This window comes from Odocoileus virginianus, unplaced genomic scaffold (assembly GCF_023699985.2).
Source record: "Odocoileus virginianus isolate 20LAN1187 ecotype Illinois unplaced genomic scaffold, Ovbor_1.2 Unplaced_Scaffold_2, whole genome shotgun sequence".
Taxonomy (NCBI): Eukaryota; Metazoa; Chordata; class Mammalia; order Artiodactyla; family Cervidae; genus Odocoileus; species Odocoileus virginianus.
In genome coordinates this window covers 7,497,584-7,641,762 of record NW_027224264.1, presented here as the reverse complement: position 1 = coordinate 7,641,762, position 144,179 = coordinate 7,497,584, and the positions used below count along the sequence as shown (strand labels likewise).

General features: G+C 38.5%; 1 protein-coding gene, 1 non-coding gene and 1 pseudogene across 14 annotated transcripts; 1 reads left to right on the top strand and 2 right to left on the bottom strand.

The window, feature by feature from the left end:
* Positions 1-1,288: 1,288 nt before the first annotated feature.
* Positions 1,289-2,064, bottom strand: LOC110123888 (dihydropteridine reductase pseudogene; annotated as a pseudogene).
* A 23,183-nt stretch (positions 2,065-25,247) lies between these two features.
* Positions 25,248-142,678, top strand: MBNL3 (muscleblind like splicing regulator 3). Of its 13 annotated transcripts, none has more exons than XM_070462282.1 (10): positions 25,248-25,576; positions 76,923-77,775; positions 110,073-110,240; positions 123,549-123,743; positions 124,259-124,504; positions 127,678-127,840; positions 129,504-129,539; positions 132,358-132,452; positions 133,353-133,429; positions 135,219-135,369. In XM_070462282.1, exons 2-9 carry the CDS (start codon positions 77,599-77,601, stop codon positions 133,410-133,412), a joined length of 1,140 nt encoding a protein of 379 aa, XP_070318383.1. In that variant the 5' UTR covers positions 25,248-25,576; positions 76,923-77,598; the 3' UTR covers positions 133,413-133,429; positions 135,219-135,369. The 13 variants fall into 13 exon arrangements, with proteins under 13 accessions (XP_070318383.1, XP_020727829.2, XP_020727831.2 ...); XM_020872170.2 differs by lacking the exon at positions 25,248-25,576 and adding an exon at positions 26,276-26,481; XM_020872173.2 differs by lacking the exon at positions 25,248-25,576 and adding an exon at positions 26,279-26,481 and having other exon boundaries at positions 127,783-127,840.
* Positions 84,626-84,728, bottom strand: LOC139033343 (U6 spliceosomal RNA). The gene has a single exon (XR_011485928.1). It is a non-coding gene; the product is annotated as a U6 spliceosomal RNA (small nuclear RNA).
* Positions 142,679-144,179: the final 1,501 nt, after the last annotated feature.

Sequence of the window (144,179 nt, the reverse complement as noted above, 5' to 3'; positions counted from 1 at the left end):
GCGGCATGTTCTATAGATGGATGGTAGGTCTAGTTGGTTTACTAGTTGATTGTTCAATTTCTCTATTTCCTTGTTGATCTATCCATTATTGTTCTATTGATCTACCGTAATTGTTATATCCATGATTGCAAGTGGGGCATTGAATTCTCTGTTATTATTGACCAATTTCTCTCTTCATTTCTGTCAGTTTTGTTTTATGTATCTTAGGACTGTTAGGTGTCTTCTGTTGTTAGGTGTCTATGTATTTATAATTGCTATTTCTTCTTGAATGATCAACTCAAGTATCATTATAAAATGTTCCTCTTTTTCTTCATTAACAATTTTTGTCTTAAAGTCCATTTTGCATAGCCATTCTAGCTCTCTGTAATCATTTGTATGGTATATCATTTTACAGAACTCTGGAAATTAACAAAGACTTTCAGCTACCCAGAGTTCAGCAAAAGTTGTTTCTGAAAGTTTTTCCAGTTTTTTCATTGCTTTTAGGAAAGAAATTTCAGAGGTCCCCACTTTGTCGTTTTTGCTGATATCACTTCTTGATTCATTCTATAAGGACATTTAAATATTTTCCTAAGTATCAAGTTTTGGAATAATTTTGGTATTAATGTCTAATATTATTCTGTTGTGATCTGGAAACTTACTCCATATGAATAACTTTATTTTTTGTTAATTGATGGAAGTTTTTGCTTTAACCTGGAATTTAAGAATTAGAAAAATCCATATTTAACTGAAGTTTAAGTGTAAGCCCACTTTAATTGCATTTTTTTTTTTACCATAAATGAAGTGCATTTATTAGGAAGATAAATGCCACACCGTTACAAGTAGTTCCCTTGGGCAGTTGGCAACTTCACAGGAAAAAGACACCTTGACAGAGTCCACAGGATTTTGCTTATAACATAGAAGGAGTTTTAAGGCAGATGAATTCGAGGCCACGAAAACTACATCCGTGATACAGGCACAACATTCAGAAATGACTCAGGCTCCAAATGTCCCTGTTGCCAGCAAATCTCTGAACAACTCGGTCGACAGCTTCTGTCAGGGACTCAAACGCAGTGTCTCAAAAGCAATTCAATACAACACTGATGCCGAGGGGGTCGTCCTGAGACCTCCCCAAATCACACGGTTAACTGACCCACGGTGCTGTGTATAAGCCTCACATGCTTTTATTTAACACAAACTTGGACACTGTCCTAGAGAACAAATGCACATTAAGCAAGAGGAAAACAGGACTTAGAATCACGTCCCACAGACAGGATTACAGAAAACGAGGGCCACATCGGCCACACGGATGGACTGATGACTTTTCTGACAGACGGTGAAACGAGGCTTATAGAGATGCCGCGGTAAGCTCCGTCTTCCCCTCCGCGGTCACCACCTGGATTAGGCTTCCTGAGCTTGGCCGGTTTTTCTCTGTGATCCAGTCATGGAAGGTTTCGACCAGGAACTCCAAGGGCGTCCAGGAGCTGAAGTCGGCCTCGGGCATCGACTTCCGGTTCACTGGAGTGTCCAGGGTGACCGGGAGCAGGGCGACGCCCGCAGCCCCGGGCGGCAGGCCGCTGTTCTTCCTGGCCAGGCTCTGGCAGAGCTGGTGAACTGCAGCCTTGGCCATGCCGTAGCTGATCATCCCGGGCGTCCCGTCCAGGGCGGCCCTGGCCCCCGCCAAAGTCAGGAGGCCTCCTTCCTTGAGGTGCTTGGTGGCCAGGTGGCTGGAGATGATGGATGTCCACACGCTCTGCTTCCACATCAAGTCGCAGTTTTTTAAAGAGCGACTTGGACTTGGCATTGCCCCCAGCCCATCCTCCAGCCACACAAAGGATCGCATCCACCTTCTCTGTACCCAGGAGCTTTCCCACTTCAGCCGTCACCTGGTCAGCCTGCTCCGTGAACGAGTCTGTCATTTTAACCACGACGTTGGCACTGGCCTCTTCGTTCTCCTGCACGTCGATGCTGGCGACCCACCAGTTGCGGGCCCGGAAGGCCTGCACGCATCGCGAGCCCAGCGCGCCCCGGCCGCCGGCCGCCGGCCACCTGCACCCGGCCCGCCTTGCCCGCTGCCGCCGCCGCCATCCCTCCACTGCACTCGGCTTCCGCTAATTTCATTTTTTGCTGCAACTTTTTCTTAAGTATATAAATTTACTTTCATTGACCACTCAGGACAGAGATATTAATGAATATCAACACAATCATTTTATGCTGATTGAAGATTTTACAATGTTCAAGGGTTATCATTCAAACATGTGCTATGGTGTGTAACAGACCTGGATTCAAATACCAGGCCTGTTACTACCAACTATGTGAACTTGGACAAGTGACCTAACTTCATGGCCTTGGACAAGTGACTTAATATCACTAAGCCTCAGTTTTCTCATCTACAGAATTAAAATATGTGACTTTTTAAAAACAGAGTTATTGTCAAGATTAAACAAAATGGCAGATGTTCAGAATGACTGGAAGAGAGGATATGTGAAGAAATAAATGTAAAATTTTAGCCAGGGCCAGATCACAGAGATGGGCACACGGAAAGTGTTTCATAAACGTTTATTGCTTTCCCTATTTCCTTATATAGAAATCATAGGAAAATTGTAGAAAACTGTACTCAATGTAAGACTAGGACATCCTTCCTTCCAGAAGATTTGGGGGTATTTGTTAACGAAATTGGCTGACTTCCATCTGTTTTTTGTTATTTGCTTCTTTCTGTGTAAAAGTTAATAACAGCAAGATCCCAGTAACTTGAGAGTTCTGATTGGTTGAGTTCCAATGAATTGAGTTTTTACCTACCACCAGTAACTGAGAGTTGAGTTTAACTTGAGAAATAGCCCCATGATTCTTTGAGTATATTATTTGCAAAGGAAAAGTATTAAAACTAATCACTCACTCAAAGACCTGTGATAAATCTGTATTCGATTCTTTATTTTAAGGGTCTTGAACAGCATCAAGTAATATACTTCTGATGAAGAAATTCATTCAGTAAAGTTTTCTTCAAATGAACTAAAATTAAGCTTCTCCATTCATTTAGCTTCCTTTGGTTAAATGTGTTTTGTGTTGAAATACGAGTAGAAGAAGAATAAAAGATCTTAAGTCAATTTGGGAGTAATTTAGGCACCGTTATCAGTTATTGAAAATTCTTCTTTAATTATATTTAAATGTAGTCCTCTCTTCAAGGGTTTTAACCTCTTTTTAGTAGCACCGTTTGGCACTAACATAGGAAAAGTGAATCACTATTAAATCTCAAGCCTCCTTATTCTACTTTTAAATCGACATTCACCTTTCTACTCTTTTAATCTATCTAAACTCAAATGTTCATTCCTTTCATTTCCATTCTCTTCAACTCTTCCTTATGTTCCCTTATAGATATGACAGGAATACAATAGCATTGGTTTTATGTAGTGTGTAAATATGTATAAATACTTATGCCTACTTATCTATATACACATACATCTTATTCTTGAATGTCTGCTTTGGGGTCTATAAAATGTATCCATCTATCTCATTTATTTATCACAAAAGCCCTTTGAAATCAGTGCTTTTAACCCCAGTTTTTGTCTTTAGAAATAAGGGAGCCTAGATTTTCTTAATCCATCTTAAGTTTCTCACCCTTTCCTCACTATTTAAATAATATTCTATATTTTTTTAAACATAGAAATAAGTGTTGTCCCTTTGGGGGCCGTGCATTTATTTATTCCAGTGGGATTCTGAGGTTCCTCCAATTTTGACCCACACTTTTGGGAACTGACTTCAGGACTTATTCTTAAGACTCTTGGTGGTATAAAAATTTGATCTTTTGAGAGTGGATTTAATTTTTGGAAAGGATATACTGTCTCCAAAAGCCAAGCCTGATGAGCAACTGGGAGTGGATCAAACTGGGTAATGCTGTTTTTGTTCATTGATAAGGTGTGAATCTGAAGGAATGAGTGTGCTTTTCTTGTATGACTCAGATACAGGTTCTAAAGGCATTTTCCCAAAGGTGATCCAAAATGTGAAGTACTGGCACTGAAGAGGTTAATTTTGAAAGACAAAAGTCACTTGTTTTAAATACTGAAAATTGTATTGAAACAAAGTAGGCTCTTTGCTTTTTAGACAGGCAGTTGTCTTTATAGGATGGGGACCAGCCTGTTCTGTGATGATTCAAGTATAATTTTACATTCACTGACCACACCTTCTATAGAACAAAGGCTCCAACCACTCACTAGGAGTCACTTATTTTGAAAACTCCAGGCTTTGCCTACTTAAATAACACATAACCTCTTCAATCTCCTTAGTAAGCACTGGATCAAAATGAAGAGTGGATTGAATGTCCTGCTGCTGTAGGAAATACCTTAATGAAGAGAAGTGCCTCTGTTAATTGGATTGAGGAATCTCAAAAGTTAGGTAACTTACTCCAAACCTCCCAAATGTAAAGAACTGGTTGCATGTAGATTTATACCGTGCTAGTAGGACTGAGTTATAGTAGGACTAGAGTGCTAGTAGGACTGAGTGCTAGTAGAACTCAGTTCAGGACTGAGCAACAAATGTAATAGGCAACATTCAACATCCTTTTAATCCTGGGTGGCCACAGTGTGAAAAAGGACTTTAAGGGTCCAGTGACAGAAACATGCTGGAAAATAAATAATGGGATTCAGGAGAGATCACACTCAGAAGCAGTTAGGAGCAGTCACAGCTCTGTGGCATCTTTCTTCTTTGCCACTGAAATGTAGCCAACACTTCGTGCAGGGCGTGCAGTCCACTTGCACACAGCACATGGCGCAGTGCCTTTCCTGAGGGTCACTAGATTTTCATATTCCTTTGAAGAAACTCTGATGCTTCTCCTTCTAATGCTTTGTCTTCAAAGTACAAGCATATAGAAATTAGCCTTGCTGGAGTTCTTAGAAGCTACAAACCCAGGGTTGCCAGCTTTGGGTTTTTCTATTATGTTATGCAATGACACAATCAAGGTGCTCAGTTCTTGAACCATTATGCAGTAAGGAGCACACAGGTACTCCTTTAAGAATGTCCACTAGTAATTCAAGTTTGTTCTGTGGCATATGTTTCCTTTAAAGAGAAAGAGCCCTTCAGAGGGATGGTACTGGCCAGAGAGGGCTACCACTAATGTATGCTTTGACAAGTGACTTTTACAGCTAAAGTTGGACTACTCTTTTCCTTCTGGCTTTGATCTAAGCCTTAGTCATTCATTACACATTATTATAAACCGTCGATTTAAATTCCACTGCCTTTCCTCATACTATCCTCCTTGGTCTTTCTAGGCCCATTAAAGGAATTGTTTCTTAGAAACAGTATGAGAAGCCAAGAGCCCTTCGATATCTCCATATTTCCTTCTTTCTCCACCTCTTACTGACCTCTCTCTCTCAAAATCACCTGCATTATGAAGTCTTCCATTTGTACCTGAGTGTGTGAACCTTTTAAATTTCACGTAATACCAAAAGTATATAAGAAAAAAACTTTAATAAATGTACTATTTAAGCACATGCCATTTTAAACGTTAACTTTTCCTCTGACCTTATGTAAAATGTAAAGATCTAAACAGTATCATAATCACCCTCCCACTTAATTGTCACCGAGGCAACCAGAACCTTCAAGCAAATGGCAAAAGTTTCCATTGCAGGTAAAATCTGGGGAAGCACTGCCCAGGAAGCCTGCATTCCAAAGCTGGCTGTCTAGGTCTTCCCACACACGGGAAACACTGAAGTTACTTAGAAATATATTACATGTGCTAATTGCAGCCATCGATGGTTTTGGAAGAGAAGGGATTCTGTGACTTTCATCTGCTGATTGTGACATTATTGGTTTGTGTGCATCTGCGGCAAAGGGTTCAGGGTGGTATAAAAAGGGTTGCATTTACCAAAGAAATATTGCTCCATACATGGATTGTCTTTAAGGTGCTAGAAAGTGGCTTTCTTTTTTTCTTTTTTTTTTTTTTAGAGTAAACAGTGACACAGACCAGTGGAGAAGTGCAAATGTCAATTTCTTTCTCTCTTTGCCTCATGAAATAGAAAAGCAAATCTTAGCCCTTAGGATGAAGTGGACAAAGATGGAGGGTACTGGGGGAGGCAGCAAAAGGAATATGAGAGATTTAACACATTCATCTCTAATTTCCTACATTCTTCTGAATCATTCTGTTCTCTATTCTTGGACCTATACAAAATTTGGTTTTCATCGGTGTAGGGAAGTACTGATTCAGCTTGTCATGGGGAACTCTCAGAAGATATATAGTCCAGCCCTTTTCATTATTCTTTTGTTCTTTCATGTGTTCTTTCCTTCATTTATTTACCAAACATTTTAAAACACTCACTCCATTCAAGGTGAAAGTGATACAAATATAAATAAGGCATAGTCTCTGCTCAGAAAGTGTTCACAGCCTAGTGGGGGAGGCAGAGATGTAATAATAGAAAGAGAAGGGATTGAGTTCTGTCCAAAGTACAGTGTGGGCACAAAAGGGAGAATGATTACTTTTTCCAAATGAAGTTTAAATAATGATAATAATGCAAAGAGCAGGTGACACCATTACTGATGAAGAAAACGAAGCACAGAGAAGGGAGGTGAGTTGCCTAAAGTCTTGTGGGAGGCAGACTGTGACATCACCTTACCATTGTCGTTGATGCCACACCTCAGCACAGTAATAGTAAGTTTTAGCCTTATTCCTGTACACTAGTGAGGACACCTGAACCATTCACTCAAAGAACAACACAAACAAAATTATATTCTCCTATGGAACACAGGATGCCAGAGAGAATGATTAGAGGGAAAGATTCAACACTTCCTCTCCTTTTACCTCTTCTTTTTTTTACCTCTCCCCAGGATTATTCTGCTCAGCCAGAGCTACCCAAGATAGCCTTAACTTGGGGCTTCAAGCTATCACCAAGGTTCATGGTCTATTTGTAAGAGTGAAGCCTTAGAGTTGGTAAAAGATTGTATTTCTAAACATCCATAGCTGAGAGCTTAGACCAATGAGTGCACATGTCACCCTCATCTGGGAGTAACAAGGAGTCCACTCTGCTGGGGCAGCATCAGTAGAGAGAAGTTTTACTGCATGAAAGGAAAACAGTCTTCCCTTCTCTCACATTAATCTAAACACCTCATTCCCCCACGATGCCACCCTCTGGAAACGTTACTCAAGTTACTTACAATACTGAATTCAAGGGGCTCCTTTAGTAAGCCTTCATCTGAGCGTTTTGCTTCACAAGGTTTGAACATTAAGAAAAATAACAGCAACAGCAGACACAATCTGGTAATCTGGTAAGCTGTTTTTTATCATTACTTGTTAATAGTAAAGACAAAGTTAAGGAATAATTAGCTCACTTCTTTCTGTCGCATATTTGTGAAATAGGCCCATATCCCTTTTAGAGATAAGATATGTAGATCAGAGGGCTTCCCAAGTGGCTTAGTGGTAAAGAACCCGCCTGCCAATGCAGGAGACCTGGGTTTGATCCCTGGGTTGGGAAGATCCTCTGGAGTAGGAAATGGCAACTCACTCCAGTATTCTTGCCTGGAAAATCCCATGGGCCGAGGAGCCTGGTGGACTGAAGTACATAAGGTCACAAAAGAGTCGGACACAAAGCAACTAAAACAACAGCAACAATGTATATCAGAGGGAATAAGATGCTGGATGATTTCTCTAAGAATACGGAATATATAATAAATCAGTAGTGCTAGAGTCAACGACACAGACTCTCAAGGCAGGACTTAACTTCTTTTGGGTCACATTCCAATTAGAAAATAAAGCACATGTGTAAAATATGGAAGTGAATATATGTCCTGCCCCTGTATTTTATAGCTCAGCGATTACAGGACTGTTGTACCAAAATAAATGTTGTAAAAAAATCCTTTCTCACATACTGTCATTTAAATGAGAATGCCAGCTGTAAAAAATAAAAGATTATGATGTCTATTAGTTGTTTCTTCTCAGATTTTATTTTTCTACTTATATGGCAAGAATTTATGTAAAACTTTCTGTGTGCTTACAGTGTTCTACAACTTCTAAAAGTTATAAACTCATTTGATCCTCAGAACTACCCTTGAAGTATATAATATTATATCCCTAAATAACAGATACTAAACAAGTTTTTTAATTCAAATTTGTTAATACCAAATAACAGATACTAAACAAGTTTTTAAAATCAAATTTGTTAATAAAGAAACAGCTACATATTAACCTCCCATAATCATTCCACATTCAAATGGAATAGACTGTTTTTCCAATAAAAATTGTTAGACTCAGAAATATGTAGAAATTAAGCAACACACACTGAAAAACTAAAGGGTCAAAGAGGAAACAAAAAAGTTAAAAGAAAACCATGACACAAATGAAAATGAAAGCACATACTGAACCTTATGGGATGCAGTACAAGTAGTTCCATGAGGGAGGTTTATACTGATAAATGCCTACATTAAGAAACAAAAAAGGTCTAAAATTAACAGCTTAACCTCACACCTCAAAAAACTAGAAAAAGAACAAACTAAGCCCAAGGTTAGCAGAAGAGAGGAGATGACAATTATAGAGCAAAAATAAATGAAGCAGAGTTCAGAAGAACATTAGAAAACATTAATGAAGTGAAAAGTTTGGGTTGTTTTTTTTTTTTCAGAAGGTAAGCAAAATTGTCAAAACTTCAACTAATTTAAGAAAAAAAGTCATGAGAAAGAAGGAAATCCTACCATTTGCTACAACATAGATGAACCTTGAGGGAACTATGCTGAGTTGAATAAGTCAGACAGAGAAAGACAAATACTGTATCCTCTCACTTATGTATGGAATCTAAAATACTGAATCTCACTGAAGCAGAGAGTAGAATGGTGGTTCCCAGGGGCTGTTTGGAGAGGGAAATGGGAAAGTGTTAGCTAAAAGGTTTGTGAGAAAAATTCTGGACATCTGCTGTACGACATAGCCCAGTGGCTAACAGTACTATACACTTACATTTTGATAAGAAGGTAGATCTTATAGTAAATGTTCTTACTACCAAACAAATGACAACAATAAAATAAAGAGGAAACTTAAGGAAGTGATGCATACTTCTATGGCCTTGATAGTGGTGGTGGTTTCACGGATATATATTTATCCCCGAGCTCATTTATTTGTATACATTAAATATGTCCAGCTTATTTTGTAACCAATAAACTTTTATTTTAAAAAAAAACCTGTACTGCTTTCACAATAATAAAAGACAAAAAAGATGATTAAGAAAAATTACCAATTTTAATTTTTCTGGGAAGTCAATATTTATGGTATGTTCTTGATCTTGACTTGTCTCCAAGCTCTTCTCTTTGACAATGAAAATGTACTATCACTGGCTTTTTTTAAAGAATATGGTAACTACCATGTAATTACAAACTATATCTCAGGAGCAAAGATGGCTTGGGGTCCCTGTATCACGACATGCCAAAGCTGAATGCTATTTTATGCTCTATGTTCTCTTACCCAAGACTTTGACTGTCTTGTTGGCTAATTTTACTTGTGTGAAAGAGGGAGACCAATGGATCCAGCTGGCAAGACAGACAGTGTGGACATGCCGTGCCAGGTTCATGCCGTAACTGGTGATCACACCTCAGTAGAACCTTGCAACATTTCTTGTAATCCCAGTGGGGCCTCCCCTGAGAGGAGACAGCAATTATGTGTAGTGGCTTTCAGATGTAAACAAATGTTCATGGGGGACTGGCTTTTAATCAGTCAAGTCATTTCATTCATGGCTTGGGTCAAACTGGAATGAAGGTTTCTAATCAGGGAAATTGAGTGCATTCATTTACTGTGTCAGCCAGTGTTTTAAGAACTTAGGTACATTTCTCTTTTCCTTCAGAGATCTGACTGTACAATATATTTAAGGCTCAGAAAGCACTTTAGAAACAGACTGTATCTTAAAAATAACTCTATATCTCCTTTTGTACTTATCTCAAGTACACCAGTATGCATTTGACCATTTTCCATTGCTATTATTTCTTATGACTCAGTGCCATATGCTGGAAAGGGGTGACATAGAATATTATGTTTTTACGGGAACTATGGTGGTGCCATATTGCTTCTGTTTCTCTGTCTCTATCTCTTACTAACTGCTCTTCAGAAAATGCTCTAAGATGATAACAACTGAGAAAATCATTTTAAAAATCCATAGAAAAGACATGTTAAAACTTTATATCAAAACGAGTTAGAAACCATAGTATCATTTCTTCATTCATTGGTTGGAATGAAACCAAAACTGTGCAAATGAATTGGGCAGATGTGAAAAATGTGCACTGTATACACCAAAGGATCCTAAACCATGATAACCTGCAATTCCCTTGTCTCACTGATGGTAAGATCACAACTCCTCTGAAGAGCTATGGGCAAGATGTCAATCCAAAACAGAAATGCTAGGCACATGGTGGCATAAAAAGAGGTAAGTCAAATCCTTAAGAAGAGCTGTATAAGCTAGTATGGGAAATGAGATAACATGCAGAGGAAATAAAACCACCAAATCATTAGGCAAGCAGTCTGTGGCTGAGTATTAAGCTGTGAATCAAAGTAGGGAATGGTTAGGGACAAGTTTTCTGGGAGATTGAAGACTTCAAGGAGTCCTTGCAGAAAAGTAAGATTTGGGTTCCTTGGAGGAGTCAAGAATTGTGCTAGGACTGAAACCCAGACAGTGTATTCAAATGCAGAGACATTACTTTGCCAACAAAGGTCTGTATACTCAAAGCTATGGTTTTTCCAGCAGTCAGGTATAGATGTAAGAGTTGGACCATAAAGAAGGTTGAGTGCTGAAAAACTGATGCTTTTGAACTGTGGTGTTGGAAAAGACTCTTGAGAGTCCCTTGGACTGCAAGGAGATCCAACCAGTCCATCCTAAAGGAAATCAACTTTGAATATTCATTGGAAGGACTGATGCTGAAGCTGAAGCTCCAATACTTTGGCCACCTGATGTGAAGAGCTGACTCATTGGAAAAGACCCTGATGCTGGGAAAGATAGAAGGCAGGAGAAGAAGGGGACGACAGAGGACGAGATGGTTGGATGGCATCCACCAACTCAATGGACATGAGTTGAGCAAGCTCTGGGAGATGGTGAAGGACAGGGAAGCCTGGTGTGCTGCAGTCCATGGGGTCGCAAAGAGTCAGACATGACTAAGCAACTGAACAACAATAACATTTAACATTCCGTATGTGGTAGGCACACTTGTAAGTGCTTTGTAATTCATTTGTCATAATCATTCTATGAAGTAGGCACTATCATTACTCTCATTTTTACTGAAGAGGAAACTGAGGAACAGAGAGATTAAGTTACTTGCCCAAAACCACCCAGCTAATGAGTGGCAGAACCAGGATTCAAATCCAAACAGTTTAGATCCAAGTCAATGCACTTAGCCACTACACTATGCTACAATTTGCTGAACTTTTCTGAGATCAGTTTTCCCACTTAAAAAATACAGAAAATAATTTCTTTTGGTCCAATTGTGAGGAAAGATTAGACAGGCAGTGAAAGTGCCTGGCACAAGAAGGCACTCCATAAAAAGCTGCTGCTTTTCTTAATTTCCTCTCTTGGAAACTCAGTCTTTTCCTGGTTCTTAGAAGGAACCCTGACTTGGTGTTTTCCAGAATACCTTTCCACTTGGATCTTCTACCCCTGCTTGATTCTTGAGCCCATCACTATAGTCCATTTGTTTTTTGAGTGCTCTCTTAGTACATATTATGTCCCCAGCCTCAAGTGCCTACCTCACTATATGGAGTAAGTAAACCTCCAGAATATAAGTCCTCCTGGTCAGTAGTTATAGAACTAAACCTAGTTGTGTTAAGACAGCACATCCCTGAAGCAACTGGAGACTTATGTCCACTATAGGCACTTATGTATTCAGCAGGTACTTCATAAATATCTGTTGATTGTGTGCCTAGATCTGTGCTATGTGATGCATGATATACAAAACAAATAGAAAAAAGAAAAGGAATACAAAACAGGATAAAGGGAGTAGGGAAGACAATAGGGGCCAAGGAGCTCTATCCTTCATCCAGGGGCAATGGAAATTGGATTAGTCCAGCTTTAGTCCTTAGTAGCCCTCAGGCTGCTTCCAGATTCCTTTTCTCTCTTCCTACCTCACCCCCCAGCACCATTTAGCCATCCTTCATCTGCTGGGTTGAGGCGCCAGCTTCCAGGATCTAAATAATCTGATAAAAGTAACCTGTGCTAAAAGTGTTCATCTAGCTAACAAGGTAATGTGTTATTCTTCCTGGGTAATTTGTTCATTTAGAGAAGGGTTTTTTGAAGACATTATGGCATGATGGCAGGAAATTTCACATCTCTTTGCAGCCTGGAGAGGAAGAGAATGCCCCCCTCCAACCTAGGCTTTCAGGATTAGCCTTCGTCTGATCTCTGTGGTCATTTTCAAAATCTCTCTGGTGCCAATGCGACTGTCTGATGTCTTTTAATATGCCCCACCCAAGTGTGATTCAAAGGGAAAAACTCATGGTCCTCTTCTTTTGTATTTGGGATGCATGTGATCAGAGGTAAAGAATCTGCCTGCAGTGTAGGAGACTTGGGTTCAATCCCTGGGTTGGGAAGATTTCCTGGAGAAGGAAATGGCAACTCACTCCAGTATTCTTACCTGGAGAATCCCATGAATAGAGGAGCCTTATGGGCTGCAGTCCGCAGGGTTGCAAAAAAGGCAGACATGACTTAGCAACTGAACAACAATCTCTCTGGACCCAGGAAGAAAATTCTCCTGATTGCAAGAGGAGCTGAGAAATGGGCTATCTGTCCATGGATGAAATTAGCACTCTTGATCTGGTAAGCAGAATTCTAAGTGCTTTACCTATGTTATTATTTAATTCTCACCACAAATACCATGACGCAGGTGCTATCTTTGTCTCCAGTTTAAAAAAAAATCGAGCCACAAAGAGAGTAACTTGTTCAAGGTCACACTCTTAGTAAGTGAGCACAGGGAATGGGGCTGTAGGATCTGTATCTTTAATCATTACATTGTATCAATCAACATCTCAAGTTCAAGTTTCCCTTCTTGACTAACAACAGCACATGGACCAGACATAGTCTCTGGCTCACAACGACTCACCGTTGAGGCACACATTCTCATGCCACCGCCTGCCCCCATTTGCAGGCCAGAGACAGATCACTCATCTGGCACTCTGACCTTGCTAGTAGGAGCTAGTAGGAGTTACTCTGGAGCTGATATCACCTTGTTCTTTTCTGTGTTGCACAAGATTGACAAGGAACTGGCTCTCAAGCTTTCTGTTCTCCAGTCTACACCAAAAAGGGAAGGCATGCTTAAACCCCAATGGTTACTCTGAAGGTTTGGTAAGGAGCCATTCAAGTGTGACTAATCCTATTTTCTAAAAGTAAAAGGAAGATGTGCCAAATTATGCCTCCAGTATGACTTTAGACAAGCCAGTCTTGTCTCTGTCACAGGCAGGCCTTCCAAATCTGCAATGGCCTCCACCTACTCTCACCAGTGGAGTACTTACTATGTTCCAGGCCCTGTAGGTGCTTTCAAACCTTCATCATATATAACACTATAATATATGCTACAAGGAAGGTTCTAGAATTTTCTGGATTTAATTCATGAGGAAATTGAGAGAGATTAAATATTGTCCAAGGTCACAATATTACCAATAGATATTTTTTAGCTTCTTGCTCATTTTCTGCCTTTGTTCATTACCATTCATTATCATCTCAGGTTCCCTGATTAAGGGAACTGGTTCATACTGACATTATATTAATAAAAGCAAAAATGTGATGAGATCATAATTATTTTTTCAGAGATCATAATTATTGTACCAACATGTTGCATGGAGGTTAGAGCATGTTTTAACATGAGTAAAAGTTAGATATTTGGCTGATTCATGTCAATGTATGGCAAAAACCACTGCAATGATGTAAAGTAATTAGCCTCCAACTAATAAAAATAAATGGGAAAAAATTAAAAATAAAAAAAAAAAAATAAAAAACCCTCAGAAATTGAAATAGGAAGGATTTCCTATATATGCAAATGTAAATCTTTCATATTTATGTTTACTGATTTTTTCTTTTTTTTTTTTTTCTTTTTTTTTTTTCCATTTATTTTTATTAGTTGGAGGCTAATTACTTTACAACATTACAGTAGTTTTTGTCATACATTGAAATGAATTAGCCATGGATTTACATGTATTCCCCATCCCAGTCCCCCCTCCCACCTCCCTCTCCACCCGATCCCTCTGGGTCTTCCCAGTGCACCAGGCCCGAGCACTTGTCTCATGTACCCAACCTGGGCTGGTGATCTGCTTCACCCTAGATAATATACATGTTTCAATGCTGTTCTCTTGAAACATCCCACCCTCGCCTTCTCCCAGAGTCCACAAGTCTGTTCTATACATCTGAGTCTCTTTTTCTGTTTTGCATATAGGGTTATCGTTACCATCTTTCTAAAGTCCATATATATGTGTTAGTATACTGTAATGGTCTTTATCTTTCTGGCTTACTTCGCTCTGTATAATGGGCTCCAGTTTCATCCATCTCATTAGAACTGATTCAAATGAATTCTTTTTAATAGCTGAGTGTTTACTGTTTTTTCTGTGGTGACAAATCTAATGAAATTATGATATGGAGTGTTTATCACTTCACATCGTTTAAAGCCTTGCAGAAGTATCTGATTTGGCCTTGGTCAGGTACAGATTGTTAAAAGACAATTCAACTTGGGTGCCTTCTAAAAAAAGAACTCAAATATAATGAATTTGTCTCTCATTTTTAAAAATAGTTGCTTTACAATATTGTGAGTTTTTATTGTGTAGCAAAATGAATCAGCCATATGTATACATACATTGTCTCCCTTTTGGACTTCCTTCCCAGTCAAGTCAACACAGTACATTAAATAGAGTTCCCTGCGCTATACCAATGTTCATGCACTTTCAAAATGAACAAAAACAGGAGGACTTCCCTGGTGGTCCAGTGGTTAAGAATCCACCTGCCAATACAGGACATGGGTTTGATCCCTGATCCAGGAGGATTCCATATGCCGCAGTGCAACTAAACCTGTGTGCCACAACCGCTGAAGCCTGCGTGCCCTAGAGCCTGAGCTCTGCAATGAGAGAAGCCTTAACAACATGAAGCCTGAGCTCTGCAACTAGAGAGGAGCCCCTGCTTGCTGCAGCTAGAGAAAGCCATGCTCGCAGCAAGGAAGACCCAGCACAGCCAAAAATAAACTAATTTCAAAAATGAACAAAAACCAGGTTTACATCAACTCTTAAAAAGACTACATTTCTGTCTCATATTTTAACCATTCCAAGAGCAGAGGTACAAGAAAAAAGCTAAGGAGCATAAAAAGGAAAAAAAAAAAAAAGTGGAGTAAAACAGGTGATGGGCTTCCCAGGTGGCGCTAGTGGTAAAGAATCCACCTGCCAATGCAGGAGACTCAAGAGACAGGGTTTGATCCCTGGGTTGGGAAGATCCTCTGGAGGAGAAAATGGCAACCCACTCCAGTATTCTTACCTGGAAAATCCCATGGACAGAGGAGCCTGTGGGCTACAGTCCATGGGGTCACAAAGAGTTGGACATGACTGAGCAACTCACACACAAAGGGGGTGATAGAAGAGAAAAAGAGTTGAAATACAGAGAAATGAAGAAAGAGGCAGAGGGCCAGAGAAATATTCATAAAAGGTAAAAGAACAGACGTTGAGAAATGCAGGGGAAGGCAGAAAGAAAAGGCAGAAGGTGAGAGAAATAGAAGCAGTTTATTTGCTATAGAGGTCAAATATTTCTCGAATTTAATAGTGTTTTATCGGACAGATTGCCAAAATAATAAAAAAATTTTAAATGTCCCGTATTAGGTTTATTAAAAAACCTAGATATAAATCTGTAGGTTTTCCTGATCATTATCCTTATGAATACTCATGGATGCATTTAAAGTGAAAAATCTAATCTTGCAGTGTAACCTTTAATCAATGTTATTTCTTGTACAATTTTCTGCTTTTCTACAGTGCTTAAATTATTTCATTGTATTAATATATAGTAAAGAGCTCAATCGTTCCCCTATTGTTGGATATTTAGGTTGTTTCAAGGTTTTTTGATATTCAAAAAAAGCTGCTCTTTTTTCCCTTTCTTTTGAATTATTAGTTTAGGATCATTTCCCAGGGTTGGGATTCCTAGTTTGAGGACTATGAACATTTCTATGATTGTTGACCCAGTTAGCAATGCCATCAGCAACTTGAATGAGTCTGTTCTTCCAAAGCCTGTAGAGTACTGAGTTCTATATTGCTATTTTGGGCAATCAAATTAAATATCAAATGGTGCCTCCTAGTTAGAACAATATACAATTCTTCCAGGGTGATGATATTCTTTGACCATTTGTCCCTTGAGGATCTGGGAGTTGTCTTGAACAGCCTTAATACCTCTGTCTACAGTTTAGATGCTAGTTCTACATCTACGCTCTTCCTAGCAGGCTCTGGTGCTCAGTCGTGTCCGACTCTTTGCGACCCCATGGACTGTAGCCCGCCCGGCTCCTCTGTCCATGGGATTCTCCAGGCAAGAATACTGGACTGGGTTGCCATTTCCTTCTTCAGGAGATCTTCCCAATCCTGAGATCAAACCCTAGTCTCTTATGTCTCCTGCATTGGAGGTGTATTCTTTACCAGAGTCACCTAGGAAGCCCCTCTTCCTAGCATTTCCAGCAATTAATCTTAGTTTTGAAAATGCTTTTACATTGTTTTATTATGTTGTACTCTCCAACCAGTTTTTTTTTACTATGTTTTCTATTACTTCAAGGGCTTCCCTGGTGGCTCAGCTGGTAAAGAATCCACCTGCAATGCGGGAGACCTGGGTTCGATCCCTGGGTTGGGAAGATCCCCTGGAGAAGGGAAAGGCTACCCACTCCAGTATTCTGGCCTGGAGAATTCCATGGACTGTATAGTCCATGGGGTCACAAAGAGTCAGACATGACTGAGAAACTTTCACTTTCACTATTACTTCAACACTTTAAAAATTCCTATGAAAGTGAAAGTTGCGCCTGTCTCTTTGTGACCCCAAATTCTCCAGGCCAGAACACTGGAATGGGTAGCCTTTCCCTTCTCCAGGGGATCTTCCCAACCCAGGGATCAAACCCAGGTCTCCCACATTGCAGGCGGATTCTTTACCAGCTGAGCCACAAGGGAAGCCCAAGAATACTGGAGTGGGTAGCCTATCCCTTCTCCAGGGGATCTTCCTGACCCAGGAATTGAACCAGGGTCTCCTGCATTGCAGGCGGATTCTTTACCAACTGAGCTATCAGGGAAGTCATAAAAAAAGTATAAGAAAAATTCCTATAGTTAAGTTAAATACTCTAGTTTATTCCTATTTTTTAAATTTTCTTTTAAAGAAAAATTTTAAAAATTAAAGAAAATTTATTTAATTTTTTTATTTCATGTGGGAAGAATCACTATATCTGGTAAGAGATAAAGCCTTCTGTTGATTCCTCTCCATACTCATGACCAGTTACCCCAGGTGAATTTACTTAATAATAGGTATTTTCCCATTGTTTTGTTACTCTTTATTCATCACACATTCTATTCTTACATTTATTAGAGCCTTTTTCGAGGTCTCACTTTCGTGTTTACTGGCCAATATTTCTGATTTTCATCTGAATTCTGCCATTTCAACTAGTGTTAATTTATAATACATTCTAATATTTGATAATTCTTTTAGACTTTTGGTTCCCTAGGATGGTGATGCACAGTTAATACTACAAATGAATGTGGTATCTTTTTTGGAATAAGAGAGAGCTTCATTTGAATAGTCTGCCTTATAAATCAATTTGTGAAGTATTAGCTTTACACCATTGGTCTTACCATTCAGAGATGTAGCATGACTTTACAGTTATTCATATTTTATTTATTTCTGCCATTAAGATTTCACATTATTTCTTTTTCTAACACTCTTGAATATATTGACTTATTTCTCAATAACTTAGTTTTTTTTTTTTTGCTTTATTGGAAATGTGTTATTTTCCTGACTTAGTGATAGGTATTTTGATGTGCTGAACTCTAGTTTCATCTAATCACTTGAAGTCAATTCTGTGGCTTTTCCAGGTATTTACTAATGTTATCTAAAAATTATCTATCTTTAATTTCTTCCTTTCCAGTACTTCTAATTTATTTTCATACCTTATTACCCAAACAAGAATTTCCAGAAACACCAAACTTATACATGAATAAAAGCTCTCTTGTTTAGGTCCAGTTTCTAGGAAATGATTTTGTTTTTCTAATAGGCAGGAGACTAATTCTTTGTTTTTTAAATACACATCCTTTATTATATTAAAGAGGTAGCTCACTATTCCTATATTTGAAAGATGTTAACTATAGGAAGGAGTTCAGTTCAGTTTAGTTCAGTTGCTCAGTTGTGTCCGACTCTTTGCGACCCCATGAATTGCAGCACGCCAGGCCTCCCTGTCCATCACCAACTCCTGGAGTTTACCCAAACTCATGTCCATCGAGTCGGTGATGCCATCCAGCCATCTCATCCTCTGTCGTCCCCTTCTCCTCCTGCCTCCAATCCCTCCCAGCATCAGGGTCTTTTCCAATGAGTCAACTCTTTTTTTTTTTTAATTTTTTTCCATTTATTTTTATTAGTTGGAGGCTAATTACTTTACAACATTGTAGTGGTTTTTGTCATACATTGACATGAATCAGCCATGGATTTACATGTATTCCCCATCCCGATCCCCCCTCCCACCTCCCTTTCCACCCAATTCCTCTGGGTCTTCCCAGTGCACCAGGCCCGAGCACTTGTCTCATGCATCCAATGAGTCAACTCTTCGCATGAGGTGGCCAAAGTATTGAAGTTTCAGCTTCAGCATCAGTCCTACCAACGAACACCCAGGACTGTAGATTTTACCAAATGCCCTTTTGGCATTTACTGAGATGTCCACACATTTGTCAATAATATTGATATTTTTTACTAAAATCTTTACATTTCTGGGATAAACAATATGTGACCAAGGCTTAAAATTATTTTAGTACGTTTCTATAATTTACTGGCATCATTTTGATAATGCCCACATCAGTGAGAGGCAGTATGGCATAGCAAGTGTCTGAATTCAAGTCTAACTGGACCCCACAACTGCTTAACTCAGTGAAAGTGAAGTCGCTCAGTCATGTCCAACTCTTTGCAACCCCATGGACTGTAGCCTACCAGGCTCTTCCATCCATGGGATTTTCCAGGCAAGAATACTGGAGTGGGCTGCCATTTCCTTAATTCAGCACTGGGTTGTAGTTAAAAGTATGGGCCCTATCAGCTGAGACAACTAACTTTAGATCCTGGTTCTGCCACCTAATAGCTTTGCTAGTTTCTTACTTTGGATAGCCTCACCTTCCTGTTCTTAACTCGGGGACATGATAATATTTACCTTATAGAGATTGTTGTGAGGATCAAATGAGCTAACTTGTGAAAAATGCTTAGCACAGTGCCTGGCATGGAGTGTTTCCATATTAGATGGCTGCTATTATGAAGATCGGGGCTTCCCTGGTAGCTCAGACTGTAAAGAATCTGCAATGCAGGAGGCCTGAGTTTGATCCCTGGGTTGGGAAGATCCCCTGGAGAAGGAATGGCAACCCACTCCAGTATTCTTGCCTGGAGAATTCCATGGACAGAGGAGCCTGGCAGGCTACAGTCCATAGGGTTGCAAAGAGTCAGACATGACTGAGCGACTAACACTTTCACTTTCATTTTAAAGATCATATTCCTAAATGATAATAAGCCATGTTTTTCATATTAGTTTATCTTTTGAATTTATTCTTACATTTGTGCATCATTTTTATCTGTATCATTCTTACTTATATTTCCCTCTGAAGATAATTTTAAGAAATATACTGTACATTTCAAAACTCACAGATAATTTGTATAACATTATCTTTCAAAGGCTTGGGGAAGAAATTACCTTATAAATCCATTTGGCCTGGGTTTGTTTCAAAGAGAGTGATTCATTAGATTTCTGGTTTCTCATGTATATTATCAAGGGTGAAACAGATCACCAGCCCAGGTTGGATGCATGAGAAAAGTGCTCGGGGCTGGTGCACTGGGAAGACCCAGAGGGATCGGGTGGAGAGGGAGGTGGGAGGGGGAATCGGGATGGGGAACACATGTAAATCCACAGCTGATTCATGTCAATGTATGGCAAAAACCACTACAATATTGTAAAGTAATTAGCCTCCAACTAATAAAAATAAATGGAAAAAAATTTCTGTTTTTTTCTCTGTTTATGAGAATATATTCAGGTAATTCTGACAATCTTGTCAAAGTGAAAAAATTTTAATTTCAGAAATTTTCTTTCCAACCTGAGAACTGTTGATCTACTTATCTATCTTTGCAATGATTTCAGAATGCAACTTATCACTCCTTCTTTAAGAAATACAGTCTTCATCACTTTACAAAGGGGTTACCTTGGAAGCTAACATTTATTTGATTGTCTAAACCTTTTTAACAACTAGACTCTGATGGGTTTTATTTTCCTGTTTATCTAATCAGAACTTTGTGTGAATCTCTCAATTCCTAACTACGAATGGAAAATGGAAAAGACTTTTCAGAAATGGGTGAAAAATTAATGTCTGTAGCCCTTCAGTTCAGTTCAGTTGGCTCTTTGCGATCTCATGGACTGCAGCACGCCAGGCTTCCCTGTCCATCAACTCCCAGAGCCTGCTCAAACTCATGTCCATCGAGTTGGTGATGCCATCTGACTATCTCATCCTCTGTCGTCCCCATCTCCTCCTGCCTTCAATCTTTCCTAGCATCAGAGTCTTTTCCAATGAGTCAGTTCTTCACATCAAGTGGCCAAAGTATTGAAGCTTCAGCTTCAGCATCAGTCCTTCAAATGAGTATTCAGGGTTGATTTCCTTTAGGATTGACTGGCCTGATCTCCTTGCAGTCCTAGGGTCTCTCAAGTCTTCCCCAACACCACAGTTCAAAAGCATCAATCCTTCGGAGCTCAGCTTTCTTTATTGCCCAATCCTCACATCCATACATGACTACTGGAAAAACCACAGCTTTGACAAGACAGACCTTTGTCGGCAAAGTAATGTCTCTGCTTTTTAATATGCTGTCTAAGTTGGTCATAACTTTCCTTCCAAGGAACAAGCGTCTTTTAATTTCATGGCTGCAGTCACCATCTGCAATGATTTTGGAGCCCCCCCAAAATAAAGTCTCTGTTTCCATTGTTTCCCCATCTATTTGCCATGAAGTGATGGGACCGGATGCCATGATCTTTGTTTTTTGAATGTTGAGTTTTAAGTCAGCTTTTTCACTCTCCTCTTTCACTTTCATCAAGAGGCTCTTTAGTTCCTCTTTGCTTTCTGCCATAAGGGTGGTGTCATCTGCATATCTGAAGTTATTGATATTTCTCCCAGCAATCTTGATTCCAGCTTGTGCTTCATCCAGCCCAGCATTTCACATGATGTACTCTGCATATAAGTTAAATAAGCAGGGTGACAATATACAGCCTTGACGTACTCCTTTTCCTATTTGGAACCAGTCTGTTGTTTCATGTCCAGTTCTAACTGTTGCTTCTTGACCTGCATATAGATTTCTCAGGAGGCAGGTCAGGTGGTCTGGTATTCCCATCTCTTTTAAGAATTTTCCAGTTTGTTGTGATCCACACAGTCAAAGGCTTTGGCATAGTCAATAAAGCAGAAGTAGATGTTTTTCTGGAACTCTCTTGCTTTTTCTATGATCCAGTGGATGTTGGCAATTTGATCTCTGGTTCCTCTGCCTTTTCTAAATCCAGCTTGAACATCTGGAAGTTCTTGGTTCATGTACTGTTGAAGCCTAGCTTGCAGAATTTTGAGCATTACTTTGCTAGTGTGTGAAATGAGTGCAATTGTGTGGTAGTTTGAACATTCTTTGGCATTGCCTTTCTTTGGGCTTGGAATGAAAATGGACTTTTTCCAGTCCTGTGGCCACTGCCAAGTTTTCCAAATTGGATGGCATATTGAGGACAGCACTTTCAAAGCATCATCTTTTAGGATTTGAAATAGCTCAGCTGGAATTCCATCACCTCCACTAGCTTTGTTCATAGTGATGCTTCCTAAGGCCCACTTGACTTCACATTCCAGGATGTCTGGCTCTAGGTGAGTGATCACACCATCATGGTTATCTGGGTCATGAAGATCTTTTTTGTATAATTCTTCTGTGTATTCTTGCCACCTCTTCTTAATATCTTCTGCTTCTGTTAGGTCCATACTGTTTCTGTCCTTTATTGTGCCCATCTTTGCATGAAATGATATCTTGGTATCTCTAATTTTCTTGAAGAGATTTCTAGTCTTTCCCATTCTATTGTTTTCCTCTATTTTTTTTTTTTTTGCATTGATCACTTAGGAAGGCTTTGTTATCTCTCCTTGCTATTCTTTGGAACTCTGCATTCAGATGGATATATCTTTCCTTTTCTCCTTTGCCTTTCGCTTCTCTTCTTTTCTCAGCTATTTGTAAGGCCTCCTCAGACAACCATTTTGCCTTTTTGCATTTCTCTTTCTTGGGGATGGTTTTGATCACCACCTCCTGTCCATAGTTTTTCAGGCACTCTGTCTATCTAGCAAACAGATTCAAGGGATTAGATCTGATAGAGTGCCTGTAGCCCTTCAACCACCCTTAAATAGCCAGAGACTTCTGTATGGAGTCACCGCAAATAGTGTTGTGGGCTGTAGGCTGTGGAGCTGTCGCTGGGACACAGCAGCAGCAAACAGTACTATTTGCTAATAATAACAGGTGACTATTACACAAGTTCAAAAGAGGAAGGTGATGCTTCACATTTCTGTGCATAGCATGACCCTGCTCGCATGTCTAGCAGTATCAGCTGACCATCTTTTAAAAAGAATAATGAGTTATGTGACTTAGCAAAGGAGTAAAAGCATAATTCTGATAGAGTAAATTGAGAGTTCAAAAATCCCTCGGAATGGTGCACTGATATATGAGAGAGTTTAACTTTTCACCTATTCAGCATCTCTAAAAAAATACAGCAACATTTGTTCAGCGGTGGATTACAATAATCCTTTTGTTACTAAACCATTACATAACTTTTAGAATTCTTTCCTGTATCAGTCAAAGTTAATTAGATTTATTGGAAGAACATGCCACTTGAGAGGCTTCTACATCCTTACCTCCAGTCTTAGCTTTTACATCTGTATGTGTACTGTTAAGGCATTGTGAGAATACGGACAGTATGTTCCCTAAGTGTGTTTAAGTGTTTGGTTACCCACCTCTATTTGACTGATGGGGGGAAAGTGAAGATCCGTTAGGACTAGTGGTTCTGAGGCTAGCCCAAAATGCAAGGGGAAAAGAAGTGTTAAGTATTCAGAGACTATAATGTACATACATTAAGAACTCATCTAGTGGATCAGTGAGTATACAACTTAATTTTTCCTGGGTCATGCCCCCAATCAGGCCTAAGGAAAAGAAAAGGTTGTCTAGCTCTACCCACTCTACTAAATTGGAAAGTAATTCCAAGGTGAGTCTACCCCTGAGAGTAAATGGATCCTTTTAAAATGCTGAGGGGAGGGGACAGCAATTTCCTACGGCTTTTGAAAACACTCCCTAATGAACCGGTAGCATGGAAATTTGCCTACCTTCATTTGTCACACCAGCCTGGATACAAGGAGGACAGTTTACCAGCCTCAAATTTGCTTATAAGGTTTTTCTTCCCTTCAGTGTGGAGAAGAGAGAATAATAAAGTATCATTTGCAACTTTCAACAGGCAGAAATGTCCAGCAAGAGACGGTGTTGAAACTGTGCTACCCAGAGAACCACCAAGCTGTCCTATTTGTGACCTGAAATTTATGATAAAACAATTATTTCAGCCATGCAGTAACAATCAAATCAAGCCAGCTTGTGTGGAACTAGGGAAAGCCAAAGTGTCCCATAGGAGATGTGGTTTGCAATGGTGGGCAGAGGTAAGGGAACTGGTATTGACCCAAGTTACGTTTAGTATAAAGAGTCCTTTGTTGACTTGCTGTGATAACAGTTCCTCATTTGTTAGATCATTGGGTATGGAGTTATATAATTCAGCCTTGCCCTTCTCTCCTGCCTACTGCGGTAGCCAACACCTCCTACTTTTAGTCTCTGGACTGCAAAAGCCACTTCCTATACATCAGCCAAATTTGACTTTTAGAGTAGGGCAGGTCATTTGGTAAGTTGGAAGGGAGGTGGGGAAAGGTGGCTAGGAATTAAAGTCTCTCACCCCCCCTTTCAAATAACTAGAAACTCCTGCCTTTTGTTTGACTCATGCTTAGGATTCTACTGGGTATTACAAACCTATCAGACACCACCCCTGCACGTTGTCCTGATAACTTTCACAATGCTTGTCAAATGCCACAGAGGGTTTTTCTCTATTATTTAAAGCGCAGTTTGTGCCAGTGTTCTCCCAACCATTATGATCCTGCTCCTATTATCTCACATTTAACAGAGATTGATTTCTTGCCTAATATTAGCTGGAGAGTTCTATTTGGATCAGTCCGGTAGAATTTTTAAAAATGTAATTAGCCTGAGAATTCACCCCACTCTTCGATTTAACTGCTGCTTGAATACCTCCTGTGTTTCTGCACTTTCTGCAGGGCATGTGGAACTCTGTTACTGGGGTGAAGCAGTTCATGGCAGGAGAGCAGCCCATGAATTGCTATGAGCTTGTCACGGAGGATCCTGCATATACGTGTGTTTCAGACTACAATTGTCCTCCTAAGATTAAATAAAAGCATGTGTTGATTACCGTTGGGCTCCAGTTAAGGAACAGCTGGTGCTCCTATCACACTTGCATTAAAAAGAAACTTGTAATTTAGCTATCCATATGTACATTTTTTGAAAAAAATCCAAATATATAATTGCATTTGCTTTGTCCACTTGTCATTCAGAAGTATCTGGAACTCTACCTTAGGGGTCCTCCTACCCTTCAAACTCCGTTAAAGAGGGGGACTATTCGTACAGACCAACATTTCCCTTTCTGAGATCAGGGTTTTAAAGGGAAATAAAGGATTTGCAGAAAAGAGAGGACTCAGGAAGGCAGCTGATAAGTGTTGGTGAGTATATAAATAAATATGTATTTTGCCTTCCGTGGGCCGACGTATTTATTGACTGCGGTCATTTTTGGAATTACCTATTTAATCTCATAGCCAGAGTGTCTGGAAGCGTCCAGCTTTGAAACACACTGCATTGCTCATTGGCACTTCACGTCCTGCAGCTCACAAACTTTGCTGCCTCCCTCCCCCGCCCCCCCCCCCCCCACCGCCGTCCCCTCTGGGACAGTGTGCAAGTTCTGTTTGTTCTCGCTTTTGTAAAACCTGCGCGTTATGATTTGCTGCCCCAGCCCCTTCCCTTAATAATGAAATGGCAAAAAGCCCTTGCAGTGGGGGCTGGGCCGGCCGGCTGGGGGAAGGGGCGCCACACCCCCTGAGAATAAAGCCCGCGCTCGGCTCCACGAGACCCGTGAGCTGAAGAAAGACTCCACCAATATACGGAGCGCTACAGAAAGAGCGTGCCAGCCCTCGGAGCGAGCGGGATCTGGAGCGCGACTTTTTGGCGCTCTCCAGGAGCAGCGAGGGAGGCGGAGGACAGAGTCCTGGGCTGGGCGCGAAGTGGGGGGCCGCACGCCGCTGCATTCCCGCCGCGTCTGGAGCTGGGAGCCGCGGGCGCCGGGCCAGGTGAGGTCGGCGTGGCCGGTGCGGGGCCGGTGCGGGGCGCGCCGCGCTACCTGGCCGGGCGGGGCCGCGCGCCGCTTCCCAGCCCGCCGGAGTTGGGCGGGAGTTGCCGCTGGGGCGCCGGGAGTCCCCTTGCCGGCGCCGCGCCCTCGGCGTGCCGCGCGTGTGCCGGGCGCGGGGCCCCGCGAGGGCCGCCGGGTCGCCGGGCGCTGCCGAGGACCGGCCGGACAGCCGGCCAGCCGGCCGGCCGGCGGAGGGCACGCCTTTGGCTGCTGCCGGGCGGGGTTTGGTCCCGGGTTGCCATGGCAGCCGCTCGCCGGGCCCGGAGCCCCGCGCCCGCCCGCCCGCCGCCGGGGAGCCGGGGAGCGCGAGGTGTGCTCCAAGTGGACTGAACCAAGCGCTCGGGAGGCGCGGGGAGGGCCGGCCCCGGCCCCCCAGTGTCCCCCAGTCCGCCGGCGGGCCCCAGCGAAGGGTCCCGGAATAGTGGAGGACAAGAAAATCCTCCGGTCTCTGGACCCGCGAGGAGGCTCGCCCGAGCCCGGGGGGTGGCGGGGGCGGGGAGGGGGTCGGAGGGATGTCGCCTGCGGCCGGGAGTCCTGTGCGCGTCTCTCACTTGACATTTTCTACCCCACCGCGGCCGACTCGAAGCCGGGTTGCTCGTCCCAGCCCCGAAGTTCTGTAGGTGGGGCGGGCTTTAATTTGCTTATATCTAATGATTTCAGGAGCCTCGCTTTAAAATGGCGGCATTGGGTAGTCACCCGTGCTAGAGGCTCGCCCCGCACCGGGGCCACCTCGTGCAGCGCGGCTTCTGCTTCTGCTGCTAACAGATGGCATGTGCCGCTGCCCCCGCCACCGCCGCCGCTGAGAGCGGGACCCCTTAGCCCCTGGGTTCGCGCTAGCAGCAGAAGGTAAGGCCGGCGAGGAGTTGGGGCTGCCGAGCGTGGCTGAGGCGCCAGCGAAATCGAACGCCTTTTAAACTTTATTTTTCAAAATGGCAAGTAGAAGGAAAAGTCATCCTGCAACTTTGTTAGCGTTAGGGGCTTTCGTCTTTCTTCTTCTTTTTCTGCTTCCTTCTTTCTCCTTCCTTTATATGTCTGTATGGCATACATGATGCGTATTTTGTCATTGAAAGGAACTTCGTGTACGGCATACCGTCCGCAAGTGTTTCTAGCCGCTCACGTCCCCGGGGCGGTGCGCTAACGTGGGCAGTGCCCCAGCTTTCCTGCTGCGCGGTCTGGTCTCACTTCCCGCTGCGGAGCAACACATTTAGGCAGCTTGCTTTTACTATCGGCATCCGAAAGGGCCTGAAGGTAGATTTCAGGAGACTCTTGAAAAGAGAACTTTCATTTTTAGCGTTCACACGATAAGCTTTTATGGTTAGAAAATGAAATTAAATCAAGACCAGCAACCCAAGTTAACATTCAGGTGATTCAGTTGTGTAGTGTTATCGTTAGTAGACCTACTGTGTGTTTTTCGGTCTGCTGACCATTAATTGATATAGATTAATGCAACAGTGAGGGTGAATTTATTGATGCTGTAATTAAGATAGCGTGTTTTCCAAAAGTTCTTTTTTTGAGATGTTCCTAAATTGCTGGTGTTTTTTGAATTGGGTATGAATCCTCACAGCATAATGCCACAGGTTAATTGACGGGAAAGCACCAATTAAAACAAAACTTGCAAGATTTAATTTTGAAATGATTGCTAATTTTTCACCATGTTGACCCCTTGGTTTAATAAGTCTTTGGGTAGTTACTGGTACAATGGTTGGAAAGTGGACTGTTGAAGAGCTGTACTAATGACTAGACGTCAGTGTTTAATACAATTCACCTGAGGTTATTTCCCTCTGATGAAAGGCATATTGCCCATGGAGTTTACCAGCCCCCTCGGATTTTTCTAGTTATATTCACATTTTTCCATTTTTCCTACGAGAAGTCTAGTCCTTAATGTTTCAATACTTTTAAACGTTGTTTTAAAAATATTTCTCAATATGTAATACTTCAGGGAGATGCTTTCATATTTATTGAAACTTCCCTGAACATAGCCTAAAAGGGCTTCCACCCATTACCCAGGTGATATTATTCTACCTCTGTCCACTTTTGACTTCTCCCAAAGCAATAGGAGCAACTTGGCTGGCAGGTTCTGTTTTGCACCTGTGCGGAATGGTGCAGTTTTCCTGTCCAGGTGCTGTGGTGTGCCTAGAAAGAACTGAACTGTTTGCAGTGGAATTTACTGTCTAATCCATTTTTCAGATTATTGGTGGCAGAAGTGTTTGGGAAGTTCATTACTTCACATCCGAAAGGAGAGTTCCTCTTGCAGGTAGAGAATAAGCTGCATTTGTGCAAGAGAGCAGGGATGTCACAAAGGACCTTCTCCAGTTTTTAGTGATTACATGCTTAGACTCCAGTTCATGAAGCTTTGCTTCCTCACGTGCTGCCTTGTTGCAAATGCATCCTTAAAACAGTGGGGGTGGCATGGGGTGGGGGGGCTAAACCTTGGGGCCAGAATAGACAAGCTGAACATGTGTCAGAGACATTATGAAGACATTTTGCCAGTTAAACATTCAGTGGCTTCCTAGACTGATGAGATTGGAGACCTTGTATGAAAACATAAGCGAAGGAGTTTGTCAGAAAAAAAAATATTTTGAGAGAGAATTGATATGGTGCTGGACTAGAGGTGGTGACTGCATGTTTCACTCTGTTTCTAAGAGGCACTTCATGTCTAATTTCCTTTGCTGCCTTAATGATTCCCCTCAACTGTCCAGTCCCGGCGTTTCACAACAGGTGCCTTTTATGGGGGGATAAAACCTATGATTCCGAGCTGGTATCCGAATTCTCTTTGGTAATCTCCTGCACCTACCTTTTACCTAAGCAATGCTTTGCACAAATCAGGTGCTTAATACATGTTGAGTTAAAAAGAAAAATGAGTATTTGGTAAACTCACAGAGGAGCAGATTTTGTGCTCAGCTTTTAATTTAAACAGAAGATAGTTTGCTTTTTGTGCACTGGCTAGAACCTCAACATTTGGAGTCGTTTAGACATTCTTTCCCTTCATTGCCTGCATTGTATTTGCGTCAAATGGGTTCCCTCGCTTCTCACTGCACTGCTAGGTTCTTGTGTAATTCATCTTTCTGACCGGTAGGTGTATTATTATCTGCCCAGCTCTGCCCTGTGAAAAAGAAATCACAGCAGCCTGGGGAAAGAAAGGTCTTGTCTTTGGAGGCGGCAGTGGTGCATGTGCTGGAACAGTGGCCGTGTCTGGGCCGCCGTGCAGATGCTGACAGTGTAGTTGGAAGTACAGTTTTGTTCTCCCCCCAGATGTCTTTATATGTGAGAGGGAAGGGAAAGGAAGAAAAGAGTAAAAAACCCCTAATGCGATGAAGATTTTCCTTCTGAAAACTGTACACTTATCCTGCTTATTAATAGCACAGTCCTTCCAGGAAGGCGGCAGAATTGTTCTATTTTGAAATAAATCAAACTGTCTAATAGGATTACAAACAGAGATTGGGGCCTAGCAGACAAGAATAATTTACAGTCCATGTTTGACAAGTAATTTGATCCCGTAATTAAAGTTAGATAATGGTCACTGACATGTTACAACTATCAAATGTCTGAAAGAGCATGCAGGCTATGCACACCTTGACTTTGTCAAGGTGCTCCATACGGTTCAGTTGTTTTATAACTGTGTAGTAGGGTCACCAGATGGATTTTTCTCCTTTTATAAATGTATGTGATATCAGGAGAGCAGAAATCAGAAGTTTTGTTTCTTTGCGGGGGTGGGGGTGGGGGGGTTCTGTCCCTCGCTCCATGTGCCAGAGCTCTCGATTCAAAAATAAAAGGAAACCTGTGCCTCAGATGAAATGATGTGGGCCCTTTCCCTCTAAGAGAATAAACTGTTTGGGAGGAAGTACCTTTAATTGCTGACCAACCCAAAACAAACACAAATTATGACCCAAAAGAAAGCAGATAGAGCCATATTAATGTAAGCTTTTAGATCTTAAGGAATCTGGTTCTGAAGCATCCTGCTCTTCCTAAATGGTTATATATTGCTTCAAGACAGCCAAATGACAGTGTTGGAAAGACAACTTTGAGCATTAGGATAAATAAGGTATTAATTACATTATCAGGTGTTAATGCTATCCGTTTGACCTAAGAGGAGTCAAAAAAGTTTTTTTCCCAGATCATTCTAATAAATACACAATATAAAACCATAATTTACTTCTCCTTGGTATTGAGTGACTGTGTTTTTATTTTTATTTATTTATTTTTTTGAGCAACTGTGTTTTTAAAAGAGTGATGGTAAAATAATGCAACTGGGAAGAAGGACCTTATTTTTATTTGAGAAATAAAGGCACTCCCAAGTTGTCTGGGCGCATGGAAGCACACGCATGTGCACAATGTATAAATTAGTCTTTATCTTAGGACAGTTTATACAACCCTGCATTGATTTATTCCCAGATGATTATAGAAAAATACCTATTTTTACAGCACTCCCCCAATTCTAGGAATGAAAGAAAAAAACTTCACAATAAACTATAGTAAATGTTTGCATTACACTGTGTCTCTCCGAGGCTCTGTATGTTGAACTCCAGTAAGTTAATTAGAATATATTGATTAGAACTCAAGAGGAAGAAATGAAAGAAAGCTTGATTTAAGTATGTGTGTAGAGGTGTATACATGTAAGTGAATATACATGTAAATGTATATAACATGTACAGTATATATAACATGTATGTTATATATTCACATACATGCCACACACATACATATTTTTTTCTCCTTCTATATGTGTATAATCCTTTTCAAGAAACTCAAGCATATTTCAATGCTGTTCTCTTGAAACATCCCACCCTCGCCTTCTCCCAGAGTCCACAAGTCTGTTCTATACATCTGAGTCTCTTTTTCTGTTTTGCATATAGGGTTATCGTTACCATCTTTCTAAATTCCATATATATGTGTTAGTATACTGTAATGGTCTTTATCTTTCTGGCTTACTTCACTCTGTATAATGGGCTCCAGTTTCATCCATCTCATTATGTATATTATCTAGGGTGAAACAGATCACCAGCCCAGGTTGGGTGCATGAGACAAGTGCTCGGGCCTGGTGCACTGGGAAGACCCAGAGGGATGGGGTGGAGAGGGAGGTGGGAGGGGGGACCGGGATGGGGAATACATGTAAATCCATGGCTAATTCATTTCAATGTATGACAAAAACTACTGTAATGATGTAAAGTAGTTAGCCTCCAACTAATAAAAATAAATGGAAAAAAAAAAAGTCTGCCAAAAAAAAAGAAACTCAAGCATAGTAACCCCAGAACTCTTCATGATAGCCGTGAGACCAAAGTGTTAAGGGGAAAAAAAGAGACTGATTAATAGAGATTTAGAAATCAATTAGGCATGCTATTTAAGATATTATGTCTACTCTTAGGGCCTTCTTCTACAGCATTACATTGGCTCATGAGTAGAAGGAGTGATTTCTAACATTAGGCAGAGGTTCGTTTTATGACCACACAGTGGATGAACTTGAAGGGCCCAGAAGGAAAGGGCCTCCAATTGAGAAAGGCAGTCTGGGCAGAATTGCAGGAGATTGGCACTAGACTTCTGACAGGCTGTGTGATCTCCTTAAGGCCATGGGTGCATCCTAGAGACCGACAGTTTGCTTGATCTTATTTTCCAATGTGGATTACTCAAATTAGCTTAAAATTGTCCCCACCAGTTTTTTTTAATCTCGAGCTCCTTGGCATCACCTGCAACTGGTGTGGAAATTTGAGACTAGTTTCTTAAGGCTTATTCAGGTTTCCTTGAATGTACGAGTAACTCCTTATTAGGCAAGTTCCTGGGTCTCCTTTATATCCCCAGTGCCTGGTACATAGTAGTTGGTAGTAGTGTTAGTCATTCAGTCATGTCCAACTCTTTGCGACCCCACAGACTAGCCCGCCAGGCTCCCCCGTCCATGGGATTCTCCAGGCAAGGATACTGGAGTGGGTTGCCATGCCTTCTCTAGGAGATCTTCCCAACCCAGGGATCAAACCCTGGTCTCCTGAGTTGCAGGCAGATTCTTTACCATTTGAGCTACAGGGAGGGGTCTCAGTAAAACTTGGTTAAGTAAATGGGAAGATATTCTTTCTAACTTGTTGTTTTATTTTATGAACGGCCTCCCTGTGATTTCAGGTAGCGTTGTCTATTTTTTTATTGACAAAAAAAATTATCAACAACAACAAACAGAATATCCTGCTTGACATCATGGTAGCAGCTCTGCCCCAAGTCCAGGGAAAAGCAGGCAATGGCAGCCTTTGGGCTGAGACCTCCAGGAGTAGCCTGAAAGCCAGCTGCTCTTTTCCTGTCACCTGTCGTTGCATTTACTGTATCCCCAGCACATCCCAGAGAAATCAGTCCGCAACCAGAAGTTATGTAGAAACAGTCCTTCAAACCTTTTTACCAGGTTTAAAAAAAAAAAAGGAAGAAAATCAGAAATACCATGACTCAGATGCCTTGTGTCATGTAGTTTAGAAAGTGATGAAGTCAGACAAAACCCCAAAAGGACACTGAGAGCTGTCTCATTTTCACTCAAAACCTGATTGCCCGTTTAGAGGGTGAATTTGCATAGGTTTTTATTTACCAAGATACAGGTGTGAATAGCGCCTCTTTTTACTGTATCCAGAAAGCAAAGTCCACCCTGTGGAAGAGATGAGCTGCCATTTCAGATCCACCACAATCATCTTTTGTGCCCAGAGGACCATGAGGCTTTAGGTACAGCTTTTGGAGTCTCTCCTTATATAGCAGCGTGAAGAAACCAAACAAGGGGCTGTGTTTTTATTTGGCGGGGAGCAGTTGGCCTGTTAGCAAAAAACAAGCGAGTGGAAGAAGCAGAGAGCTTGCATTTCAACTTTTGTTTTTAGTCCTCAGCCTTCACACAGGAAAACAAAGCAGAGCAAAAGTACCATGTATAATATTAATTTGGACATATATCTCATAGTATAATTTCTCACCTTTTTTTTTTTTTTGCTTTGCAAACTGAGAAAATGAGATTGTCACATAATGTTAGGGTGGTTGCTTTATTGTGATTGGATCCATGTACTCGGTAGTGGTTTTTCCAAGTTCTATTTAAAATATATAGAAACACACTCAACCAGATGCGTGGCACGCTGGCAGAGATCACATTCCTTCTCAGCACCCTACTGGAGTTTGCTCTTGTCCACTGAAATGCAGGCACTCCATAATGGCCCTTTTTTTTTTTTTTGTTAAAGAACAAACACATTTATGTGTCCCCCCACCCCTGTCCTTGCTATCTGTAATCAGTCAGGCTCCCAGAGAAGAGGAGTAGATTCTTTTCAGAGGTGATTTTGAGCAAAATTTAAACTCTCAGGTTGTTGATGTCAGCATCTTTCCTAAGTGATTGGATAGCATGAAGAAAACCTTCTTAGCTCACCCAGAAGTATGAGGTGAAAAATATACAGATTATAGGGTCACTTGTTATGTCTAAGAACTTCAAAATGTAGAAAACCATGCAGGTCGAGGAGGTGCTGGGCAGTCTGATCTATTTTATAAATGCCTGTAGCAGTGGCCAGAGCCACAGGAAGGGACTGTGTCTATAAGTGTTCTGCCGGCTCTCTGAAGCCAGGGTCTGGGCTGGGATCACACTCACAGTCTCTCCAAGGGAAGGCCTTTTTTTTCGGAGAAAGAGTTTGGCAGAACTTTGGCCAACTAGCTGCCCTGCTACTGTTTAGTAATCCTCTTTCTTTGATAAACTTGGTTTTGCTGGGGGATTCATCTGGACATCCTGAGAGCTTCAGTGTGGCAATAACATGAGGGCAAAACGCTTGTACTTTCCAGCTGAAACTTGCCCTCCAAAGATCTTTGGTGATTAAGAAGTTGAGAGGCTACAGAAATGCGACACGAGGCTTGGCATTTCACAGTTCTGGAAAAAAGACAGGAATCCCTCCATATGGTGTGAAGAGTGTGTTGACAATAGTGAAGGATCTAAAATGTGATCCCCTTAGAGACCTCTCATATTGTGGGCTGGTGAGAGACAGAGGGAGAGAGAAACCAAATTGAAGACGCTAGTTCCTCTTCTCTGGGATATTATAGTCTGCAGTTCTCTCCTTACTCATCAGGTGCATGCAAATTGTTCTGAAAACTGACCTGAAATTAACAGGAAACATCTAGGTTATCTAATGTCTGATCCTGAACACTTTTACTTTTTACTTTTGCTCATGTGGTCTGTTATTCCTGTATTCATTAAAATGCAGAAGTTCAAGTGACTGGTTGTGTGACTAGTCCCAAGGAAAGTTTTTGGTAAAAGTTGCATATTTCACTTTCAAGTCTAGGTCATCTAACAGCTCCCTTCATTGCCTTCCATCTTATCCCCAAAGAAATTTCCATAATATTTTTAGCCATCTATGAAAACAGTTCTGACAGAGGCATTGAGAAATGGTGACAAGCAATGACAGGAAATGCCGTTTGCCCTGGTCTCCTTCATAACTTAGTGAGGCCACAGCTGCCTATTTGCTTTTCACTTCCTGTTTGGGGGCTATTTGGGTCAAAAGTAGCAGTGTTTTCCGTATAGAGATGAATTTTTTTTTTTGGCTTTATTCTGTAGGGCCACGGTAAATCTGTCACTGGACTGCATATTTTGTATATTTTATGAACTGTATCATGTGGTTTGAGTTTAATTTGGAAGGCAGTACTTTTACAATAAAGATCTGCCCACACACCGCCCCCCCCCCACACGTGCAGCTTTAGGGTCTGGGGTTGCAGGGGCATTCAAAAGTTTATAGCTCTATTTACACAATAGTGATTGCTGAGAAGGGCATTTCCTGCCAGTTAATGACTGGTCAGAAAGGCCAACGGTCCAAATCCAGGGAGAGAGGACCATTCATTAAATGCCACGAAGGGACCAGGATGCTTTTATCATGAAGTGGTGGGGAGAAAGTGAAAACACGGTCTGCCTTTTGAAGAGCCCAAAGCAGGGCCAGATATGGAGGTGCTGCTTTGTGGTGTGAAAAATGGACCTTCTTCTCATGACCAGGACCAACTGACTTTCCCAAGAGGGTACCTAATCAAGACGTGGATGAGGAGGGCATTTCCTTCAGGTTAATGACCCATGGAGAGAGGACAGAGAAAGATGATGGTCCTGAGCTGGCCCAGTATTAGCTGCCTAAATGGTCAACTCACAGGTGTTACAGCGCCCTTAAAAACCTTTAAGATCACAGGATTGAATTTCCTAACTGGTTGGATAACCAATTCATTGTGAAGTGGACAAGAATTTAGGGATGGAAAAAATGATCTCTTTTCAAGGTCAGTTAAGCAGGACACCAATATTCTGTTTCAATTTCCTAATGTAAAGAAGGTAAATAATATGTATGAAGAATGCTTCACCTCTTGTGAAAGGAAGTATCTTTGAGGGCTGTAATATTAACCATTTAACCTGAGACATTCTCAGGAAACAGTTTCGTCTGCAGTATAATTCTTGCCTGCTATAAAGCAGCTGAGGTGTGAAGCATTTGGCATTGATTTAGAGCAAAAGCAGAATAGGACCAAGATTAGGTTCACATCCAGGAATCCCTGACTTCCTGGCCTGTCCTTTACTCCCTTAGCTTCTTAAGCCTTCAATTTGCAAAAATGTTAAATGTTTATAAAGGATAAACATCTGCTCTAAGTTGTTTAATAGATACCTCCACATAAGGGGGTTCTAGGACACCCCCACTTCAGAACTTGACTTAGTCTTTTACCTTGAAGTTTTCTTTCATATCTTCCAAATTTGGTAGGGAAATGGCAGGGGTGGACCCGACCTCTGAAAAACAGGCAATCGTAATAGGCCAGGCACCTGGATTTCTTCATGGGATTGAGTCATCTGTCACAGGCAGAGCACACCAAATATTAAGTTTCATTTTTGGGTCTGGAAAATGTCATTATATGCTTTTTAAATATTCAGTAATCCAAAGATTGCTGGTCATCAGCAGCTTCAAAATTTAAAAAGTTTTCTGAAGTTTAAAACACTCTACAAATGAACTGTATACCAGTTACTGTTGTTATTAGTAGATGATACCTCAAACACATTTATAAAAAAAAAAAGTGACTTGGATGAACTAAACAAAACAGTTCCAAAGTGATTTTATTGTTGAGAATTCTTGCATTTGAATGTTAAGATGCACTCAAATTTTTCAAGCTCAGATTCAATATAATATTCTGATTTACAAAATGTTTTGGATTAAGAACAAACAAGGTTCTTCTGAGTAGATGTCCCACTGACCTGAATATTAACATGCATTTATAATTAGCAGCACAGCTGCATTTAAATAATGATCCAGAAACCTTAAAGATATCTTGTTCTAAGAGGTTAAATACCCCTTCCATCTTCTTGACATCATGTTTTGTTTAGCAAACCCTTTCTTTGTAGGTTATCCCCAAATATATTTCATGCTGGTTCGGATTCAGTTACTGTAATCTGTACTAGTGGCCTCATAATTAATGAAGATTTACCCTGCTATTAGCAGAACTAATCCCATTACCTTGTGGCATGTGGTAAGTCTAATTTCTCTATCACTGCAGTCATCAAGTAGTAGGCAAGTCATTAGTGCAAATGAAATCCACCTAGGAAGTTATGACTAGCATTTCTTTTAAACAAAATTGAATAGAATATATAGCAAGAAAACATCAAAATAGATCATGTAATACATTTAAATATTTTTGATGAGATTGTTATTTCAGATCTACACACATATATACTTAGGATGTTAAACTGTGTTTCTTATTATTTGTTCCTGTTGAAAAGTTTAAAAGTCAGTGTTTTAGTAGATGTTATTTCAAATCAAGTCAAAAATGATTTTTCCTCTTTTTTTGAAGGGAAGGTAGTCAAGAGCTACAGGGTACTTGGTTGCTGACATATTGAATGATGTTGTTTAAGTACCCTGACAGTTGTGTGTCTGTTTTTCAAACTAAGAAGTGAGACATAATGCTGTAGGAATGCTGTAAGATTTAACATCTATGATATTGTAGTCCAGAGGGTATGCACTTTATGTAATAAGTGATGTTGATAGACCATGAGACACAGGAAACAGTGTTACCTATGAGCAGAAGCCAAAAGAGGACATCTTAGAAAAACAGCAACAATAAAAATCTTGAGATGGCTGGATGTGAGGTGCTTCTAGCAGCAAAAGAGTGGTCAAAAAAATTATGTATAGAAAAAAAGCTCACATTGTTATAGGATGAATTTAATGTAAGTGCAAAGGATTTAAAAATTGGCTTTTACAAATCTAAAATGGTCATATCAAGAAAGAGGAAAACTGATTTTTAAATAAGTTGTAAATGTACACATTTACCATATGTTGGAAGAAAACCTGTGGGTGGCTATTTTTTTTCTGCAGTGAACAAAGGCACACATTAAAATGAATTGTAAAACTGTGAATGGGAGGCATAAGCTGAAAGTTAAATATACCTAGGATGTTGATGAGAAAGTGAAAGTGAAAGTCGCTCAGTCGCGTCTGACTCTTTACCAACTGAGCTATCAGGAAAGTCCTGTTGATGGGAATGGTTACACAAATAAAGATGACAATTGTCACATAGCCTTTCTAATTACTTTTTTGGGCTTCTCTTGTGGCTCAGCTGGTAAAGAATCCACCTGCAATGCGGAAGACCTGGGTTCAATCCCTGGGTTGGAAGATCCCCTGGAGAAGGGAAAGGCTACCCACTCCAGTATTCTGGCCTGGAGAATTCCATGGACTGTATAGTCCATGGGGTCTCAAAGAGTCGGACACGACTGAGCGACTTTCACTTTCACTTTTCACTGATAAGAATTAAGCCCCCCACCCAAAAAAGAATTAAGCCCAGCACTAGGAAAGAAAGGATTTACTCACATAAGGTACTGAGTATAATCCATTAAGAGGTTGGAAACAGCTTTAAAAATCTGGATAATTTGTGCATATTCCTTTGAATTAAATCATTGTTAGGGAGAATACAATATAGCCTTCTAGGGTACTGTTGTGTCTCCAATAGGATCATAAGGATCTGCACCCCCATCCCCAGTTCTCTCCCCGTGCCATGAAACCTCTTTTATGACTGGACATGTTGACTTCATTACCAAAGGTCTTTTACTGTGGACATCTTTCAGAGCCGTTAAGCCCTGCTGTTTTCTCCACACTGACAATATGAAATGAAACTAGGCTTTTCCTCAGACATTTAAATGTTAAATTGAAGTTACTGCTCTGGAAATAAAATACAATCTCAGTTCTAATGAGTTGATATCTAAACTCTGTCACTGTAAATGAGTTTTATCTCCCTCTTCAGACATACCATATTTAAAACTTAAGAATAGAGAAAGGCTTACACATCTAATGGTTGTGTAATTAGCAATCAATTCATTAAATGGGATGTAAAACAAATTAAGCACCATAATAAAGTGTTATACCATCACTGACAGAAATGTTCCATGAATTACTCTATTCATGATGATAAAAACTAAAAAATGATGAATGAATCTGCATACATTTCCTTATCTTTGGAGTGACAGGTTTTAACTATTTCTTGTTCTGTTCATTAAAGCTGTTTAGAGAGCACTAATATGTATGTTTTTAGGCCACAGGATAACTTTGCCTATAGCATCTGTTTCATCATAAACATTTTAGTAGCTAGAGTAGTTAAAATAAGATGTGGGCCATTTAAATGTGAGTTATTCAGGATTTTCAGCTGCAACAAGGATGTGATGGTTTTGTGCGTTTGGGGCAAACAAAATTTGCCATTGGTTTGGGATATCAGCTACTTTAAAATATTTGTATGCAATTTTAAAGGTTCTACTCCATTTATAGTTACTATAGAATATTGCCTATATTCCCTATGTTGTACAGCACATCCTTTCATCTTTCTTATGCCTGATATTTTCTGCCTCCCATTCCCTCACTCCTCTGTTGCCCCTCCCCGCTCTGGTAACGACTAGTTTGTATCTGTGAGTCTGCCTCTTTTTTGTTATATTCACTAGTTTATTTTCCACACATAAGTGATATTATACAATACTTATTTTTCTCTGTCTGATTTGTTTCGCTTAGCATAATGTCCAGCATAATGCCTTCCAATTCATGCTGTTGCAAATGGCAAAATTTCATTCTTTGTTCATTGCTGAGTAGTATTTCAGTATATGTATTTAATTTTATTTTAAATTTGGTTACAGTATAGTTGATTTATAGTATGTTAGTTTTCGGTGTACAGCAAAGTGATATATACGTATATATATGATCTATATATGAGATCTATATATATACCTACTATATATATGGTCCACTCTCTACATAGCAGTGTGAACATATTAATCCCAAAGTCCTAATCTATCCCTCACTCCCACCTTTCCTCTTTGGAAACCAGTAGCTTGTTTTTGAAGTCTGTGAGTCTGTTTGTGTTTTATAAATAAGTTCATTTGTATCATTTTTTTTAGATTCCACATATAAGTGATATTGTATGATACTTGTCTTTCTCTGTCTGACTTAGTGTGATCATCTCTAGGTCCATCCATGTTGCTGCAAATGGCATTATTTCATTCTTTTTATGGCTGAGTAGTATTCCATTGTGTGTGTATATATGTGTGTGTGTGGGCATACTGTCTTCTAGAATGAAGAAGGAAGATTGAAAGAAAGAAAGAGATGCTATATTTACTAGCCTTTTGCTTTTGTAATTCCCTATAACTTATTCCTCATTTCTGTGGGACCAGAAAAATGGCCAAAAAAATTAAGATGTTGGTATTCCTATTGGCAGAATGTTTCCTAAGTGAGGAAAGCTCCTAAGTGAATTGACACCATTAGTGCTTTCAGGAAGCCTGCAACAGTTGGATGTAGGAAAAACAAAAGCTCGGTCCTCTCAGTTTCAGGAGAGGGGAGCTCTGGTTCTTGTTGTTCTTCATGTCGGGTAATAATTCAAACAAAACAAAGCAAACCTCTCTTGAAATGAGAGGTTGATTGGTTGGTTGGTTCTTAAGTGAAAATAAGCTGGTTTCCTTGAATTCCTGAAGAGGCAGTCTTGCAGAGGACACATCCAGACTTCGGAGTCGTCAAACTTTCAGCATCCTGGAGCAGAACAGAACCGAGGCAGTAAGAAGGCAGAAAGTAAAATCAACAGCCATTGCTTTTGTGTCGTGAAGGGTCCCTTTCTGATTTGCTGGGTATAAAACTTAAGCATGTGAGATGGCAGAGGCCTGCAACTTCCCCTGACACCTTATGTCGGCAGGCGCAGACAGGGCGACCTTGGCTCTTGGAGTTCTTGGGTAGCAGTGCTTACTACCAGCTTCACCTCCAGTAATGTATTATACCTTTAAATCTATCTTAATATCTGTAGGCAGGAGTTTATATATAGGAATAAAATTTGAACCCCCATTTTCACAGCCAATAAAAAGGTCCTATAATAGGTGTTTATTTAGAATCAACTGACATTTATCGAACAGTTACTGGAGCCAGATGCTCTGAGCCCAGCTAGGTGCTTTCATTATTGTTATGACATTTCCTCTAGCTATGAAATGCAGTCGGTTCTAGCTAAGCAAGCACGCTCCTTCACACCAGTAGATACTGGGCTAAAGATTGTACCTTCAGCTCTTTGCTCACTTTTTAATACAACCCCACACCACCCTCACAGACACAAAATAATTTCTTCATTGTCCAGTCATATTCTCTTCATTATTTGAGGACCATCTCATGACCTATGGCCTGCCTCTTCTATCAGTGAAGAAATTTATTTCCTTTTCAGTCAAGCCAACATTAATCTCTCAGTCATCTTGATAGAACAAATGACTGGTGGATGGTGCTACAGATGTTGTCGTTGTTCAGTTGCTAAGTCATGTCTGTCTCTTTGTGACTCCATGGACTGCAGCACACCAGGCTCCCCTGTCCTTCACTATCTCCCAGAGTTTGCTCAAACTCATGTCCATTGAGTCAGTGATGCCATCTAACCATCTCATCCTCTGTCATCCCCTTCTTCTCCTGCCCTCAATCTTTCCCAACATCAGGGTCTTTTCCAGTGAGTCAGCTCTTCACATCAGGTGGCCAAAGTATTGGAGCTTCAGCTTTAGCATCAGTCCTTCCAATGAATATTCAGGGTTGATTTCCTTTAGGATTGACTGGTTTGATCTCCTTGCTGTCCAAGGGACTTTCAAGAGTCTTCTCTAGCACTACAATTCAAAAGCATCAGTTCTTTGGCACTCAGCCTTCTTTATGGTCCAACTCTCACATCCGTACATGACTACTGGAAAAACCATAGCTTTGACTAGATGGACCTTTGTCAGCAAAGTGATGTCTCTGCTTTTTAATACACTGTCTAGGTTTGTCATAGTTTTCCTTCCAAGGAGCAAACGTCTTTTAATTTCATGGCTGCAGTCACTGTCCACAGTGATTTTGAGCCCAAGAAAATAAAATCTGTCACTATTTCCACTTTTTTACCCTTCTGTTTGACATGAAGTGAATGAGACTGGATACCATGATCTTAGTGTTTTTTAATATTGAGTTTCAAATTCTACAGTAGGGTGGGAAATAACAGAGGATGAAGCATAAGGAGTCAGGAGTGTGAAATGATGTTGAGTGAAAGTGCTGCTGAAACAGCTGCATAGAAAAAGCCTAGAACAAAGTTGGATTAGATTTGTTTAAAATGCAGAGAATAGCAGAGTAAGGCCTCGGGAGTCAGTCTCTTATCCCTAGGAGTGGTCCAGCACAGCCCAAGGAGAGCATCAGAGGAGGAATCGCTTTGTGCCATAGAAGCAAAGTAGAAAGTTTTTAGGAGAGTGGGATATCAACCAATATCAAAGGAATTATGTAAGTTGAGGCCACTGGTTTTGGTATTTTAAATGTTATGGGTGACTTTTTAAAGACCAGAAACCAGTTTGCAGAGTGTTGAGGAGTAAATGAAAAATTGGGAAATGAAAGTGGTGATGATTGCTTTTTTGAGACACTTGATGATTAAGAATGAAAAATATTGGAACTTAACAAGGAAATAGGATCAAGGGAAGGAAGAGTTTTTGTTGTTTTTAGGGTAGGAGTGGCTTAAATGTGCTTACTGGCTGACAGGGAGGCAGAGGTGAAGAGCTCTTTCATCCTACTTTTACTCATCAAATGTAGAATATAAGAAATGTCTGTAAGTCACCAAATATATATTGAGTGCCTACCCTACTTGCCCTGAGTCTCGGTTAATATGCACAGTATTATATGTGCAATCTGATTGAGTAATCTATGAAGGGCTCTGGTGTTTATTCTCTTTGTACAGGATTAAGCCTGTCATAAAAGAACTGGGATAGGTTTGGACAAAAAAAGACAGTGGAATTCAGCCAAAATAATAGATAGGGTTGTTTTTAAGTAGCTTTAGAGACAAGTCAGTGCTACTGAATTAGTGAAAATGTGACTGACATCTTTGTATAGGCCAGGCCTCAATGAAAATGAAAGAGAAGGTGGTAAAAGCTATAAAAAGTAATGATTCCAATATAACTGCCAAGGATGGACTTTTACTCTGTGATTTGCCTTTAGACTCAGATTCAGTGTCATTCCTTCATCAAGTTAGAAATTTTAACATGGGAAACAGCTTCCCTAAGTTGTATCTGGCAACTTTAGTTTTTTGTGGATTTTATATTAATATTTTAACATGTAATTTAAAGAACAAACTTTGGGTCCAGATTCAATTCCCCTCATTTTAATCACTCTCCCAATTTTCTCTTCTAGGATGTATTTTGTTCTTCCTTTCTTAGAAGCTGATGATAATTGGTACAAATATCTCTAATGTAAGCCTTGTATTTAATGTCTAGGGTGATGTTTGATTCTAGACAAAAAGAAATGGTTGCTGCTTTGAGATTCTGAAAATGCTTTTTACTCTGGAGAGAAGGCAAAATGATGCAAATTTTGTGACATGTTGAAAAACTTAAATCTTTGAAGTTACTGTAAAGGTACTGATTAACTAAATCAGCATTTGTCAAACTGTGTTTATTTTGCCATATTTTCTTAAGTGGAAAGCCTGGGAATTGATGGTTAAGATGAATACCATATTCTGAGGATTAAATTATACTAAAGCTACCGTCCCTCTCCCCCCGCCCAAACTATGTATGTATGTGTGCATGCTAAGTCGCTTCAGTCATGTCTGACTCTTTGCAACCCCATGGACTGTAGCCCACCAGACTCCTCTGTCCATGGGATTCTCCAGGCAAGAATACTGGAGTGGGTTGCCATGCCCTCCTCCAGGGGATCTTCCTAACCCAGGGATTGAATCCAGGTCTCCCACATTGCAGGCAGATTCTTTACCATCTGAGCCACCAGGGAAGCCCCATATATGTATATGCACATACATATGTATGTACACACATATATGTATAGATACATATATACATACATATGAGTGGGTATGTATAAATAATTTTTTCAGCTTTTTTTAATGCTATATTATAAATTGTTGTGCAAACATGACTTGTTGAGAAGAATTTAAGAATACTCCATCAGCAGAAATCAGAATGGTTTAATGATATATTCCTGCCAAGAAGACACACTCTACAATGTCAGCAGTAACTTAGATTAAAAGATGCCCCCCCACTGCAAGGGAAATGTTTGTTAAGTATAATTCTAAAATGACTATAAAGAATTTACCTTTAATTTCTTATTTATGATTTCTAGTTTCAGCTTCTTCCTTACCATTTTATACTGGAGAAAATAGTATTTCTATACTATCCTAAATGAAGCAAACTAAATGGTGTCACATTTAAGTTACTGAGAGTATCTTTTTACTTTGCTCCGGTAAAAACAGGCAGCAGATCCAAACTTGAAATAATAGCCTGAATGGGCTGATTAAATCTGTGATCAACAATTTTCAACTCTTTGCTTGATAATTGGAAGAACTGCAAATGAAGACAAGTTTATATGGTTGGTTTAAATTAAGGATATTGTTTTGAGGGAATCAGACAGCTTGATAATCAAGTTGTGAACTCTGTGCATCTCTTAACAAGTTAATTTAATCTGATATCTCTTCAAAGGCCGTGTTCCGTGTTACCAGTTAACAACACCTCACAGGCGTCTGAGCCCCTCCTCCAGAGTCTGCTCTCTGGTTTATTACTATTACAGTTATTTATTGGATTCAGTAAAGACATTGAATTTGCAAATGAAGCCTTTGAGGGTTATAGTATATATAATAACAACCTCGGTGAAACTGTATTTTTTAACAATGATGTTTACACATTCAAATTAAATAATCAAAATTATTGATACTCATTTGAATTTTTCACAATTAGTGATTAAAATAATTAGAAATGTGTATAGAAAATGTATTTTTCCCAAAGTCTTTCATGCATTATTTTTGTATGTGTGTTCGCATGTATGATTAATACTGTAATAAATACCTAAGAAATGACAACTTGTTTGTCGAGCTTTGAGTGGAGAAATTCCAGCAAGGAAGACAAAAGTGAGTGATGAGAGAGTATTTCCAAACAAACCTATCTTAAAATGGCTTTTTAGTAAAAGCCTTTGTGTCCACTTTTGCCCAGCTGCATTCAGTTGCAAGAAACATTTAATTTACTTTAGAATGCCAAGTAAGTTGTCTTTTTCAAAGCTAAGGAAGTCTGGTTTTGTCAAAATTGCTGTCTTTTTTTTTTTGAAAGGACTTACCATCTGTCTTTGAGAGGTAGTTACTCATTTCTTCAGATTCCACTTCTATTCGATTTCTCTGTGTCTGTTCATCATTGGAGCTCCCTCTTATCTCCAAAGGTGACCTTGCATTTGGCCCTTTAGCCTCAGTTCCTGGAACAACACTAATGTTCCTCAATATCCATGTTGACATCCAATGGTTTGTAGTTTCTTTTCTTGGCAGGAATTTGATTCTTCCAATATTCAAATTGAAAACCATAGTCTTATATGTGCAGAGCAATTGACAAAAGAGAAGGGGGAAGGGGCAATTTATCTGACTGCAGTCAACAAGCTAGACAAGTTCATATGGAAAAAAAGCAAAAAAAATACCAGCTATGTGTGATTTGTGCAGTTGATTTTCTATAGCATATCAACCCAGGCACCATTCCCGCACCCCACTCCACAACACATATTCACACAAACATACGCAGGAACAGTTTTAACAGTTTTAACTTATGTTATAGATATGTAGTATCTGTGGATCTTTTTCAAGTGTATCTTCCTATGCAATATCTGACCTAAAATAAAACAATCATCCTTTTTTCTTTAAACATAACATTAACTGATAACCAGGTTTTTAGTATCAGAGAAGGCCTAACCCTAGAACAATTTACTAGAAAGAAAAGAGGAAAATGAAACTAATATTAAGACTATATGAAGAAGTGATAGGAAGAGGTGATGCAATTTTATACTCTTTTCTAATGGAACAGCTGCTGACTTTGTGCCAGGCCCTGTGATAAGCACCGTACACGTATTATCTCATCTAACCCTCACTGCAACCTTGTGAGGTCGCTGTTATTATCTCCTTTTTACAGATGGTGAACCTGAGGCTCAAAGAGATTAGGTAGCATGCCCAAAGACATGCTGCTAGTAAACGGCAGCGTCCAAACTTGAAGTTAACTGTGACTCCATAGTCTGTGTTTATATTGTCTAAATATAAAAAAGGTTTCATTGAGAACCTGAGTTTGCAGCCTGTTGCTTTCACTATGTGATCTGGGATTGAGCACTGGATAAAGCAGCGCTGCTTGAAGGAAGTAAAGATCTGGAATGACTAGATGCTGTAGACTTTGCAATACACTTCTAAGTTATAGACCTATAAACTGCTAGAAGTGGGAGGGAGAAAGCCTCACTCAGTTAACAATACCTTTGTGCAGAATAAGTCTGCTTGGCACAATATTGTCAGTAACAGCAGTCAGACTTTTCAAAAGTCATATTATGGTGGGATATAATATTATTTATTTATTTTTATTTTCTACTAGAGTTTAGTTGATTTACAATGTTGTGTCAGCTTCAGGTGTACAACGAAGTGATTTGTTTATACATATGTACACATTTATTCTTTTTTGGATTAATTCCTGATTAGGTTATTACAGTGTTAAGTTTAGTTCCCTGTCCTATACAGTAGGACTTTGTTCGTGATTTTATATAGAGTATATATGTTAATCCCAACCTTCTAATTTATCTATCTCCCCACCTTTTCCCTCTGGTAACCATAAGTTTGTTTCCTAAGTCTGTGAGTCTGTTTTGTAAATAACATATACTATTATTTAATAGTGGTAGTGCCTGGTATTTTTATAGGTATTGGTTGTTTAGGAGATTTTCATGTCAGTTGTGTTGAATGCATGTAGTTATCACACACATTTTAAATCTCAGGTTGGTTTTTCCCTGATACTTGACTTCCAGGACTTTTTCTGTTTCACTCTGCTTTCTATCCCACTTTCAGCTCTCTTTCTTCCTTTTTTTCCCCCTGCATTGTTTATTCATTCAGCATATCTTTATTGAGCACATCCCATGAATCAGCCATATTTCTTGGTGTTTTTTTTTAACTCTGAGAAAGTATTCAAATAAGTTGTAGTATTAAGATAAAGATAGTTTTTTTTTTAAATAACTTGAGCATCACAAAGCATCATTATCCATAATGCCTTGGATCTCCTTCTTAGCCTAATCATGTTGTTTTAAAATTGTACTGACTTATTCATAATAGCCCAAAATAGGAAATAATCCAAATGTACATCAGCTGATGAATAGGTAAACATATGTGGTATACTCACACAATGGAATACTATTCAGGAATAAAAGGAATAGAGTACCAATATGTGTATTCAACAACGTGGACGAACATTTAAAATTTTATTCTTAGGGAAATAAGCCAGACACAAAAGGCTACATACTGTATGATTCCTTTTATATAAGATGTCCAGAATAGGCAAATCCATAGAGACACAATGTAGATTAGTGGTTGCTTGGAAATGGAAGGGTAGGGGCATAGCTAAGGGGTACAGAAATTCTTTGGCTAGGGGACCAAAATATTCTAAAATTGTGATGATTTTGCTCATATCTGTGGATATACTAAAACCACTGAATCGTACATTTTAAAGGCTGAGTGTCATGGTATGTGAATTATATCTCAATAAAGCTGTTATTAAAAATTGTATTGACTAATGTATGGTGACAGTTATATTATTCCCATTTTAAGAATTATAAAAGTTAAGCAACAGCTAAATGGAGGGGGTCGTTGATCTTCTTTTAAAGAGAAGCAGTGGATTGGGACATGTTGGGAATCCCACTCATTCTATAACCTTTATGGGGAAAGTTGATTTCTTACAGAAAGATTCATGCTGACCTTTTCTGTTATTTGGGGTGCTGCCGTTATTGGTCCCACGTTGCCATGCTACCCTGCATATGGAACAGATCTTTTTTTCCCCCACCAGCAGAGTGTTTTCCATATAGCAGATGCTCACTGCTTACGTTGGTTTAGGAAGTATTAGGAACTTAGTAACCAACTTGTTAGTGAACTCAGTACATATGAGGTATTGAGCCAAACACTGAAGATGAATAACACATGCCCTTGAGGAGCTCACAGTTGAGCAGACAGATAAGCAAGGATTCCACTACAGTATGACAACTGTTGAGATAGAGATGGGCAGACACGTTTGATGGGAATGCTGAAATCCTGAATATAGTTCTGTTTCTGGATCTCATTCATCCACTCATCTGATATGCATATCAAAGCTGAGGCATTCTCCTCTACATTTCAACACATCCAATGAGAAGGCTTCCCTGGTAGCTCAGCTGGTAAAGAATCTGCCTGCAATGCAGGAGACCCCAGGTTTCAATTCCTGGGTCGGGAAGATCCCCTGGAGGAGGGCATGGCAACCCACTCCAGTGTTCTTGCCTGGAGAATCCCCATGGACAGAGGAGCCTGGCAGGCTGCAGTCCACGGGGTCACAAAGAGTCGGACATGACTAAGCGACTAAGCATGCATGCACATCATCAGGAGGCTTTCACCTTTTACCAACACAATGAAGTTTAACTGCATTTTTCTCATCTACCAAATACCATGTATTTTGACATTAAATCTATGAATACAATGCAATTACAGACTTCATTTGTAAATAAAACTTAAGTAGCACTGTTGTTGGTGTTGCTTGGCACCTCCAGAAATCATATCCTAATAGAACTTAAAAGTACTGGAATTCATTCTGTGCCCAAATATCTAGGAATAAGCCTATAAATTCTAGGTTATGTTTGTGTACTTTTGTGCCCGTGGGAGTCAGTACAGACTAGTGATTGCAGCAAGCATTCTAGAGCATGCCCAAAATTGAGCGGGGCTTTTCCACTAATCCACTGTGTGACCTTAGAGCAAGTTACTTAGTCTTTCAGTATCTCAGTTCCCCCATTTGTAAAATTGGGAAAATGCTGGTATCTACCTCATAGGATTGTTATGAGCAGTAAATGAATTAATGTACATGAAAATGCTAAGATTAGTGCCAGGCCAAGATTAGTAAACACAGTGTGCATATTTCCTGTTGTTATATTTTCAATTCATCTGAAATTTCATGCTTTATTATTCTGTTTTTCATAAATCATACATACTCACCTTTAAATGAAGTTTAAATCATTGGAGGTTGATGTGAAGTTTTCTGTATAGTCCTTTGACTCTTTTCACCCTAAAAGCCAAGTAGATTCTCCATTGTCTGTACTTGGAAACGAGAGGTCAACTTTGACATTCCTTTTTGCTCCTTTCACAAGGCTGCAGAATTTTACAGTAAACTACATGGCTGTCTATCAGCTATCTTGATAAAATTTCCATAGCTCACACACTATCTCGTGCTAAGAGATCAGTGCTTTTAGAATGTTTGATGTGTAGTTTATAATCCACAAGAAATAGATCATACCACAGAGTTGGATTTACATTTCTTGACTGCATTGATGCCATTCTGTTGGCCAGGTTTACATGGGCATTTTTTTAGTCAGCCACTAGCATCATTGGCCAGTAAGCTATCTAGGAGCCACGATTTACTGGTGACTTTCAGTCTCCTACTGCTGATAAAGGTTTTCAGTTGGCTAAAACTATTGACAGATACAGTCATTTAGAATAATAATAAATTAACATTGAGATTACTGTTTTTGCCTTAATTTACAGTATCATTAGCCTTTCTTCTTTCTATATTGTGTCACATTATTTCTAGTACAATGATGATATAGTCATTTTCAGGTTTAGGCACATGAGAAAATGCTTAAAACAGCAGGAAGGAGTGAGGGAGCCAGTCTGGTACAGAAGACAGAAAACTGGAGGAACTAGACACTAGAGTAAGTGCAGCTCAGTCCAGGGTCCCGGGGAAATCCCCTTTGTCCTTTAAACGTTTATGGACCAAGTTGTTGCAATGTCCTCATCATTATACTTAGATTACAATTTTATCTTTGTCATTAAATGCAAACATATTTATATTATGCCCACTAAGAAAGCTTTCTCAGTAGCAGTAAGCAATTGGGTTCATTATAGCTTTCACATATATGGTCATTATCAATTTTTATTCTGAAGTTCCCTTAGATAAAATATGTAAACAGTTAAGTTGGGCTTAAATATTTACTAACAAATAGAATCCGCCTGCCAATGCAGGAGATGTGGGTTCGATCCCTGGGTCGGGAAGATCCCCTGGAGAAGGAAATGGCAACCCACTTCCAGTATTCTTGCCTGGAGAATCCCCATGGACAGAGGAGCCTGGTGGGCTATAGTCCATGGGGTCAAAAAGAGTTGGACACAACTGAGTGACCGAGCACACACCCACAATCTTTATAACATACTGTAATTATCTCTAGAAATCATCACTTGTTCAGTGACTAATAATCTAGAGCTTGTACTAAGGTAAATAAACAGAAGCAGCAATAACCAGTTCCCTTGTATTTCCTAATCATTGGCATGCCTTTTGGTCATATTTTAGATTCAAGGCAGGCTCTGTCTCTCCCTAGGAATCCAAACTATGCTTTCTCTTAGTTGGCTTCCTGGAAAATCTAAGCCTCCCTCTTGCTCAACAACTTAAGTTCAAGCAAGCTCTTTTACATCCCTTTATATTGTGCACATAATGTCAAAGGACCTGAGTATATGGTCTGCATTAGCAAGCACCTAGCACAAACTATCTGTGATAGTCCAGCAGTATATATCTGTATAGCCATATTTTTCTGAAATATTTATTGGAATAATTCCTTATTGGTTGGTAAGTAGACACTGACCAGAACACCCTTTCCACTGGTCACCGCCATGATCAGTCCTGCTTGGCTTGGATGCATGCTTAATATTTCGGATATCATTCCTGGCTCATAGCCAACTGTGAGATCTGTCCCCTTCCCACCACCCATGCGACTGGAGCTCTGAGACCTCCAGTCTTTTCATGGACTGTTTCTCCCCAGTTGCATCTTAAATGCTAACTAGCATTCTGCAAGAAGAGTCATGTCCCATAAAAAGATGGGGTGCTACTCCCAGACCTCAGCTTCTAAACAGACACTTGAGATCTTATGAGAGCCAGATCCTAAAGCATTTGAACTGTCCTCATGGAGAAGCCCCCAAGCCCTCCCCGAGAGCATTCCAGAAGCCACATCATTTGTGTCTAAGTTGACACCTTACACGGAGCAGTTGTTGCGATGTTTTCTTTGTTTGAATCTGGTTTTGTAAAGCGGAAGATTTAATCAGTGTGTTTGTAGGGGAGGTGACAGAGGCAGTTGTACTCTTGAAGTCATGGCTAAGAAGCATTTGCCAGTGAGGACAAAGACACACAGACCACAAAAGTAAGCACAAGGATGCCAAGCGTGTAGGCGTTTGGGACATTTAAAAAGTGTAGCACATTTCCTTCAAGGCATGACCAGTGTTTCTTTGTAATAATAATCTAGAATTATCAGAAAAAGCCTAACTTTTTTTTTTTTACTATCCTATGTCTAAGGAAGCAACAAAATGTAAAAAAAGCATTTCAGAAAGATTTGTTTCCAGATCAATGGTAGAAGACAAATATTCATGTTTTAGAAATTTGTTTTTTTGAAATATCAATTTTTGTTGAACACCTCCTTGCCTGATAGCATTCCAATAAATGAGGTGTAACTGTAAATAAGACCTTAATGTGAACTTATGCACTTTTGTATTCTCCGATGGGCCAGCAATATTAATAAAACTGATTTGTCATAGAAATTATATGGGACCAGAATCATTAGTATAAAGAGGTTACTGCTTTCATTAAAAGCACTTCCAAATTCATAGAGTTTATTTGTTGGGGGGAAAGAATACAGAATATTAATCTTCTGTGTCCTCTTTTTCAATGAGATATAATTGAAGAATTATTTTCTCACTAATAATAGTTTAAGGGAGCCTGATGAAAAAGGCTAAAACTGGTGTCACTATTGAATTTTTGCATGTGCACCTTTTTTTCTTGTAAATATGCATTTGTACCTGAAGGAAAAAAAATTTTCTTTCATTAATATCATAACATACTCAAAATATTTCTTCATTAATTAAGAAATAGAAGTGTGGGCTAAAATAGAATAAATACTTTAAAATGATTTTTTGAGTTTCAGTTTGCCAGTAGAAGTTTTTTCAAATGACAGTAACACTTTGCTTACCCTGCAAATGCTATGTGGATGGAATTTTCATGCTGTCCTGTGTTGGAGGTAGTAATGTCCTGAAGACAGTACCATACAGATGGAAATGTCGCTTATGTGTGCTTAAAGAAAAACCACATGCATTTTCTTCAGAAGCAGAACTTTGAAAGTTAAGTTCAGCTTTGTTTCATTCACACTGTAATGAACAGCAACTATTCTAATTTTTTTTTTACTAAGTTCCTGGTATCATAACAAAATAAATACATACTAGTTTACAAGATGTACCATAGAGTTTTCTAAGTGTGAATATATATACTCAATTTATTTGAGGGAGGTTTTTTGATTGGCTCTATGTTAGAATTGATATTTATGCTAACATGTGTTTGTGAAAACCTACTGTGCACTCCTGGGCTTCCCAGGTGGTGCAGTGGTAAAGAATCGCCTGCCAATGCAGGAGACACAAGAGACGCAGGTTCGATCCCTGGGTCGGGAAGATCCCCTGGAGAAGGAAATGGCAACCCATTTCAGTATTCTTGCCTGGGAAATTCCATGAACAGAGGAGCCTGGTGGGCTACAATCTGTGGGGTCCCATCCAAAGAATGGGACACGACAGAGCATACACACACACACACTATGCACTCAGCACTAAAATGTCTGTTTTAGCTCCCTTTCTTCATTACTCCCTTTCCTTTTCCTTTTAAGTTCTGTTTTATCATTTCAGCTTACATCTGGTTTTACAAAATGGCATTTCTGTTGCATCAGATAGTTTTAAAAGCAGACTCTTCTTACCTCTGCTGAGTATAACTGGTGTACTTGGATAGCAAACACAGAAACATCTTTGGCAGGTACAGCACTATTCTACTTAATTACTAATTGTTTCTGTTGGTATGAATAACGTGGTAAAGGAATGGAATATGGAATGAGTGTTTTTCTCAGCTTTTAAGTCTCATTTCTGATTCCTACTAGATGTGAAAATTGAATGTTCTTCCATTCTTTACATTATTATATCAACCTTTGCAATTGTGAAGAGCGAAGTTTCTTGATTTTTAGCTAGCATTATTTGTCTTACCAATTCTCAGGTGGCCCTAGTGGTAAAGAACCCCGCCTGCCAGTACAGGAGACATAAAAGATGGAGGTTTGATCCCTGGGTCAGGAAGATCCCTTGGAGAAGGGCATGGAAACACACTCCAGTATTCTTGCCTGGAGAATCCCATGGACAGAAGAGCCCCAAATCAGCATGCTACAGTCCATAGGGTTGCAAAGAGTCGGATGCAACTGAAAAGTCTTGATACACACACACACACACACACACACACACACACACATAAGATATATTTAATTTTGAATTTACATTGTAAGATCATATTTTTCCTTTTACTGAGGGTTGTTTATACATTTTTTTCAAATACAGTGAGCTGCTAAATGGAACCCAATGATCCAAAACCCACAATCAATAAGAATTTTATCTGCATTTGGTTATTAGGAGAGATAAAACATGAATTTACCAGAGATTATAAGGAAAATTACCCATGTTGTAGTCTAAGGTCAATTCATATTCAAGCCAAACCCCAACAGCTTCTATTATCCTTAATAAAAATTGATGCATAGGAATGCTGCCCTTAAGCCATTATAGTATCTCTAGTAATAAGAGAAAGATTTAATTAGGTTTACTTTCCTGGGTGTTCATTGAAAGGACTGATATTGAAGCTGAAACTCCAATACTTTGACCACCTGATGCGAAGAGCTGACTCATTTGAAAAGACCCTGATGCTGGGAAAGATTGAAGGCAGGAGGAGAAGGGGACAACAGAGGATGAGATGGTTGGATGGCATCACCGACTTGATGGACATGAGTTTGAGTAAACTCTGGGAGTTGGTGATGGACAGGGAGGCCTGGCGTGCTGCAGTTCATGGGGTCACAAAGAGTCGGACACGACTGAGCGACTGAACTGAACTGTATGTTGTTTATTAAGACCAAAATAAAGAAAAAGGACATATATTGAAAAGATTTTTACCAAAATGATTACTAGTAACCATGACATCTAAAAAGCATCACCCCGTGTTTTTATTAATTGAATGTATTTTATATGAACTATAGATTTTGTACAATAACATGCTTTATCTCTTCATAACACTGATGAAGAAAAGCTATTTCTTCTCATTCATTCATTTCATATGTTCATAATCTACTGCCACATTATTCTCCTTTTATCCATTAAAAAATTTTTTACCCAACTTCTTTTTAGGTACAGTAATAGCTAGGCCTTTGTTTAATTTACTATCTATACTGAGCATATTTGTTTATGAATGAAAAATCTACTCATTTTCTAAATCTTATCCATTGATAGAAACTGAGGTACAGTTAATTCAGCTGCAATAATATGAATATATTTTAAATACTACAAAAGTGAGAAAAGCAGTCATTGTAAAGGCGTGGCCTAAGTTTGGTGGCATTTATGCTTGTACGCAAGCCATTATGCTTGCAATTCTGTTTGCTGCCACTAGGTGGTGCCTGTTTGTAAATTTAACCTTCTAGGCTTCCAGTGCATGAATAAAAATGACCATGAGTTTATAGTATACATCTGGATCAGATTTTTTCAATGAAAATTAATTAGTTATTAAATTGTTCACTATAAATATTCAATCAGTCACTAATTATAGACAGGTCGATACACCACTTTAAGTAATATTTAAATAAATGAAAGTACATAATTATGAGTACCTTTATCCCATCAGACTTTATTATTAATAACCCCATATGCTTTCTTTTTTTTTCCTTCAGGGAGAATTTTTCTCTTCTTTTTAACTTTGTGTTTTAAGAAGCTTTAGTCTATACGCCTTTATACAGCTTCTTGTAGGCTTTCTGCTATAGCTGTCTCTTCTGCTGACCTAGTTAATTGCTTTTGCTGCTAGTTCTAATTACTCTAAATGACTAAGTCTGGTTTCTTTAGGTCAGGTGAAGTATTATTTCTTGGCATTTTTTATATAGAAAAGAAGCATGTCATGTATTCAGTACAATTACTCACTAGGTTTAGCTCCTTTATAGCCAGCAGTTATAGCATTCTATGCCTAACGCCAATAACACACACACATACACACAGCCCAAGTGCATGCACCTTTCCCTCTCTTCATGCACTGGTTTCCAGCAGTATAATATACACATGTAGATAAGTGGCTGTATCTTCTTTGGGTCTCTGAAAATCTTGTGGTGGTCTCTTTTCCACCAGCCAACTGCCAGCCACTGTCATGAATTCTAACTCATGCTTTCCTTTGGACTTTGATGCTTGGATTGTTTTGAAAGCTAATTTGCATCGAATAGTAAAGATTATCTATTAACTTCCGTAGCAAGTTCCTGGCAGTTTTATAGTCTGCTTTGTAGAAAGAGGCCAGTACTCTGTTTTCTTTTGAACTTTTGAAAGAATTTATTTCAACTTCCCTTTCAATAAAAAGAATGCTATTAAGCAGAGACATAGTGGCTTCAGTTCTTATGATCATATGTATCATATGTATGAAAATCAAGAGTTTAAATATGAAGAGAAAGGACAGAGAATGACACTGATAGAGGAAGAGAAGGAAGGGAGACTCAGATACACACGCACACAGACACAGAGACCGAGAAAGAAAGAAACAAAGAAAGATATTAAAACTTCTCCAAGATGTAGGACAAAGTATTCAGTTCTGATTGTTAGAACTGAGCTCTTGTGCTGGCTGTGTCACTAACTTTCTTGTAACTGTCACCAAGTGATTTATCATTTATAGTCCTGTTATCAGGAAAATGAGGGAATTGGCCTGTAGATCATCATGCCCACACTGTGAGTCTGTGACTTGTGCTCATATTAAAGCAAAAATGTGGGGAATGTATCTTAGCTTCAGATCTGCCTGAGTTCATGACTAAACAACTCAACTACCAATATCAGGCACAGATTTTTATGTGTCTTATTTTATGTGTCTTCATTTTTATAATGAAGATGTATAGGTTCACTCTTTCTCCTTTCCTTTCCTTTATTTCCTGGACCTGCTGCTATCAAGGCAGTGCTTCACATTTGGGAGACATTGGTAGATATAACACTTTCATATTCACACTAAAGAAAAACAGGAACCCTGGAGTGCTTATTTCTTTCATTCACATAGACACAGTCATTCTGATTTAGAAGAAATGTTACCTTTGGATAAGAGAGAGTATTCTAAGAGGACACAGCTTGTCTCCCTTGTCTCTGTATTTCTAGGAGTTTGTGGTTATAAAGCAAAGGACGTTCAGAACTTAATCGTATGCCACCTCTAATAATTTGGAGAGGTGAGGTTATCTCCCCAAATAGATTATAAACTACTTGAGGGAAGGGAATCTATCTTAAATGTATTTTTTGTTACTCAAAGACCAAATGTAGTGCTATGCGTATAGCCTACAAGTTAGCAATGTACTTCCTATCTGATAAAAAGTGACTGGCTTAATGGCATCTTAGCTTAGGACGGTGATTTTGATTTTTCTGATGCAACATCCAATGCAATGTGATAGAAACCCAGCGCAGAGGAGCAAGCGCATCACCTAGTGAAGCAGGTCAATGCACTGTTGCACAGCCCAGTCTCTGAGCTGGCTCTTCACTGTGTTGAGCTAACATGTGCATCTCCACACTCTCTATTTTCACCTCTAGATCCATCTGGAAAAAAAGAAAACAAGTCAGCTTCTTGCCTTTATATTTGCTTGTTTATCTGCAGAGTTCCTCATTTCCTAAGTGTTTGTATAAGGAAGTTGATGGCTTCAGAGTAAATTCACAGCAAAACACTAAAAAAATTTTTTTAGTCATTGTAGTCATGGGTTGGGGTTTGTCAGATTCCTATTTCCATATTGAACAAGACAAGTCTGATGATTTGTTTCAGAAGCACTTTTTAGTGCCAAGCACTGTCCAGAGTGCTTTGTAAATATTAATATGAGCACATTTTAATCTGCAAACCAACCCTGTGAGATTGATAGTCATTAGCACCATTTTATGGTTGGGGAACCTGAAGTACAGATGACTTAGATAAGTTGCCCAAGGTCTTTCAACTGGGAGGCAAGAGGTGAGATTGTGAACAAGGACTTCTTGTTTCAAAATTCTATGTCAACCACTATGCTGTGGTAGGTTTTATTTTTTAATTTTTTAAGCTGAGTCATTTCATTTTTTTCTCTTTTTTGTTCTCATAAGTAAGTACCTAGTTGTTTAAAGTTTTCCAATTTTTCATGAGACTTTATTCAACTTTTCTTTATAAGGTCTGAAAAAGGTACTGCTTAAAGATCTGGAAAAATTCTGCTTCCATTTATTCTGTTCGTTTTTGCCACCTTGAAGCACTATACCTTTATTTTGACCATATAAAACTTTTTCCTTTTTAATTAACTGATGTGCTAATATCTAGTTAAGTTCTACTTCAGTCTCTAAGGATACTGTTACATCAGCTCTGTTTTCTGCCCCTAGGGAAGCTCTTTACTTTTTTTTCCATCTAGGTCCTTTGTCCTCTCCCACATTAAATTTATTTAAATGTTTGCTTTGACTCAAGTCAAACCTAAACATCAAATTAATACCATAATTTGCTCATTTATACATTTTTCACTTTCTTTAAATTCCTAACAACCAGCCTACCACGTCTGAGACCAGTTCTATGTCACCAACCTGGATCTTGGATTTACGGAGTGTCTACCTCACACCAGCGATTTTCACATCTGTCATATGATTGAATTCTACTAGAAAACTGAGGTGATGAGGTTAAATATCTTGAGCAAGGATCAAATCCAGGTCTTTGTGATTCTAAAGCTCATTCTATATGCTACAGAACTGACCTTTTCATTTTTCTGGGCCTTAGTTTTCTCATTTGTGCAATGAAAACAAATGGATTGAGAGCCTATTAAGTTTCAGGTACCAGGCTAGGTCCTGTGCAAAAGTGGTTCACAGAAATAGTTGCACAGCTATGATATAATAGGCTCATGACGAGGAGTTCTGTTTGAGAACTGTTTGATGCCTTCTGCTTGGTGTAGGTGAGAAGCTGACCCCTGAGAAACAAGTGAAATTTGTCCATTTCTTCGGAAGCACATTCTACAATTCGATTCTGCCTTAAAATATATCCATTAATAAAATCACATTGTACCCTTCTTTCTATAAACAGACTTATTAAGTGTGTGGCATCACAATTGTAGTTTGTTAGACTATTAAAGTCCATGAGAGGGAACTCAGCTTCCTCTGTGATAACCTAGATGGGTGGGATTGGGGGGAGGGAGGTTTAAGAGAGAGGGGGTATTTCTTTCATATAGCCAATTCATTTTGTTATACAGTAGAAACTAACACAATATTGCAAAGTGATTACCCGCCAGTAAAAAATTTAAAATGAGACATAAAAAAGCCCAAAAGAAGAGGAACCCTATCCAGTGCCTTGTAGATAGTACCTAAAACATATTTCGAGGATAAATGAAGGGAAAAATAATTTTTGTAAATGTATGCATTCTTGCACACAATGGACCATTCAAAGATTTTTTTAAATGAGCACTATGTTTTGCATATTGCCACCTTTATTATTTATGTAGTTTTCAACTTAGCATTTATTGAGAACCTAGTTGCTCCAAGTACTGTGCTAGGGGAGATAACATTAAACATACTTACATTTCTGGCAGTGTTAGCATTATTCTTTTATTCTTGAGTGCAGTTATAGAATCTAGAACAGTTTTAATAAGAATGGTGGAAATGGAAGTCATCTTGTAGTGAGGGCAAGAATGACTGGGAGTGAGGAAGAGGAAGTGTCAGTTGGAAGATATTCTAGCAATGAAGGCTTAGGAAGTCTTCTTGAGACAGACATAGAGCTGAACTGTAGAAAAGTCACATGGATATTTGTGGGAAGATGCCTGAGGAACATGGTCACACATGGAGTGAGTGAATTCCTAAGGATATTATAGTTTGGCCTGTCAGTAACCTTGTGGGCCTTAACAGAAGTCATAAGTTATTTTCAAATGAAAGGTATGTAACATCTGAATTCCTAAAATCATGTCATCTATCCATTAAGATCATCTTTACCAAATTTGTTTAAATTTGAAAATAAAATGCAAACATGAGGAGCTGTGACTTACCCTTGACATCTAGTTATCTATAACCAAAGTTAATCCTTAATAAATGTTTGGGATTTCCCTGGTGGCACAATGGATGGGAAGACCCCTACCACTTTCAGGGGACACAGGTTCAATCCCTGGTCTGGAAAGATCACACGTGCCGAGGAACAACTAAGCCCATGCTCCACAACTACTGAGTCTGTGTTCTAGAGCCCTTGAGCCATAACTACCGAAGCCCACGTGCCATAACTACCGAAGCCCACGTGCCATAACTACCGAAGCCCGCGTGCCATAACTACCGAAGCCCGCGTGCCATAACTACCGAAGCCCGCGTGCCATAACTACCGAAGCCCGCGTGCCATAACTACCGAAGCCCGCGTGCCATAACTACCGAAGCCCGCGTGCCATAACTACCGAAGCCCGCGTGCCATAACTACCGAAGCCCGCGTGCCTAGAGCCCGTGCTCTGCATCAAGAGAAGTCACTGCAACAAGAAGCCCCATATATTGCAACAAAGAGTAGCCCCCCTCACCACAACTAGAGAAAGTCCATGCCCAGCAACAAAGACCCAGCACAGCCAAAAATAAATAAAAATAATAAATGTGTGGAGAGTGTACCTATGAGAGAGATTATGGTGAACTACAATCAATATGTATTCAGTAATTGGACATGAGCCATCTACTCTCAATGGCTTAGGGTCCTTCATTTACTTGCCTGAAGCTAGACTTGATCTTTCAGGATTGCTTGCAACTCCAGAATTCTTAAAGTCTTTATCCCTTGGTGAAAGAATCTTTTTTGACTTTTGACAAAACTAATAACCCAAGTTGTATTGTTTTGGTGATTACTTATTGGAAAATTGTTTTCTTCCTTGAGGCTTGAATGATTTTAGTGGAACAAGTACAAGTGATGATATCATCCATATTTGGACACTGGGAATTTAAGCTCAGTTTTATGTCAGTGTAAATTGAAGAAGTTTCTATTATGCTGAGAACCCTTATGATCTTTTGTGACATGTGTGTGTAAGTCACTCAGTCGTGTCTGACTCTTTGCAACCCCCATGGACTATAGCCCGCCAGGCTCCTCTGTGGAATTATCCAGGCAAGAATACTGGAGTGGGTTGCCATTTCCTTCTCCAGGGGATCTTCCTGACCCAGGGATCGAACCCCAGTCTCCTGCATTGCAGGCAAGTACTGTTATTTAAAATAGAATCGAGGCATTTTGATTTCCTTCATTGATATATTGAATTATATGGAAGTTCAATTTAGTCATTTTAGTCATTCAGTACTTGGTGATATAGATGATATCATGTTAACCTAATTTCCTTATCATTCATATAAGGTATGTTCACATGATTTTAAATTGATGAACACAACATGGTAACTACAGTATAGAAGTTTATTCGTTTTAATGAGGTTCCATTCACCTGAGTATAAATGTAAATACTCTTTAATTCAATGTTTAAGCCATTACTCCCTCTCTTCCTCCTCCTCCTTTTTTGCTTGGCCATTTAAACTGAGTTGATTTTTGAATGATTCTCATCTATAGGTATTAATAGTTTCTTATTTTCCATATGTGTTGGTGCTTACCTTAGTGAACAGAGTTCCTAGTTGGTTTGATTTCACCATTTCCTTAAGTTTTATTTTCAAATCCTGCTTTCTTTTCAGGCTCTTACTCAGATCATGTCCTGAAATCTTCATATAGAAAACATCATTTTTATTTTGCCTTCTCCTTTTGATTTACATCCTCCCTGTTTTGATATAGCACATTTACAAATTATCAACAGAGAGAGGAGATTTAAAAGGTGCTGGCTACTTTGCTGTAGTATTATAGCTTCACAGTTTTTTCATAATTTCTTCATCTTGGTTCAGAGTTTTCACTTTGATTCAGATAGCCATTTTTTTTGTAGAGAATTTTATTATTGGGGGAAGGACTTAGTATGCCCAAAGGCTTTTATGCTTCCCTTCTGCCAGCTGGATGCCAGGTTTCTGGACCACATGTTCATTAGAATGGGTGATTTTAAACCCAATGTGTCTAGCATTTTCTAACTTATTTGCCGGACATGCATGAAAAGATATATTTTTAAAAAATTAAGCAATGCAGGATCCTCTGGCTTCCATGGATAGGCAGTAATGAGCTTTCATATTGTAATTACAGGAAGCTGGGAAGAAAATTGAGAAACTGGTGATTTTTAGATTAGCATCCATGACTCTATTACTGTGACATCTGAGAACTTTAAATATTGAAAAACTCAGCACCACTATTTGGTGATAAGTCTGGAACTGAGATTTGTGACAGATTTTGTTTTGAAATTAGACTTTAACATTGCTCCTTAATATTATCTACTTCATAGAATATTGGGATGATTGAATGAAATAATGAATATAAAACTCTTAACACAGTGTCTGGCACAAAACAGAGCTCCATAAGTGTTAACTATTATTAACATCTAGAAATACCAGTTGTTTAATAACTAAGATACCACTTTAGAATACATCATAAAGTGTGCTCAACGAAATATTTATCCTTCTCATTGTGTTTTAGTGGTTATTTTGTGAACCCTGAACATACTCTTGGAATTTTTTACTCAATAAAATTTCCAGTATCTCAATTGATTTGAAATTGATATAGAGAATATTTTTAATGGAATAGTTGGTATATTTATTCTGACCACAGAGGACAGAAAGAGAAGTGGACTCATAGACAGAAGTAGAAAAAAAGAAACCAAAACCAAACATTGGGTTAGCAGGAGGAATATGCCAGATTGTTTGTTTTGGCTAGCAATAGGCTGTGGCCAGGAGGGTCAGATGGTTATAAGCATGTGAGCTCAGTCTGATTCTAAAAAGGTTATAGAAATTAAAGAAGACCAGGTAGACCATAGTAGAAAAGTAGAGTCTAGAGTTTGTCTACAGTAGAGAGGCAGTTTAGACAAAATCATGTGTGCCAAGAAGGTGGTGGTCTCTGAAACTGAGAGAGGCTGTTGAGGCAGTTGCATTGAAATGAATGGAAGACACAGGCCCACTAGGGTCAGTAATTCCTTATAATATTAGTGCCAAGGGACCATCTTTCCCCAGGGACTCAAAGCTTCAGAGAGCACCCTTCTGGTTTTCAGAAGTGTGAAATTCACCCATAGCCAGGAATTAAGCTCAAACATGGAGACGTGATGTCAGTGAGAGGAACTAAATGAATCAGGACAATTGGGTTAAATGTTTGGAATCTGCCCACCCATCTGACCACAAGATATGAGATATGATGAAATCAAACTGTGTACTCTTCATGTGTAAACTAACAATTTCAGGCATTTTAGCCAAGTAGATGAACCTTTCTGGGCCTCTGTTCAAGGCCGAAGTAATCGATAGTTTACTTTGCTCCTTACTGCCTTTGATAATTCTGCTGTAACCACATTTACAGTTATTTGGGTTGTTCTCATATTTGATGTGGGCTTGATTTTTCCATGCCTTTCTTTTTAAAATCTGAAATCTGGATTTAAACTCTACACCTTACAGAAGTAGAAACATAAGTTATTTTCTCATTTATTGAGGCAAGCTAGAATTGAAGTTGATAGATTTCGGAATTGTTCTTATAGAAGATGAGTATTATATTTCAGGGTTTAGGTATTGCTTTCCATTCTCAGGGTACAATTAAAATGATCTTTTTTCCAATTCCTTTCCACTTTGGGGGTTTTGTAATCTTTCCTTTGAGACTTGTTGACACTGACCTTGAAAGATAGAAGAGAACTATTTTACCTGGGCCATGAAGACAACTACATAATGATAGTATTATAGTTACACGTCTTTCTTTAGTGTTAGCAATGCCATTTACTACTTGTCCAAAATTCGGTTAAAAGACGTTAAAAGGACAGCCTATTTTACATTTTCTCTAAATTTTTCTATAAAGAAACACTCATAATTTCCAATCCAGTATAAATTACTCTGAAATATCAAGAGAGAAATGGAATTCTTATTTTAGAGGCCATTAAGGATATTATCAGGACAGTATAAAGTTTGGGAAATAGAGAACTTAAGATTCTGTCCTGTCTGTTCTCCAAACTCTTCACTTCTAATTCTTTTTAAAAATTTCAGTTTATTTAAGCAAACAAATAAAAACATTTATCCATTTCTGCCACCCTCACCCCTGGAAGCCACCAATCTGTTTTCTGTATGAACACTTTGGTTTTATATGTGTGTATGTATGTATTTTTTTCCATATGTAAGAGATCATATGGTATTTGTCTTTCTCAGACTTATTTCACTTAGCATAAGGCCCTCAAGGTCCATTCATGTTGTCACAAATGGCAGGATTTCATTCTTTTTTTGTGGCTGAGTAATATTCCATCATATATACCTATAAATCACCGTTTCTTTATCCATTCATGTACCCTTGGGCTGTTTCTATACTTTGGCTAATGTAAACAATGCTGCATTGAATATGGAGGTGCATGTATATCTTCAATTTAGTGTCCTTATTTTCTTCCAAGAAATACCCAGAAGTGGGATTGCTGTATCATATGGTAGTTCTATTTTTAATTTTTTGAGGAACCTCCATACTGGTTTTCCATTGTGTCATTGTTTCAATGTACCAATTTGCATTCCTGCCAGGAGTGCACTAATTTTCCTTCACATCCAAACCAACATTTGTTATTTCCAGTCTTTTTGATAATAGCCTTTCTAACAGGTGTGAGGTGATAGCTCATTGTGGTTTCTCTGATGATTAACAATGTAGAGCATCTTTTCAGGTATGAGTTGGCCAACTGTATGTCCTCTTTGGAAAAATGTCTATTCAGATCTTCTGCACACTCTAAAATCAGGTTCCTTGGCTTTTTTTCTTTTTCTTTTTTTTTTTTTTGCTGTTGAGTTGTAGGAGTTCTTTATGTATTTTGGATATTAATTCCCTTATCAAGATATATGATTTGCAAATATTTTCTCCTATTCAGTAGGTTGCCTTTTTATTCTGTTGGTTTCCTTTGTTGTGAAGAAGCTTTTTATTACAGTGTGGTCCCACTTATTTTTTATTTTGTTGCTTTTATTTTTGGTGTCAGATTAAAAAAATCATTGCCAAGACCTTTGTCAAGCAGGTTACCACCTATGTTTTCTTCCAGGAGTTTAGTGGTTTCAGGTCTTATATTTAATCTTTAATCCATTTTGAGTGAATCTTTGTGTGTGGTATAAGATAATAGTTTACTTTGATTCTTTTTGCATGTGGCTCTCCAATTCTCCCAACACTGTTTATTGAAGACACTATCCTTTCCTCATTGTGTGCTCTTGGCTTCTTTTGTTATAAATTAATTGACCATGTATGAGTGGGTTTATTGATGGGCTCTCTATTCTTTTCCATTGAACTGTGTGTCTGTTTTTATGGAATACTGTAATTACTATAGCTCTGTAATATAGTTTGAAATCAAAGACCATGGAGTGATGCCTCCAGCTTTGTTCTTTCTCAAGATTGCTTTGGCTATTTAGGGTCTTTTATAGTCCCATACAAATTTTAGGATTGATCCTCTGTTTTTGTAAACAGTCTCATTGGAATTTTGATGGAGCTTGTATTGAACCTGGATATGGAGAAGGAAATGGCAACCCACTCCAGTATTCTTGCCTGGAAAATCCCATGGACAGAGGAGCCTGGTAGGCTACAGTTCATGGGGTCGCAAAGAGTCAGACACGACTGAGCGACTTCACTTCACTTCACTTCATTGCTTTGGGTGGTATGGATGTTTTAACAATATTAATTATTTCAATCCATGTTTACAGAATATCTTTTCATTTATTTCTCTCTTTTAAATTTCTTTCATAATGTATTGCAGTTTTCAATATATAGGTCTTTTACCTCCTTGGTTAACTTTATTCCTATGTATTTTCTTCTTTTTGATGCAATTGTAAATAGGATTGTTTCCTCACTTTCTCTTTCCAGTAGTTCATTATTAGTGTATAGAAACACAACAAGCTTTTTTGTATTGACTTTGTATCCTACAACTTGCTTGAATTCACTTAACTAGTTTTAAAAGTTTTCTAATAGAGTTTTTAGAGTTTTCTATATATAATATCACATCATCTGCAAATAGTTTTAGTTTTTCCCATTCAGCTTGGATTTCTTTTTGTTTCTTTTTCTTGCCTAATTGCTCTGGATAGGATTTTCAGTATGAATTGAATAAAAGGTGTCTGAAAATGTCACTTGTCTGGTTCCTGATATTAGCAGAAAAGCCTTAAGCTTTTAATCACTGAGTATGATATTAGCTGTGGGCTTGTTGTATATGGCTTTGATTATGTTCCTCTATACCCTTTGTTGAGAGTTTTTATCATAAATGGGTGCTGAATTTTGTCAAATGCTTTTTCTGCATCTGTTGAGATGATCATATGATTTTTATCCTTCATTTTGTTAATGTTGTTTAGATGTTAAACCAACCTTCTGTCCCTGGAATAAATCCCACTTGACCAGGATTTTTAAAATCCTGTTCATCCCATCGCTCAACCCCTGGCAACCATTGACTGATTTTTTGACCATCTCCACAGTCTTACCTTTTTCAGAATGTCATAGATTTAGAATCATACACTATGTAGTACTTTCAGATTGGCTTCTTTCACTTAGTAATATGCATTTAAGTTTCCTCCATGTCTTTTCATGGCTTGATAGCTCATTTCTTTTAGTGCTGAATAATATTCCATTTTCTGGATATACTACAGTTTATTTATCCATTCACCTGAAGAAAGGAACATTTTGGCATCTTCCAAGTTTGTGCAATTATGAATAAAGCTTCTGTAAAAACAAAACAAAAAAATAAAATAAATAAAAATTTTAAAAATAAAATAAGTTTTATTGAGGTATAATTGACATACATTATATTAGTTTCAGATATATTGCATACTGATTTGGTATTTGTATATTATGTGAAGGTGTATGATCTTTTTAATGTATTATTGAATTCAATTTGCTAATATTTTATTGAGGATTTTTGTATCTATGTTCATCAGGGATATTGACCTGTAGTTTTCTTTTCTTGTGGCAGTTTTGGCTGATTTTGATATCAGGGTAATGCTGGCCTTGTAAAATGAGTTTGGAAAAGAACCATTCTCTTCTGTTTTTTGGAAGAGTTTGAGAAGGATTGATATTAATTCTTCTTTGAATGTTTGGTAGAATTCACCAGTGAAGTCATCTGGTCCTGGACTTTTGTTTGTTGGGAGGTTTTTGATTACTTATTCAATCACCTTGTTTGTTATTGGTCTGTTCTAGTTTTCTGTTTCATCATGATTTGGACTTAGTGAGTAGTGTGTTTCTAGGAATTTATCCAGTATTTCTAGGTTGTCCAATTTGCTAGTGTATAATTCCTCATAGTAGTCTCTTATAATCCGTTGTATTTCTATGATATCAGTTGTAATATCTACTCTTTTATTTCTAATTTTGAGTCTTTTCACTTTTTTTCTTTCTTGGTGAATAACTCTTTACTAAAGTAGCCAGCTTGGAAATAGAACTGCCATATGACCCAGCAATCCCACTTCTGGGCATACACACCGAGGAAACCAGATCTGAAAGAGACATGTGCACCCCAATGTTCATCGCAGCACTGTTTATAATAGCCAGGACATGGAAGCAACTTAGATGCCCATCAGCAGACAAATGGATGAGGAAGCTGTGGTACATATACACCATGGAATATTACTCAGCCATTAAAAAGAATTCATTTGAATCAGTTCTAATGAGATGGATGAAACTGGAGCCCATTATACAGAGCGAAGTAAGCCAGAAAGATAAAGACCATTAGGAATTTAGAAAGATGGTAACGATAACCCTATATGCAAAACAGAAAAAGAGACTCAGATGTATAGAACAGACTTGTGGACTCTGTGGGAGAAGGCGAGGGTGGGATGTTTCAAGAGAACAGCATCGAAATATGTATATTATCTAGGGTGAAACAGATCACCAGCCCAGGTTGGATGCATGAGACAAGTGCTCAGGCCTGGTGCACTGGGAAGACCCAGAGGGATCGGGTGGAGAGGGAGGTGGGAGGGGGGACCGGGATGGGGAATACATGTAAATCCATGGCTAATTCATTTCAATGTATGACAAAAATCACTGCAATGTGTAAAGTAATTAGCCTCCAACTAATAAAAATAAATGGAAAAAAAGGAAAAAAAAAGAAAGAAAGCTAGTGTTTTAAAGCAAAAAAAAAAATAAAGTAGCCAGCTTTCCAATTAACTCTAGGCAGTTAGCTTACAGATATACATTACAGTCTTGTGTATAATGTGAATGTGAAATAATGCCTCTAGCAACAATAACTTCAGAGATAGAGGATAGAACTCTTGTGTATTCTTGCTCAGGAAATTTACTTTCCTAGAAAACTCCCTTCAAGTCTACTAGAACTGTGGGCATTGATGTATTAAATTACTTGATCCTTGAAATCAGGGTATGTTTGCTTCTCTTCCAGCTTTTCTAGCCATAAAGCTTTTTTCCACTATCCTTTCACCAGTCTTATAAGTGCTCCTAATAACGATTGGAGGTTTTGTACTGAGATTGAGAGTCTGAATTTATTGGACACAATACCAGTGATGAAGTCAGGGAAGGATGCCTACTAGATAGTGATGAATCCCTTTACATGATCAAATCACTTAGATGCTACTTTAGTTTACCTCTCTGACAAATAGTCATTCTTATGTGACTTACAAGTTTGACTAAAGAGTTCCTTGAGCTGTTTGTAAGTATTTAAAGGATAATTAAACATTTTGTGATAGCTTCTGATGATTGTTTTGCAATTTGTGCATGTGTGTGTGTTGGTGAATAGTCAGTGTTCGACCAAATCGTGATAACGATTAAATTGGCCATGAAAATTCAATTGAGTTCAATTCAGTATGTACTTTGGGAAGAGTGTGAACATTTTCCAGTCACTGAGGTGCTGGTTAAAGTCCTGTAGCAAGAATTTACAGGATGCCATTACAGCCAAAAAATTGCTATCTAAATTTAACTCCTGGCTTGAGCTTGTTCTGTAACAAAATCTGAAAAAAAAGGTCCTTGTTGAAATGTCAACTATGTTTTTAAAAGGAATTTAAAAGATTAAGATTGAAAAGCATTTGAGCTACTTCATAAAATTGGAATAGTTATGTGACCTTAATGATGGGGGTCATTGATAAATGTGTAATTAAAACGAAAGCAGGAAGCTGCACTTTCCATTTGTTTCTTTATCTACTTTTCATGCCAGCCTAACTTGAATCATTGCCTGTGCTATCCTCCCAAAGCCTGTGAACTAGAGAGAAACACTCTGGCTTCCACCCACTTCTCTCTCATCTTTTCTTCTTCCAGAGTGTGTCAGATGTGTAAGCTTTGCTCTGAATGTGTTGTGGGCTCTTTAAATAAAACAATTTTTCAAGGGCGGATCATTGTTAACCATAGTGTGTTTATGGCCACCGAGTATCTACTCTGCTTAAAATATTTGAGAAAGGCTCCTATTTCTGTAGTAAGCACACACTCCTGGAGCCATTTTTAAGAATCTTCAGAAACTACCTACACACAATTTCTCTTACACAGTGTGAACCTGCCATCCTAGCCAGCCCACGTCTGCTCACCATCCTACAAAATCTCCTCATCCTCATCTGTGCTGTTCCTCTTTCCAGGAAGTCTCTCTGATCTCTACCCTCACCTAGGTCCTTCTCATTCTTTAAGGTCCAGCTCCACTTTCTCTTCTGAGAAAACTCCCTTGACAACTTCAGGCTTGAGTAATATCCTTTTCTCAGAACTCTCATCCCATTTGTTGTTAATGTCATTGAATTTTGCCGTTAATTGTATACATTACTGCTGCTGCTGTTTAGTCGCTGTGTCCGACTCTTTGTGACTCCAAGAACCATATAGCCCACCAGGCTCCTTTGTCCATGGGATGTCCCAGGTAAGAATACTGTAGTGGTTTGCCATTCCCTTCTCCAGGGGATCATTCCCACCCAGAGACTGACCCAGTGTTTCCTGGGTCTCCTGCTTGGCAAGTGGATTCTCTACCACTAAGCCATCTGGGGAGCCCCAGTTGTCTGCATTGTTTGCTTTTATTTCATATCATGTTGTTCGTATCTCCCAAACTCAATAGAGGTTTGTCAAATACAGTTTTAAACTCATCTGGTTCCCCCGATGCATGTGACATAAGTCTGTGCCTATAGTTGGTGGACATAATGAATGTTTGTTGATTAACTGATATTTTCCCACATGAATATTTTTTAAATTTATTTATTGAGATATAGTTGATTTATGATATTATTAATATAAAAGTTTAAGGTATACAACATAGTGATTCACAATTTTTGCAAGATTGTACTCTGTTTATAGCTATTATAAAATATTGCCTATATTCCCTGTGTTCTACAATATATTCTTGTAGCTCATTTTAGGCATAATTGTTTGTAGCTCTTAACCCCCCTACCCCTAAGTTTCCCCCTCCCCTTCCCTCTCCCCACTGGAAACCACTCGTTTGTTCTATGTGAGTCTGCTTTTTTGATACATACACTGATTTAATGTTTTTATTCCATATACAAGTGATAACATACAGTATTTCTCTAACTCATTTCATGAAGCTTAATACCCTCTAAGTCCATCCACGTTGTTGCAAATGGTAACATTTCATTACTTTTTATGGCTGAGTTGTATTCCATTTATCTGTGTTTCATGTTTTCTTTATTCATTCATCTGTCGATGGACACTTAGGTTGCTTCTGTATCTTGACTGTTGTAAATAATGCTCCTTTGAGCATTGGGGGCGCATGTACATTTTCAAACTAGTGTTTTCAGTTTCTTGGGATATATACCCAGGATTTGGTGGATCATACGGTAGTTCTTGGAGAAGGCAATGGCACCCACTCCAGTACTCTTGCCTGGAAAATCCCATGGACGGAGGAGCCTGGTAGGCTGTGGTCCATGGGGTTGCTAAGAGTCAGACAGGACTGAGCAACTTCACTTTCACTTTTCACTTTCATGCATTGGAGAAGGAAATGGCAACCCACCCCAGTGTTCTTGCCTGGAGAATCCCAGGGACGGGGGAGCCCGATGGGCTGCCGTCTATGGGGTCGCACAGAGTCGGACACGACTGAAGCGACTTAGCAGCAGCAGCATGGCAGTTCTATTTTTAGTTTGAGGAACTGCCATACTGTTCGCCACAGTGGCTGCACCAATTTTCATTTCCAGCAACAGTGTACAAGGGTTCCCTTTTCTCCATATCTTCACCAACATTTGTTATTCCATATGAATGTTTTTAAAGGCCTCATTTGTTTGAACTTTATGGAATCATAAAATAGGTATTTTTTAAATAGATAAAATGAATGATGGTATGATTTTTTGTTTTTGCCACCCTCCCATCCCCATTCGTGGCCAACCAATTGAATGTACAATTCTCAGGACCAGGAGTTAATCTTGTTCGCCTTTGCATCCCCAGCACCTGGATCAGTGTCTAGGTCAATTGGATGCCCAATAAATGTTTGTTGAATGAATCTTCAGCAAAATCATCCTGCACATGTTAAATGCAATCAGTCTTGTGACATTTTATATTTCTTTCATCTCAAATGCTTGAACATTATAGGACTTAAATTGCCAAATATATTATGTTTCTGTTGTCTTCAATTTTAAATTCAGTTTTTTGGTTATCTTTTAGTGGCTCTGGGATTTCTGTCCCATGGACATAAGCAATTAACCAGTGCTTTTAAATAACAACTGTGTTTAGGATCCAGTTTTAAGTTGTTTTTATGTTAAACTGGATTAGTTTTACATATTTACATGGCATTTATTAGCAAATTCTCATAATTTAATATATTATTTTTAAAGAGATATATCTTTTTTTTAAAAAAAAAAAGATGAACTCCTCTGACCAACAAAACCAATCACATATGTTGCCAGAGATATGTTTGAAAGAGACACTGTCGCACCTGTTTTTTTTTTTCCCTTTTATGACCAGTGTATGAACTGAGATGGGTCTTTTAATTGCTTTATGAAATAGAATAATTTGACTTACCTGATTTTTGTAAAAGATAAAGTCATTAACCTGGGAATATTGTGAAAAAAATTCAATGAGGCTTTTTTTTAAAAGAAAGCTTAATGAAAAAGTTCTGCACATAGGTGAAATATCCTTATTTTCAGAGACTTATTTTTTTGTTCAGATAGAAAACTCAGTTTTCCATCGGATGCTTGTGAAATCATGGTTTCCATCTGTAGATCTGAGGACCTCTCATATGCTTAAAGAACATAGATTGGTGGACCACTAAGCAAAACACATGAAGGAAATAGAACTTGAAGCAAATTCTAAAACTTGAAAGCTTTTAAACTTTGTCAGCCTGCCAATTCAAGCAGTGTGTGGCAGGCATGTCGTATATTCGTAGAGCCAAAATAAATGGCCACAAGGAATTCCGAGGTAATACAGATTTAAGGAAAGCTTAAAATGGAAAGAAAGAAAACATTGTTTTCATTGTTTATTCAGGAGGCTGATAAATGCATTTAAAGAAATGCCTCTTGAGATATTGCTTTAGGTGCCAGAGAACATCTTTGTGATCTTCTGGACCAGGCATTGGCAATGTTTCTGTGTTATGTGCTGACTTGTGAAGGGAAGGCAAAAGAAAGGAGGAGTTGAGGAAAATGTAGCAAAAAGTGAGGGTGAAAGTAGCTGCTGGCAGTGACCTTGCAAGCCACTCTGGAGCAAGGTACTATTTTCATTGTATCAGTTGAAAATATTTAGTTTGTTTTACCATCAAGAAAAATTCCATGAGAAAAATGTGTGAACCCTTAAATCTATGTAATATATATATATATTTTTTTTTTCATATTCTTTTCCATTATAGCTTATTATAAGATATTGAATATAGTTCCCTATGCTATACAGTAGGACCTTGTTGTTTATCTGTTTTATATATAGTAGTTTGTATCTGCTAATCCCAAACTCCTAATTTATCCCTCCCCTCCCTTTCCCCTTTGGTAACTGTAAGTTTGTTTTCTATGTCTGTGAGTCTGTTTCTGTTTTATAAATAAGTTCATTTATCATCATTTTATTCCACATATAAATGATATATGATATTTGTCTTTCTCTGATTTTTTTCACTTAATATGCTACTCTCTAGGTCTATCCATGTTGCTGAAGATGCCAATATTTCATTTTTTATGGCTCAGTAGTATGCCATTATGTGTGTATATGTGTATGTGTGTATATATGTGTTTATGTACACACACATATACATATATACATACATATACATATATGTATACATATACACATACACACATGTATACATATACACATACATACACATACATATATATACACACACACACATATAGGCTTCCCTGGTGGCTCAGATGGTAAAGAATCCACCTGCAATGCGGGAGACCTGGGTTCGATCCCTGGGTTGGGAAGATCCCCTGGAGGAGGGCATGGCAACCCACTCCAGTATTCTTGCCTGGAGAATCCCCATGGACAGAGGAGCCTGGCAGGCTACAGTCCATGGGGTTGCAAAGAGTCTGACGTGGCTAAGTGACTAAGCATGCACACACATACATACACACACATATATACACACCACATTTTCTTTATCCAGTCATCTGTTGATGGGCACTTGGACTTTTTCCTTATCTTGGCTATTGTAAATAGTGCTGCAGTGAAACTGTCTTTTCCATTGTATATTCTTGCCTCCTTTGTTGAAGATTAATTGACTATAGGTGTGTCAGTTTACTGTCTTTCTCTCTATTCTGTTCCATTGATAGATGTGTCTGTTTCTGTGTCAGTACCACACTGTTTTGATTACTGTGGCTTTGTAGTATAGTTTGAAAGTCAGGGAGCATGATACCTCCAGCTTTTTTCTTTCTTCAAGATTGCTTTGGCAATTTGAGGTCTTTTATGGTTCTATATTAATTTTAGGATTATTTGTTCCAGTTCTGTAAAAAAATATCCCCTTTAAAAATCACATGAAAAAATACTTAGGAATAAACCTGACCAAGGAGGTGAAAGACTTATATGCTGAGAACTATAAAACATTGATAAAGGAAATTGAAGATGATTCAAAGAAATGGAAAGATATCCCATGCTCTTGTATTGGAAAAATTGGCCATGCTACCCAAAGCAATCTACAGATTTAATGCAGTCCCTATCAAAATACCCATGACATTTAAAAAAACTCCAAGATAAGATCTTGTTGCTATCAAAAGAGCAGTAATAGACCATTCCTTTTGGAAACTGAGTGCCGTATATATCAAGAATTGCAGATATTAATACTTCAATTTGAAAGCTATGATTATGAGAAAATACTCAACTTTATGATAGGTAGATATAGATAGATATCTGATAGATATGAAACTGACAGAGGTGGCCAAAACTCAGTCAGCCTAGAAGGTGCTCAACTGACAAAACTCCTTGCTTGAAAGGGTTCGTTACCATTTAATCTTTGACCTTTCACAGTAAGAATCCCAAGAAATGTTTAAATGCTCTAACTTGAAATGAGAAAAACTAAGTAAGACATGGTCTCTATTTTTATGGAATTTACAATCTAATAAGGGAAAAAAGCTAAGAACCTATAATAAATGTGTGATCCGTACCATAAGCGAGATACAATATTGTGACGTGATTAAGAAGGTGGGCTCTGGTCTAAGACTGGTGGGTTTGAACCATGTCTTGATGGTAGCTACATTAAGTTGTGCAAGACTCAACCCTTCCCCGCCTCTGTTTCCCCATCTATAAAATGGGAACAGTAGTACTCTCTTCAAGAGGAATATGGAAGGCAGTAAAACTTGGTGTGGGTAATTTCTGGGATACTGCTTTTAGTGACTTGTTTCTATTCAATAATGTTTGAGTGTGTGTTTAAGAGTGTCGTTAAGTTGCAGTGCTTGGTGTACCATTCATGGGTGAATTAGAGGCCCATGTTAGAATACCTAGAGTCTGTTTCCAGCCCTTCATAAACTCTCACAATCATTCTGCTTCACTGGGCCTTTGGTTTCTTCTCTATTTAAATGAACATAGGAAGTTCTCCAGCAGGGCGTTATCTGTCTTGTTCCACATCTGGAACAGTGCTTGGCTTATAGTAGACATGGATAAATGTTGGTATAGCACAACTTGGAGATATTATGAAGATGGCACTACAATATGTGTGAACATAACTTTGAGAAGGAATCATAAGTACTACACAGAAATGCTTGATTTTCCTTGTTTAAGATTCCAAAGAGAGATGAGAGATAGGAAACTGCTACATTTCTCTACCAGGATCTAAGCATGAGATTTAGAGTCAGAGAATCTTGCCAGGAGCTGTGTTTCTACCACTAGAGACTTTTTAACTTCAGATAATTTAACCTCCTTGAACTTCATTTCTTTCACTGGTCTTTTTTGGGTTATCTCCCATGCTGTAGAGTATTTTTTAGGGCTCCAAAGATCAATGAGATAAAAACACTTGTGAGCTGCAAATGTACAAGTACAAATGTACTAAGAAATTGTAACTTTTTAAGTTTTCCTTAGAATCATGAAAAGCAAACCTGCATTTCTATTACTCAAGTCTAAAGTAGTGAAGATAAAGCTGTGTTATCTCCCAAACAACGCTGATTTTTTAAATGGACCCCCTTACTCCCACCTTTTATACACAGATGAGCAAAGCTGCGTGAGGGAATGTCTCTGCACTGTCACACCAGCTTTTTTCAGTTGTTGCACCTAACTGGTTCTGCGCCAGCTCCGAAAATAGTTCCAGTCTGAAGGAAGACATGCAGACAAGTTCTGGCTGGAAATGTTTTGAGGAACTGGCCAGGGGCCCGTCAGAGGTTACAGGCCAATTTTAAAAATGAAGAAAATTCCTTCTCCCATTCCCTCTGTCTTATATAAAATGCATGGCCAGAGTTCAATTCCTATTTGTATTTTTCCTTTGTCAAAGTTTAAAGTTCAAATTTATTATTTATTATTGTTTCTGTACTTGATAGACCGATAGAAAAAATCTGCCTCCAGAACCTCACTCACTGTCTTATGTGCTGAGAAAAAAAAATATTATATAGATATATATTCTTTTTTGTTATTTTTTCTTTCAAATATATTTAGGCAACCTATATGATTTAGTTATAGGACTAAATTTGACTACTTCTTTAAATATAAACTTACAAACTCACAGAACATACTCTTTTAGAAGTACTTTCTATAATACAAATGTGGAAATGAATTTACTCTTGAAGTTCAACTTAGGAATACTACTTAGAAGAATTTGTGTCTAAGTAGAATCTAAGAAAGAAAAGAGTGGGGTAGCCAGTTCCATCACCTGTGAGACATTTTTGCTGTTGTTATTGTCGTGTCTCTTTAGACTTAATAAATAGCTTTATCAATATATAATTCACATACTATCCAGTTCACTCATTTAAAGTATACAGTTTAGTGAGTGGGCTTTTAGTATATTTGAAAATTGTGCAGCCATTATCACTATCTAATTCCAGAATATTTTCATCGCCCTCAAAGGAGACCCTATACACGTTCAGTAGTCAGTCCACTTTCTTCTCTTCTCCAGGCTCTCACAACCATTAATTTGCTTTCTGACTCAGGATTTAATATAAATGGAACCATACAGCATGTGGCCATCATGACTGGCTTCTTCCACTTGGCATCATTTTTTCAAAGTTCATTCATGTTGTGGCATGTGTCAATACTTTATTCCTTTTTAGGATAGAATAATATTTCATTGTGTGGATACATCACATTTTGTTTATCCACCCATCTGCTGATGGACACTTGGAATGTATCCACCTCTTGGCTATTCTGAATAGTGCTGCTTATGAACATGGGTGTGCAAATATCTCTTCAAGACCCTGCTTTCAATTCTTTTGTGTCTATACCTAGGCATAGAAGTGCTCGGTCATATGGTTACTGTTTAACATTTTGAGGAACCGTCAGACTGTTTGCCACAGCAGCTATACTATTTTACATTCCCATCACCAATGTTCAACAGCCCCAGTTTCTCCAATTTTTCTCTCTTTTTTATTGTAGCCATCCTAAGGATATGAAGTGGTATCCCTTTGTGGTTTTCATTTGTATTTCCCAATCTGGCTATTTAAATTAAAGAATATACTTTAAATGTTTTTCTAGCGGTCATTCGCCTGACAACCTTAACCCTCCAGAACATATTGCATGGAACGTACTGCAAAAGGGTCTCCAAATCTGTAAGAGCAGTCACACACCACACACCTTCTGCATGAAAGCCTGGTACTTTGTCCCCAGACATCTCATATAGTGAATAACTAACTCTTATTTAACACTCACGATTATGTAGTCCAGAAAGGAGCTGGACAGTCCACCATGGCAGATACTGTGGCAAGAAGGGAAATTACAGTAGAAGTGATAATTAATAATCTGCTACTGAAAGAGAACTATAATACTTCCCAGGACGTTTATAATACCAAGTCTTCAACCAGAGGTCAAATTATGCTCAGTACTTTTTAAGAAGACAAAGCTACATATAATACATTTTGGAAATATTTCCGTGAAGAATGACTTAGAGAAACACATTTTGCTCTTAAATGAATAAGCTTGGGTTTTCCATATACTTAATTTCCTAATGGTGTCTGAAAAATCAGGTGAATGTACAAAAGATAAACCGAAAATTCAGATTCTATAAAATTACTGAAGAAACTGTTTAAAAGAGTAAGTGAAATGTTTTCAAGAACTTTAATACAGCTTTTTTGATGGGTTAACAATTAGTTGATTTATCTGCTACTCAGAGCTTACTTTGGCTTTAGAAGGTCCCAGTTAATTTTGGTACATGTTCATGGCAGAATGCTGGTAAATTAACATTTATCTTCTCAGCTGAGTTCCTGGAAATTGTTGCTGGTTGACAGTGGGTTGAAGTACAAACCCTAAAACTGCACAATATTTAATGTATGACCAGTGTATGAACAGTCCGTTCTGTCTCACTTATTAGTCCACGCTGAAACTTCCTTCTGAGTTTCTCAATGTCCCTTCATAAAGACTGAGAACTAATAGAGCATACACCGAAAAAAATAAATCCAGCATCATTTCAAGGGTTTCTTTCTTGAACTGAAGCACATTTGACATTTCACAGTCTTCCCCCTGCCTCATTTGCAGTGAGTCTCCAGATAGTTGTGCCATGACTGTTTTATGTCATCATCAACAATTACATTTCAAGTACACAGTGTCCTCTTTCTGTTTTCTGGATTCTGAGAGCAGAACAAGCCTTTGCCCAGACCATAGTAAAGCCAGTTTCGTGGTAGGCCTTTGGTAGCCTCTCAAAGCTGGAGACACACAGGTGGATCATGACTGCATAAAGGGATGTCACGTCAGGGTCTGGCATTTTCTGTGCAGTGGAACCCCAAATGAATTTCTGCCACCAAACAGATCAAAATGCAACAGTCTTCTTTTCTTTTGAATTGGACTGTTGCCAAGTCTTATATTTCAACAGTAGGTCAAAGAGGTGGCTTTCTTTTACTATGTAGGATTCTACACTGGGAAATGGCCTTCTTACTGACAGCGCCGACTGTGCTACGCTGCACCGTAAGTATGTGGCTGAATGCGTGTGTGCTCAGTCGCTCCGTCACGTCTGACTCTTTGCGACCCTATGGACTGTAGCCCACCAGGCTCCTTTATCCATGGGATTCTCCAGACAGAATACTGAAGTGGGTTACCATTTCCTCCTCCAGGGGATCTTCTGACCCAGAGATCAAACCTGCATCTCCTGTGGCTCCTGCATTGCAGGCAGTTTCTTTACTGCTGAGGCACTGGGGAAGCCCCAATATCTAGAGGCTTTCTGTTTTAAAGAGGTTATGTTACTGCTTTTCAAAATCTAGAGTTTAAAACAAAAGCATTGCGTTGTATTAGCTAATTTGAATTTATTTTATTTTTGCAGGTTTCTGCAAAGTGTCTTCTCTGAAAACGCTGCAGCTTGGATTCCACCTCAGAGCTGTCTCTTTCTAAACCCCTCTCCCTACCACCATCACTGCCACCTCTCCCCACCCTGCACCCCCCCAAAATTTTTTCAATTTTCATAGTCATTTTCTCTCCTCCTGATTTTGCAACCAAAAGAAAAATTTTGCAGTTGTAACATCCTACCAATCCTAGTCTTTAAATCCAAGAGATAGGGAGAAAACCTTTTCTCCCCTTGATCTGAGACCATTCCACAAATTGACGGGCAGCCAGCAGCATTTGCTCTTTTGTAAGAATAACTGAGAACATCAACTGGAGAACACAGAATCCTTTTGAAATTCTGCCAGTTATTTGAAGTAACTTTGGCAGAGGAAAAACAAAACACTCAGTATCTTAACGTTGACAGTTGCCTTCTTAGGAGTTGGTCTCTAATGTGATTTTTAGTTACTCTGATACAATTTTTATTTTACAGTGGACTTTTTGTTTGACCACTGAGACCGAATTTGACTTAGATTCAACCCTAAGTGCTAACAAAGAAGCATTTCACCAAAGCAACCTGTTAGCTCTTCACATTTAGCTGGAATTTATTTTTAAGCTTTCAACAGCAGCACTAATAGTGCTCTAGAGAGGGTGTACTTGATTTTAAGTTTGCTTTCAGTATGGCAGCTGTCAGTATTGCCCTGGTTCGTGATGCCAAGTGGCTGACTTTGGAAGTGTGTAGAGAATTTCAGAGAGGAACCTGCTCTCGAGCTGATGCAGATTGCAAGTTTGCCCATCCACCAAGAGTTTGCCATGTGGAAAATGGTCGTGTGGTGGCTTGTTTTGATTCTCTAAAGGTGAGTCTCATCTAAATGCACATCATTTAAAATCGACACTTGTTGATTGCTGGGCTTTTTGAAATATGTTGTACTCTGAAATTAGTCAAGTTAATAATAGTATGAAAGTGGTAAGTTTGGGTTTTTTTCTTTTTTTATTTTTATTAGTTGGAGGCTAATTACTTTACAGTATTGTAGTGGTTTTTGTCATACATTGACATGGATAAGTTTGTTTTTTAAGGCAGGATGGAGACTTTGTATTTGTAGAACTCAGCCAGACTAAAGCACACCCATCAAAGCTCACTGACCAAGACAGATAGAGAAAAAAGCTCAAGAATTTTTGTAAGAGAGACTGTAGCCTTGCTTTACTTTACTTCTGTGTATATTATTTAGGTTTTTAATGCAGTGATCATAATCCTCAGATTAACTAGAGAAGTCCTTACTGAAATATAGCTCATTATCTATGTTACCGAAAGATACTTGGCAGGGACCAATCAGAGGGTAAATAAAGTCAGATGGAGAGAGTAAAATGTGAAAATCTCATCATCCAGGAGGAAAATGATGGCATTTTGAATTTTCTTAGTCAAAGTCTATTTTGAACCTTTAACTTGAACTTACTGCTACAGTACTAGGTTCATATCATTTTCTTCCTAAACAGCTGATTGACCAATTTCAGATTTGTGAGCACATTTTATAAGGAAAGTTTTATTGCCAAGGTTATCAAACCTGAATATTATGTAGTAGAGTACAAACAAATGTGAGGGAGGATGAGATTATATAGAATAGAACATATATGATTGCAGAACAAAAAATATACTGATTTCCATGTTTTATTCATGGTTATCCTTAAATTAAGGGTAAACATGTACAAATTAAAGAATAGGAGTTAAAAATGGTAATAGATACCTGGTTTAACTAATAAGATTTGCTATGATGCATTTGAGATTTTTTTTCAAAATATGTTAAAATGAATTAAGCTTAATATTAATAAGAACCTTTTCAATTTCTTAATACTGTTTTACTTCACCAAGACCAATTTTATCTCATTAACGTTTTTATTTATGGCAGCATTGGCTAATAGAGATGTATTCTTTTGTATGATCACTTATTCAGAAAACATTTTATCATGATAGCCTATTTAAGTATTTACTTTTGCTTATGTTGTAGTTGCTAGTTTTTGTTTCAAACCATTCCAGTTCAAGAATGGGCACTAGTTATAAAGATAATGGCAACTCCTAACATTGAAAATGTCTGAACTGCTCTTTTTTGTAGCAGATATTCTGACTAAAGGGCTTATTCTGTTTTCTTCATTTCATTTTCATTCAAGTTTCATCTATAATTATTTTACATATTATTTAAATCAAGGTCTTGGCAGTGTCTTGAATAGAAAAGAGCACTGGACTAGTTTGGGGGTAGGAGGGAAGGAAATGTCTTTTAGCCAGTCCATATAGAGGGTCCATCACTGCACTAGGCACTTTACATATCTTGTTTCAGAAGTTCCAGCCCCACTACTGTTTCTGACAAAGCTTGAGTTGCTTCATTTCTAATGTATGGATAATTCTTCTCTCCCTAACTTCCATGATTATTGCTGAGATTCCAATAAGATGACACAAATGAAAAACCATGTATCACTATAAAAATGAACTAAGGACTTCCCTGACAGTCCAGTGGTTAGGACCTGGTGCTTTCATGTCATGGCCCCAGATTCAGTCCCTAGTACAAATATACAGTGCCTTTAAAAAAATTAATTTGCCGTTTAGATAGCACATGCATCACAGTTCCATATCTGCATGAAAACTTTGCAGTCCTGTTATATTATTCCTTATCCATGATATACACAAAAACCATACCATGGTATGCATGAAAACGATGCATGAAAACAGTTGACCTAAGTGGGTGGCACTACTACCATATCGACAATATACAAATAACATACCTCGATGGTTACTGCAGCATTCACTACCTACTTTGAGTTTCTGTGATTGAAACACTTTTGGAACGTATCTGTGTACTGTTTCCTCATCTATGAGTGGTTAAATAACTGAAGCAATCACTTGATGAGTTTTGGGTGCCTGCTTTTGGTTTTTGGTTTTTATAAGGATTCTATTAGCACTAAGTACTCTACCAGATGATGATGGTTCTTTGCTTTCATAATAGGCATAGTAGCTAACAATATCCTATACTCATCTCATAATGAGGGAATATTAGGAAAATAAGGAGGTTAAGCTTGATGGCTAATTGTGCTGAAGTGCTGGGCCTATCACTCTATGAGTGTTGAGTATTCAGTGATGAAGCTTGCACCATCTTCAGTTGGAGATCTAGACACCACAGCCCATAGATTAATTTCCAGCTACATAAAAGAGTCTCATTTCATGTTGACATGAAACTTTTATGACTCAGTTGCCTAGTCTGCTTGGCACAATTGATTTCAGAAAGTATTGCTTAACCCATTCTGTGCCAAATTCTTGATATTACAGTTCACAATTAATCTAGGTTAGTATTTTTAGTGACTGTGCCTTGACTTTAACACAAGATCGTCACTGAAAATACCAACCCAAAATCTGTGATTGTTTTCATAGCCTGTGTTATCTTCCTCCATACTTGAAGCAGTGTGATATCTGCCACTTGTTATCCAGGAAGGATATAAATGCTGTCATTATCTAATTATGAAAGGTCAACATCCATCACATCTGCCCACCCCACTTACCACCTTGTGTAGTTTTTTAACAGAAATTTCCTGGCAGGGGCCTTAGCAGCTGGTATAGTCACAGGACAGCCATGTCAACCTATATACATTCCTAGAAGATGGGAACTGAGCAAGGAAAAACAGAAAACAGTACCACACTGTCTTAAAGTATTGCATATGATCACAAGCATAATAATAATATTTTGGCAAGTGAAACCAGTTGTATAGGTATATGGATGTGAATATCCTTGTAGGTCCTGAGTTAACTTTGTCATGAGTTACCAGTATATTCTGTGCGACTATCACTAGTCACAGCAGTTTCCATCAGTTTGAAATTTGATTATTTTTGACTGAATATTTACCTCATCCCTGTTTGCACAGGGAAAACTTAGCAGGAGCAGAAGACTCCTAGCAACATAATCCCAAGGGTTTCTGGATTATGCAAGTTTTAGAACCATTTATGAGCCTGATCAGAGAGGTCTGCCTGCACTGGAAAGAATACATAGATACCGCCTATCATCCTGAGACTCAAGGAAAGTAACATTTTACTTAAGGATCTTCTTACATTACTGACGTTAAAAAGGAAGTATCTTTGACCAGTAAAAGTCAGTGCTGTTTTGGACATTTCAAAAATCTCTCTTGAAAGAAAAATGGAATTACAGTCAGCATCCAAGTAAATACATATCGATGGCTCAGCCTCACTTTAAAGTTTTTATTTTGAAGTAATGTTAGGCTTACAGAAAAGTTTCAAAAATAGTATAAGGAGTTCCTGCATACTCTTCACCCAGCTTCCTGTAATGTCAACAACTTACATACCATACATAGCACAGTTATCAAAGCCAGGAAATAACTCTAGTTCGATACTATTAAGTAAATTAGAGACGTTATTTGAATCTCACCAATTTCCCTCCTAGTGACCTTTCTGGGCTCCAGAATTCAATCCAGGACCCCACATTCTGTTTGGTGATCACGTCTCCTTAGTCATCTCCAATCTATGACAGTTCTTCAGTCTTTCCACATCTTTCATGACCTTGGCACTTTGGCTGAATACTGGTCACTCATCTCATAGAATGCCTCTCAATTTGGGTTTGTCGACTGCAGTGTCATGATTTGATTGAGGTCGCGCATTTTTTGGCAAGAAAACCATAAATGATGTGCATATCATATTTGATTGTACTTGATGTATCTCCCGGAGAAGGCAATGGCACCCCCACTCCAGTACTCTTGCCTGGAAAATCCCATGGACGGAGGAGCCTGGTAGGCTGCAGTCCATGGGGTCGTGAAGAGTCAGACACAACTGAGCGACTTCACTTTCACTTTTCACTTTCATGCATTGGAGAAGGAAATGGCAACCCACTCCAGTGTTCTTGCCTGGAGAATCCCAGGGATGGGGGAGCCTGGTGGGCTGCCATCCATGGGGTCGCACAGAGTTGGACACGACTGAAGTGACTTAGCAGCAGCAGCAGCAGATGTATCTCCTCTCTCATGGTAACCTTTATCACCTGCTAAAGATGGTGTCTGCTGGCTTTTCTGCTGTAAAGTGATCAGTTCTCCTTTTGTGAAAATCGATAAATATCTTCATTTATTCAACATCTCGACATACCATTGATTGAAGGGTCACCCAGTATCCAAGCTGTCAAACTGTGGGAAAGTATCCATCTTAGACGTCTGTACTTACAGTCAATCAAGAAAGATAGGGAGGAGAAAATGGACCATAAGAGAGAAACAGCAGCGACTGGCCACCAGAAAGCCAGAACCCTGGGGAATGGAAAGCCCAAGAAATTTTGTGATGTGCTCGTCCTTGTCCCCTGCTCCTATGGGGTGGCCCCTGTGCTGAAGTCAGCGCCACCCCACCCCCCAGCACCTCTAACTCTGCATTAGGAAACAGACTTTCTGCCTTTTGTTTTCATGATAAATAACATTTCCCCCCAATTTAGAAAGTTATTCATCTTTATGAAGGGAAGGGAAAATACAAAAGAAAATTTAAAAATCATACACAAGAAGATAAAAATAAAAAGAAAATGTAATAAACTGTAATGAAATGTCATCCCCAGTACCACTGCCAACATTATGCATTTCATTTCACTCTTTATCGAATTGTATTTATGCTGCATAAACCTTGCCTTACCTTCTGCCTTCTTACAGACCTCTCGCCATCTCTCACTCCCACTTGCCGATCCTGCAAAGTCAACCTCTCCCTCCCTTTATCCTTCCTGTCAGCTTCAGATTTTTCCCAGAGTATCAGAAAATATCTAAATACTGCCTGATCTTCTCCCATCATAGACTTTTTAAAAATATACCAATGATCATAGTTATTTTTTTTTCTGATCAGAAAATAAAAGCATATGCTTTCTAGAAAACTGTAATATAGAGACAAAAATTTTTATGAAACCTAACCTGTAATTTCATTACCCAGTGAAACCCTTCCCATGATGGTATATGTCCTTTCAATATTTAATGAGAACTGTTTCTTTTTAAAAAAAAGTTTCACTTGTTCCATACAATGCAAAAGGCTTTTAAAACATAGGAAGGAATGGTATTTTATAAATATATTTAAATTAAAATATATTATTTTTCAAATTCTACGAGGCCATCGGAAATTATGTTTATGAGAACCATGTAATAATAATAATAGTAATAAACTCTACCTTCTATTGACTACTATGTTCCAGAAACTTTTCACATGCCAACTCTATTCCTTAACACTGTTTAGGCTTTCCCACTGATGGGTCAGGTTTCACCAGCTGTGTGGTCTTGGATAAGTACCCACCCTGCCTGTTCCTAAATTTCCTCTCCTGTGAAAACAATGTTCCTATTAGCACCCACCTCCTGAATTCCTGAGCGTTCAGATGTGGTGGTGGCTCAGACGGTAAAGAATTCGCCTGCCCATGCAGTTCGATCCCTGGGTTGGGGAGGATTCCCTGGATAACGGAATGGCTACCCACTCCAGTATTCTTGCCTGGAGAATCCCATAGACAGAAGAGCCTGGCGGGCCACAGTCCATGGGATTGCAGAGAGTCAGACACAACTGAGTGACTAACACCTGAGTTACTAAGCATTCAAATGTGATGATCCACGTAAGGCACTTGGAATAGAACCTGGCACACCACAAGCATTCCAGACATGTCTTTTCACCAAATAAAGTCCATTCTCCATTAAAGGAACCAGGGAATCCTGGGAGTAATGACTGATGCTGGACTGAGGGAGGAAGAATATGAGTCTGTGACATCTTGTGCTTCCAGAAAGTAAGGAAGTGCTTGGGAAAGGAAGGGGCCTGATAGCAGGACACTGGAGCCAACTTGAAGAAGCACCCAGTGAGCAAAGTGTCAAGTTCATGGAAGACGAGGAAAGACTGAGAAACTGTCAGAGATTGAAGATTAAATAAACCAGACAAATAAACACGATATGGGATCCTGGATTGGATCCTGGAGCAGAGAAAGCACATTAGAGGGAAAATTGGTGGAATTCAAATAAGGTCTCTAGTTATACTTAATAGAATTATAGTAAAGTTAATTTCCTGGTTTTGATAACTATGGTATGTATGATGGGTATATAAGTCGTTGACATTACAGGAATCTGAGTTAAGGGTCTCCAGGGGCACTCTGTACTATTTTTGCAATTTCTCTGTAAATCTAAAATTATTTCAAAGTTAAATGTTTTAAAAAGAATTTTCTTAGTCTTGCACATGCACCTTCTGTCTTTTGGTGCTCAGAAATACAGTGGAGTATTAGTTTTTTCGTTTTTCTTTCTTCTTCCTTTAAACTCTGGGTGTGGTAATGAGAAAGCTCTGAAATCCATGCAATGGCTGATCCTGAAACTCACCTCAACTAGCTAGATGAGTCGGATAACTGAAATAGTTAACGAGAGCTCTCATACCCATAACAGCGCTTCAGAAACCTAGCAAATCAAAAAGTGCAAATGTAGAATATTCAGTTGAGATTGTTACAATTTACAGATAGGAAACTAGAGGTCCAGTGAGGGGGAGAGTCCTTTGCCCAGGGTCACATAAGCAGTAATCAAAAGAACCTGAAAACTGCAGTGTTCTTCCAGGCATTTCAGTCTTTTTTCCCATGGAGAAGAAGGTGATAAGAGAAAACATCATTTGGGATTATTGTGTTTTGTTTCTGTTTTTGACCTTCGCAGCATTCATTTAATTCTGAGGGGAAACATAGAAACATAGTGCTCAAAAATATGGAACGCTTCACGAATTTTCATGTCATCCTTGTGCGGGAGCCATGCTAATCGTCTCTGTATCTTTCCAATTTTAGACTATGTGCTGTCAAAGCAAGCATTGGGCTATTGTTTTACTAAACCAAAAGCATCCAGCGCTTATGGTCAGACTGTCCCATGTGACATTGAGATGCCCTGCTTTCGACGTTGTGTGGTTCTCCTTTACTTTTTGCTGCTTTAGAAAGGGGGGAAAGTCATCTTTCCCTTTCCTAATATCCCCCTCGTTTGTTGTTTCACAATATTGTGTTTAGATGAAGACTTTAAAGTTCTTTTATTTATTTCTTTGACAGTCATTTTGGCTGTTAATTTTGAAAACAAGAAGGAAGAGGGTGTTTTATTTTTAGAGCAAGTTCTCTAACTTAGTAATACTGTGCTTTTTTAAATCACTGAGAGTCAGAACACTGAGCTGTCTCTACTCCCTCGCCCATCCTTCTCTCCAAACCCTGCACCACTGAGTTAGCTAGCCAGAATCGGGGATTGTAATGGGCTGTGGATCATGTATAGCTTCACTGCAAGAAACTCTTTGATGTCCTTTGCCGTTATAGATATACTCATTAGTACAAAGTCCTGGCCAGCTAGGGAAGTACCTGTCACAGATCAGCTGAACATATTGCAGTAGCAGGTCAGCCTTGTTATGGGTCAAATACAGTTTTGTAAAGGAACACAGAATCTAATCCAGTGAATTTAAAATGTTGTTTTATGGAAGCATAGCTCAAGATCATTTCTCACTACCCCTTGCAGCCAAGGCTGCAGTTGGCTGCATAGTAAGAAAGGAGTTGTGATATAGCCAGGGAGGTATTTTTCAACCACAATTTGATACCGTTAAGATGGACCTTTTGTCACAGGAACCCCATTTAGTATGAGAGATCTGAAGTTTGAGCACTGTCTACTATATGTCAACTCGTGTGTGGAAGAAGCTCTTTATATGTTAGGGACATAGATGTCTGATTTTACTTTATCATTTAATACTTCTCTCATGTCACATAGCTGTATAATCATTACAAATACTTTTTCTCTACTTCACGTTTTTGTGAAATGTGGATCCAAGATACTTTTGTGCATCTGGAAATAGCAATTAGTTCTTCTAGGAACATGACTTTTCTCATATAACATCATTTATTCACTGCTGTTTTTGCCCTTACAGATTAGTTTTCTGATTGTAACATCCCTAAGGTTGCCTTGTTTTCCTCTGTCTCAGCCTGCCACTTGATTGTTGACCTACAGGGTTATATATTCCAGAGGAATTTTAGCTGTCTGTTCTTTCCTCATTATCTCTAAATAATCTTTTCATTTTTTTTCCTATATTTCCTCCACTGTATAATAAGTCTTTGGTTTCTTAAATTTATGTTTTTTGTTCCTGTTCCTGTCTAATCCAGATTTGCAGCCCTGCGTAGGTTTTCAGTGTTTTTATTACTGTGCTTTCAGTTATCAGCACAGGGTCCAGTTTTACTGCTAGACATAATGAGAAGTTTAACTCATGCTTTTTCCTATCTTTCTTTATACTTTTTTCTTAAAAGTCAGTAAACAGTTCCATTTGTTCTACAACCTTTTATTTTGTAAATAATCTCCACCATTTAGATTAGCCATGTTGTTTAGAGTTCAAGTACATTGTTTTTCCAGTATTATTCATGATGCATTTCTATAACATGGCCTAGTGTTGTTTAGTTGCTAAGTCATGTCCACCTCTTTTGCAACCCCATGGACTGAAGCCCGCCAGGCTCCTCTGTCTGTAGAATTCTCCAGGCAAGAATACTGGAGTGGATTGCTATTCCCTTCTCCAGGGAATCTTCCTGACCCAGGGATCGAACCCGGGTCTCCTGCATTTGCAGGCAGATTCTTTACTGTCTGAGCTACTAGGGCTGTGTCGTGCCTACTCTGTTTAGTGAAGTAGATGTAACAATAGGATCCGTCAATTTTTTCAGCTGTTACTGCTTCATAAGCATGTCAATATACGCTTTCAGTTGGATTTTTTTCTATTGTAAGTGGACATTTGATTGTAGTTGAAACTCAAATTTGTATTTACACAGTGGGAATTGGTAGAAAATAGATATTAGCCTTTTGCTCCTGCCCATATTCTTGTGGGTACCCAGTAGACAGTGAAGGCAGTTTCCACACTGAAAACCATCCAGTGGCTTGAAAACATAGAGTCCACAGTGATATAACACATTTCCTTAACTAAGACAGAACCTGTGTGTTAGGCATGATTTGCCTGCTAACTAGTTAAAACTAAGGTTCTGGTTTCTGTCTTTAGCATGCAGAAAGGCAAACATAAAACCTTTTTTCTCTGCGACTTTAAACTTCACCCATCTTTTATATGTGTCTGGGTACACTGTGTAGGCAGCATTGTAGTATCGATCATCTCTTATTCCATTCCAAATACATTTTGGAGATTATATTTTTAAGATGACATTGTTTTAAGATCACACTGTCATACTGTCTTAAAATTTTTGTTCATCCTATTTATGAAAAAAAAAAAGTAACCCTGAAGTAACCATTTGAGAAGTTTGAATATTTAAAAACTCTTATGTGATTTGAAAACATTTGCTAAATACCTATCCCAGAAGTTGTTTTTCTGTTGCTAATGTTTATACTTATCATAGTGAAAGTGAAGTCCCTCAGTCGTGTCTGACTCTTTGCGACCCCATGGACTGTAGCCTACCAGGCTCCTCCATCCATGGAATTTTCCAGGCAAGAGTACTGGACTGGGTTGCCATTTCCTTCTCCAGGGGATCTTCCCAACCCAGGGATTGAACCCAGGTTTCCCGCATTGTAAGCAGATGCTTTACCGTCTGAGTCACCAGGAAAGTCCTAATACTTATCATATGCTTTGGTAAACGAACTTAAATCTTTTACTGTCTGTAAAAACATAATCTCTAGAGGTTTTTTTTTTTTTTTTTCAATTTCCTGGTTATTTCACTTTTTCTCTTAGCCAGAAAAGCATTATATATGGATGCAAATTCAATTTTAACTTCCAAGCAAATGAAAAAAACTTTTTGTTAATTTTATTCTGCTAGCACTCCAACAAAGAAAGGATTTTTCCAGCTTTATTGAGATATAATTGACATATAACATTGGTGCAAGTTTAAGGTATAAAATGTGATGATTTGATACAACTATATACTGGGAAATGATTACCACAGTATGCTTAGTTAACACCTCTGTCACCTCATATAATTACTTTTTTTGTAGAACATTTCAAGACTTACTCTCTTAGCAACTATCAAGTATATAATACAGTTTTGTTCACTATTGACTTCCCTGGTGGCTCAGATGGTAAAGAATCTGCCTGCAATTCAGGAGACCTGGGTTCGACCCCTGGGTTGGGAAGATCTCCTGGAGGAGGAAATGGCAACTCACTCCAGTATTCTTGCCTGGAGAATCCCATGGACAGAGGAGCCTGGCGGACTATAGTCCATGGGGTCACAAAAGAGTCAGACATGACTGAGCGACTAACACTCTCTCTGTTCACTATAGTCATGATGCTGTACATTATATCCACAGAACATATTCATCTTATAACTGGAAGTTTGTACCCTTAGATCATATCTTCCTATTTTCCCCACTCCCCTGTCCCTGGTAACCTTCCTTCTACTCTATTTCTATGGGTTTGGCTTTTTTTCAGATTCCTCATGTCAATGAAATGATACAGCATTTGTCTTTCTGTGTCTAGTCGTCAAGGTACATGCATGTTGCCAAAAAAGGATTTCCTTCTTTATCATGACTGAATAATATTCCATTGTATATGGTTTGGAATATTGTCTTGTCTTTCAAAGATGCCTTAGAGGTACTCTTCATCAATACCTCTTTCTTCAGTGAACCACAGATGTAACCATGGAAATCTTTGATGTGAAGCATGGTGTCAGCAATGGAATAAACATAGAAAATGCTGCCTTATAATAACAGCTCTGAAAAGGACTCCTTGTGTGGCCTTGAGCAAGTCATGAGAATCCTACTACCTCTGTTTCTCTTCATCCAAGAGCATGGAATAGCACTCAATTTGTAGGATTATTGATTATGGTTTACTACAAGGATTTTAAATGTTAGGGATCATTAGCTGCTGAAAGTCCTGTTAAATCCATTAAGAGTTCTATATACACTCAATTCCTCAAAGAAATTATTCATTCAGCAAATATTTATTAAAACCTACTTGTTAGGCAAGGACTGCACTGAATACAAAGTTGTGGAAAATATGGTCCCTGCCTGACTTCCTAGTAGGAAGCTGCTTGTATTATGTGCCATAAGCCAGGTACAAACTAATTATGAAAAGAATCCAAGGGGGGATGCAGGGGGCTGAAATTACACCCAGCTGTGGTGATTAAAGAAATAGTCATGAAAGTGGTACCATGTGAGATATTCTTGGAAGGAGGGATAGGAAGAGATTCCAGGCAGAAAGGATAGCCTCAGCAAAGATGGAGGAAAAAGATGTAGCATGGATTTGGGGAGTTGAGTGTTAAGTCAACCTCTGAAGTGTAGATCTTATGTTGGTAGAGGAGTAGCCTTAAAAGGAAGTGAGGTGTTTGAACTTGATTTTGTAGCTCTGAGGAATCTGACAATTTTTAAGTAGAGAAGTGGCATCATCAGCCTATGTAAGATGAGTGGATAGAGCCAAAGAGACTGGCAACAGGGGAACCACTTAGAAAGCTCCTGTTGAAGCTTAGAAAGCTTGATATTGATGAAATGAAATGATAAGAACTTGAATTAGCGGGAAGGAAAAGTCACTGATGGGTTTGAGATGTTGTTCAAGTCAACATGGTTAAGTAAGAGGGGGTTGAAATTTTACTTCTGCTTCCTGCTGTTGTGTTCACCTCAATATCCAATTTCATCACATTTGATATGACGATGTCTCAGACTTTTTTGGGGGGTTTCACATTAGATGATGTCATTTACCACCACCGCTTTTGTGCCTAGCACACATAGTACATATTAGGAGCTTCAAAAGTGTTCATTGAATGAAACATTCCCACTTTGTTGCATCAGTTTGACAGAGGAAGAAGCAATATGGGCTTCCCTGCAAGGTGCCAAGTCATCTCTCCACGTGTGTCTATACTTCTGCTCCCAGTTCACTTTCTACCTGAATATGAATGAAAATTGTGTACACCCATGTGTCAACATTGCTCACTCAGCCACATTTTAACCTAGATTTGATGGCCTACAGATTGCTGATTTTTGTGAATTTCTGTCCCTTAGCATTATAGAAATGTTCCTTGGCCAAGCACCTTGGATGCTCTCCAAATGTTGCATTTTGACTGTTTTTACCCTCTATGTGGATTTTTTTTTTAAATTGCTGAGCGGCCACTGTAACATATTGGGTTTCCCTTGTGGCTTCGACAGTAAAGAAGCTGTCTGTAGTGCAGGAGACAAGGGTTCAATCCCTGGGTCGGGAAGATCCCCTGGAGAAGGAAATGGCAACCCACTCCATTATTCTTGCCTGGAGAATCCCTATGGACAGAGGAGCCTGGCGGGTTACAGTCCATGGGGTTGCAAAGAGTTGGACACGGTTGAGCAACTAAGCACTGTAACATATTAATATCTTAAAGTAATTAGTGTGATAAGCTAGTAATATTCAAGCATCATTTTTTGCCTTTAAATGTTTGAAATTTAATTTCACAGTAAATGGCTAGCTTGCAAGTAAAGGCATTCTTGGAAACACAATTAGCACTAATAAGGTCATTCTGAGTCAAGTACAAGGTCAAAATCTGCAGAAAAGTGTTTTGTGCAAAAGGTAACTGCCTATTCCAATAAAACTATATATTTAAAGCTTAATCAATAACAACTGTTCTGAATGTACAGTGATCTTTTAAAAGTCCAAAGAGTTTGAGCGTGGAGAGACAAAGAAAAATTCTTAGAGAGCCCATGCACTGACATTCTAAAATAAATGTACCTAGCAATCTGCTTTTTCAAGGAAATGGGGAAATAATAAGAAATGTGAAAGTAATTTCAAGATGGAATTTTAAAAAGGGATTTCTAGGCTTGTGCGCTGAACCTTGGTATTTGTACAGACAGTTCAATCTCTTATACCATCTCCATCTTCATCTCCATTTCACATAGTGATTTCAGTGTTTCAAGGCAGACATCCTGAGGCCTTGGGTGAATCAAGACATGATTCAGGGTTAGGCAACTGACTCTAGTTCAAAAATAAGAAAAGTACCTGGGACGTTATTAGAAAAATGTTTCAACAAAGAAGAAAACTTAAGATCGTTTTAAGTATTTAGCAGCATTCACCTGATGTCGTTAATAGTTTATAATAATGTTCATAATTGTAACTCGCATATTTGGATAAGCAACTGACAGCTAAGATGAAGCCAAGACTCTCTTTCACTCTTCCCAACTTCTAAAGGTGTCACTGTGGTGGCACATGACATTTACTCTATCTCTGAAATATTCATGATAAAATTTAATCATCACATTTCACTGTCCCTCCCCCAACTCACCTATTCTCCCACTAGAGAAACACATAAGAAAAAAAAAATAACATTACTTCCTAGCCAGAGATTGTAGAGAAAAAAGAGAGAAAGAAATTTGGAGACATCTATTTATCACTTCCCTGGTGGTTCAGACGGTAAAGCGTCTGCCTGCAATGCTGGAGACCTGGGTTTGATCCCTGGGTCAGGAAGATCCCCTGGAGAAGGAAATGGCAACCCACTCCAGTATTCTTACCTGGAAAATTCCATGGACAGAGGAGCCTGGTAGGCTACAAAGAGCCTACCAGGGGGTCACAAAGAGTCAGACATGATTGAGCGACTTCACTTTCTTCTTTTCTTTCATCTATTGAGAGAGGCTTTTCATTCTGAAATACTTCAGCTCCAATAATAATGTATTTGAAACAAAACCAGAATGAAAGTGTAATGAATAACATGCTAATGAAAGAGGGGGTGATAGAGAAAGGGAGACTTCCCCAGAGAGAGAATTACTTGTGCCATTTTTATCACAGATTATAAACTCGATTATCAACTCCTTGGCTTTCCTTGAAGCAAAAATGAAGAACTGTGATTAATTTGGCTCAGAGACATCTCATTCTCCCCATCAGATTTCTCCTCCTCCTCAATAGCATCTCTAGACCCCTATTTTAGCCACCTTTGATTTCTACCCCATATTGTCAAGTGCTAGAGCCCCTCTCAGCAACAGTCCCCAGGCCCCTGCAATTGCAGGAGAGATAAGATATGTAAACTCCTTGTAGGCAGGTTCCCTGCCTTACTCTTTGTGGCTTCCATAGTATCCAGCAGTCTTTTCACAGAGAGGTGCTTATTAACCAGTGTACTTTCTTTTATCGAGCAATAAGAACAATGCAGTTCAATACATTTTCCTCTTTACAGTAGTTATCAGAAAGCTCAGAGCTACACTTAGGGCCCAGCTGAAGTGATTAACCTTATCTAGCTTTTTGAAGTTTTTGATGTAATTGCCACCACCTTCCCCATTATATCACTGATTCTTTAGGCCCATGATAATGGTGTTTTTGGAAATGTGTCCTTCTTATAGGTTATTTCCAAGCCTTTTTGGGAGAATGTAGTTGTACAACTAGTGAGAGGGCAAGGGAAGAGGTTAATTCTATTTCCGAATTTCTTATTTGCAGCTTACTAAGCTGTTTGAGTGGTTTTTTTATTTTTGACATGTCAATGTATTACAAGCATTCAGTTCAGTTCAGTACAGCTCAGTTCAGTCACTCAGTCGTGTCTGACTCTTTGCGACCCCATGAATCGCAGCACGCCGGGCCTCCCTGTCCATCACCAACTCCCGGAGTTTACTCAAACTCATGCCCATCGAGTCGGTGATGCCATCCAGCCATCTCATCTTCTGTCATCCCCTTCTCCTCCTGCCCCCAATCCCTCCCAGCATCAGGGTCTTTTCCAATGAATCAACTCTTCACATGAGATGGCCAAAGTATTGGGGTTTCAGCTTCAACATCAGTCCTTCCAGTGAACACCCAGGACTGATCTCCTTCAGGATGGACTGGTTGGATCTCCTTGCAGTCCAAGGGACTCTCAAGAGTCTTCTCCAACACCACAGTTCAAAAGCATCGATTTTTCGGCGCTCAGCTTTCTTCACAGTCCAACTCTCACATCCATGCATGACCACTGGAAAAACCATAGCCTTGACTAGACGGACCTTTGTTGGCAAAGTAATGTCTTTGCTTTTTAATATGCTATCTAGGTTGGTCATAGCTTTTCTTCCAAGGAGTAAGCGTCTTTTAATTTCATGGCTGCGGTCACCATCTGCAGTGATTTTGGAGCCCAAAAAGGTAAAGTCTGACACTGTTTCCACTGTCTCCCCCTCTGTTTCCCATGAGGTGATGCATTACGGTATTGCAAACTGAGGGCTTCAGTGATACTCAGAGGTAAACTGCGTGAGGCTGAGACTACTCTTAATCAGAAGGGAAAGAATAGTGAATACTTGGAACTCCTTAGCAAGGTATTTATTTTCTTCACAATGGAAAGAAGAACGTGTCCTGTGGGATGTCCGTTTCCTTACTGCATCACTGCAGGGTATGATGAACTTCGGTGCTTGCGTTGAGGTTTGGGAGTCTATCAATACTTCACCTTTTGGTTATCCATGTTGAAATGGTGCGGTCAACATTGGGTTGTTTTGTTTGATGTGAAAAGTATTTCCTTCCCTTGAGCTTATCTTTTTTTTTCCAAATACCTTTTCTAGGAGTGAAGAGAAGAGGTAGTGTTTTCATATGAGTGTGGCTTCTGCAGTGTAGTAAAGGTATTATTTTATTGGAGAGCCAAGGAGAATTTACTAGAAAATCTTCTATCTGCTTAAATTTGGGTACCTAGCAGACATTTCCGAAGCACACCCTGGGGAGATTTGTAGAGCAAATCTAGGCAACGTAGTACAGAGCTCTTCTATACTTATCTCCATAGCTAATTGCACTACGTTTGTAAACAGAAAACGAATGTGTTAGTAGTACAATAGAATTTTAAGAGATCCAATCCTTGTTTTTGCATGACCTGGACTGGCCTTCTTTTATGCGATTGCTAACATCATTACTGAGGTAAGAGATGTGGAATTAAGATATCAAAAGCCCTTTGGTATGACCTTTTAGAAACTGAATTATCAGCGACATAAGAAAATGCTCAGTAAATGGCTCAATCTATTGTTGGATAAGACAGCTGCGTTCCCAGTGTTGGGAGAGTGGTGTTGGCTGACTGGCAGCACCAGTTTCACCTGGGAACTTGGTGAAAAGTGAACTTGGTAGAAATGTAAATTCTTGGGCCCCACCCAGAACTGCTGAATCACAAACTTTAAAGGTGAATCTGACAGTCTGTTTTAAAAGGCCCTCCTGGATACTCAACTTTGAGGACCACTGGTTTAGAGAAACCAGTGGCTCAGTTGGTAAAGAATCTGCCTGCAATGCTGGAGACCTGGGTTTGATCCCTGGGTCAGGAAGATCCCCTGGAGAAGGAAATGACAACCCACTCCAGTATTCTTGCCTGGAGAATCCCATGGACAGAGGAGCTGGCAGGCTACAGTCCATGGGATTGCAAAAAGTAGGACACGACTGTGTGACTAGCTTTCACTTTCACTGTCTAACAATCCAGGAGAATATCAACTAAGAACAATGTATCTCAGTTTCAGAATTCTCAGCACTTATTCCTTCAATGCTTTTTCTTTTTTTCCACTTTTTTTCAAATGGCCTCATCCTTGGCTTATTGTTTATATTCAGATCTGGTGGAAATAAAATGACATATGTTCTTGGAAGGCATATATCTTTGGGAAAGTTATATTATTCTCCCCAGGGAGCACCACAATGCTTATTAGCTGAGATAAGACGTACTGCATGAGACGTACTGCAGGAAAGAGCAGTTAAGTTTTGTTGCTATTCAGTCGCTCAGTTGTGTCCGACTCTGTTACACTCAGCATTTCTCAAAAATATTTCACCACAGAACCCTCTTTTTGTGGAGCACATGGCAACTTTCCGTGGAACATCTCATCACAGGTAGTTGGGCAAGAGTAACATTGGTATGTAAATGTATGAAACTGAAAAGAAAAAGACTCTTTTAATCATTTGTCTATTGTAACCCTTTGGAAGGATTAGTGACTTTTTTATACTCCAAAAGCTCTAATGTAGGTGTCGCTAGCTGCCACAAGTAGACTTTCAAAATTTTATATGCAGCAAGTGTGGGGACAAAAAGGGTCTAGATTTGTATATGGTATATATAATATGCATTTGTATATAATATTTATTGTTCTTTATAATAGAAATATATTCAATATAGTATTCAGTATAATGAGAATATTCAGTAAATGAATAAATATGTTCAAATGTGTTTCACGTTTATGTGAGTTGCTCTTGGCTTCTAAGCAGTTGGCCTACTGAGAAGAAAAACAAGAAAAATGAAAAACTAGTTCAAATATTTAGAAACAGTTTTATAATGAGATTCATTGTTATTATTTTACCAACTTAGATGAATCATATTCAAAATCCCTTTGTGATAATTAATTGTTAGTATTTTAAGCACCATTAATGTCTTTTATAGCCTATTATTTATTTTCCTTTATCCTCCTAACTTTCTAGGAAAAATGACTTGCCTGATTTCTTTTTATTATTTTAATATGTGTTAAAATAAAATATAGATGGCTCCAATGGCTCAGTGGTAAAGAATTTGCCTGCAATGCAGGAGACACAGGAAGACATGGGTTCAATCTCTGGGTCAGGAAGATCCCCTGGAGGAGGAAATGGCAACCCACTCCAGTATTCTTGCCTGGAGAATCCTCATGGACAGAGGAGCCTGGTGGACTACAGTCCATGGGGTCGCCGAGAGTTGGACACTACTAAAGCGACTTAGCAAAACGAAGTTGCTCAGTCGTGTTCGACTCTTAGCAACCCCTTGGACTGCAGCCTACCAGGCTCCTCTGTCCATGGGATTTTCCAGTCAAGAGTACTGGAATGGGTTGCCATTTCATAAATAAAATATAACCGCTGTTTTGGCAAAAATAAAATATGAAAGTTAAGTCACTAAGTCATGTCCGACTCTTGTGACCCCATGGACTGTAGCTGGCCAGGCTCCTCTGTCCATGGGATTCTCCAGGCAAGAATACTGGAGTGGGTTGCCATTTCCTTCTCCAGGGGATCTTCCCGACCCAGGAATCGAACCTGGGTCTCCTGCATTGCAGGCAGATTCTTTACCAACTGAGCTATGAGGGAAGCCCTAGTACCAACCAAAAACAGTGACACTCCAAACTTTTTCATATGATAGAAATTACTTTGAATGTTTTATTCACTATAATTCTATAGTGAATTTGTGAGGTCTTAAAGTAAGAAGCTTGTAATAGTAGAAAAGTGCCTCTTGACTAGATAAACTTGTCTTCTAAGTAGGCACTGGCTTATTGCCAGTTGTAAAGGGAGCAATAATTCCTTTCTCTTTTCAGTTATTTCCAAGGATAAGATTAAAGCCTGGATCTGCTTCTTTACGCTCTGGTCTTTGACCTACCATTACCAATGAGCTGGGGGACAGCAACTTTGTTTTGCTAAGTTGCATTTGAAGTCTTCAGTCTTATTTTGTGAATAATGTTTACTTAATGTTTACTTCTTACTTAAGAAGAGAAATGTCCTTGGTTTTTTAACACTGTATATAAATTCCCTCCCTAGGCACATGATGAGCTGTATTACAAAATCAAGGATTCCTCATATAATGATACATTTTCATTTGTGGGGAAGTAAAATGGTAAAACAGTTTGTAATCTATCAAATTTGAAAAAAATTCACAGCAACAATTTTAGCTCTGTTGTAATGAACTATTGAAGAAAATAAATGTAATCTTTTTTTTACTGATTTGACATCCAAAGCATACTAAACTTCACTTTTCCCCTCTGTTCTTTCAAAGTAGTTATGAAGTGTGTAGGAGCAGAATTTATTCCTAGAAAAACTAATTAACAGATTTGGAAAATAATTTAGTCGTGATCTAAAGGTAATTAGAATCCAGGACACTTAAATCCCAGTTTAGCCCTCTTCCTAATAAAATACTACAATTATACTTAGTAAAATACTACATTCATATTAAAAATTTAGGTTTATTCCTGCTTTGTCTTGGAATAAATGCATTAGAAGTCAGAATGTGAACTGCTGGTGACCTGATTCCAAACAGTAGATTCATTTCACCATTGGTTTTATTTATCATGATTATTTCCCCCATCAAATTGTCTTTGAAAGTATAAATACCCTTTTGGACTCTACATGTTCAATTGTGTAGTCACTTATTATAAGATCTAGATTCCCTACTATATGTATCATCAGCAAATATCTAGAACATTTTGACTTTTAAAAGCTGTGGGAAAACCTTTAGCCTCCAACTAATAAAAATAAATGGAAAAAAAAGCTGTGGAAAAACCTAAATGATAAGTTAGATTGAATAGAATTGATATGTTCACATCTTATTTATATGTTTACCTGATGCATCCCCATGTTAATTTGCATTTGAAGTCTTCAGTCTTATTTTGTGAATAATGTTTACTTAACCAAAAATAAATTAACCATATAGAAAAGAAAATGAACATAACTCTTGCTAACAGGCAGAGTGGAAGCACTGAAAACATCAAATCCTAGTTCCCAGGTTCACATATCATCACCCCACGTAGCACCTTCTCGAAGTTTATACTTTTTCTGGTCATTAAAGTCAAGTCCCCATTAAAACTGAGCCTTTGGTGGTATGTCTTTTGTGAGGTGTGTGTGAATTCCTATCTGTCTGTGTTCTTTGTGGAATGAAATGCTTCAGAAGAACACTTCGTACTTCTTTGCAATAAATTGAATCTTCTGTCATTGTTTGGGATTTTCTCTGCTTTGTCACAGTGTTGAACCTGCAGCATTCAGCACTCCTGTAGAGTCTGAGTAAACCTGCTTCTAAATGGCTCTGCCGTGTTTTTGTTTTTGTTTTTTTTTTTTTTATTTTTTCATTTATTTTTATTAGTTGGAGGCTAATTACTTTACAATATTGTAGTGGTTTTTGCCATACACTGACATGAATCAGCCATGGATTTACATGTGTTCCCCATCCCGATCCCCCCTCCCACCTCCCTCTCCACCCCATCCCTCTGGGTCTTCCCAGTGCACCAGCCCTGAGCACTTGTCTCATGCATCCAACCTGGGCTGGTGATCTGTTTCACCCTTGATAGTATACTTGTTTCAATGCTGTTCTCTCAGAACATCCCACCCTCGTGTTTTTGTTTTTAATTCTTCTTTTAGGGTGGCAATAATAATAGTCCCCAAAGGCACACAAGCAGATCTTTCACTGAGCCCCACTTCTATCCATTCTCTATGTCCATGGGGTTTTCAGGTTACTTTTGTTACTGTTACTTTTGTCAGGCCATGGTCATTTTGTGTTTAAGTTTTCATAACCCAGCTCCTGATTCCAGGATACTGCTTCTTCCAGATCAGCTGGCAACATTCCTATTGTGCGTTTACTAAAAAGCTGTGCTAAGAGATGAGATATCTGTACTAATTGTTCTGCTTTGGTTAGGAGAAAAGACTTAATAATGTGTTTAAAGCAGTTTGAACAGTGCCTAGCACATGGTAAATACACAGTAAAGTTATTCAGGTGGATGTGGTGTAAAAAAACACTGGACATTCAGTTACCTCGTCTTATTCATTCTCAAGTCACCCAGGATCCCCAGGCACTTAACAAAACAGGCCACTTGGCATACATTTACCTATTGAATACTTTCTGGACAGAGCTAACAGCCAGTTGGTATGTAATCTTTATTATAATCTTAGAGGGGAAAATAGTGACCCAAACATTGGAAATATTTGAACAAGCTCATTCTTCAGTTTAGCACACCTAGCTGATGTGACGCATTAGTGTACTTGTTCAAATTCCAGCTCTTTTTTTTCCATTTATTTTTATTAGTTGGAGGCTAATTACTTTACAATATTGTAGTGGTTTTTGCCATACACTGACATGAATCAGCCATGGATTTACATGTGTTCCCCATCCCGGTCCCCCCTCCCTCCTCCCTCCCCACCCCATCCCTTTGGGCCCCAACCTGGTCTCTAAATGTATGTCAATAATCGTCACATGCCAAGGAACATGAGCTAAACCTGTAGATACCATTACTCTGTAGCCCACTCATAAAAGGTCAGAATTAGTTCACATCTGAAGGGTCATTTGACCTTATATGTTGGAGTCTAGTATATAAAATGAATGTAAAACATAAAACAACGTTAAATGCTCCAGTTATCTTCAGGAGAAAAATAAGTGTGAAATATTAGCACACTGATATAATTTTTTTTACATGGCCTAGTTTATTTCGTTGTATCACTTGATCAAATAGTCTTCTAGAATGAAATCTGGTTTACCTTGTATAAGAGACGCATAAACTGGACTCTCTTTCTTTTTTGGCAAGACACGTTTTCTAATTTCATTCTGATTTTCAGGAAAGGCACAATGAAGCTAGAGTAGATTTAATTTTTCCCTCACCAGAATAAGGATTCTGCTAATTAAAAGGCAGTGACTAGACCTCAGAAACCTTGTTGTGCTCTAGACAGTTTATGTTTTTAAGAAACACTGCATCCTTACAAGCGTTCCGTTCTCCCCATAATTCTTGTTCTAACTGCTTAAACTGACTTGTGGAGTACAATTAATAGATTTTTTAAAACTAATTAACTTTCGCTGTCCTTTGCTTCACTTTGTTTTAGATGTGGAGATAGACATTCTCTGGCAGAGGTCTTATTTCAACTTCTCTGTAAAGCTATGAGACTTTTATGGTTGAGGGATTGATTTATTTTAAAACATAAAACTTCCACTTATCATTTTATCTTCTTTAAACAAGCCCATTTCTAGTTACATTGTTTGTGGATGGCCTTGTTTAGTTCTTTAAATACCAGGAACAGTTTCATCATCATCAAATATTAACTGCTCACTGAAAGCAGAAGGTGAGTTTAAGAAGATTGCCATATTTACGAAGTGAAACTGAGAGAAGATCATTTTAAAACATTTCTTTTAAAAAAGTAGTCTCAGTAGTTTCATCGAGAACTTTTCTAATTCTGTTCACATCTCTGAAATACATTTTGGATGAAACAGTATATTTGGTAGATATTCAGGCCAGGCAGAATAGATCTTTTTTTTAAAGAGAAGGAATTTATATCAATAAATTGCTTGTTTTTATGTCAGAACAAAAACAGCAACTTGGCCTAATAAAGAATCACTTGGCCAAAAAAAAGGCACTTTATTTAAATACACACTGCATTTGGAATTTGGAGTTTTCTTTGGAGATTGTCTGATACTGTTAAATGCCTACAGTTTTAATAACAAGTTAATGTAAAGGGACATTTCAGCACGACTTTTGGTGATAAAAATATATTATCATTAACAAAATGTAGGCTTATTCCAAGCCTCAAAGTATTCTCATGGCAGTCTGTGTCACCAACCAAACCTTTCTGCTTGGAAGCTTCATATTTGGTACTAATTAGGTAGTTGGGTAGGAGCATGAGAAAAATGCTTATTTTAAAGTGCGTACATTTGGCTCTATTTGTTGTTCGAAATATTTCTACTTATGAATTTAGCAAGACCCTGTAAACAGCCATTTAGTATGCTTTTAAATTTCTTTGTCTGAAAGAAAACTTATGTTTAGGGGGAAAAGAGAGCAGAGAGGGGGACTGATTTTCATCTCTGTGCCTCTAATTTCAAAAATACAGAGGTAAATCAATAACTATATTTGTCCTTTATATAACCTCTAGGTGGAGGGGTAGTGGCTGGCTCTAGAGATGTAATTATTTAATTTATTCTTAGCAGCATACTGAGCTCTACAAAGATAAATTGTTTAAATCTAAACAATAATCAGCACCTTTCTCACCTTTTACTCCCCTTCAGTTTGCAAGATACTTGTCTACATTTAATTCTTCTTTGAAACTTTCTTTTTACTTCGAGACAGGAAATTTAATTTTGCCAAGTGGAAACCGCAAGGTTTAAGTTTAGTGCACAACTAAGACCCTTAGGAATTGAAGGGATTGCCAAATACCTTCTTACTTCCCAAGCTTTAGTGCCGTTAGAACTCACTAGAGACCCTTAAGTCATGGAAAACCTAAGGTAACTGGCATGGTTTCAAGGGTTAGAAGTCACAGCGTAGGAAAGCCAGTTAGACAGAGAAGGCTTGAAGTTGTGATTTCCAAAATTGCCTGAGTGAAGCATTCAAACAAAAGAAGAAAGCACAGCAGCCATTTGGAAAGCTTGGGCAGAACTTACAACTTTGGCCAGGGGTGCTGGGAAGCTGACTGTGCGATCTTTGTAGCCGTCATAGGAAAATCTCCATCTTGTTAGCTGTGTGGAGATCAAGTATGGACAGAAATGTTCAGTGTATGCCATGGGGCTTGCTTTGAGCTTTAAAAGGAGGGAGTTGAATTAGTATTTTCTTAAGGATTCTCTAATGAGACATGTTACAGGGTATCTTATGAGAAAAGAGAAAAAACAAATGAGGGAATGGTTTCTGTGACTGAGCTGTGTTTCTTCGTTAAAAACCGGCCGATTTCTTTCTTTAGGACATGTGAGAGGGAACCTTTGCTCTGCTCTGGTGGACTGTTCATCTCCAAGAGGGGAAGAGTGTGCCTTTCCTTACAAGTATTTCACCAGGAAGCTCAGTTTCTGAGACTCCTCTCTTAGGAATATTACACAGACTGATTTCTAAGAGCCTTTCCAGCTTTACCATTTAATGTTTTTACGACATGTTGTCTATAAACATATAAGCTTCCCCAGTGAAGTACAATCTCCTTCTCTCTGATCTTACTAATTCTGACTCTTTGATAATCGCAACAAAAGAGCCTGAAATCTTAATAAAAAAAATTCAGAACTATGTCTTGTAACTGATTCCTGAACGTTCACCACTGCCACTTTTGTATTATACCTAGTCTGTCATGTGGGGCCGTTATGAATCGCCATTTTTCCTGAATATATTATTTTGTTCATTAGAATTAACCATGCTCCTCTATCTGCCTCTGTTTTAATATGAGTAATCTAGGCTTGACTGTAAAAGACATCTATGCAAATAATGGCTATTCATGCCATTTTTTGCATGTTGTGAATATGTATCTGCATCCATCTTACGTGTGCTTGGAGAAACATGATGCTTAAGCAGATGTTTTCCTGGGCTTCACTGGATGACTTTTGCTTGAATTTGAGTATGCCACCGACAGGACTGAAGAAATGAAAGTTAATCTGCTCTCCTCTCCCTCCCCCTGCTTAAAAAAAAAACAAAAAAACTTTAAAACATAAAAGCCTCCTCTTCCTGTAATAATTCACATGTTCAAGAAAATTTATATAGACTTAAAGAGTCAGGAGATCGGCACAGTGGTCACTCACCACGCCCTCCCCCCATCCTAGTCTAAAGGAGGAGCTCTGGCAGGCAGGCATCAAAGTCATTTGAATACACAGTTGTTGCGCCACAGTGGTTGGGAAAGTGGAGTGGCTGGCTGGGTAGGGAGCCGTGTGAAGCTTTTGGTGGGAGGAGCCAGGGAGTAAAAAATTGCTTTCTCCAACAGTCAACTTCCTTAAATTCCTTGCAGCTGGTCAGGTAAGCTGGGACTGAGAGGGCCTTCTGCTTTGCTCTGGGGGAGCTGAAGGCCTAGTAGAGCCTGGGCTCTTTCCAGTGGAGGGGGCTGCTTGTGACCTTAAGGTAAAGGGAGGTAAATGGGTTTTTGAGGATTTGACTTTATTTAGCTTAACGCACTGGAGTGGACAAATAGATAGGGAGAGGGTTGCCAGATAATATTTCGTATGGGGCATACTTATCCTAAAAAAAAAAATGAGTCCTTGTTTATGGGAAATTGAAATTTGATTGGGAGTCCTGTGTTTTCATTTGATAAATCTGGCAACCCTAGATGTGAGCCCAGATGGAAGCCCTAGCCGGGAAGAAAGAGTGCAAGCAGCCAGTGTCCATTCTGTCCTGGTTCTGAGTCGCTGTAGTGACTGGACGGGTGTCCAGAAAAGGGAGCCGAGGCAATGCTGAGAGCCAGAGATTTGACTGCCTAAGGGTGGACAGAGACACCCCTTTATGTTGCTTCCTAAGGAAGCCTATGTAGTAAGCAGCTTCTTGAAGTTGCATGATTTTCTGTGTATTTTATTTCTTGGAGTAACAAATCCAATGCCATTCTTTTCATTCTTTCCTCTTTTTCTGTGTTTTAATGACATTTTATGTTGGCAGCCATCAACTACTTTAAAGACAGCTTCCATGAATACTTAGCATCAGAAACGCCTCTAACTTTTGGTAACTCGGTACCGGTGTGGTTCAGTTGTTTGGGGGTTTTAACTTGATTCTGGTTGTCTGTTTTGTAAACAGAGATGATACATTCCTGAGGAACATATTGAACAGATATCAAATTTTTCTCAAGCAACTGAAGGTGTTAGACCACAGGGGGGGAGATTGGGAAGTGGGCAGGGAGCAGACCTGGGGTATTGGGGAGGCAGGCTTCGTTTCACTATGAACGGCAACTATGATTTTTGGTGTTATTTGTTCTTCAGAAAAAGTTCAAGCTCATGATTATTTGAGAATCAATGTTTAATGTGAATACAGCTGAATATGGGTCTTAAGCACAGCAGAAACATTTTTGTTGTAAGAGGTCAGTAGAGATGCACAGGAAGACCTCACCCAATGTGATTATCCTAAAGCCTTATATTCCACCTTTGTCTAAGTAGCTTCAGGGAATTTGACTTGCAGCTGGTTAGAGAAATGAAGAGTGAGGATGGAGCAGTTGGAGGAGGCACTTTATTCTAAACTGACCCTCGAAAAGCAGTGCTCCCCTGGGGCAGGCCCAGGTGCTGATTAAATATGAATCTGCTGCAGGTTCCTTTATTCAGCTTTGTAGGGGCTCTATATCCTGGGGGGGGGGGGGGCGGTTCTTGTGACCACAGACCTCTGGGAATTATACTAGGGTTTGTGTCTGCATGCCTCAGGTTCGTAACATTTCTGATTCAGTGTATACTGAATGACCAGGAATTTTCAGCCATGATAGTCACATACATGTCAGAGTATATATTCATTAAAAAAAAAAATAAGCAGTAACAAATGAGCTATTTACTATACCTGAATAAAATAACGGTTCATTTGAACCAGAAAACCAGGAACAGCCTCAGTCATGTGTCAGCTATTGTCCTCTTCTTGGAGGAAGAAGAACAAACTTAGGGAAGGAAATAGCAAGAGAAGCAATTAGGCTTCTAAGGCAGACTTAGTATGATACCCTATAAAATTATTCCCACCAAGTTTATCCACTCAGCAAACTTTTATAGAGTAGTCACTATTCACCAGGCACAGAAACAGCCCTGGAGGTTCAAAGATGAGGAAGATACAGTCTTGCCTTTAAACAAACTCAAAGTCGAATGGAGAGATAGGCATGCAAACAATTTATCAATGTACACAGTGATAAGTGCTATGATAAACCCGAGTACAAGATGCAGCTGGAAGCACAAACGAGGGAGAGATAAAAGGGAGTGGGGGAGTGGGGGTGGGAACATGGTTTCAGGACAATCTTTATAGAGAAAGAGTCATTTGAACTGAAAATCCATATTGGGTACTGAGAGTCTGGAAACTTGGCTTCTGTCCTTACTGAGCTGCTTGTTAATTAGGACAAGCCACATCATCAATTTGGCCTTCACTTTCTCTGTAAGATAAAGGTGCAGGAGATGTTCCTTAAAATCCGGTTCAGCCCTACATGTTTCAGTTCTGGTGATCAGGTTATCTCATGGGCTGTTGGAGAGAACAACAGTGTGATTGTCGAGCTCCTCCTCCCTTCGTATTTTGGAGGTCACCATTCGAAAGCTTTCTTGAGGCAGATAGGCACGAAAATTCTTCTGCTCTCCTCCCAGCTTCTTACTTATTCAGACTTGGTCTCTCGTTTGCACCAAAGTCATTGCCCTCTATATATGTATAGGGGATGTCAAGAAAGCAGAGTTCATCAGTTTGGGATGAGCAGATGCAAAATATTCTACAGAGAATGTATAAACAACAAGGTCCTACTGTATAGCACAGAGAACTATATTCAATATCCTGTGATAAACCATAATGGAAAAGAATATGAAAAAGAATACACACACACATGTGTGTGTGTATATATATGTATATATATATGTATATATATATACTTGAATCACTTCACTGTACAGCAGAAATTAACACAACATTGTAAATCAACTAGACTTTAATAACATAAAAAAAAGAAAGCAGAGTTCAGCAGAGATGCAGTGCTGACTTCAGTGGGGGGAGTGCTTGCCTACCCTCTCCATGGTGGAGGGACCGTCAGCCTCATTAATTTTGCCTTCAGTATACTCAGGAAGTGGTTTATTAAAGGCTTTTTAAAGAAAGATTTTTTTGTCTGTATCCCAAGTTTAAATTGAGTTGTATGCAAGATTTTAAGGATGCTTTTTGTGCCTATATCTCAGTATTCATAAATGGTACAATTCTGGAGGATACACATTTTTATAAAAACAACTCTTAAGAGAAAGAAAGTGGGAAATTGCCATTAGTGTGTTGATATCTGGCTGATACTCAGTTTATGTTGATGTTGCCTTTTAGCTGTTTCAGATTGTTCCTAGCCTTTAAAAGATCCGTGATGGTTGTAGGAACCAGGCAACCTAGTACGGATCATATGTTATTCTAAAATCACTGTTACTTCCTCTGAGAAGCCATGTCCATGCATGTAAGTATGTTTTAGTGGGGCAGTATAATCAAGGTTTTTTCATTTAACATATGATCATTAAAATGAAATAATTTTCTTATAGAAATCAAATCATCTATTTGTTGGCTTTATTTAACATTTAACTCTTGGTAGTGTTGCAGAGCGATGAGATGTCTTTGAAAAGGTAATCCAGTTATTATTGTGTTTGAGAGGTTCCCCCCCCCCCCATAATTCCTAATGTATTTGAAGAAGCAAGTCATTCTGCAAACAGCTGTTCCTGTTAAGATACTGGTGACTGACAAAGGGTAATTTTCAGCTTCCTGGGGTCCTTTTCTTATTCTGATGGATGGTAGAGCTTTGTCTCATGAACATAAAAAAGTACATTTCACAGGAGTTTTCTACCACCAAGTGCCTGGGAAGTCTCTGACAGACTCATTCTCAAAACTCCTGAGACTTAGGTGGGATTTGAATCTCTACAATGCTACTTTTCTCTTTCAGTCGAAGGCTTTGTACTGTGAAAAGCCTGAAGGTAAGAAAAAGGAAATAGATTGAATTTTGGAGGTTTTATGAATGCTCTGCAACTTTTTCCTTTGTCTGTCATCAACTTTTTGATGTATTTCAGAAATTTCATTGGTCATTTTCTCCCCCTGCTGCTTTTTGGGTGCTTTTTTCAAAGAGAGTAGATGGAATAGGGGAGCAGGGAGATGCATAGATATAGTAACACTTATTTCAGCAGAGAATCACTTTCTTATCAAATCACTCTGCTATTTTCTTGACTCAGTATCACAGTGAAAGATCTGATGAGAATGATTTGTTTTTAAGGCCAAAGGAAATGGAAAAGGCGTGAAACTGAGGCAAGCCTAAATGAGCTTGCACTCTAATTTCTTTAATTTTGTGAGTCTGCACTGAGCACATGGCAACTCTTGAACCTGTGGGTCTAGAAGGAGGGCTTGGACACCACTGACTTGGCTTGGGAAACCCAACAGGTGATATTTTTCTGCCAAGATAGTTTCTGGGCTGTTACAGACCTGGTGTGATAAAGTATTGTGGCCCATTCACAGTGCTTAGCTGGCCTCTGGAAACTTCATAGTCACTGGTTTTCCAAAGGACAGAAAAACAATAAGTGATTACATACTGTGGTGGGCAAATCCATCCTTTGCCTCCACCCCATCTCATCCATACATGCTTATGAAATCCTTAATCCCCTATAGGGACTAAAAGCAAATGTTAGCAAATGTCAAGAACAAAGTTTGCCACCCCCTCCCCAACTCCAATAAAAGTATTTTGCCCTATAATTAAGTCTGGGCATCTTGAAGAATGAATACAGAGGAGATTTATTGCTACTAAGTGTTGTGCATATAAATATATTACCCTGAGTCCTAAAGTTGTTTTGAAAAAATTTAAGGGGCTTGGCTTTCTTTTGAAATATCGTATTCCACAGATAACGTTGATATTAAATTATTTGGTCTCATCTATTGTTTTGATTGAAAATGCGGGGTTTTTTTTTTTCTCTTTTATAAGCGTTCTTTAACATAAGCAGCAATCTCTGTAAGGTAGTGTTGTTGTGCATTTGCATTGTTATAGAATTAAATTATGGATTCTGTCATTCAAAAAAGAATGCTTTATAAATCAAGTACAATCTCATAACTAAGATGAGTAAGTTTTTTTTAAATCTTAGGCTGCCTCATATTCCATACTTTAGTTTTATAACCTAGCTTGATGTGATTTTTAAAGTGTAATTCTTTTTTTTTCTATTTCTGTGTACTGTGTTTGCTTTGTAAAAATGTCATTAGTTTCCCAAGAAAAAGCTTAAGAAAACTTATTATTTGTAAAGGACAGTAATGTAAAAGCACAGAGGCGGGTGGCAATCCTTTATCTGTACATTGGCAGGAAATGGGCCAAATATAGCATGTTCTCTCCCGCCCTCCTCTCCCCTCTGATTACATTCAATGTAATTGATGTTAAAACTCTATAAACTGTTAACAAATGGCAGAAACTTAATGTATTCCTTTTCCTTTTAAAAAAAATGATCTATTGTTTTGAATTCCTGAGTATAAGAGACAGTCCTCATCTAATTGGGGTGGGTTACAGACTGTGTCCTGTTTAAACGGTTACGATTGTGTTTACCACTGGTCAGGGAAAACTGTCAAGGTGGGTTTGTGATCCTAAGGCAGTCCTGCTCAGCAAGAGCCTGGTTTCTTTTTTCAGCACTGCTATGCAGCTATCCCAAAGCCTGGGAACTGGAGCAATAGTCCTAAATGCTAGTAGGCAGGAAGACGAAAGGCAGTCTAAGGAGAAGGAAGGTCAGGAGTATGTTATTCAGACCTGGTTAGGGGGGCAGGATTTCTAAATGCAACTGCAGTTAGTGATTTTAAAAAAGGCCCGAAATTCAGAAGAGAGGTCAGAGATAGAGATCGAGATTTAAGATCTGAGCAATTGCAGTGAGAGATGAAACTTGATCTGAACTTCATTTCTCCAGGGGAGAGAGATTAAAGAGGAGAGCAGAGGATTTAGGACTCTACCTTGGGGAAGTAGGAGGAGAAAGAGAAACCCTGGAAGTATCAAACTGCCATGCTTGGCTGTGGAAGAGGCTCCAAGTGCCACCAGTTCTCCTGAGCTGTTCATTTTGACCCAGATAATCCCAGTTATGCTGGTAAAGAATCTAGGAACTGAGATCATTGTGACTATCTTTGCCTTGCAGTAGATGTAAAGAGAATTAACATCTTCTCTTAGGGGGACATGTTAATAGAGGAGGGGGGACTTCCATTACCCCCAGTTTTAGTGCATATAAGGATTTCCTTGGGGTGGCTCAGCTGGTAAGGAATCCGTCTGCAATATGAGAGACCTGGGTTCGATCCCTGGGTTAGGAAGATCCCGTAGAGAAGGGAAAGACTACCCACTCCAGTATTTTGGCCTGGAGAATTCCCTGGACTGTATAGTCCATGGGGTCACAAAGAGGCGGACACAACTGAGCGACTTTCACTTCACGTATAGTCCTTATATGTGCTGAAAAATTATGTGGTTGTTCCTACCTTTATGAGTTCAGTAGGACTGGGTTCATACCACCCTCAACTCTACCGACAAATTATTTCTTTTCTAAGGTACATTGAACTAAGATATTGTTTGATTTTATAAATAATTTGATTAAAAATAAATTGGAGAAACAGAATGAGAAGCCTAACGGAAAATAATAGTGGCTTCCTTGATTTATCAAGCTATGTTTTAATTTATACTCAGTTCCCTGCCAGGGGAGGTAAAAGAGCCACCTCATCCCATTGACCTGATATTTAAAAGAGCATTTGCAATGCTTCTGGTTTTGCATTGTAGAAAGTGAAAGTTGCTCAGTCATATCTGACTCTTTGTGACCCCGTGGACTATACAGTCCATGGACATTCTCCAGGCCGGAATACTGGAGTGGGTAGCCTTTCCCTTCTCCAGGGGATCTTCTGAACCCAGGGATCAAACCCAGGTCTCCTGCATTGCAGGCAGATTCTTTACCAGCTGAGCCACAAGGGAAGCCCAACATTATAGGTAACTCTAATTTTCAGGGCCACACCTTGTTCCCAGTGAAATTACAAGAGTGCTTTAATAACAAGATAACTAAATATGAAGGAGTGATTAATATAGTCCATTCAAGCATCATAACTACAGAAAATTCATAGCATGTGTTGAAAACACTTGATGAACTAACTGATTTTCTCCTAGGAATTCAGGTGGCCTAGCAACTTGCACTCTTGGGTACAAAAAAAGTTGCCTTTTTTTTTTTCCACCCTTCCCTCCAAGTAAGCTCCTGCTATAAAGCATCTAAGCAACTGTGGGAAAAAGAATGGCTTGCAGTTGTGCTTATCTTAAAGGGATTATGGCAGACTTAATAACCCAAATTGGATCATCATTAGCTGCTTTGTACAGTACTTGAGTTAAACAAACACAACATAACACATTTGACAATGTGATAAATACCTGGTCACTAACATCCTTTGCTCCCACACCGTAAACACCATAATTAGCAGCCATATCAGCATTTAGGTAACACCAAAAACATGTTTCGTTCCACAGGACTGCCATATGATCCTGTCTGGAAGTGCTTAAACCATCTCTAAAACATTCAAATACCTGCCACTCCCAAATATACTTGGGTGTCAGTTATCCAAATGATCCAGGGCCATTCCCTCTAGAATCTAAAGAGCAGCATAACTGTGAGGTAGAAGAGATTTATTCTTCAGTTAACAAAAGATCAGTGGATTTCAAGAAGTTTCTCACATTATATGGATTCAGGAAAAAGAACTTTAGAGCCAAAATTGTCCAGAATAATGGATCTAAAAGTTAGAAGATACATTTATGTGTATATATTTAACACTTTTCCTTATTTTTCCTGATTACACATGTAGAGCCACATCCTAGATCATATTTAATTTTATGTCTCATGTTGGGAAATTTTTATTTACATCTGTAATGTTATGATTATATACTATCCCTGATGTTTTATATTTTAAATGTAAGTTGATGCATACTAAAGTGGGGCAGAACAAGGTGGCTACCAGAATGAGTTCTGGAGTCAGACTAACTAGGTTTTAGTTCAGGTTTTGTCACTTGTTAGCTGTGCAACTCCTCTTTATTTCCTCATCTGGAAGATAAAAATGATGAGATTATCAGTCTTAGGGGGTGTGTATCAAGACTGAATACATTAATTCACATAAAGTACTTAAACAGTTCATCCCACGTGCTAAGAGATTAAGAAACTTTTATTTTCTTAGCCACACCAGATTTTTTAATATATTAATGTCAATTCATAAAATCCTTCATTTTTAGGGCCGGTGTGCCAGAGAGAACTGCAAGTACCTTCACCCTCCTCCACATTTGAAAACGCAGCTGGAAATTAATGGACGGAACAATCTGATTCAACAAAAGAGTGCCGCCGCTATGTTCGCCCAGCAGATGCAGTTTATGTTCCAGAATGCTCAGATGCCACCATGCTGTGTAAGTCACAGCTCTGCTTTTTCAAAATTGCATATGTATGTCCTTTTTTAAGGGTGCATATCTACACTGGAATAACCTGGCAAGGACTTTAGGAAGTTGTCACCGAAGGATTGAGGATGCGAGCTAATATGTTAATTAACACTCCAAAGATGTTGTGCATGTGAAGGGAGCAATCAGGTGTGTTAGATTTAAACAGGGGGTTGCAGGAACCAAGAATGTAGCTTATAGGGACTTCCCTCATGTTCTAGTGGCTAGGACTTCACACTCCCAATGCAGGGGGCCCGGGTTCTATCCCTGGTTCAGGGAACTAGATCCTACATGCCACAGTTGAAGATCTTGAGTGCCACAACTAAGACCCAATGCAGCAAATTAATAAATCAAAAAATGTAATTCATAGAAGAATACTAATAAAAGGAGCCAGGGACATTTTAAGAAGAGAGGAGGTTTGATTATTATGACATAGAAACCTTTTAATTTAGGATATTACTTCAGATAAGTTTCCTTGCTCTTTGATAGTTATGTTGTTACTTTTAAATAGATTTTTCACTTTAAAATAATTTTAGATTTAAAGGAAAGTTGCAAAGATAGTGCTGAGACTTACCATATCACCCATCATCTGGTTTTTCCTACTTTTAACATCTTATATGCATTGCGTATTTGTCAAAACTAAGGAACTGACATCTACACATTACTATGAACTAAACTCCAGACTTTCTTCAGACTTCACCAGATTATTCACTAGTGTGCTCGTTCTGTTACAGTGGCCAGTGCAGGGTATCAGTGTATTTGAATCCTATCTGTGCTCTCTCTTCTGGTCTGTGATTGTTTCAGTCTTTCTCTTTCCCATGACCTTAACAGTCTTGAGGGATACTGGCCAGGTGTTTGATGGGGGTTTTAACTTAACCTAGCCACAGAGTTTCCCTTTGGTGAAATTAATATTTTGGTGTCATTCTAGACCAACGTCTAGTATTTGTTTGGATCATTGAGTTTAAATGGATCACTTAAAAAGTGATATAAGTGTCCTACAGAGAATTCATCTTGTCTTAATACCTTAAAATATACAGTTGCAGTTTGGCCTTAGACTGTTTGAGGTGGAACTGAAAACTGTCCCTGTCTACTGAGTTCTTCCAGGTCTCATATTTAGTTCCATGGTGTCTCATTCTAATTCCAGCTGGCCTACTTCCTTTAAACCATTATCAGGCTAGTACTTGGAAAGGGTTGTGTTATCTTTATTTGTCACCCATTTCATTGGTGGCTACTATATAATGAACACACTGAGAACTGAAAGATGTATGTAATATTTAGATATAAGCAAAGTGTGGGAGTAGGTCAGCCTGCTCTCAGCAAAACCTATCTCATTACAAAGTTGTTTCTCAGAATTCAAGGACATCTGTGTAGATAAGGCACCCCTTAATTGGTACATCTTTATGAATAATGCAAAAAACGGGTCCTAGGGGCATTGACAAGTCACTAAAATTTTGTTCCATGATACTCTTTCCAGAATGTCTAGAAAATTTTAAGTAAAATAAATAGATTTCATGTGTTTACTCCTTTGCCAAAAATACTTGCCTTGGAACTCAGTGCTGATTAATTACATTGATAAATTCGTTCCCAGAATGTCACCAGTGAGTTCCCTGGAGTTCCTCTTTGACCTTTAGTAATACTTTATATGGTTGAACTCCTCCAAACTCTATCCTTAGCTTTCAAACACTGAAGTATTTCAGTTTGTTCTTGGTTTTGAAGGGATAGGGAAGAGAAAGTGTTCTAGATACTGAGAATAGTATAAATAAAGCCACAGAGAAATGAATATGCTTGGTGAGTCCAGAAAATGTGAGTAGATGGGGAGTAAAGCAAGGGAACCTTTTACCCACCGTTACCGCTCTCGGCCTCTTGTGGGATGTCCCATTTTCAGACTGAGCAAAGAATAGGAGCCAGATTTTATCACACACCTGAGCCCAGCATTTCCTATGCAGCTGGAGCCTATATTTTTTCAAAGGTCAAGGGACATCAATCAACTGCCCTATTTCAGGGAATCAGAGAGCAAGGGCCTGGGGTAAAATAGGGGTAAAGACAGAAGGCAGACTATTCATCTTCTGTTGAGCCTCCCGTCGAGTGCCTCCATGCCAAGTCTCAACCCTTCATGCATTATTGATCAGGGAGTGACTTTTTGGAGTCCAGTGAGAGATTCATTGAGTTTTTCAGCCTCTTGTGCTTTCTAATTTGATTCTCCATGCTTTCTATAATAGAATACATTTCCCTTTTTTCTTCAATGAGGGTAATTTCAGGCTGCAGAATATGACTGTTATGACTCACAGGAGTACTATTTATTTTGTAGCATAGCACAAGACACGAGACATTACTTAAAAGACCCCAGGGAACAATTGGAAATTGCTTTTCTACCTTGTAGATTATTTAACAATAGCTGTTATGATGTGATAAACTGATAAAAGATTAATTTCTGCAGTTATTATGTGTACAAAAAGCTAACCTCGAGATGGTTGATATGATCCTCTTTTGTGGTCTAGAAAGCTGCCTTGTGGGCATATTGTCATTGAGCTAGTGTGAGCAATTTTAAGTGACATTTACCAGTCTGACTTGAAAGAAATGTTCTTTATTATGGATCTTGATTTTACTATGGAAGTAACGTATAATTTTACTTCGTTTCTTTGGTACCTACTCTCCCTAAACAACTGTCTCTCCCTTCTAACTACATATATCCCTCCTGCTCTGATCATCTGATTCTTTTCCCTAAAATATTCAAGCTCATGTTTAAATTTCCAGTCCTATTGTTTTTCTGGCTGCATATTAAGACCCATTGGTATCACTGCCTTGAACCTTATGTCTTCCTACAAACCATACTTTGATCTGTCTCTAGGATACCGGAAGAGCACGTCTGCTTTTGGAAAATTGAGTACGGTTTGCTTATTACAAGCCCACAGATAAAGGGAATGACAACCTAGATGTAACCAGAGAACAGATTCTGTTCAGTGTGACTGAACAATGAAAAAAAAAAAAGCCACACCTAGTCAATTTGGGTGGAATGCTTGCTGTAGCAGGCAAGTTTATTCACTGTATCTAACAGATCTGAATTGACATTTGCAAGTATAAAATTCCACCTCAGAAAGCTTTTGGTAGCTTTATTGAGGAAGTTTAGTAAGTGACACAAAGGGTGCAACTCCCTAGTATTTTTCAGTGCAGTTTAAGAGAGAGTTGCTGATGTTCACAGCAAAAAAAAATTATACAAATTTATATAAGAACTCCCCTTGGCATAATTAAGAGACAAACAGCACTGGAGAAGAATTTTAGGGCAAGCAGATACACTGGGTTCCAACTTCTGAGCACAGATAATGTTTGGAATTTCAGATCTTTTCATAACTTGGAATATTCATTATAGAAAGAAATTTCCAAGGAAGGATTCTCACTGCTAGATGTAATGTATATATGTGTGTGTGTGGTGGATATGATGTTATAGGCTATAAAAATATTTTTGACTCAGACATTTTGTATAATCTAGTAAATACCTTTCCTTTCTCTGTTTGAATGTGGTTGATTCACATGGAGGCAGTTCTTTACATGAAGGTAAACTTGACCCAGTTGAGTGTATGCATCTGATGATTTATATAGAGGTTATTGGCTCAGCCATAGCAATGTGCCAAGTCCTCTGGTCTGCTGTATGCTTTTCATGGCTTGCATTCCTGTGGCCAAGTCATAGTATTCCAAACCACAGTCTATAAACACAGGACTTCAGCCTTTTTCTTTATCACAGATAGAATCATCTGATGTTGTCTAGACCCTCCCCACCTTTTTACATCATTTTTACAATGCTATTTACCACATACATTTCTCAGAAACAAGCTTATATGGAAAAAAAAGAAAGAAACAAGCTTATATGTCTATCTGACATTAATGTAGTAAAGAATAAAGGTGAGGTGACACTTCAGGACCAAACAGGGATAAGTAGGAAGTTCCAGTAGATAGGAGGAAGGGATATATACTGATTAATAATATCAGTATTTTTAGACTCCAGTGTTTCAAGTGTTTTTCTTCTTTAATTAAATAGGAGCTCTAAGATATTATGTTACTCTGTGTACTTTTGGACTAGGGCAGATTTAAATGAATAGAAGTAAAATTGCAAAATATTTATTTACTTTTTAGTTTTTGAAAATGACAGATCGTTTCATAGTTAAAGATGGAAGGATAATATCCTTTCCTCACCTCAATACATTATACATTTTGCATAGTCATGTCAGAGTTATAGATTTTCTATTTCATATAAACTATTGGCTGAAGTATTTATGCTATCTCCCTGTTTTCAGGGCTCTTCTGTTAAAAATTATTAAAAATTTCTAGATTACCAGTCTCATGGTCAGTAGAGAGGTTACAGTGAATATTAATGAAGATTCTTCAATGAGTTTCTCAGTTTACCTACTCATGAAATAATAAATGATGAAATTTAATCTCTTTCATCTTAATGTAGTGACATTCAGTATCTTGTAAAGTGATTATTGTGAAATGTTCAAGTCAGTAGACGACAGGCATTATGTAGTTATAAGATTGATATGCTCTTAATATATTTATGGCTGTTATCATGTGAATATCCACATTGACTTCAGGTTAATCAGATCATATCACAGGAGTATTTGAAGTGGTACCATGCTACAAGCCCCAAATTCTATCAAGATTACACTAAGTTTTCTAAAAAATTAGAAAAGATTTTACTTTCAGATACAGCAACTGAGACATATTTGTTCTATAGATTGTTTCCAAGCTTTCCTTGAGGTTAGCGAAGGAAGGCTCTGGGCCCCTTATTTGCATGGTCTCCTTCCAAGGCCCTAGGAGGAGGCCTAGCAATGTGTTTACAAAATTTGCCAAAATTATTTGTATATTCTTTGTTCTTAAGGCTCCCCTTCTCTATGCAACAACCTAAACTGCAGGCCCCTCAGATCCTGGCTTCATTCCTGATTGCAGTTACTGGGCCAAGGTAGAGTAGTCATTCAGGTCCCTTCCTGAGGCTGTGCATGTCACACAGCTTAAAACTCCTTTACCAGTAAAACAGAAGAAATCACAACAGCAGGAGCTTTGCTGCCTTGCCCCAACTCGCTTTAATACACAAGGTGAAATCTCTTTCTTAAAGGGAAACAAAAATGCTACACTTCTGCCACCAAACAGAGGGCATTTGTACATGCTGTCTTTCACAGTGTGTAGTTTCTTTGATAGTAACCAATCTCAACACTCTCCCTTTATCCTCCCTCATATATTCCCAGGGGATAAATTAAAATGTAATCGTCTCTCAGCCCATTTTGTGTCTTTCTCCTCTGGGGCGGGTTAGCTCAGTTGGTGAGAGTGGGGTGCTAATGAGACCATGTGGGCCTATTAGCTTTCCTGCTCACGGTCACAGTCTAAGCTCCAGCAGCTACCTCAGCATGGCTTGACGTTCATCACCATTGAGATGAAGGCAGGAAGTTGGGAAGGTCTGTGAAACTCATTTTCCCTGGCGGAGGATAAAGAAAATCACAACAGCAACAAGAACAAACCCAATACTTGGCAGGCTCCCCTAGAGAGGATGAATTTTTTTTTTCTTCTTATCACCATCCTCTTGCCTAGATCAACAAAATTCAGTGGTTTGTCAGTGATAGGGCCATGAGGAGACCTAGTGTGAAAAAATATGGCTGCACTCCCCACCCAGTAATCCTTCCCCCTAATAATCCTAATCTGCCATAATAATCTTTATGTGTGTGCTAAATCACTTCAGTCGTGTCCGACTCTTTGCGACCCTATGGACTGTAGCCCGCCAGGCTCCTCTGTCCACGGGATTCTCCTAGCAGAAATACTGGATTGGGCTACCATACCCCCCTGCAGGGAATCTTCTCGAACCAGGGACTGAACCTGTGTGTCTTATGTCTCCTGCATTGGCAGGCAGATTATTTAAGACTAGGGCCACCTGGGAAGCCATAACAATCTTTATAGATGAACTAAATATTATTTGAAACCCTCCTTTCCCTAGTCTCCTCTCTTTAGCCATTCTGTGAATATCACATTAGCAATTCACTTGTCCCCTGGAACCACACTTTTTGTAATAAGTTGTATATTTCAGTCTATATTATCACTAAACCATTTTTTTCAAAACTCTTCACTGAATAACCTTTTGATACTGATGACTTAGCCACTCCAGTTACAAACTGCATGCATACATATGTGTGAGTGTGTGTGCACGCACACATGCATGTGTATGTGCTTCTCATACTGTTTATGTAGCATTTCACATCTGTATCAAAAGACAGTTTGGGAGTGGTCTTTGCTTAAAGTTTTCCCCACCAGAGAGCAAAACAGATGGAATTCTCTGCCACTGCTTTTGATCCCTGAGTGTTTGTTTTGTTTTTTATCTTGATTTTTCTAACTGGTAAACCTAAAAGTAATCAATGGCTTAGGAATCCATTTTGACTCAATTCACTAAATATTTCTTGAGCGTCTACTCATGCCAGGCATTTAAAAGAGTTAAGAAACAGATAAAAAGGTAAATTAGAAATACTCTCTATCCTCTAGGAATATATGATTTAGCAATAGTAAGATGATGGATTAATTTTTTTGTGATCCCCTTAGTTTCTGATTTCTACCTGATCCTTTGTATTATTATAGCTTTGAGCTTTTTTTTCCCTCTGTAGAGTGATTTTTTTATATGAGCCATGAAAGATTTTATTTTGTGCTGTTGTTTTGGTGGTGGTGGTGCTCTGTTAAACTGCTGATAATTATAACCCCTTGCATCCATTTATCATGGATTTGCATTGAGATGTCTTTAGTCTCCAGGCTTTCTGTGGCTTTTTTGCTTTTCTCAGCTCTTGTTATTTTCCCCTCCCCCCAAACCCTTTTTCTCATGCCTGTTGTTAAAACTAAGTAGTCATTGATTTTTTAAATACTTTTTCTTTCCTAGTGCTATACTGAAGTTAATTGAATTGCCAATGTTATTATATGGTGATTTAGCAACAAATAATTTTTAGGGCAGTTCTTGTTCACGTCTCAGGAACAAAGTTAAAATCCACCCTCCCCCACCCCCAACTAAGAAACAAGTCATTTACCCTTTTACCAGATCCTTCTCTAGGAATCACCTGCTATTATGCTGTTGGTTATAATTTGTGGCTTGCTCTACAGCTTCTTACCAACTGCAGGGAAAATCCAAACCATGATTTGTTCCCTCTTGCTTGCTCGACATTACACCTATTACACCCATGATAATCTATCAGTCCTTCACCTACCTTCCTCCCTTCAATGCTTCCCCTTATTTGGAGACTCCCATGATTAATAAGGTCAGAAAAGCCAGGTTTAGTTGAGGATAACTATTCACTTTTGATTCTTGAAAGTATTTTTCTTCACTCTCTTTTGAGCCACAGTGGCTTATTTATTAACAAGTATGATTAGTACATAAACACCACTATCAGCTTGCATCTGTTTATAAACTTCACTCTCAATTACTGAGGGACCAATGAACTAGTCTGGAGATTATGTGGGCCTCCTTCTGTGCCCCCATAACACCAGTTAAAGAGTGTGGAGATGACCAAGGAAAAACTGAAACAAAATGATTCAGTTGTGCTCCTTGTGAACATCTAATAAAGTCTGATGAAAATGAAAATGATACATTTCATTGTGCTTTGGGGTTATCCAAGGATAGAAATATGCATGGTGATGGTGAAAGGGGCTGCTTTTTATACTATATAAATGCTTGTAAATGAGTAATAAAATTAAGATATTATGAGTGTTAAAAGTTAAGAGTGCTATATTTCTGGCATTAAAATCAAGTCAACAAATTGTTACCAAATGTTTACCATCCTATAAAAGAAAATGTTTACTTGTCCACCTGTCGACAGGAGCTTAGAGGGAAGGCCTCAATTATGATGTTGACTTCAGGCCAGGATTAGCATAAGTGAGTTAAGTATCTTGCATTCATCCAACAATAATTGTGACTGACACTGGATATTATTCAAGTTACTACAAAGAGATCTAGCTGTTATTAGGTTTTATTTCTTTATACTACCTTGAGGAATAACTCATTTTAAGTAATAAATCAGTGTTCCTAAGATGTCTGTGTAAACTAGAAATATTTATTTGAGGCATCGTTTTTCACTGAATTGTATTATTATTCAAAGGTGCTTCAGAATCCTTTAAGATCAAAATGCGGTGGCTCCTAAAATTTTTCCTTTACAGGATTCCATCTATCTCCCCATTCTTAGTCACCAAGTAGTTATTATTCTATAAGTAAATAGTTAAGAATGTGAATTTTTACTTTACAATATTGTAGTGGGTTTTGTCCTCCAACTAATAAAAATAAATGAAAAAAAAAGTGTGAATTTTTGTAACTATGTAAAAGAACATTTTAGTGAACACTTTAATATTTGTTTCTAAAGTCTAATTTCTTCAATTTGTGTAATCTTGCTACAAGTAATTAAATTCACATCCATAGATTTTTATATAATTAGTGCTTTACTTCAGAAATTGAATGCTTTATATTTTTGAATCTTGTAGAATGAGGGTCAGCAGAATTTTCTCTAAATGGCTAACAAATAGTTCAGCCGTTGTGGGACAAGAGACAAGATTTGAGGATATTACATAGGTTCTTCTGTAATGAGAAAAAACAGATATCCATGCTTTTCATTCATGTCGGTCTACGAGTGAGAAGAGTGGAATTTATTTATGGAAACTGAAACATGAATTGCATATAATTTTCATGTGTTATGAGATATTACAATGTAGAAAATAACAAATGCTCTAGAGGATGTGGGACAAGAGAACCCTCCTATACTGTTGGTGGGATTGTAAATTGGTGCAGCCACTACGGAGAATGGTATGGAGGTGCCTCAAAAATCTGAAAAGTAGAGTTGGCATATGATCTATCACAGGCCTCCCAGGTGGCCTGTGGTAAAGAATCTGCCTGCCAGTGCAGGAGATACGGGGTTCCACCCTGGGTCAGGAAGATCTCCTGGAGCAGGAAATGGCAACCCACTCCAGTGTTCTTGCCTGGGAAATCCCATGGACAGAGGAGCCTGGCAGGCTACAGTCCATGGGGTCGCAAAAGAGTTGGACATGACTTAGTGACTAAACAACAACAATAGCATATGATCTATCAATACCACCCCTAAGCATAGATCCAGATAAAACTTTGAAAAGATACACGCAGCCCTATGTTCATATCAGTGCTATTTTATAGTACCCTATATATATATAAGCTAATTATATTTATTGGAATATATATATAGTGTAGTCTTAGACATAAAAAGGAATGAACTTTTCAATACCATTTACAGCAAATAGCAAATGCCATTTATAGCAAATAGATGATCATACTAAGTAAAGGAAGTCAGAAAGAGAAAGACAGATACCATATGATATCATTTATATGTGGAATGTGAAATGTGACACAAATGAACTTCTCTATGAAACAGAGACAGACTCACAGATACAGAGAACAGACTTGTGGTTGCCAGGAGGACGGGTGAGGGGGTTGCATTGAAAGTTTGGCACTAGAATATGCAAGCTATTCTTCTAGAATGGATAAACAATAAGGTCCTGCTGTATAGTACAGGGTACTATAGTCAATATCCTGTAATAAACCAAAATGGAAAATAATATTTAAAAGTATATGCACATAATATATAAAACTGAATCACTTTGCTGTACACCAGAAACTAATGCAATTTTGTATATCAACTACAAATAAAATATAAATAGAGAAACCACTCCTACCATTCTGGCCGTACAAAAACAGGGCAGGCTGGGTTTGGTTCAGGGGCTATGGTTTGCCAGCTATTACCCTAGAACACAAGCTCTTGGACAGTAAGTACTCCATAACCCAGGAGGGAGCTTTATGAGGTCCTTGAACTTCTCGAGATCACAATTTGTACCCATATTAATTTTTCCATGGGCAGGGTCCACAGCTCTCATCAGACTCTAAGAGAAGTTCAGGGCTTGAAAAAGATTAGGTGCCACTGTTCTAGAGACAATTCACCAAATTTTAGAATGCATTTCCTAAGGCCCTGACAGTTCATAGGTACTTGGGGCTTCCCAGGTGGCACTAGTGGTCAAGAACCCACCTGCCAATGCAGGAGACATAAGAGACATGGGTTTGATCCCTGGGTTGGAAAGATCCCCTGGAGGAGGGCATGGCAACCCACTCCAGTATTCTTGCCTGGAGAATCCCATGGACAGAGGAGCCTGGTGGGCTACAGTCCATAGGGTCACAAAGAGTCAGACATGATTAAAGCAACTAGCACGCACACACATGCAAGTGACCAGTAACTTGTGGGAATTCCTACCCTAGCAGCTAATACTGCAAGACACATTGAGAGTAAATAATTGTCTAGGTGATCTTTTTATTCATATAGTCAGTTGTTGCCATCATTCTTGTTGGTTTTATAAGATTCAAGAATGATGAACATCCATACCCTTTGTTCTAAGAGAAAAACTTTCTCATATTTTCAAATATTTAGTAAATGATTTGTAGGCTTGAGTGAATATCTGAAACATATTTAAGTGCCCAGTCAATTTGGTCTGTATATAGAAATCAGATTCAACCTGTTAGGTACCTTTTTCTTTAAAATTAAGACTGCCCCACAGATTGGTTCATGTTTAGCTCAACTTACATCAAGGGCTGCAAGACAGGTACAGGAAGGATTAAATTTGCTAATTAAAATTGAATGTGTGAACTTGCGGCTGCCTGATATAACAGGTGGCTGTTAAATAAAGCTAAGCCCTTGAATGTTCAAATTCATGAAAATGGAATACTTACCCTGGAGCAGAGGTGGTGGTAAAAAAACAGAAATGTCCATTTGAAAATAAATAAGAAACTCAGGAGTTCCAGCTGTGCCCAAGGGGTTGAGAATTAAAAAGAAAAAAAAAACCTGCTTTTTCTCAATAAACAGCATTATAGAATCAAGTTTATATCAAAGAGGAAATGCTTGTAAAATCTACAACGCTAACTTTAAAATGTAAATATGATACAGTATAATCTTACAAACCCTAAACTTTTTCAGCAAGCCCCTTGCACTTTTTATATAGACTTCCAATTAATTTACAGCTTGCTTTCATGAGATTGGAACATATAACAAACCTAAGAAGGTTAAAACATATTCTAAGTTAACCAGTAAATTTTCCCCCAAAAAGGAAGGAAAAAAATACAGAAGTTCGGAGCTATTATAATAGGAAGCATTGCTACATGTCTGTTATTCCTAAATATTATTAATTGATTGGTATTTATTAGTGATTAATAATTTTGTAATATAGAAAACTCACTCATCTGCCAGTTTTCCTTTTAATTCAGTAGCTTTAGAAAATATAATAATGGCTCTTCTGGGTTCTGTGGTTTTACCATTTGAGATTTTTGCTAATTTTGAGACAGCCTGAATCATCAAATTGATAAAGTCTGTCTTAGCTCATTATATAAAATAATATCACATCAGTTAAGTCCTGAAGCTTTATATTTCATTCTATGAGAAGCATGATATGTTCCTATAACCTGTTATATCGCAGTGCTAGTTAGACTGGGTCAGCCCGTGGCTTTTGTCCTCAAACCTTAAAGCACTTCCTCTGACTGCCCCATCATCTTTCCTGCCACCTGGTGTCACCCCTTTCCTCTTAAAGCTCTTGGCCACCATGCCTTCTCTACTTACCATGATGAGTCTTACCAGTTTTGAAGGGAGCAGGACATGCTCTTTCTGTTGTTCCTAACTTGCCAGTTAGCTAATGATAAATTCACCTATGGAGAAGGAAATAGCAACCCACTCCAGTATTCTTGCCTGGAAAAATTCTATAGACAAGAGGAGCCTGGCAGGGCTACAGTCCATGTGATTACAAAAAAGTTGGACACAACTTAGTGACTAAACTACAAACTCATCTTAAGGGAGAGTGCCAATGGGGAAGCCCTTCCTTCCAAGGTGAATGTGGTTTGTGACACGGGTTTCATGGAGAAGGCTGTGCTGGTGAAAATTTCAACTCCAACTAGAGGGTGGCAGCATGAATATAGATTGTCCCTCACTTCATACTCTACAGAGTCCTATTCTACCTCCATTTAGAACTGTTCCTGTTATTATGATCTAGCACAAGATGTGGGCACAGCTTGACAATGCAATAGATTTTTTAAGTGAAAGAAATTAAAAAGAAAGCAAGAACACATGCCGTTAGTAATACATGAGACATCACCAGTTGTATAGCAGTGCACCTACCTTATAAAGTCACTATTAGAAATATACTACATTTAACCAGGATTTGTTATTCATTCATTAAAATGTTTACATTTATTTTTAAATTATGTCATTGATTTTATCGGTCATTCACTATGTATATTGGGTGCTGTAGGGGAGGCAAGAGAACTATTAAAGGAATTATGACCACATTGAGAAGAAAAGACGCTCCCATGTGGAACAAACTGGAAAACAGCAGAGTAAAGTGATAAATTATTTCATCATAGATAATAATAAAGGCAATACATATATTACACACTTTGAGATCAGGACTGTTAAAAAATTTAAAAACCCAATAATAGCCTTTTGCATTTCCAAGACTTTTACCAGTTATACTCTAGTGTATGTATCTACCTTATAATCCTGTTAAATCTCCCTGCCTAGTAGGAATCCTATTTAGGATATTTAGGGCCCTCTTTTAAACTGTGCATATCATCTGGTCCCTTAGATAAAGACAAGGCTAGTCAAGTCAGATTCGTTTGTAAAATGAGACCTCTTAAAAAAAATGACCATACCAATCTCCTTTTAGGTAGACAGCAAGAAGTTAAAGCTCTCACCTTTTAAAATCTACTCCTCTCTTCCTTCCTCCTTGCCTGTCTTCATAATTGATAGTGGGCCGGGAAGAAAAGCAAGTGTTTGGTAGGGCAGGTGGGAACCATGGTAGGACCAGAAGCTTTGGAGCAAAGCAGTACTGCCAGAAAGAGAAAGGAGGATGGTGAAATGAATGGGACCTTCAGATTGCCCACATATATGATATCGACGGTGACAAGGTTTTTAGATAAAAGTGGAAGTGTTAGGGAAAACGTTAGGAACAGACTCCATCAGCGTGATTTGATTTACCTAACTCATAAGTGTTAAAATTATGTGGCTTGGTTTATCAGCTTACCAGTAAGTGTTACTCAAAGAGATTTGTTGGTTTAAAAGGAACTCTTGTATGGGAATTAATATGAGACTAAAAATAAATCAGAAGATACAATGGTAAATTTTGATATGGCTTATGCTTTTTGAAAGACTGCTTCTTTGTGTAATAATAGGAATAATCTATTGACCTCTAACACCTTTTCTTTCTCTTTTAAACATACAGAATTCTTTTCCTGTGAATCCTGCAATTGCAGCTAATCCTGCCATGGCTTACAATCCTTACTTACCTCCTCATCCTGGGATGGGCCTGGTCCCCGCCGAACTGGTACAAAACGCACCTGTTCTGATTTCTGGAAACCCACCTCTTCCACTGCAAGGGGCTATTGGTCCAAAACCGATCCGTTCAGATAAACTGGAGGTATTTGTGTAGAAATCTATGAATACTTACAAGGGTAGATATCAGCCTTATGCATAAACATTTCCAGAACCTGGTGTCTTGAATGCTTTAAATAAGTACATCTGGGTTTTAAGCTTCTGGAATATTACCTTGGAGAAGTATTAGACATTTTACTACTGCAATTTTACCCTGTTATGAAGTACACAGTTGTACAGTGGGTCAAACAGTGTCCTAGTTTGCCCAGCCGCAGACTGTGCATCTCCTCTGCTATGGCACAGAAAGTCTGGTGGGCATGCTCCAGCTTTACAGTCTGGAATTACAGTCTGTATTCACTGGTGGATCTCTACTTGCTAGAATAATCAAACTGAAAATAAAAGACCCATTAACTGTCTCTGAATGCAGAATGTAAATGAGTCTCATAGAGTCTACACCTGTTTCTCCATATTAAGAATGATGTGCTAGATCAGAACTATCCTTATGCCTAAGAAAAGGAAACTAAAAGAAAATTGCAAACACTGATTTTTTTTTTCTTTAAGGTTTGCCGTGAATTTCAGCGAGGTAATTGTACCCGTGGTGAGAATGATTGCCGCTATGCTCACCCTACTGATGTGTCCATGATTGAGGCAAGTGATAATACTGTGACCATCTGCATGGATTACATCAAAGGTCGATGCTCCCGAGAGAAATGCAGGTATTTTCATCCTCCTGCGCACTTGCAAGCCAAACTCAAAGCAGCTCATTACCAGATGAGCCAGATGAACCATTCAGCTGCCACTGCAATGGTAAGAACAGGTCAGGATTTGTTGACTCTCTGTTTAGGGGTAAATGATTCATATATGCCTCAATTTATCTAATGCCCTGGAATCACAGTCTTGGATAGTCATGAGTGGACCTTAAAATGAATCTCTCAGGATATAAACTGGAAAGGAGAGAACCTATTTATTCTAATTCACTAAAAGTTTCTAAAGGTAATTATTTAAAAGCTTTCCTAATGACTCCTACTGTGCTTTTTCTCCCATTTTTTAAGAAGGAGTAAATTATACAACTTAAACAGTAAATTATTTTTGAGTGATTTTTACAGCCTAACTAACCTTAATATCCTGTGAGCCACCTAGATGGGCACTTTGCTGGTAATATCCTTAGTAACTTTCAAACACAGAGGACTTGGAGGGTGAGTTGGTGATTAAGTTCTAATTTCCCAAAGGTTGATGATTTCAAGGCAGCAGCCAGGCAAGGCTTGAGGGGTAATTTCTATATGGTTGGGAGAAGAGGCCTGACTATTGAGTTGCCATAGTAAGTAAATTTTGGAGAAAAGTTAGTTCTACCTAACTATGTAAGGTAGGAGGTAGGAAAAATACTTGCATAACACTATTGTGTGATAGGCTGAAAAATAGGAATTATGATTACTTAGGTTTGTCATAGTTGTCAATTATTTTGATAGGCTGTAAGCTATCTATTTCTTTTACATCCTGGGCCTTTCCTCATGTAATAGGGTATAACTCAAATAAGGGACAACATTCTGAGGAAACCTCATTTTTCCTGGTTGTGGGAAAAAATCACCTCTGTGACCCTGAAGCCCATGACAGAGATCTTTCCTTTTCATAAGAGAGATACGTTTATTTTCAGGCATCCCTATTTATTGAGAAGGTTTTCCTCATACTAAGTTAAACTCTACCTCACTTTTAACTGGAACATACACTTATTTTATTACCAAAAAAAGTCTATCCCTGTTTCATAGGAACCTGATTCTCATGTCTTTTCTCTAAGCCAAATACCCCAAATTTCTCCAAACTTTTCTCACAGATGACAGCTTTGTGGCCACAGCACCAATGTTGGATTTGTTCCTCGTTCTCAGTAACCCTGCTCTCTCAGAACTGAACCCACTTATTTGTGAAAGAGCTGAGTACCAACATAGAACACACTTACTTTCTCCCTTGATCTGGACAGCAGAATCTATGAATGAATGTTAAATAAAAAAAAGGACTTCATCACATTTTTTGTCTTAAATTCTTTTGAATGAGGGAATTTTAAGCTATGAAAATAGGAAGGTATCCAGAATATCAATGCAGAATTTAAGCCTCCAATTGTTAGTTATTTCTGTTGGTGGCATAGAGAGGAAGTACATTTGGCCCCCTGAAAATAAAGGTTCTCATATGCATGGGATGCATGAGAAATGGCTTGCCTGTGCTTTGGTAAACCTGTCCCATGCTCAGTCATGGGACTTTCATATGTATGTGCCTATTTCTGATGATTTTGGTGTGTTTGGTAAGATATATATGTCAGCCCCAAATTTCCATATAAAGAGTTAAATATACTATATAATAGGCCTTCAACTGGTGTTTTTGAACATCAATATAAAATGCTTTTCTGAGTCATCAGAGCAGAGTCTTAAAAGTTGCATTTACCCATAGGAAATTGTGTGAGATAAGATTAAACAAAGGAGGCTGCATGAAGAAGTTTAAGCTTTCTGTATTGCAAGGATTCACAGTTGAAATGCTTTTTGAAAGGGAGATTTTTTTTTTTGCTCTGTTCTTGTTCATGCTCAGATTGAAATCACTTAAAGCAACTTGTACGCATATAAAAGACTTGAAGGGACGCTATAAAGTTCCCAAATAAAGTAGGGATACTGTTAGGCCTTCTTTATCCACAGGAATAAGGAGGTCATGGCATGCCCTCGTTGGCATATGGAAGGCTAGGTACTCAGCATAAATGTGCCCGTCTCCTTAAGAATTTGGAGTATACCCAGTTGTCGCCGGGACATGTTTTTAACATACTCTGCAGTTAGTAGAGGGGAAAATGTCAGGTCCAATTTCTCCAGTGAATCTGATCCAGGGGCAAGTTTGACTGAATATTATAAGCACAGTAGGATTTTAAAGAATTGTAGACATGAAAGGAAGATTTTAACTCAGTAAGAGTAAAACCTCTTACCTTAAATTCAGCTTTACAAGGTCTTAACAAAGCAAACAGTACATACCGAAATGCACAGCAGGTCTCTATAAATAAATGAGAATTGCATACATTTTGCTAACTATGGTTTCTAGGTGAGGTGAATGGTGCAGGCGATTAATTCATTTGCTTTTTCCTTACACATTAGTTGGGAAATACACAATTATAGGGTTTGGACCCGACATCCTTGTATAAATTGAATTTTGGATTTTGGAGCTACAGAATCAGACTCAGATCTACCGACATCTCTTTTTTTTCACCTATATGCCATTATCTCCTTGATTTAGATCAGAATTTTAACTGGCAAAAATCCCTTTCCTATTAGTAAGTTGCTTCTGCTAATCTCATTTTAATAGGTGGATAGATGAGCATCCCTTAGATGTTAATTTGATTTATTTTTCATTTTTATTTGTTTGTTTATTTTTGGTTGCACTGGGTCTTTGTTGCTGCATGCGGGCTTTCTCTAGTTGCGGTGCACAGACTTATTGCGGTGGCTTCTGTTGTGGCAGAGCACAGGCTCTAGGGTGCCCGGGCTTCAGTGATCGAAGTTCCTGGGCTCTAAAGCACAGGCTTAGTAGTTGTGATGCTTGGGTTTGTTGCTCCCCAGCATGTTGGATCAGGGATCGGAACTGTGTCTCTTACATTTGCAGGCAGATTCTCCACCACTGAGCCACCTGGGAAGCCTTTGATGTTCATTTTAAATGATTATTTGCTGTCAACAGCATCCTGTCACATCTTGCCCACCTGATGAAGCCCTTTTCAACTTCACTCATTTGTCTAAATTAGTGAAGCTGAAAAACTTCTTTCTCCCTGGTATGTTCATTTTCTGTTTTGGACTGAGTATGTACTCATATAGTGAATGACTTCATCTTTTTAGTTGGTTACCTTGCTCAGTGGTGACCCTCGCAAAAGGTTCCCAGACCAGACCTTATCTAACTGCTGCTTGCTTGGTCTGAGTACATATTTTACTTTCCTTGGTACTATTTCTTAATCTATCCTTCCCTCACAGGGCCTTCAGCCTGGTATACTTCAGCTGATACCAAAGAGATCGGCACTTGAAAAGGTCAATTGTGTCCCCCCAGTCTTTAATCCCAGTGTGTTCCACTGCCAACAGGCTCTGCCTAACATGCCGATGCCGCAGCCGCAGCCGCAGCCGCAGTTCATTCCTACAGGTGAGAATGGGGCCGGGCCCTGGAAGCTGAGTGGTGTTGTGAATGAATACAGTTTACCCCAGCTTTCAAAGAACTTTTATGTGAGGATGGTCAATGGGTATTTTGATTAGAAATAAAACGACGCAATTATGTGTCTGTTTGCATACAGAACAAACTGTTTTCCTGTGATTCCTGAAAATTAATGGTTTTGAAATGAAACTAGGAAACGCTGTCAGCATTTTTCTTTTGAGCATTTCTTAATTTTTGCTTTTCATGTTTGATTCACTTGTTTCAGTCTTAAACTAATTCTTTGACTCTTAGGTATCACTTTCAAAGGCAATGGTCTGCTCTCACAAAAGGTTCGGAGCTTCAACATTGCAAAAATAGGTAGTCTATATATCTTTGATATGCCAAAGATAGTTATAGTAAAACTACCTTTAAATTTAGATTACAGAATAATACAGTATATATATATATATATATACAGTATAATACAGTGTGTATTTATATAATACAATATAAAACAGGGAGTTTTAGCCTCTAACTCTTAAATCAGTTAATATAAAGTATATGGAAGTTTGTCACATTTTCCTAACACTTTGCAGCATATTTTATTACCTCCTATATTCAACTATATTTACTAGTATAACAGTTTTGTACAAAATTGAAAAGAAAAATTTAAGCCATAGTCTTTTAAAATAAACATCATATATGAGGGGAAAATACTTTTCTTCCAGTGGTTTAGTACTTTAAGAATTAGCATATAATCTCTTAGGAATAAGTTGAAAATGCTAACCACTGGGAGTCCAGTAGACTTTTTTTTTCTTTTTTTGGTCAGAATCTTAAATGCCCCAGTTTGGAAACTATTAAATGAAAATCGCATGCTTTAAAAATTAATTTAGAAACCTTGTTAATTATAAGCATATTAAGCACATAATAGTATTATATGCCTGGACTTAAAGAAACCCATTGATTCACTGATATATTAATCAGTTAATTAATTTTGAAAAAAGCCATAAAAATCTTAACTTCCGTCCAGTTACTAACCATAATAGTTCTTCATGATACCATTTAAAAACACAATTTTTAGACTTTTTTGAGCTGGATTTGGCTAATTTAAAAATCTAGATTCATAAGCAAAACTGTCAGAAGAATCCCTTTCCCCTTAATTTATGGCAAAATAAAACCTTGTCAGGTTGAGAGCCTCCCTTGGTGAAAATCCTGTTTGCCATATGTTCACAGTCAAGTCCTTGATCACTAGGTGGGGGAGGCCATGATAGTAGATTAGTGCCCTAAGTAGAACTTGCTGGCACCAGCTGCCAGATCTTGGTGCATATTTTGAAAATCATATATGTAATAAATTAAAACTCTCCCTTTCATAATAAAAATCACTTAGGATGTATTCATCCAAAATAAATATATAACTAATTTAAGTTGAGCTAATGCCTTTAAAGAAAAAATTAACATTCATTTTTATACCTAAGAATCCAAGAATTACTCTGATCACCTGGGTTTGGGGTCTTAAGCTATAATTGTGAGCATGGGAGATTACTGGATATGCATGTGCTGGTTAATTAATATTGCTAAGAATATCATTCTAGTTAAGAATTATTTCTATCAATAAAGCTTTAATAATGAAATATCTCTTTTCTTTACTTTTCACGCTTTTCTGCATGGTGTCCAGGGCCAATACTGTGCATGGCACCCGCTTCAAGTGTTGGTAGGTTTTGTACAAAAATTCTCAACTTTTTCTAATCTGGAAAAAAAAAAGTGTTTTTTATTGTGACTATGAAAGAAACAAGCAACTGAATGATATAGCTGAACATTTTCTGAGTATTTAAGTTTTAATATGGTGCTGTCTGTTACATGTTTTTGTGAAATCACAGCAGTCCTACACTCTCAAGTTCTAGTTCATTGCTCCTGTGGTTGAATGCTGACCTTGCCATTTCTGTATTTTCACACTACAAATTGCAGCTAAAATATTTTGAAACATTTCCTTATCTAGCTAGAATGGGCAGTTTTATTCTTTGGTTTACATCTGTTACTAAGAAATTGTAAAATATTTAAAATACTTCAAATGTAGAATTTGTAAAGTACAACGAAACCATTCCTCCCAAAAAAAGTTACCCAAAAGATCAAAATCATTCAATATTTAGATGTTGCAAAAAAGCAAAACTAGAGCCTTCTGTAGTGTTTTGTAATGCTTTCTATAGTGTTCTAGGATGAAATGCCATCTGCACAGAAATCAGGCACCACAGGATCATTTCAAAATGACTCTTTGGGGGTATGTGATTTTTAATAACCAGTAACACAGAGAACCTCTAATTAGCCACCCATCCAATATGGTAGCCATCTCAAAACCATTTTGTGCATGCATATGTGCTAAGTCACTTCAGTCATGTCCAACTCTGTGACCCCATAGACTGTAGCCCACCAGGCTCCTCTGTCCATGGGATTCTCCAGGCAAAAACGCTGGAGTGGGTTGCCGTGCCCTCTTCCAGGGGATCTTTCCCACCCAGGGATCAAATCCATGTCTCTTACATCTTTCCTGCTTTGGCAGGCAGGTTCTTTACCACTAGCGCCACCTAGAAAGAAAACAAGGAAAGCGACTCGTTTGCCTCAGAACTCCAGGGGAGTTCACAGCTCCTGTCATTTCCATGAGCACCAGGAACAGACCAGGAGAAAATAGCTCTGTTCCACACAGGGAAGAATTACCCCACCTCACCCCACCATCTCATATCAATCCAGTTCCTTTTATCCTTTTGGAGAGTTTGCAACAGCTTGACCTCCATCTCATTGGTCAGCCAGAGTTGCTGCAGAGTCCAAAAGGGACTAAGGGGTTTATCAAGATAAAGCAAAAACCTCAAAATGACAGCCACATAAGTAGTAACACTCACTGACAGGCGAGGCCACTGTTATTGTGATGCCCTGTCAGAATTCAAAGCATCTCCACTGATACTAGTGGAAGCATTATATGCATATGATTAGGAGAACAGACTTTTGCAAGTTGGTGAAATGTGCCTCCATCTTCCCATTTCGTGGCTCCGCTCGCTTGTCCATTCACCTAAGGGTTCTGTGTAGGAACGCACATGCATGCTCCACTGGTACAGTTCCTTATGCCGTTGCTGTGCTTCTAAAGGGAAAACAAGAGTGTTTTTAGAACTCAAAGGTGCTGCAATAAGGGATGGACTTCCCTGATGGCTCAGATGGTAAAGAATCCGCCTGCAATGCAGGAGACTTGGGTTCAATCCCTGGGTTGGGAAGATCCCCTGGAGGAGGGCATGGCTACCCACTCCAGTATTCTTGCCTGGAGAATCCCCAAGACAGAAGAGCCTGGCAGGCTCCAGTCCATGGGATCACAAAGAGTCAGACACAACTGAACGACTAACACTTTCACTTCACTTTTCACAATAAGGAGTGTCGATAGGTAGTGGATAACTAGAGATAGGTGGGCGTGAGCAATTATTTCCGAGTTTCTGTTAATCACCACGTGGGGTACATTTGTGGTTTATATGACGTTGCATATGTTGATTTTCCTCTCTCGAGGCCATTCACTTTCTCTGTCGACTTTCAGAAAATCTGAATTCAATCGATGTAGATGGCAGAGTATTACATATGCCCGCTTGCCATTCACACATTAATTCCTTGGTTGGCTTTCCAAAATGAGTTAGAAAAAAAGAAGAGCACCCAAGAAGTTTTGAAAATGACACAGAAACTAGAAAAGGCAGAGAAATCTGCCTGAAAAAAGTTGTTACTGCTGCTAGTTCACTGTCACTGTAGTATTAGCAGTGAAGGCAAGATTTCATTGGATATTTACTACGAAGTCCCCCTTGGAAACTTGGGCTATTTATGAAACAATAAATAAGCAGCCTGAGTAGTTTCATAAGTAGTCCAAGTTTCCACGGGCTTTGCCACAGATGTGCTTAAAACCTGCACACACAGTCCACTGTATTCTTTTGGTATGCTCTCTACCATATATCCACCAAATTATAATCTTTTTGTATGCAGATCAGGTAAGTATATTTATATATAAAACTGTCCATTTGCACCTACAAATCTAGTGACAGCACTCATGTCTGTCATGAGTTAGTGAACCCAAATACCGATTTAGAGTTCCCTACTCCCATTTTGAATACACAGGCAAGTTCCTTTTCTGCTTGACTAGCCATTCATAGAGATAGCCTTGGTAAAAACAGATTTGTCCTATGCACCCGTTGTAACCCCTTCTGAAAATTTAGCCCTTGAAGTCAACTACAGTGTGATTCTGCTCAAAAACTTAACTATTGGTACATGTTGAGAATGATTCCATTTTCCTTAACGGTAACTATAATTGGCTTTCCCCTTTTCTCTTTTTAAATTTCCCCCCTCCCACGCTGTGTTGCTTTGCACTGACTGTGTTTGCATGTCGCACCCTGGTGTATCCATCGTGGTGATGTCACATGGCTTGTTGCTACGATACCCGCCACGCCCCATTCCATCGTTTGCATCATGGTTGCTCCACCCTCTGGTGCGTTGCTTCCATGATTTCCTGCCGAAAGTGCCCATGATGCACAGCGCTACACCTTCCACCATGTCTGCAGCACCACCACCTGCTGCCAGCATTCCCTTCGTTGCAACAGCTCCGGGCAATCAGGTTTGGCCATTTATTTCACCTGTTCGGACCTAGCTAACTACAGTGTGTTGATGAGGCACAGTGTATGCTTTGGAGATTGGTGAGAGATATTAGTCTCTCTTAAGCCATTCTTAGATTTAGAATTTTTCTGTAAATTCTGGACAGATGTTCCTGCTTTGCTACTCATCTTGAGATGAATCAGCAGAATAGGCTCTTTTAATTGGTTACAGGTGTGACTCTTGCTCGATTATATATACAGTTGTTGCTACTACACCAATCCTCAAATACATATGCTGATTTTTTCAATGTTTCCTCATTGGTTGAGAACAGAATTTACTTTACTACCATTTCTAGTTATTGCATTTGAACTTTTGCTTAGTAATATCATCACCGTTGTCTTCAGGTCTACTGGAAAGAAAGATAACACATTTCTTTCCAAGGCACAGATATGCTTATCATTACCCAGTGATTACATCAGAAATTCCTGCTTACACATTAAATGTGTTTGTGCTGTTTTAATTTTCATTTGCTTGAGGTTTTTACAGGCGGAGTCACAAGGCAGATTATGAATTTTGGGGAAGTCTTGAAATTGTAAGGAGATACTTAAAATAATTATTGTGTAATATGATGGGCATTTCACCTTATTAAAATGGTAACCACGCTTTAAGACTTTAAGTCCACTGCTGTTTTAATTACAAGTTGGATAACCCTATAGGACACAGAGCATTAATTCACTGGAGGAAATAAACCACATTCTAACCTGTGCTTTGCAACATTAACTATTACTGGATATGGTTAATATGTCTAAATTTTTCTATGAAATTGATTAAGGTTTTTGATTACCATGTCCAAGCAGTGAACAAAATAAATGGAATTCTCTCAAGAAACTGTTTTAATCTAAAATCTTTTTTACTACTATAGATACCCCCATTATCAATAGATGAACTGAATAACAACAGCATGTTTGTTACACAGATGTAGAAGTTCCCAATAGAACAGTAAGTTTCTTTAAGTATTAATGTAATATTTGTAGGCTATATCTTTTATCTACACAGTTGCATTAAGAGACATTGCTTATAACTTTAGAGCTCAATTTAAGCATTCTAACTTTTCCACCTCGAATTGTAGAGAGCAAATATGTGATTTTTTAATATGGAAATGACAGCTGGTATTGTATTTTCCCAATGAGCTTATAAATTCCCAAATGCTTTCCCATTATTAAAGGGGTATGACTGGTTAGCCAAAGACACAGATCGCTTCTGAATTTTAATCTTTTAACATTTTTCTAGCTTTGTTTTTTTTAAATTGAAATAAAGCTAGGTAATTTTGTCACAATTTGATTAAGATGATGATCTTAAAGATAGTAAGCAATATGCTTCTCCTAAGACATTAAAGAGTGCTTTCACATTCTGCCACTTTGTGTTGCTTCCCATGTAAGTCTAGCAGATTTGCTCCAGCTGCTTTCAATTTTCAGTGACTTAATTTAGTAATTTAATCATTATTTTCATTCAAATCATGACACCTTTTTTGTGTGATTTTTGTTGCTGTTTTCAGAGTTTCCCCCCTTCACCTTTGATTTCCTATCCGTGGTCCAGAGCCTGTAATAGCAACACACTTAAACTGAGCAGTGATTCACTTGGAACATGTGACTTTGGAAGTCACTTAAGACTCTGAGGCATCTTGATTGATTATAGGGAGTTACTTAAAAAAAAATACACTGGTTCTGAATTGCATCCATTAGTCAGTGAAAGCTTGAAGTTTTCACCATGGGAGTGTCTGACTTGGTTGAAGGAGGCAACAGTGCCGTTCTCTTGATGGACTGGTTCCCCAGAAGCTAACTAGCGTTTGTTTCTTGCTGAGGACACACAGGCCCAGAACACTAATGGTTCTGGACAGAGCATATAGACAACTGTACATTAGACAAACAGGCCCCCTTAATCATAAAGAATGTTCTAAAAAGACATCTTTGCATATACAAAATAACTGAAGTAGCTGTATATTGTAGTCACTTTCAGAGGTATCATTTGTTATAGTGGCAACTTGGGAATAGCACCAAACGTGAGAATCATAAGTTTTATAAACATTGACCTGATTTTCATGGACTGCTTCACATCAAGGTAAACAAAAGTGGTCAAATACAGTTAAATTTCCAACAGAACATGTTTGGGAGTAGTGATCCCTTTTTGCTTGATTCCATGAGAAAAGTTAGATTTGGCACACCATAATCATTGCAACATGTAACAGATGTTGATCATTTTTCCAGAATGCAACAATGTAATCTTATAAAATACTGTGTACCCAAAATTCACACTTAGGCCATTCCTGCATAGGTCCAAAACATTCAGATAAAAAAAATTAAAGTTTGTTTAATACTTGCATATTTCAAAATGGAATCAAGTATATTTTCTCAATATATGCTTGTTGGAAGAAGTGGATGGATGGGTGGATGTTCATCAAAAAGCTTTGGCATTGTGCATATAATACCTTAAATCGTTGAGTGCTTCTCTGATAACTTAAGGTCTTACTTAAGTGTCTACATTGGCATTCAGCGAGAACCATGGACTGTCATGGTATGTGACTCCTTAGTAAACATTCCCAACAGTTCAGTTTTCACAGAGGTAGACTATGAAATTCAGGATGGGGAATATCTTGGCATATGGTTCACACAGAACTAGAACAAAAAAAAAAAAAACAAAAAAAAAGAACTAGAACAAAAACTAAATATCCTGACTCCAACTCCGTAATCATCCAATATTTCTCACTCTCTTTTTTTTTTTTCCATTTCAGTTGAAATTCTGAACAACAGAGTTACAGACTACCAGAATCTCTCTGTGAGGACCTCCGCGTGGCCTTTCTATATTCATTCACGTATGTCCTCTTCTACCAACACAACAATAAGCGTGGTGCAGTCAATATATTAAACATGCCAACCAACAAATTCAAAGAAAAAATAAGGCATTAAACAAAGGAGATGTTAAAACACAAATGGAAAATGAAATAACTACCATCTATCTTATTTGAATTATTATGTAAAACAGTATAACGTTTTATAATTTATCACGTGTTTCTCTGTGATTTCCCAGTAACTATTATGCTGAGTGAATCTCTAAAGTGGACTGTTGGCTTATTGTGCATTCTTGGTGGATAAATGTTTCTCTGTTTTGAAGTGTTAACCAGTTTGTTTACACAGTAGTCTATTGGGCTGATTTAGAATGTAACACATATATCCAGTACCATTTTCTTCATTATTGTATCGTATTGTTGTGTAATGTGTTAGGTTTTTACATAGTATATAGTGTTTTGCTGTAATGTGTGGTGTTTGATTTTAACTAAAATGTTATCAATGGGAAACAGAAACACATGTGCTTGAAAAAGATGACAGGTTAATATTGATATGCTCTCTCTTTAGAATATTTCTGTAGGTTTCTTGAGGCAGACATTTAAAGGGCCTCTCTTTTGAGTATGTCTAAAACCTGTTCGTAAACATGCATGTATATAATTTGTACCTGTAGATCTGATCTTGTATAGTACAGTCAACGTTACTAGATTTTTTTGTGAGAGAGAAAAATTACCTGAAAATAGCAGGGAACTTCTTAAAACATTAACCTGAATTTCACTCCTTAAGTAGCTAAGCTACTTAAAGTAAATTCTGGATTTACCTTTAAATGGTTTTCTCAGCATTTAGACTATGAATTGTGTAAAGTGCCCATTACAGTTTTTTGTGGCTCAAGAATCCTGTCTTCTAAGTTGAGTGTCTAAAACTGAGCGATTTGTAATCTTCAGCTGAAAAATTGGTCCTGGGAGCTTAAAGGTATTCTAACTACAGGTTATAAATTAAGTAGAGAGAGGAGGGGCATGGAGATAGTTTTTACATTTTGGAGGAAGTGTGTAAAAACCATTGCACTGTAACCTTTGATACAAGTGCCATTTTCCAAATGGAAATGGCTCATGCTCTTTACACTACTCTGAATAACAAGGAAGATGCAATCTGGAACAGTCAGTCAGGGTGAAGGAAAATTGGTTCCCAGTGAGGCCTTTCCTCCCCAAATGGACAGTCTTTTCTGTTGATCACAGTTGGAGACAGAGTATAGGTTTGGAGAAATGGCAGGGCTGGGGAAGGAGGGAGGGAGCCACTTGAAATTACTCTTCAATTCATTTAAAATTTCTAGGGAAGGATGGCCACAGTTGTCTTTAGTTTCAGTTCAACTGAGTTTTCCATTTTGTTAAAACATTTCAGTGAAGGAGCAAGCACCTGGGATATATGTTACTGATACATTTTCGCCGTCCCAAACTTTATTAGCAACAGAATCTGTCGTATCACAACCAAACTTCTTTTTTGTTTCTTTGGATTTCTTTTTTTTTTATATGTTTTGAAAATTGTAAGAGAGTTTGTAACACCCTTTAGATGAAATGGAGTGACTGCACTCCACAAAACTGACCTGAATTCACACTACTAATACTTTTGAAATAATTGAATAGCCAAGTAAAATAGTAATTAATTCCTATGGTATGTCACATACCTCCTCCACCCCACTCAGTTATTAAAGTTACTGTTATTAATGAGTGGTAGAACCACGTGATAATTTGCATCAGTTTAGATAGATTTAGTATTTTCTATTAAATATATGTTCCCTCACTGGAAAGTACAAAGTCATCAAATTTGCTGTATGTCCCAAGTTTATTATTCTCCTTCATGAAAATGGCAAGCCAAGGGAAAATCGGGTTTTGGATACCTCAAGCCAACTAGTAGTATTTGAAGCACAGAACAGTGGAACTGGCAAAAACCTTTTCACCGCCAGGGCATGTGACTTGTCCAGGACTGCCTAGCTACTTGGTAGAAGTTGGGCCCTGAAATATCTCCTGACTCCTGGTTGTTCCTCCATTTCACGTTGTCTGTGCTTCAGAACATTTGAGACTCCAGCCCAAAGCAGATCATTTTGGCTCAGAATAACAAAAGAGCAAAATTAACTCTTCAGTAGCTGATATCCTGTTGAACTTAATCATCAATTCAAAACATGATCATCAGTGATTTCTAAGTGATCTTGCTTGTATTGAACCACTGTCATCTGCTAACGGCGTTGTCTGGAGTTAGAGAACAAGAGGCGTGTTGACTTTTACCTACTGGTCCTTTGAACCACTTAATTTCTGTTTCCCAAAATCTTAACTCTGTACTCTGGCAATGTTACTTGTGTTTGGAGCTGAGTTTTATAAAACCTGTCCTGGGGCCTCTCCAGAAGGGCAGATTTGACCGAGGAAGGATGTACCTCAGCTACTCTAGATGTATTCCTTAAAAGAGACAGAGACATCTTCAATGTGAAATGAAGTTTTTTGGGTCATTTGACGTTTTGATACAGCATACTGTCTAATTTTTAAACTTCTGACAAAGATGTACATGGACAGTAAGCCTTGAGTACAGCTGTTTGCATGTTGCCTTAAGCACTGGAAGACATGAATGAATAGTGATGTACTTTTAAGTAAGAGGTTCGGTGAGAGATATTCAGGGTAGTGGTATTTTTGGTGCCACAATTTTTTTATATTGTTGGCATTTTAAAAGTTGCTTTGTGAGTGAATTTAGAAAAAGAAAACTCAAAGCACTAAGGTTCTGATGTGAAAGAATTTTGACAAAAATGCAATATTAAGATAGCACTCTTTAGTTGTGCAATGACTTATTCAAATGATCTTTATTCAAGAAAAGACAAGTCATAGACTATAAAGTTCTGGTGAAAAAGAGAAGTCACAAAACTAATCAGTGACTCTAAACGACAATTTACTGGATTAAGTGTATATATGTAAAATTCTAATCACTTGTGATTCTTAGTTAACATTTTATAAGCTTTGTAGTGTATAAGAGCCTCTTTTATTTGTCCAAAATTATTGTTTTTGTCCTCTCAGTCTCTTTCAAAAATACACAAGTGTGCTGCAACTTGGATAAAAACAGGTCATGTATACAGAGAAAATAATCTAAATGTTTAAGAGGGTTTTAGTAATGTCAAGTTTCTAAAAGCACTATGTGACCGTAACATAAGTATGTTTTAAAGAGAGATTAAAGTTAAATTTAAATGGATTCATAAAATCACTATGTAAAAAACAGTATTTGCTTTTGCAGTTGGAGCATGATTCCTCAACTAGCTGTTGCATTTCATTTCACTTGTCTAGAGTCTTTAATTTGCAGTTAATTGCGATGTGTAAAGCCATCCTCTGCCAACTCCATCAGTCTTCTCCATCCATTCCTGAACACACTGAAGCACTTTGATCTTGCCATCAGTGTTGTCCTACACCACTAGGCTGTATTCACTAATGGGCAGCCTCAGCTCACCAGCTTTCCAGTTTGGGCAAACAAGTACCTCCTCCCTACCATCAGCAGGAACCAAATAAAATGAATCATTACAGCATGAATCTCTTTTTTCATGGCACGACCAAGAAGCACAGTGATGTCCGATTAAGGACAACATTGGCATTAAATTTTATTAAATAACATATAGGGAAGGCCCATGTGCTACTTGGAACGTTATTTCGGCCTTCCGCTACTCCTTTAGAGAGTTTATGAGGATGCTCTTAGATGAAATGCAGCCACAGGTTTTCAGGTTATTTCAGTCTGTAGGGTAGGCTGTGATGCATAGAATGAATAGAAACTGGAATCTTCTTTCTTTGAATCTCTTCTACATTTCACACGTTTAAATAGAAATAGGGAAATACGATCTCCCAATTCTGTTGAATAGATTTAGGAAGATGGTGGCCTCACTTTTTATCAGTGCCTGGCAAAGGCAATAGAATAAACACTAGGTAACAGAGTATAACAACTTTTTTTTTTTTTGCAAGTTTAACTGATAGCACCTAATCCACCTGTAAATATAATTACAAATAAGGTTCTGAGCACCAGCTCACTAATTGGTGCCATGTTTTCCTTTTTCTTGTTTTTAAGGTTTTTATTTTGTTCCTTTTTCATATCTTTAAGTAGTTCATGAATTTAACTTTGAAGGAGAGTTAGAGAAAATTTTAAGATTTTACTCCGTGTATTCAACCCGCCTAGATAGATCCTCAACTGACACTGAAGCAAGATGTAGAGTCTAGTTCATGACTATTTCTTACAGTTCACAAGAACTTAACTTTATATACAAATAATAATTTTTAACTAATTATATTTAGTTGTTGCTTCAGCAACAAACCTACAACATGGCTACCTTTAGACATTTTTTTGTGTGTGAAAATTTTACTTGTAAAACCGGTTTTTTGACAGTGTGGCATGTAGCACATATAGCTCAAAGCTCAGATATAGATATGGTTGATTTTTCTTTTTAATCCCAAAGTTCCCTGTGAAAACTGAATTTGCGTCCTTCTGTGACTTTTTGAGCAAAAAGTTTACAACATGTGGATTCTAGAATCAGGCTTTAGAGCGATAGAATTTGTTGTGTGGATAGGGTTATTCCACAGTATTTAGACACAGTTGTATTCATAATATGTCCTGATCTCTCTTTATAACCTTACTTATTCAAAATTTCTCAAGTGGCATAGCTGTAACTACAAAAATTTTCTTACTCAAATCTATCCAAAGGAGGGTTAAAGAATGACAAAAGCACAGATTACATTCATTCACATTAGTGAACTCATTCATACAGATACTGTGGAATGACCCCATAACAGTGTTGAAGAGACATATGCTGCAGTTAACTGATGGTCTCAGTTAGGGTGCGACCGTGTGAGACACACCTTTTTTGCACTTATGTACATAGTTCATGAAAGTGACCCTTGGAGTTGTTTTTTTTTAATATAAGAAGTCTGTGATAATAGTGGAAAAGTTAGTAAGAGAGAGTTATTTCTAAGACTTTGAGAAGAAAGTTTTTTTTTTCCTACAAGACTTAACTAAAGCATGATGTTGCTTTCCTGTTGTGGAGGCTTTCTAGTTCACTACAGCTCACCATAAGACAAGACTGGTGGCAGGCAGGTGAAGTGACAGCTTCAGCCAATGGCACTAAACAAAAGTTCAGGTACTTCAACTTTTAGCAAGATCGCTAGCAAAGATTGTTATGTGAATTAATCCTCAAACACACATGCACACACAACCCCAGGCAGGTTTTTGGTGCTAAGGTCTTCTTTTTTCAATGGTTACAAGCAGTGAAATACCTTGTAAGCTGCAAGAGGGATATTCCCATTCTGATCCAATGAGATTTCATCTTTCACAGAAAATGATCAATTGAGATATATCGGTTATATCAATTAATATATATTTAAGTGACAATCAAATTGTTAACCCTCGCCACTATTTCCCCTTCAATATCCAGAAGCCAAAACCAAATTGGCAACTATTGAAAGATATAATTTAACAGTTAAATATGACCAGCACAGGGCATTTCATCCCCCCCAACAAAGGGGAAAAAATGGTCCTGACACAATTTTATATTTACTTTATACCTGTTCAGTGGAAGCTATTTTCTGACTTACCTTTAGCAGATTAGACAGTGCTTCACTGTGCCACTTCAGCCTCCTACTCTTTTAACCAAACAGAAGAGAACCAGCCAAAATCTTACATATTAATACATTGGAGCTAGAAAAGAATGTCAGACCATCTCTGTCGATTTCAGCTCCCACGTCACCTACAAATCACCATTTATCTTTTTGTTTCCTCCAGGCAGTGAGGCTTAGAAAAAGGTCAAGGTTAGAAAGGTTTAAGGATAGATCACCATACCGACTTTGAGGCCTTCCCATCTTGAGACCTGTTGTCCTTGCCCTGGAAAAGGAGCCCATCTTGGGGTTGACGGAATTGGTGTTAGTATTGTTACCGATTTTGATAGTTCTCACTTACAGAGACATGAAAATAAACCAAAGCCAGAAAGCAATCCAAGCCTTACAGTTGTCCAATAGCTCAGGGCCAGTTGGTCAGAAATTTGTTTTTTTTCCCCCCTTCAATACATGATCACTTACTTACAGCTAACAACCTGACCATCTGATCAGCATTTCCATTGATGTAAAATGTAAGCATTCATTCATTTTGTAGTTAGGAACTCCAACTTTAACCTTACCACCAACATATTTTCCCAGCTTAACCCATGTTCTTATGTTAATATTTCCTTGTGAAAATATAAGCCACACGAATATATTTTCATAAGGTCAATAGAAATATAGTAAGATTTTATGTTAGGCAGAATCAACTCTAAAATAGTAAGAACGAACCTAGAAGCATCATAAAAGGTAATCAGTTCATTGATGGCACGTTGTGCGTACTGACAGCCACTGGCTCATACTCTTTAGAGCTTAAACACAGTGCTGTCTTTTAAGTAAGTAAAATTAGAGGATGAAAGGACCTCTATTAAACCCAGAAAAGAATTTAGTTTCACTAATTCAGTTTCTATCGCCTACACTTCTTCCCTGGAAGAGAACTACCCATCAATACCCCAAAGCAGGATTATCCCAGAGGCATTTTATCTTTCTCTTTAACCATCCTCTATTATAGCATACTTAGGAAAGGTATCACTGTGAAATAAATCAAGCTACATCATATTACTTTAATTTTTTTTAAGAAAAAACCTCTATAAAAGTAACCCAACTTTAAGCAGTCCTCTTTTCCCACACACAACCTAAGCATTTATCTGTCATAGAACTGCATGATTGCAAAGCTTTATTTCTGTATACAGATGCTATTTGTTAATGATGGAAACCAAATTATTTTGTTGCTGTGTCTTTCGTGTCTAGCAGTTGAGAGAATTATTATGACTATTATATCATTGGATTTGAGGGTTGCCCTTGTCAAAATCAATTTCCTTTTATTATTGTTGTTGCTTTAATTATTAGAAAATGAACCATTCGTTACATGCACCAAAATTACAAGAATTTAAATAAGACTTTTAAAAGATACTCCTAAATATATTCTTTTTTACGAAGCTAACTCTGTGCATTCATATAACAACAGTCTGGTATAATGTAGAAAATGGAAGCACATATTTTGGATAGAAAAATGCCGATTTACATACAATTTAAAAATTATTAGCCCTGTGAAACAATTATAGATTTAAATAATGATCATAATACTTAATAAATATAAACTGTTCCCATCATATTTTGGCTCCAAAATGCAACAGCTCATTTCCTCAACTGCTATCAGTAGGTCAGATGCTTTGATTTTTTTTGTTTTTGTTTCTCCAAGTTATATGCTCTACTGCTTGTTTGTGTTTAGAAGTGTGCATTATGCAATTCATTTTATGCTATTTCCACATTGTTTATTTTTTGTTCTTTTAATAAAATGTGTAAATTTCCTGGTTTTGTCTTTTTTTATGAATCCATATTCACACATTAGGAGTTCACTTAAAAGCGATTTGTCTTCTAGCATATTAATCTTAATATTTAGTAATTCTAATATAAAATTTGATTTGGTTTAATGCTATATTTCATACATAGAATAAATTTATTTCTAAATATATACTTTCAGTATTTTGAATTATATAGCTAATACATCCATTGTATTAGATATATTATTCCTATAATATTGAGGTCACTACCACAAGAAAGATACACTTATATTTTAGCAAAAGAATCTAAACATTTTGAGATAATGCTCACTGGTTTCTATTGTGCTTCAGAAATTCTGAGGCATATTCTAAGATACATTATTATCAAGAGTTTGTATTTTCCTGTTATTGATTTCTATCCTTTATCTTGAGTGTAACGTATGAAACCAGTGTCATTCATTTTATTCTTTTCAAGATGGGCATCACTGGTTTCACAACACCAGGATGCATGACTTTCCTTTTAAATGTTTTCTCTCACTTCAAATTGGTTTTCTCCAACCAATGGCAAAGGAATGAAAGGATAATCAATTCTGTTCTGTAAGGAAAGCAAAATGTAACTTGGCAACACTTTATTCAGTCAGATTTCTAAATACTTAAAACACTAATCAGGAACTTCTCCAATGTCCAGTAGTTGGCTTATAGAAAACTGAGATGAAGAGATTTTGGATAAGACGTTGTGACAGAGTGAAAAAGACCCTGATGCTGGGAAAGATTGAAGGCAAAAGGAGAAGGGGGTGGCAGAGGATGAGATGGTTAGATAGCATCACTGACTCAATGGACATGAGTTTGAGCAAACTCTGGGAGATAGTGGAGGACAGGGAAGCCTGGTGTGCTATAGTCCATGGGGTTGCAAAGAGTCAGACACAACTGAGCAACTGGACAACAAAGTATTATCCACATATCTAGGACAATGAAAAGGGCCAGAATGGAGGTTGAGTTCTTGTCCAGTATCAGTTAAGTCCTACAGAGCTACTAGCTTCCTGGCCCCTCGTGCCCTGCTAGACTATTTCTAAGTGTGGTTCCCACTGTGGCGTTTCTTGATAAGCTGACTTTGAGCCCTTTGATGTGTTTGATACGTTTCTGTGACTCTGATAATTCTACACTAAAACCAGTTCAGTATATAGACATTTACAAGAGGTCTTTGGCCTCTAAATGATTCAGCTAATGTCTCTCTTTGAAACTGGTGAATGATAACAGCAAGAATTCATTCAGGGCAGGCATTCTCGACCGTCATCAAAATGGAGTTTCTAGCGGGCAGAGGGAAGTTGACCCAGGGGCAAAACCAGGTGTTAACCGACTTTACCTTGGCATTTGCCAACCATTTCCCCAACATCCTGTTAAGTCCCTCCTATTCTCATACCCTGGCCTTCCAGAAGCCCCAAGACAGCAACTTAGCAGTCCTGCTTCCCCAGATAGATAGTGGGTTTTTTCCCATTAGAACTCTCCTGTGGGTTATCTCAGGCTATGG

Excerpts from the sequence above, each read along its gene's own strand:
- MBNL3 (XM_070462282.1), top strand. The coding sequence starts at position 77,599 with ATGGCAGCTGTCAGTATTGCCCTGGTTCGTGATGCCAAGTGGCTGACT. Across the intron at positions 124,505-127,677 it reads ATTCAGCTGCCACTGCAATG|GGCCTTCAGCCTGGTATACT; the intron begins GTAAGAACAGGT and ends CTTCCCTCACAG. Across the intron at positions 129,540-132,357 it reads GGCACCCGCTTCAAGTGTTG|TGCCCATGATGCACAGCGCT; the intron begins GTAGGTTTTGTA and ends TCCTGCCGAAAG.